The sequence below is a fragment of the Amblyomma mixtum genome, chromosome 6 (genome assembly GCF_055824585.1).
Source record: "Amblyomma mixtum isolate Tamu chromosome 6, ASM5582458v1, whole genome shotgun sequence".
NCBI lineage: Eukaryota > Metazoa > Arthropoda > Arachnida > Ixodida > Ixodidae > Amblyomma > Amblyomma mixtum.
This window is the reverse complement of record NC_143017.1, coordinates 137,899,643-138,043,821: the sequence shown is the minus strand read 5'-3', so window position 1 is coordinate 138,043,821 and position 144,179 is coordinate 137,899,643. Positions and strand designations below refer to the sequence as shown.

The 144,179-nt window shown below is 46.7% G+C and overlaps 5 protein-coding genes across 13 annotated transcripts; 3 read left to right on the top strand and 2 right to left on the bottom strand.

Moving 5' to 3' along the window:
• Window positions 1-34,976: 34,976 nt before the first annotated feature.
• On the bottom strand, window positions 34,977-37,187 carry LOC149340549 (uncharacterized). Its single transcript, XM_089551148.1, has one exon. The coding sequence runs from the start codon at window positions 37,185-37,187 to the stop codon at window positions 34,977-34,979; it is 2,211 nt and encodes a 736-aa protein (XP_089407274.1).
• Window positions 37,188-52,494: 15,307 nt separating this feature from the next.
• On the bottom strand, window positions 52,495-108,089 carry row (zinc finger domain-containing protein relative of woc). Of its 9 annotated transcripts, none has more exons than XM_089549348.1 (20): window positions 107,984-108,089; window positions 105,620-106,019; window positions 101,646-101,849; window positions 99,750-99,953; window positions 97,490-97,564; window positions 93,742-93,838; window positions 93,562-93,659; window positions 93,028-93,175; window positions 92,743-92,911; window positions 77,010-77,325; window positions 75,780-76,125; window positions 74,584-74,784; window positions 69,722-69,864; window positions 67,731-67,901; window positions 64,069-64,245; window positions 62,626-62,857; window positions 58,692-58,914; window positions 56,874-57,058; window positions 54,705-54,959; window positions 52,495-53,045 (listed from the first exon to the last, which is right to left on the bottom strand). In XM_089549348.1, exons 2-20 carry the CDS (start codon window positions 105,962-105,964, stop codon window positions 52,576-52,578), a joined length of 4,059 nt encoding a protein of 1,352 aa, XP_089405474.1. In that variant the 5' UTR covers window positions 105,965-106,019; window positions 107,984-108,089; the 3' UTR covers window positions 52,495-52,575. The 9 variants fall into 9 exon arrangements, with proteins under 9 accessions (XP_089405474.1, XP_089405473.1, XP_089405480.1 ...); XM_089549347.1 differs by lacking the exon at window positions 107,984-108,089 and adding an exon at window positions 107,340-107,474; XM_089549354.1 differs by lacking the exon at window positions 107,984-108,089 and adding an exon at window positions 107,340-107,474 and having other exon boundaries at window positions 74,599-74,784.
• Window positions 108,090-124,067: 15,978 nt separating this feature from the next.
• Window positions 124,068-126,628, top strand: LOC149340547 (uncharacterized). The gene is made up of 2 exons (XM_089551292.1): window positions 124,068-124,260; window positions 126,441-126,628. Exons 1-2 carry the CDS (start codon window positions 124,068-124,070, stop codon window positions 126,626-126,628), a joined length of 381 nt encoding a protein of 126 aa, XP_089407418.1.
• A 2,695-nt stretch (window positions 126,629-129,323) lies between these two features.
• Window positions 129,324-130,794, top strand: LOC149340546 (uncharacterized). The gene is made up of 2 exons (XM_089551147.1): window positions 129,324-129,522; window positions 130,583-130,794. The coding sequence occupies exons 1-2, from the start codon at window positions 129,324-129,326 to the stop codon at window positions 130,792-130,794; spliced, it is 411 nt and encodes a 136-aa protein (XP_089407273.1).
• Window positions 130,795-134,342: 3,548 nt separating this feature from the next.
• Window positions 134,343-137,474, top strand: LOC149340545 (uncharacterized). Its single transcript, XM_089551290.1, has 2 exons — window positions 134,343-134,538; window positions 137,287-137,474. The coding sequence occupies exons 1-2, from the start codon at window positions 134,343-134,345 to the stop codon at window positions 137,472-137,474; spliced, it is 384 nt and encodes a 127-aa protein (XP_089407416.1).
• The last annotated feature ends 6,705 nt before the right edge of the window (window positions 137,475-144,179 follow it).

The following is a 144,179-nucleotide window of genomic DNA, read 5'->3' as shown; positions in this document are numbered from 1 at the left end:
AAAATGCAGCGAAAAGTTCAAATTGAACGGAAGTTGAAAACAAGCATACCGTGGGCGCAGTGGCCGTCCTTTCACCACGACAAGGAGGCGATGTGGTCCTTCCGCTCCCGTCGGCGCTCCTGGACTGCTCGGCGGCGTTTCTACCCCCGAGGAGCGGACTGAAGGCCGATTCCCCACTGGCGAGTCCCAAACGTCGCGCGACCGATCTCCGAAGCTGGGAGCGCGGTGAGGGAGCGTAGCAAATTGAAAGCGGTCAACGGACGGGCCTCTTTCTGTAGGCCTTCCTGCCACTGCGGGGTGAAGGTCACTCTGGCTGCTCTGGCTCGAAGCGGTCCACGCGCCACCGAAAAAGGTGCTTCGCAAAAAAAACAAAAACAAAAACGACAACAACATAAGAGACACGTATCCCCTTACTTCCGTACTGCTAGGGGTAGCATTGGAAACCGGAAAAAAAAAATACAAGCAGAAAAAAAATACTTCGCGTACAGCCTCCTCTGTGTTCGTATCGACACGTGCAGGACGAATAGAACAGTATCCACATGGGCTGATTACCTATGTGCAATTAAATCAGACATTGAAAAGCGTAAATTCTGCCACGTTTGTAAAAACGGCGAATTACAGAAAATATATGCAGGAACTGATAACTATTTCAACAAATAAAAGTTTTCACCACCATAAAATTTACGCCGCTTCTTGGTACTGTGTACTTGTATAAACTTAGGCTTAATTTAAAAATTTTCAACAAGGTACGCAAAGCGGAGGCTTTGAGCTTCCAAGGAGGCCAAAATGCACCTTCCCTACGAAGGATGCGCAGAACGACGGGAGCGCACTGAGATTTTAGCTGCGCGCTTTACTTGAAAGAAGTGTGAATTGGCCAAAAATTCCATTCCCATCGAGCAGCTTTAAACTGCGCCAGAAACGCCACAGTTCAAAAATAATATTTAAATGTGATTTAGTCCACCGAAGTTACCCGAGTTTGACGTAAGCCGAGGAAACTGCATTTTAACGCGCATACTCATATGAAAATAAAGTTGTTGAACCAGAGAAAACGACTGCATTTCAGCTCTGCTGTATGAATAGTCAAGTTATTTGTACTGATTTAAACGACACGAACGATGTCTGATACGAGAACTGACTCAGACCAGCACACAGACGGTGGGAACGTCGTTCTCTCTTTGAAGTAGATCACACTATCTCGTAACGGTTCGCGGGCGCACTGAAATTGGCAATTAAGAAGTGTAATGATCTTTTAATGCTGCTATTGGAGACAACCATTTTTCTGCTCTTATTCCAAGTAATACTCGGGAACTATGTAGGAGAAGCATAAATATGTAGAATATGTAGACTATGTAGATATATGTAGATTAGACGCCTCCAGCGTGAGAACCTTCTACATATGTGTAATGACAATTTGCGCACAAATAACCTAACGAATTGAAGCACTCGTAGACTGCCATGAAAACGCGTCCTGTATAGTTACTGAGCACATGCCACGCCGTCGCTAGCGCTGCTGCGGAAATATTTTGTACGTCGAAATGAAGCATAAGTATATTTCTCGTTTCAGTAAGTGTCACAACTATCGCCCGTCAACCGGCTGCCTGGTGCAAGCCATTGAGGCACAGGGGCCGCGTTACGCTCCCCTGTGGCCTAAAAGCGAGCGTTGTACAACATTTATTTGTTGAGGTCGGTCAGTCCGTGCGTGGTGCACGTGTGTCGGTGCGTCGGTCCTCCAAAGGAACTCAAGGGGTTGATGGGTTAAAACAAATATTTACTCGCATGCAGGGAAACACAAAAACAGGTAAAAACGAACAGAGGAGTAGCCGAAAAACTATACAAAACACGAAACGCGACAGTAGGAGACAGACAATACAAAAAAAAACACACACACACGAATCCAACTACAGAGAACAAGAAGGCGTACAGTGCATGAAAGGAAGTAATATACAAAAAAGTTAGAGCTAGAAAAAGAAGAAAGTCCGACGGACAATTCACATACGGGGGCCGCGGCGATGACTCTGGTTCGGGTGGTTGTGGATGCGACGATGGCTCGACGGCGGCGGGCCTTGCGAGATGGAACGCGTGCCTCGGCGCGGTAAATCGGCCCTCCACGCCCGCAGACACACCACCCAACCTCTTCAGCTGCCTATTTCCTCCCGACTGTCCCAACCGCCCCCTGCAACCTGGACGGGCTGGCAAATAGCATACTTCTTCCCTTTCCCTCATCATCGGGGCGCTTTTGCAACACCCTCTAGAGAAAACTGCTTTTGTCAACGCGGTGACGACGGGGCGGAGGGGACGCATTAACCCGCGAAGTTCCCTCGGAGCGCCGCGCGGGAGAGCAGGAGGGAACGCAAAAGGTTAATGTCTTCCGTGACAGGCGTCGCCGAGTTGGCTATGCCTGCACTCTCCACTTTTAAAAAAAACAGCACACCCGTACCACCGCTCTAGAACTTTCCACTCCTCCTGGAATTCCAGTGTCGGCTTCGTCAACACCCTCCTTCGTTCGCCGATGGCCGAGCCCCGAGAGAATTCCTGACGAGACACGTTCCACTGGTCTGTGACAGTAAGCATTGAGAATGACTTTTTCGATCACTTACTGGACGTTTCCAGAGTGGACAATTTCCCTGGACGAACAGTGCTTCTTGGAGAAGTCGGCGTATGCGACCGGCGAATGTAAACTGCAGAGCTGCTCAGCTCATCAGCGTTGTTATATGCCAGGACTCCCACTGATGTCCTCTTTTTTATCCCGATTAGCTACCAGGAGAGAAATGAGGGCGGCTGACAGATGGGTATCCCAATGCATAAGCATGCCCCGATTTCCGTTCCTGATTCATGTATCCTCTCGTGTTAAACGCTATCACTGTTCGCTGAATTCAAAGCGGGCTGATTCCACTCCAAATGACCCAGACTTTACGCTCGAATATCTCAGACTTCTTTTTTAAAAAAATCATAGCCTATCGTGTCATTGTGATAAACGCTCTCCTAGATTGATTTTGGCGAAAATGATTTTTTAGCGTCGTGCCGTTATCTTAAAGTTCCCATGAAAAAAAACATGTAGAAAATCAAATGTTTGACGTATCGGCATTAAGATTTTTCAGACAACTAGAAAAGATTGCGCCTCAAAAAAAAAAAACAATTTCCTACGAATTTTGTTTATTTCTATATATGTAGAAAATGATCTTGAAATTTTTGAGAAATATTTGTTCATGCAGTAGTAACTATATTGTAGCGGGCTGACGACAACGACGAAGAGATTCACTGAGCGACGAGTCGACGCGACGGACGAAGACGACAGAAATCTCTCTCTCGGTCTGCTATTTATTTTCCTCTATTGTTCAGAAGGTGCAGGAACTGATAAATATACTGCCGACCGCAACGGACGCAAATTGTGGCATAATTAAAATTCTAAAATTCTTCTCAGTGGTTTATGCATAAGTCAGGGAAATATTTTTGCTGGCTGCGGCATCAGCTATCGTATTTCTGAAGCTCCTGAGCTGCGACTAGCGGAAATCAGACAGGGAAAGAACAAAGCTGGAAAGAAAGGGAAAGCAAGAAAGGACGGGGGTAGGGGGATAAGAAATCGGTACAATAGGGCCGATAGACAGCTCGGAGCACGCCATACCCGATGCATGAAACATCCCGGCCAATTGGTGTGTGTCGTACACAAAAGACAGAGCCAGCGCACCTGCAGACTCAAAACTTAACGTAAACAAAATGGCACAAACATGGAATTCGCGCGCGCGCTGCAACCAACAGCATCCAACCAACTTTGATAGACCCAGGAAATTTATTCGGAAGCAAAACATAAGAAACAAAATGCAACGAGGGGAGAGAGAGAAAGAGAGAGAGAGGCGATGGAGAGCGCACGGCAGCGGCGGCGGCCCCGGCACGCTAGCTATGCGCCTATACCTAGCTATGCACTGCTCCTCGCGCATGCGCAGTATGGCGTTGCCTCAGCTAAGCGAAATGGCTCGGCGACTCGCGTAGTGTTGCTTTCGCAACAAAAGTCCCCGGATGTTTACCCTTGTGGTAAGGGCATTTCAACAAAAGCCGGCGAGCGCGGTCGGCTACAAGTGATTCTTTACCGTCCTGAGACTTTACCGTCCAGAAGCGACTCCGACTATGAGGGCTGGGGTTCATTACGTGCGCTGACATTGCACAGCCCATGGACGTTTTATTATTTCGACTTCATCGAAATACGGGCGCCAAGGACTGGATCGAACCATCACCTCGGGATCAGCAGCTGAACACCAAAACCAACGCGACGGGTTTTCCTCGCTTCTGTGCGTCACAGTCTTTACAGAAAATGCAGAAAACTTGACGCTGCGATGAAGCGAGTTGAAGCTCGATCCCGACAGTGAATGGTTTTTGGCGGGAGGCAGCAGGAAATGCGAGGCAAGAAGGGAATATCTTGCGCAATGCATAGATGCCGAACCGGGACCAGAGATCCGAGCTCACACTTTCTCGTTCGGCTCCATGCCTTCCGTGTCCAAGGAAGACCCTCATATGATCAAAAAAGGAACCTCCACCAAAGGCAACCATTTCTGTCGTAAGCATATGGAGGAGTCCCAGGGTCACGCTGCACACTGGCTGCGCTACCGGAAGCGAATGTGGCGTATACAACCTTAATTTCGACTAAGCTGCATTCTCCGCCCCCTTACAGCAGTACCTGGTGTCGATACAGCCTTACGGGGTATACCGCTTTCATATGCAGCCATGTCAGTTTCCTCGTTTCAATAAGTCTCCGTCCTGCTTATCGAAAGCGCAGAAAACTGGGCTTCCGACAGTGCAGCGTTTGTGGCGGGAGGCAGATGGTGCACGAGGGAAGCCCTGCACGATTCGTAACTGCCATATCGGGCCAGAAGACATTCCGGGTTGAATACATGCATTGCCGTTGGATCATGTTTGAGGATGCGGAAGTTGGCACATCTGCAAAGAAAACAAAAAGGTGACAATCGACACGCAAGCATATCGCAGTTGCGCAGATTCACCGTGGCAGCAAATTGAGCGCGACTGATGCCTCGAACCGCGGAGCTGAAAATAGTATATTGAAAGCGAACTACGTACACCTTGGCTGCAGAGAAGCGACCGGCGGCGGAGAGCAGACGGACGCACATCCTCACCTCACGCAGATACAGACGAGAATGCTTCTCTAATGCGTATCAGCAGTATAAAATTTCCTTGGATGCGTATGCAGAGGACATTGCCGCGCCGCTGCTTCCATGGGCAGACGGGCGTCGTGGCGTTTCTTGCGTCCAGAATTTTTGTTTTGTTTTGTTTTCGTTATCCGCCTCTCGCCGGGCTAGATGATATGGTATCAAGATCTTGCTTTAGACGCACGATTTTCGCCATCCACGCGTGTGCCAGAGCTTGGGCGAAGTTTTTCGTTCCTCTTATCTCCTGCACTTCTAAGAAGTGGACTTAAAGCTTGGAGATCATTTTCCCGTCCCTTCGGGTTATTTCAAACACCTGATGTGTTCTAACTTCCGCAGAGTGAACAAAATCGCTGCAAAAGAAATCGCTGCAAAAGAATTTCTAAAAACCTTGTTCATTATAGACACCTGTGCGAAGCTCCCTTACGACGTGAAAGGGCCACGTACAAGAAAATTTTAAAAATTTCTCCTCATGAGAACTGCCAGCATACGGCATAAAATCGTTGTGCCTCATTTTCAAATTTTTCCTCCGTGAGAAGCGTCGCATTTCCGTGTCATTTTCCAGCGTGTTAATATGTGTCGCTGCTCGAAAGCCGTTTAAGATGCTACCGGGTGCGCGACACCAATAAAAAAATGCGACCGAGAAAAGTGCCCTCAGCTTATTGTGCCCAAGCGATGTTTTTTTTCGTCAGTTTCATTGCGCCAACTCTCATAGCGATGAACTGAAGTGCATAAATTTCAATGGCTCACCTCTGTAATGAAAGGGTATTTCATGCTTGTTGACACTAGTGTCTCGTGGAATATAGAAATGGGCGCGAAAGTGGGCATCAAATGTGAAAAACTCCCGCCTGTTGCCGCGGAGGTGCAAACGATCTCCTCGTGTTTGTCATTCACGAAATTATGACTATAAATGTCAGCGACATCCTTAATGTCGGCTATTAACGAGCCCCGAACCTTTCCCTTGCTCATCACGAAAAATGCCTTGTTTGTAATCACCATTTTGCTAAGCGCGCGAAAGAAGCGCAGAAATTAAACGAGCAATATAAAATTTTGGCTTTCCCCGTTTCGCTCTACTGTAATTCTCTCGTTCGATTTTCCTCCACCCATGCACTCTAAACACAAACAGGCCTATATGGGAGTAGAAAGGGAAAGGAAGTAAGTTGTACCCTAGCGGACTCTCTTTTATGAAAGGGAGTGCTACAGAGGAGTGCTTCTTTTTTACTCCATTCCGTTTAGAGTGTACCATCGGCGGCAGGCACCGTCTCCCGTGGCAACTCTGCCTCCACAAGAGGCGCACAAGATGTTGGCTGATGCGAGAAACGAAAGCCAGGCTAGGGTGAGCCAGGCACAGGTGCCACGCAAGCAAACAAAAAAAAAAGAAACGCGGTAAAATAAAGTGGCATGAACAGAAAAGAAAATGAGATGACAGTTTTAGTTTTAAAAATTCAAAATCAGCTTAAACTACGCGAAAAACCAAATAACGAAAGAGGGCGGGAGAAGCAAGGCAGGTATAGGGTGCCTTGATGTCCGCGCACCTGGCCATTGAAGCACCCTAGGCAGGGTGGAAAGAAAGAAAGAGGGGGGAGAGAGGAAAAAGATAGGCAGTGAGGCATTGGGCTACACGGAAAAACAGTCATCACGCACTCCAACCTGGGTATGTGGGCCATCCAAGATATGGCCATAGACTCGTGAAAGAAGAAGAAGAAGAAGAAGTTATTCACATCACATTACATGATGCAGGAAGCCTGCAGAAAAAGCTGCCAGAAGCCAGCTTGACAGGGCCGCAGGCCCCCTTTCATTGGCAGTTGGCGGAATGTCGTAAAAAAAAGTTTATACACAGCATATTTTATCACAACATGTAAAGAAAAAAAAGTGAAAAAAAAAACAACATATTACAAGAAAAACGCTAAAACATATATACTGTTACCACATTGTCACGATATGGTGGGCGGCTAGATGTTTGATTGGCGCCGAAATTATAATTAATCGGGCCAACCTGCCCACCACTGCACTCTCCGTAAATTCGGAGGGGGAGGAGCGACAAACCTCTCCACCCCGCGTGCGGAAGATGAGGTTAGACTGCTGACCGGCGATAGGGGCCACGCCTGATTAGCCGTTGACCGGAGGCATGAGGCGTATAGGCAAGTTTCTTTAGCAACCCTTTTACTTGGGTAAGAACAAGAACAAACGGTTACAAAACAAACCAAGCAATATTGCGAAAATACACAGGCGCGACGCGAATAAACACAGGATCAGAACACAAGCAACTATTGACAATAAGAAGGAAAACAACAGGGCGAGAACTATACAACAAAGTTACACGATTAAAGCAATGTACAAATAATAGGACGAGAACAGCGACAGAACAAAGAAAAGAGTGGAGCGAGTGGTGAGAAACGGTGGCTTAGCTGCGTAGTGGCAGGGTCCGGTCGCAGGGAGCGTCGGGCTGCGGAAGCGCGCGGTGCTGATGGGGGGGGGGGGGGGGTGCGGATACGGGCGAACTTGGGCCCCGGACGCGTCTTCCACGCGTCTTTCGGGGCCGCCGTCGCCGCGCTCTACGCGTCAGACACCGCCTAGGCTCGCTTGCCGAGCACTTCCCTGGCTGACCCCACACACGTCGGCACGCACCGAAATCTCTAAACCAACTAACTCGGTCGTGATTTTCCCGCCACCGTGTTCACGTGACAAACCACAAAAAAAAAAAACAAATAAAAGCAAACGAATCCTCTCGGCCCCGTGCACCAACGATTTACAGATGTTGAGAAGGGGGGAGAAGAAACATGAAGAAACTGAAGGGGATGCGAAGGAAAGGTATGGTCCTAACGAGGAGCGATGTTAACTTCCCAAGGTTGGGACGGGTGCTAGGGCATTCACCGGCCGCTTCCCGTCCCCCCCTCGTGAAAGCACTCGCTTCCCGGCGATAATCCTGAGGAGGGGGGCGGCGTAGTCTTGACCCCCCCAGCGTCGCGAGGGGTCAACGCCCACGCGGGGAGAGGCAAAGTCATCGCCGCTGCGTCGCGACATGCCCGCATACTACCGGCGCCGTGGCCAGCCGTGGCCACTTTGGTCGGAGAAGAAAGAAGAAAAATAAAGCATGCGCGCACTTTGTGACACACATTTAAGTGTAACACGTACTCACATTTTTAATACATTCATGGGGAAATATTATAGACACAAAATCTCGTTTTACTTCGTTTTGAAAAGATCGCGCAGTGCTTTGAAAGTTATATTGTCGAGTTGGATATTTTTAGCTTGCAAACTGTTTAGTAATCGGGGTAACATGTTTTGCAGCATTTGTAGACCGCATGTAGTTCTACTTGTGTTAACCTTCCATGGTTCAAAATGACGCGTCTGGTATGAATCTACATTATTTTCTAGCTGAGCTATGTTCTGAATAGTACAATTTTTACATTTAGTTTCTTGTTTGAACAACTTGCAAAGCCGGTAGTCATAGGATTTTGTTACTGGAATTACATTGTATTTTTTAAATAATTCATGTGTGTGGTAGTGCATTGGTAAGTTTTCGACAGCTCTTAAAAACTTTTTTTGGAGAATGAGCACTCTGTCTATATTAGATTTAGTAGTCGATGCCCATACCAAGTGACAATAATTAAGTCTAGGGGAGAAAAGACCATTATAAATCAGCATCAGAATGTGGCGAGGGAATGCATGGCGATTTCGCGAAACAATGCCTACTATTTGTGATAGTTTTTTTGTAATATAATCTATGTGGGCATCCCATGACATTGTGTTTTGAAAAATGACACCCAGAGTTTTAAAACTAGACACAATCTCTACAGGAGTTGACCGTACTGTAATTGTGTTTTGTGTGTCTATGTTTTTGTTCCTAGTATGATACAAAACTGCTTTAGTTTTATCAGCATTAATCTTCAAGCTATTTTTTTGGGTCCATTCATCAAGCTTAGCAAGCGCTACATTTGCTGCAGCTATTAGGTGATCACTTGATTCTCCTGTGAAAAACACGCTTGTATCATCCGCATAATTCACAAAAGTAGCGGATGGAGCGATACCGTAAACATCGTTAACGTACAAATTGAACAAAAAGGGGCCCAGGATGCTGCCTTGCGGCACACCCTGGGAAACATGAAGTGCATCTGATAAAGAATCACCAATGGCTACAATTTGGGTACGATGTTTAAGGTAGGATTCCATAAGAACACCGGCCTTTCCGCGAATGCCATAATGTTCTAACTTCCTAATAAGTATTGCGTGGCTGATAGTGTTGAATGCTTTCGAGAAGTGAACGTAAAGGCCCAAAACTAGCTTACCTTTCTCCAAACCACTTAAAATGTGTTCTTTCTGCAGAAGATCGAGATATGGAAAAAAATATATACATGCCATCCGGATGAGCGACAGTCGGGCATTGTGCTACTCTTCGTTGAAACTATTTATTTAATAAGGGCGTGTGCTCGTGAATTACTGAGAAGGCGCTGCAAATTGTTCGTGCCATAATACGTGGACAGCATGCAAGGGATTTTACAAGCAGTGTGTGACGTTATAGCTCAGTTAACAAGATAATGAGATATAGAATCAGAACCACGTCCACAAGGACATTTATAGTTAGGTCGGAGCCCAAAACGATGAAAATCAAAAGGGAAACGACCATGGCTTGTTATAAACTAAGCATGGGTTTTGGGGAAGGGAAGAAGATAAAATGTGGGTGACACCAGAAACATGGCGGTAAAATTCCCTGCGAGAGGTAAGTCATTGTGCAAACCATAAAACCATTACCTATGGACCATGCTGTGGACAGAAGCTACAAAGGCGGCGTGGACACAACGGCGGGGAAATCTGAGAGCAAGGTGACAGTCCGAGGTGTGCAGCCGAGGCCGTTGCGATCTTCGCAAGTTCATCACCAACAGCACCCCGGTGACCCGGGATATGAAGCCGAATCGTACAGAGTTCTGCAGTCTCCAGTTAAAGATGCTTGATTTTAGCAGTGCTCAGGCAAGATATCTGAGGACAGGATGCGGCGTAGTACCAGTAATATACGGGGATGTTCATGTTGGCGCAATTTAGCCGGTGCACTCCATCACGCGGCGTGCTAAAACCGAGAAGGGTGTTTTAAAGGAATATATATATATAAAATGGACCGATCCTCCCGTCTTCCGTTATCCTTTTGGAAAATGTTAGTAACTCATTAGGATGTGCAGGATTAGATCAGAAGGAATTTCATCGCAGTGCCTGGATTTCAACCCTTTAGCAAATTAATTAAGTGGCGCAGGCGTTATGCGTCACTTTTTATTTCTACATGAACACTGGGAAACAAGTAAAGCACAGCGCAGACTGCGGTTTTATTGACGGACAACACGTCTCACACCAGTTATGCAAAAGCAGTTATTTGGTCATATCTATAAATGCAGAGCTACAAGAGAAATGTGCCAAAAGTAGCAAGAAAGAAAAGAAAAATTTATTCAGTTTATTACAGAGCGACAAATCACAATTACACTACGATCAACAAAGCGCAAGCAAGAACATGACTTTTTCGTAAGGCGTCGCTGTACATTTATATAGATAAGCACATCAGTTGTCACACAAAGTTCTGAATTAACTTGATCCCACCGGCGGCATGTGGTTGTTTTTTCTTCTGCTTTTCTAATCAATTACTTTAAGCGATAATATATTCAGTAATATTCTAAATTGATCAACACCACAAAATAAATAAATAAAAAAATAAATAAAAATTCCCTGTGCCCCTTGGTTTCTGTGGCTGTTGGCTTCTGTCATATTTATAACGAGCCCCTCATTCCCCTTCCCTTGTTTGCTTAATTGCTTAGCGAGGGCCTCGGTTCTGGCAGCCTTGACGCCATAGGAAGCATAAGAGGGTTCTCACGCAGCTTCCACCCTCTCCGTTCGATGACGTTCTACGTCACACATGCGGTAAATCAGGACGTTCTACGTCCGCCGCTTATGAACGTGGGTGGCGCTGATGAACACTCTCAAGGTTAGGTAACGTGTAAACATAAATACCCCCGAAAGTAGAAGATTTGACAGCCGTCGCCGTAGCTCAGAGGTAGAGCACCGGACGCGTAATTCGGAGGTCGTGGGTTCGGATCCCACCGGCGGCATGTGGTTGTTTTTTCTTCTGCTTTTCTAATCAAATACTTTAAGCGATAATATATTCAGTAATATTCTAAATTGATCAACACCACAAAATAAATAAATAAAAAAAAATAAAAATCCCCTGTGCCCCTTGGTTTCTGTGGCTGTTGGCTTCTGTCATACTAATGACTAGTGCAGTGTAAAACTGGCCTAATTCCTAGCACGTACTTTCGGTGCCTACAACGTCCCTTACTCGCAAATACCGCCGCAAGATCCGCCAGCAGTCGTAGGGTATTGTATCCAGGCAAGGACGGCCATCAGCGCTTTCCTGGCAAACAACCCTCTCCCTCACGACACCGGTGACGCTCATGAAAAAGTCCAAGTCATCCAGGTCGGCGAGCCTGCTATTGATCGCCTCCTTAGCTTCTTTTTCGTTCACTGAAGCCACTTCCTGGACCTTGCTGACGAGCATGTGGTCCGACCTGAGCAGCTCGAGAGCCTCTGCTCCTCTTTTTTCCACCGAGCGGCCGGTAACGCACTGCGCGGCGTGGACCAGGAGAGTGCAGTTGCGCGCTACTACTTCCTGGATCAAGTCCCAGTCTTCGGCTGAGGCTCTCAGCCGATAAGCCTTCACCGAAAGGATGGTGCAATTGCCCTCAATGTGCTTGGCAAGTGCCGAAAAGAACGCTGGCGAGGGATGGATGCTGGTCAAGTGGTAGGTGAGCGCCCTAATTCTCTTGCTTGAGCAGACGATGTCCGCGAGGATCCGGGCGGTGGGCCTACTCTTGCACCAGCGCTCCACATCGAGCGTCGTGATGCTGGTGTTGTTCGAGAGTGCCTCGAGCAAGACTAGTGCCTCGTTGCGGAGCGCCGGGAAGTTCAGCGTAACATCGCTCAGCAGCTGAGTCTCCCGCAGGTAATGAGCGAGTAAGTGGGCTGACTCGGCGTCAATGGCACCTTCAGCGTCCACCGACAGGGATGTCAAAGAGTTGAACGTCGGCAGCTGCGCTAAACATCTATGAATTTCACCAGTGCGTGCTATCTCGTCAACCATCACGCGAATGTCTCCAATACGCAACCCCTTCGAGGCACTCTCCAGGCTCATCTCGTCCATATGAAGAGTGTCGATCTTCACCCGGCTGCCGGTGTCGGTCTCGCAGATAAGGCGGAACAGCTCGCGCAAGCAAGAGTTGCTGGGCTTCTGGATGTTCACCTCTGCCACAAAACCGCTCGCCGCCATCGCCTCGAAGAACGCCCTCCGGTCCTCCTTGGGAAATGCAGTCACAGCCATCGAAAGCTTCCGCAGTGATGACGCCTCGCGCAGCATGTGCACAAAGGGCTGGATGCGCCAGTGAACGCCCTTGTACGAGTCGTCTCCCGTGCTCGGCACACTCGTCAGGTACGTGAAGAAGTGCAAGCACGAGTGAAGTGTCAGCCGCTGCACTGTCCTGCTGCGGGAAAGAGACATTGCCAATGCCCAGGCCTCACTAGTGGTGATGCGAAAATGGGACAGTTCTAAGCTGATCAGCGCCGTCAAGCCTTCCGTTGCTGCTGCAATCGCAGCCACACCCAAGGTGTGCTTCCTTCGTGATCCGACCAGGCGCAGCGACTGGAGTGAGATGTTCTCTTCGAGTGCCTGCGAGAACAGGTTGCTTTCGTTCGCTTTCAGGCACCTCAGGTCAATGCTGAGCTCGGTGATGGTTGCATTCGTTGCAAGCGCTTGCGCGATGTCCGACATGCCCGGTGACTTGCCGACAAATCTTTCAACCTCAAGCCGACCCAACTTGGTGTTTCTCGCTACAACATTGCGGAGAAGGGCCATGTTACCGGAATCGTCCTCTACGTGCAGTGTGTGACAGACGAACTCTTCGAGGTGGTGCAGGTTGCACATCGCAGCCAGCAGCCGCTCCTGCTCGTTGGAGTTTGGATGTTCTACGCACAACTTGAGGCTCTTCAGGCGACGGGACTCGCGCAGGCCGTCGCAGAGAAGGTCAAAGTATGCTGGACGCTGGAACACGCCCCATTCGTCCACTCGAAGGGCGGTCACGCAGGAGTGTGAGATGAGTAGCCAGTGCAAAAGAAGGATAGAGCGCTGGAGGCGGCATGCGCTGTCCCGCATGTCACCGGGCACGGGACAGCAGAGGACCTCCAGCTCGCCAGGGGCGTCCCGTTCCCTCAGCTGAATGTTGATCGCGGCCAGGACACGGTTCCATTGTTTGAGCTGGCGAGGCAGCTCACAGGCGTGGCGGCTGCCTCGAGCGCATGGCGCGCCGATGTCGGCTCCGCTGCTCCGCAGTATCATCTTGGTCTCTTGAAGCCGGGCGTATGCTTCGTTCGCCGAGCTGAACAGCACCGGGCCACGGAGCTTCGGGCACAGCTGGTTCACGAATTTCGCGTGCATCCAGAGACCCAAGTCCTTCGGAGCCATAGCCTGCAGCAAGGAAACGTTTGTGTTGGCATGAAACTTCCTGAAACGCAATTCTTCGCCTTATTTTCCTTTTTACTGCAGTAGCATTAAAGCACCACAGGGCCGAAATGCGTCGTCGGTCATAAAATTCGCCAATTGGCTGGAGGGAAGTGATGTCCCAGACCGGAAAAAATTCACATTGGGTACAGTGAGATGACGTCACTAGACCCTAGTATCCCCATTTGCCTTACAGGTAAGGACGTCGTCAGACCAGAAGTGACGTGACTTCCGGTAATGACATTAGGAGCTTCTAATACTATCGCTTTGCCAACAGATAATGGACTTAGGTGTCCCGGTAATCTTTAATGGGACAGATTATACTTCACGTCATGCGGTTTCGCGTACTGCGTTAGTCACAAAAGTCGGTGAATGGTCGAGAGAGCGGTGACATCACAAGGTTACGCGACCAACTGCGCGAACATTCAAGAATAAAAAAAGTGGCAGTGCTAAATCGGGAAAGGGCGAAACAAGCAGGTTGGAACATGTCCTCCGCGGCCCTCGCGTCAGTGTGCAGCTACTCTTCGTTGAGTTCAGGCGTGCTTCGAACAGCTCCAGTGGGTACGGATCAACAACCTACTGTAAGTTGCTCTACAGCCGAGGGAAGTGCTGACTCTCTCCCGAGTACCTCTACAGCAGAGGTTCGAACATTGTCGCATTCTACTCATAAGATGACGTAATTAAGCGATCCACTAATTTTTTGTGACCTACGGTAATTAACCGAAAGAATTATAGATTAGTGGTTTGTGAGGAAAGAAAATGGCGCCATAATTGTCTCGCTGCTCGGTGGACAGCTCAACCGCGTCATTAGGGAAGCGAGGGATATGGGAGTGCAAGAAGAACGAAAAAAAGAGGTGCCGTAGTGGAGGGCTCCGGGATAATTCTGACCACTGACATCGCACAGCACACGGGCGCCTTTTGCGTTTCGCCTTCATCAAAACGCGGCCGCCGTGGTCGGGTTCTAACCGCTACACAGCAGATTTTGCCGGTTAATGGCGAATATACGCAGGAACATATAAAATTTTCCTTTCTTACGCCGCTTCTTCTGCTGTGTACTTGTAAGGTTAGGCGTAATTTAAAAATTTGTAACGAAGTACGCAAAGCGGTGGCACTGCGCTTTCAAGAAGGCAAAAATGCGCCTTCAGTATACAGAGGACACGGATAACGACAGCTGCGGACTGAATTTGTGGCTACGCGCTTACCTAGAAGAAGTATGCCCCAAAATAATCTTGAAATGTCCTTTAGTTAACACAAAGCTAAACCTGTTTCACATGGAAGCGAAAATGCTAGCGAATCCTGCCTCCGCGGCGAAAAAACCTGTTTATGAGCGGCGAGGTTTCAACAAGTTGGAAATTTTCGTTTCGAAGCGCCGCTCAGTTGCTTGCATGTGAACGAGCCTTTACACATTACACTTAACAGGAGGAAACTGCTTTTTAACGCTTATTTGGTAATGAGAAAATAAAGTTGCTGAGCCTGAGAAAAAGACGTCGTTTCTGCTCTGCAGTATGAATACCGTCGCTATTTATACTCATTTAAACGACAGGAAGGATGTCTGATACGAGGAGGTCTGACTCAGAGCAGTACTCAGGCGGAAGCAACCTTATTCACTTTTTTTAAGCAGATCTCACTATGCCGTCCCAGTTTGCAGTTGTCTCGAAATGGGCAATAACGAAGTGTAATAAGTTTTTAATGCAATTGTGATTGGTGACAACCGCTTTTCTGCTCTTTTCCCGAGCTCCGTAATCGGGAACTAAGGCGTAATGGTAATTTGCTTGTATACGAGGAGGATAAATATCCAGACACAAACTGAACACCTTCAGCGTGAAGACCTTTAACGTATGTGTAATGACAACTTGCGCACAAATAACGTAACGAAATGAAGCACTCCTAGGTGCTCCCGTAGTTGCTGAGTATATGCCACGCCTTTCCTTGCTCCGCTGTGGCAATAGATACGTCCAGCCTTTGTCAAAAATATACAGCCCAATGGATTTACTCATGAGTCCTTAGTACGTATTTAATGGCCGCATTTTATCTTCTCCCCTTTTTATTAGTTTTATTTTACCCTTTCCGCACCGTTCTCCTTCCACCTTTATCTCTCTAATTCCCTTCCCCACGCATAGCAGCATGCCAGCGATTTTCAAACGCCTTCTAAATTCTCTGTTTTTTCATAAAAGGGTTTCTCTCTCTCACTATCTCTTGCTGCGTGGTTCGTTTCGCATGCTCAGAGATAATATCTAGTAAAGGGGAGGACATTTCGGTTTAAGCCGAAAAAAAAAACGATAAAAGTACGCGGAATTTACTTTTTGAAATTCGGTTTGAACCGAGAACGGTCAGTTTTTTTGGCATACAAGGCTTAGCTAGCTGGCTGCTGAGTGCGAGTTACACTCAGTAAAAATTGACTAAGTACGGAAGCCAGGGCCGAGATGAGACCGTGGCATTGTTCGGGTTAGCCGCGCAGTTGTGCAATTTGAGGCATTTTCCCGCTTGTTTACACACCTCTGCAGACCTGGAAGCGCCACCACTCGCCGTCTAAGTACTTCAATGCATATTGTAACCGCGCGAACGACAATGGACGAAGAAACAGACTCCTTCTTTGCTTGTCGTTCCCGCGGTTACAATGTGCGTTAAAGTACGAACCACCCACTAGCCCGCCTTTCCCTGTTATATTTGCTATCTGAGCACTGTTCGTTCACTATATCATCACCCGCTTAGAGCAGTTAGTCGGCTAAGTAGGTTTAGTAACTGCATGTAGGACAATGACACGAAACCGTACGTGGTCGACGTCATGAAAACTATCCTCTTCGGGCTACCGCGACGATTGAGCCGAAGCTCCATCTCTGCCATCAACACGCAGACCAAGTGCTGCCCCGCCCTCTCGCTCAACCCAGCGCGACAACCCAAAGAAAACTTGCCAACCTAGTTCTCAGAAATAAATTTCCACTTGCGTTCTTGCCTGCTGGCCATCTCGTTAAACTGCGTTACCTTATTAATGAAAACAATTACAGCTGCCGTGGTGGATCGGTGGTTATGCATGGCACTCGGCTGCTGACCCGAACGACGCGGGTTCGGTCCCGGCCGCGCCAGTTGCACTTCGATGGAGGCCAAATGCTAGAGGCCCGTGCACTGTGCGATGTCAGTCCACGTTAAAGAACCACAGGTGGTCGAAATTATCCAGAGCCCTCCACTACGGCGTCTTTCATAGGCTCAGTAACTTTGATACGTTAAAAACCATAAAATCACAAAAACAAATCAATTCTTCCGACAACCACACCTCAGAGTGCAAAATAGTTTATTTGCTGTTTGGTTTACGGGGTTTAACGTCTCAAAGCAACTCAGGATATGAGGAACACTGTAATGAAGGGCTCCGGAAATTTCGATCACCTGTGGTTCTTTAACGTGCACTGACATCGCACAGTACACGGGCCTCTAGAATTTCGCCTCCTTTGAAATTCGTCCGCCGCGGCCGGGATCGAACCCGCGTATTTCGGGTCAGCAGCCGAGCGCCATTACCACTGAGAAACCGCGGCGGCATAAAATTAGTGGTAAAATATCTTAATTTCTGGCAAACTAAATGAAGAGGCTCAAAAGTGCTGAGGTAGACCCTATGTGACTTTTGACCACCTAGAGTTGCCACATTAAACCTCCGAAAAAAGGAGTAATTAATTTGTCAAAAAAAAAAAAAACATTCGCCGAGAAAAACCGAAACTTCTATTCTGAAATAAACCCCGAAAAAAGCCCGCCTAATTTTTGAAAAATAAAAACCGTCTCTCATAGCCTCAGTCGCTTTGGGACGTTAAACCCCACAAAACCTAAAAACCGAAAAGACCAACCCCTGTAAATATGCCCTCCCAAAGGCGAAAGGGGCTCGAGTCCTCAACCCTCCCAATAAGCTTGCGACTGCCCAATGTGTTGAGAGCCCCGCTACACGACTAGGAAGCAAATCCTCTTTCGCGCCATATTTATGACAAGGCTGTACGCTGAAATGCAGTCTATGTATTTCGCGTTTGAAAGTTTTTAGGAAGGTTGTTCGTTGACTTACCGTCTCTGGTGTCTACGATTCCCCTGGACGAACGGTGCCTCTTGAAGTAGTCGATGGTTGAGACCGGTGGATGCAGACTGCAGCGCTGCACAGCTCGTCGTCGTTAGACGCCAGGACTTCCACCGATGTCCCCTTTTATATCCTGCTCAGACCCGAGGAGGGAAATGAGGACGGCTGCTAGACGGGTACCCCGATGCGTAAGCGTGCCCCCAATTTCCGTTGGTGATTAACGTATTTCTCAGGTCAAACGTTATCACTGGGCGCTGAATTCAAAGCGGGCTGATTCTAAATGACCCAGCGTTTGCGCGCTCAAACATCTCAGAATCCTTTTTTAAAAATTCCTAGCTTATCGTGTCGTTATGATAAGCGCTTTCCTAGTTTGATTGTAGTGAAAAAGGGGGTAGTGTGCAGGATAATAGCGTCCCTTCCTCCGGTTATTGTCCTTCTCCTGTGCATGGCCCCCCACTATTCCTCTAAGCCCTAAGCGATAGCGCCACCCTGTTTGAAAAGTCCCTACTGAGGCGCGACTCACTCACGCCCGCAATAGACAAGATAAAAGTGCACGGGGATAGAATGGCTGCAGGTGGCACAGGGCAGGGGTAAAGGGAGATACGGCAGATACCTTTGTCCTGCAGTGACGCACTTAGGCTGGTGGTGATGGTGATAAGCAAAGGCACGTGCATTCTGCAGTAGTCTCTTCCAGCAGTTGTGCTGCTCAAGGAGATAGCGCCAGTATAGACCAAACCGCAAGTAGAGATCCGCCGCGATAGCTCAGTGGTTACGGTGTTTGGGTTCTGAGCCCGAGGGTACGGAAAAAAATTCTGGCCTCGGCGGTCGCCTCTGAAAGTAGGCGAAACGCAAAAGATGCCCGTGTCTTGTGCGACAAAATGACCGAGAAAAAAACTGGGGACGTTTAAGCTTCTCCTTCTGTGGCGGAGCTTCCGTGGGGGTGTCTAGTGAACCCGCCACGTTGCTGCCCTGCTTCAGCATCCAGCGGGCTGCCAGGCTCGCATCCTGCGTTCCTGGCAGAAACATCGGACGTCGCGGTGCCTGCCGCCCGAAGTCCTGTCCATGCGCACGTGCACGCACGGGACCCCCCATGCGCCGCCGGGATCGCTGGCAACCAGCCTACCCCGCCGAACTGCCCTGCAGCAGTTGCCTGCGGTCCACTGAAGCTGCTGGTCGGAGTCCAGCCTGCTTAATTGCCTCCAGCAAGCCCCGACACGCCAGTACCACCGTGCCGCGGCTCATCCTCGTCTTGCTGGAGCTGATGTTGTTGCTGTCGTGGACCTGCTGCCTGCTGATCGAAGAGAACCAGTGGCCCTCCACGTGGCCAGTGTTACGACAGCGCAACGACGACGGCGAACACGAACTCCCCTCCACGTCACCTATCCCCTTCCCTTAGACACCATGAGGTCTCCCACGATTTTTGGTAACATAACAGGCGTCCAACATCCCCTCCCCAAAATATCTCAAACGTAACATCATCATACCCGGCGCTGCACAGTACGTCTTTTATGTTCAGTGGTGGCCAGTTTTAGCGATGACCGAAGCGGCGCCGTGGTTGCCTAAAGGCGGGGCAGGGAAAGCGCCAAGCTTTTTGTCTCGCGGGCTTCCCTCAAATGACGCGTTCTTTTAGAGGCCTGTGTGCTGTCAACAGAAATCTACGCAGCAATAGGTGGCAGGAATTGTTTAATGCAGGTGAAGTGTCGGGCGCTGCAGTAGTGATTAGAAAATAATACTAATGATCCATCGCCAGCAGCAACAGAGAGCGGACCGGCGCGGACCCTAAATATAAGTGGACTTACTCGGACGATGCTGAGTAAATTGGCAGCGCGTACAACTAAGGTGGCAGATGCCATTCCACATATGAACTAGCCTTGTGTCGTACACACGCGGTAACAGCGCGCGGCTCTGCAGATTATAGACTGCGGACAGTATACACCCCGGGCCGCCACACAATAGCGTTATGTGCCCCGTCGATGCTCATGGCGTGTTAGTGTGTTGTGAGGTCGACGTCTCGATGTGTGGGAAATGCCGTATTGGAGGGCTCCGGATTAAAATATACTTTTTTTTTTAGATATCTGTATGGTAAATACGCAATACACGGTAATTACGACCCTACAGCAGAAGCGGCTATTCAAGCGCGACAACGGTATACGAACGGCAGTGCGTTACCTAAATGGTCGCACAAGCCGTACGCCTGTGCTAAAAATCCCTAACTTAAACATAAAGTGGATCACTAACGCGTACCGACATTGCGAAATGCCACCGACATCGCGAAATGCGGTTTCGTATTTCGTCCAAATCGAAACGCGGCAAGATTCGACCTGCGACCTTGGGGGTGAGCAGTCTATGGGGCCAAAGCCACTGAAACACCGCGGAAAGGGGAAGGAAAAAAAAGTAACAGAAAGGTGTGAGCAGCAGACAGGGCGGAAGCAAGTACAATATAGGAAGTCATGAAAAAAAGAAACTCGAGGCACACTCCCTCCGCCGTTTCTTTCGAAGGAAGCCTTTAGTTTAAGTTTTCACTTCATATTTCACGTGGCTATTCACTCTCGACACAAAACTAGGCATGATGAGAACAACACTCTTTTGGGCTGCTTGCTGAACGCCGCGATTGGTAAATTGGGAAATTGGTTTTTGAGGAAAGGAAGTGGCGCAGTATCTGTCTCGCATATCTCGGCGGACACCTAAAGTGCGCCGTAAGAGAAGGGAGGAAGGTAGGAGTGAAAGAAGAAAGAGAGGAAGAGGTGCCGTAGTGGAGTTCTCCGGAATAATTTCGACCACCTGGGGATCTTTAACTGACATCGCACAGCACACGGGCGCCTCTTGCGTTTCGCCTCCATCCAAACGCGGCCGTCGCGGTCGGGTTCAAACCCGGGTACTCCGGCTCGGTTGTGTTTGAATGTAAGGGCCAGATTGTCTTATTGGGAGTAGCCTTCCAAGGACAGGGAGATAGCCCGGGGAGAGAGTGCGCGGGCGGCCTGATCGGCCTGATCGTTTCCTTGGAGTCCCTGGTGACCTGGGGCCCAAATCAGGTTACGTTGAGTTGGATCTTCGCATCGGCAGCTATATTCTAGTATGCGCCAGGCAAGCGGGGCCCAGCCCAACTCATAGTAACGACAGCGCCGTTTTTTTTTTATTTCTTGCCTGCTATGCGGGCCTATGTCTGCAAAAATATTTGCGTGAAGAATTGGTGACAACACAAACTTCTCTGCATGATGGTGGGCTGAGCCAGAGGAGTAGTTCTCGGTTTAGGTTGCAACAACATGGTGCACTCCATTTAAAAAGTGCTATAATATTGTGGGCTGCGGAAAGGCATCTGTGAGGTTATAATGTAAGCTTGCAGCTCTGTTCTTTATTGTTAAGCAGCTTAATTCATTTTGTGCCAGGATGTGACTCGCCGAGCACTGACAATGCTTTTGACACCAGAAAAAGAGGTGCTTTGGCATCCAGAAAGTGTGTGAGCAGGAGGAGTCGCTGGGTTTGACAGTTCATGGGTTAAGACAAAACCCTCTGCACACACTGCGTCAAGCAGAATGATGACAATTACAGTGTGTAACAAAGGTATATGATTCAGGTTGTGCTTGACTTATCTACTCAAATTCAAGAAGTCTTAACACTCTTTGCACTCTGCACAATTATGCGACAACGGGCTGTATTCATTTTCACTCTGTCCACTGTGTCATGAGCGAGTTTCCATATGTTATTGAGGTGTGAGTGCATTGAAAAAGTTTTGCCCCCAGAAATACTGTCCATAATTTGAATCCATAATAATGGGGTCTGTATTAACGAGGCATGACCGTATAAATGAAATTATGGTTATTTTTAGTCCTGATGAGGACACAAATTATTGAGCTGTGTTATTTGCCTAGACGACTTATGAAGTAAATTTATCATTGCAAATTATGAAAGCTGATTAAAATAATTTTGTATGGCACAGCAGTTTGGTGGTTGAAGAATAACAATTGGCTTTACCTGACACCACTTTGAAACAGCGGATAGGAAAACAAGGCCTGTGGAGCTTGTAAAACTACAAGGAACAAAGACGACAGGAAAGAACAACACCACCACCGCACCCAGTAGCCATTCTTGTTCTGTCATTCTCGTCCTTTATTACAGTATCAACATGCCGTCTTTCCAGCAGTTCACCCAACAGCACACTCAAGCCCTGTGAAATGCAACAGCAGGACGGGACACAGTGTGTACATATATCTTGTGCGTGCCATGAAGATAGCCTCCTGTCTCATCATAGCTTGGCCCGTGTATGCGTCTTGCCAGTCATCACCCAGCACCTGTGGCCCTGTTTGTGTCGTTGGCATGTGCACCCAATTGTAAAACATTTTATACTCTCGTGGTGCTATAATGTTTTGTAAAATTAAGTTGTTTCATCCAAATTTGCAAGGCTTTAGAAAGAATTCCTGCGATAGCCAACTTGCTCTCATTCTCCCTCAACAGCAACATCCCCCTCAACGCTTTTTTGGTGGGCTTTGAAAGAGCGTGTGATAAAATCCCTTATTTATATAAGGCGTATTTTCTCATGCTATAACTTGGATCCAATTGCTCTAAACTGGATCCAAGCTTTAACAGCCAGCCGTCGACAGAATTCCCATACTAATTCTTACGCGTCCTGCTTTTTTCCTGCAATCTCGGGCGTCCCCAAAGCATTGCCCTTGGGCCCGAGGTTTTATTAAATACATTATGACCTTACATTCAGTGTTTCCTATCACGCCTTCATTGACGACTATGGAGTCTGCCCTCTGCAATGAATAACAGTATTTCAACTCTCGGAACAATATTTCGGATGCTCTCAACTAGCCTGTTTGCTAATGTTATTAAGAATGCACTAATGATAATTAAGAATGCACTAACATATAAAGTTTACGCGATCCTCTCAAGAGTTTGTGCGTAGATCTGCCATTATGCTCCCTCAAGCATCCAAATTATGAGGGAAAGCTGCAACTCTTGCATGCAGGAGGCGGACTTGGTGCAGTTGTTAGAGCGAGTGCAGGCTCCATCCGCTCGATTCTGGCTGCCGAACTTAGTCAGATTACTGTTGAATGACACACCGTGCTAGTAATGCATCGGCTGCTGCACCGAGACCTATCTCGATGATTTGCTAACAAAATACTCGCCATGTGGTGGTGATATCTGTTGTAAACGCCACAAATCCCAAATATCATTTTAGACAAAATTGCGTGTTATTGATAAGAAATCATCGTTTTCAGTGAACATGTTCATTCGGACAAAATAAAATGCCGTAAAGCGCGAGAACAGTAGATGTACGACTGTACTGTCAGCAACAGTCTAAGTAGGATACAATTTTTAAAAAAAAAAAGCAGTTAACACTTGGCAACGGTGCGTGGCGTCCTGTATTAGTCCGTTGCCCAAACACAACAGTAAACGGAATCAGTTTTTTTACGTACGACTCTGTTAATTAAACAAGCCAGGTATCAAAATTCTTTTATAATTTTATAATTATAATTTTTATAATATTGCCACGTATCATTGTAATATTTGTTCGTTCACGCTCAAGGCTGCAGGAAAGGGCTGTTATCATTTTTGTTCGTGACGCGAGAAGCGACAAGTCTAATCTCGATTGATCGCAGCCATGAAAGGCTGCATCTAGGTTTTTCCAGATTACTGTAGATGATCTGGTCCTGCTGTCTGGAAGTTTCCTTGCCGGCTTTAAATTGAGCGATGCCGCGAGCAGCGGGCATTCGTAGTTCGACGACCGACTAGCACGTTTGTTGCTTACGCCGCCGCCGAGTGATTCAGTTATTTTGCGGGCGCAAGTCAGCCCAAATAAAGAGCTTCGTTGCCAAGACTGGCTGGTGTCTTCCTGACCACTGGACTGCCGTCACTACAACGTGACATCTGGTGGAGGTGCTGGGTAGCCTTCCAGGTACCGGACAACCCTGCAAGTCGTGACGCCTGCCCTTTGAGTTATTCGCCGGAATACCTGACTCCAGTCTACCACGCAACCTCTGGAGCCTCCAGCCATGACTTACGCCGCTTCAGTGCGCCGTCCTGTACCTCGACGACGGGACCCAAGCCCCTATCGCCCTTAGCCAGCTGCGCTGGAGCGCCGCCCTCTCGCCCCAACTCGCCCGTCCTACGAGCGTCGTATACGGCCGAGGAAATGCGTCGAGTGGATGCTTCCACTGCGGAGAAGCCGGTCACATTCTCCGGTACTGCCCATAAAGGAGAATGGGCATCCGAGGGTTCCCTTACGACGCCCCACGACGCCGACCCGGCCAGCGACCAGCCGAAATCGATGATTTTTTCGTCGGGAAGGATACCCATCGCCGAGCCGCCTATCGCGTTCTCCGTCGCCATCGTCACTGTGCTAAGTATCTCCTAGCCGAGGCTACGCAGTGCGTGGACGCTCCCCCAGCTCCCGAAGGTTAAACTGAATAAAGCAGCCTCTGGAGGTGAGGTTGCTTCTGAGCGCAAGAACTAAGATCCTCCATCGACGAAAACAGAAGACCATGCCCTACGACGGTGAAGAACCCTACGACAACGACGAGCCCTACGACAACGACGACCCCTACGACGACGACGACCCCTACGACGACGACGACCCCTACGACGACGACGACCCCTACGACGACGACGACCCCTACGACGACGACGACGACTACTACGACGACAGAAACTACGACAAAAACTACGACAACACCGACGACAACACCGACGACAACACGGCCAGACTTGAAGCTTTTACCGCTGCCCTTACACCTTATTAGGAACGCTAAAGGACTCTAAGTTCTCGAATCATTCTCCGTGTTTAATTTCATTTTAAAGCATCGAGACGATGCTTCTTTGGAAGGGGGGTAATGCCACGTATCATTGTAATATTTGTTCGTTCACGCTCAAGGCTGCAGGAAAGGGCTGTTATCATTTTTGTTCGTGACGCGAGAAGCGACAAGTCTAATCTCGATTGATCGCAGCCATGAAAGGCTGCATCTAGGTTTTTCCAGATTACTGTAGATGATCTGGTCCTGCTGTCTGGAAGTTTCCTTGCCGGCTTTAAATTGAGCGATGCCGCGAGCAGCGGGCATTCGTAGTTCGACGACCGACTAGCACGTTTGTTGCTTACGCCGCCGCCGAGTGATTCAGTTATTTTGCGGGCGCAAGTCAGCCCAAATAAAGAGCTTCGTTGCCAAGACTGGCTGGTGTCTTCCTGACCACTGGACTGCCGTCACTACAACGTGACAATATATAATTTTTTATGTAATTTATAAATATATTTTTTTATAATTTTAAAATTTTTTCCTTGCGATTAACTTCTTGATTAAGTAAAGAGAAAAGCTTTAACAACGGACTACTTTTTGATCGTGGAGGAATTTTGTACCGGGTCTCGACAGGGGGTCTCAACAAAGATGCGATATGCTAAAGGACGCCGCGCCACAAATATCGTCTACCAAAAATTTCTTTGATGCCTTTTTGTGGAGGCTGAGTTATCTGTTGCCATATTTTGAATTTCCGCGTCTTCGCGCCTTTCCCTCTCCTCTCTCCACTCTTTGCACGCTGAAATGTCGGTCCGCCGGCTCCACGCACTCGGCTCCTCCGCTACCTACGCCTACCGCCGACACGCGTGGGAATTCCCCAGGGGGCGGAGCCAACGCCTCCTAAACTGGTTTGGCGTCGACGGCGCTGGTGCAGCGGACCAATGATGGCATTCCGCTGCTGACGTAAAGAGCGCTACATGACGCAATGTGCGCGAGGATTCGGGCGAAAGCTCGCCGCCGCTGGTCGCCGCGAGGTCTTGTACGCTTGAAGACTGAGCTCCATGTACGCGAAAAAGTAAGCGACGCGACGAGGCGGCGCGGCGACGACGGCTGGCTGTCGCTCCTTCGCCCACCGGCCAAGCTCCATGCATAGCGACAACGCGAACGCGAAACGGAGACGGCGATCAGTGTTGCTGGCATAATACAGCGCAAAGCTGTTTGCGTTTATAACAAGAGTCACATTATTTGCAAGGATTACAATTTTGGGCAGAAAAATGTCAACTAAAACGTGTTTACAGCTTTGTCATTGTATGTCATTGCATGTCATTTTATGTTATTGTCACGGGCGCCGCCATGTTGCCTGAACGTGGGGCGCACACCTGTTTGAACCTCGCGCGCTCTCTGACCTCAAACGACGCATACTCGCTAAGCCTAGCAGCACAGTAAACACAAGCAATCTGAAAATCTGGGGTGTTTTATCGCTAAAATTTTGTGGTTGACGCAAGTTCAGAGAAAGCGAAAGCTTCGTGAGCATTTAGTTTGCCCTGAACGTGGGGCACAGCGTAGCGACAACGACGAATCGGTGGTGAAGCAAGATTCCCGGCCAGAGCCAGCGCCATCTTTGCCAGAGCCGGCAAGAGGCTCGGTAGTGACGTACGCTGCCAGGTTAGCTGCTATTGGCTAATCGCGTTGGCAACTTCCGGGCGACGAGCGAAATTTTCTGTGAGTGCAGATCCGAGCGACAGGACAAGCGACACGGGTATTTCGCTTCGCGTTGTCGCTATGCATGGAGCTTGGCCGGTGGGCGAAGGAGCGACAGCCAGCCGTCGTCGCCGCGCCGCCTCGTCGCGTCGCTTACTTTTTCGCGTACATGGAGCTCAGTCTTGAACGCGCTTGAACGCTCGGTGGCCTGAACTTTACATACGTAATGCAAGCATTTTATAGCCAACCTCCAACACACTTTTCAGGGTTTAAGCTGGCTTCTCCGCAATGCATGGATCTTCTTAAGCCATGTGATCGCATTTAGCCAATAAAAGCGCGAGCGGCAGAGGGAAAACAAACACGCAACTCTAGGTACTTATACAGTAACTCTAGCGCATTCAATTGCGTGTAGGCCTGACGAGTTGCTGCCGTAAGCACACAAATTATGACGGAAAGTCCCAACTCTGGCATGCACAGGCGGACTTGGTGCAGTGGTTTGACCGAGTGCAGGCTCAATCCGCTGATGTCTGGCTTCCGGACTTGTTTTATTTTAGACCAATTACTGTTGTATTTAATGTCAGAGCTTGCTAGTGATGCGTCGGCTGCACCAAGGCCTACCTCAATAAGTTTCGAACAAAATACTAGACATATGGATTGGTGGCGTTATCTGTTGCAAACGCCACAAATCACAAACGTTTTCTTTTAAACAGTTATAGTCTGATACAACTTAAAAGGGCTCTGAAAGGGGCTCCCAATAATATTGCAGTATGCCTACGATGTTAAAGGTCGCCGCTTCACAAATACCCTCCGGCAAGGATTTTTTTTAATGCATTTTGTGAAAGCTGAATTATCTGTAGTTAAAATTTGAATTTCCGAATTTTCGCACTTTTCTTCTCTCGTCGCATTTGCACACTGAAATGTCGCTGCTCCTCCGCCGACCGACCGACCCCACTACAGTGGTTAGACGCTTGAAGCACTTCAGGCGCACTGTCAGCCGTATTCTCATCCATAGCGAAACTGCATGCGAGAGTGGCGTTATAGTGGCGTTAAAGTCGTCGTCTCCTCAAGCGAACGCCGAGTCACGTGAGTAATCACATGACCACATCTGGCGAAGCAGAGGTCGGCACACCGCGGTCGGAGCAGCGGTGAGCCACGTGACCTGTTATCACAGCCATACCCCGAGGGTCGAAGAAAAAATATTCATAGCAGAGAAAGCTGGGAAGCCCTGCTGCGGAGCGAAGATCCCGCTCGGCAGAGGCTGCGAAGAGAAAAAATCTCTTTGTTAGCCTTTAGTCGCGGAGGCTCCGGCCCTGTCCTCCAGACCAGCGTGCCGGGGGCGGGGAGTAGTAAGCTGTCATTATCATCATCCGGCGCCTTTCTTGCTGAAGGTCAAACTGCAACACCCGATGACCTTGACGAAGCATGGTGTAGTGAAGCTCTCGTTTAAAAAAATAAAAATAGACAGTCGGTCCCCCCCCCCCGCGATCGCATCACGTGATAGCGTGCAGTATTATCATTGCTGTCCGCGCGCAAGCGCGGATTATCGCGGCAAACCGACTGTAGACCAAACTACTTGCTGTAGACGCCTTCGGATTGCGCACTAAAACATAAGCACCAAAACATTAGGGACTGACTCGAAGAGAATCGGTGGAGGGAATGGTTTCATGAGCACTTCGATGACTTGGCTTGCGAAGATCGGTCGCGTGACGTCACGATCTCTCCTGAGGTTTTTCTTCCATGATGATAACCGCCATTATCACGTGACTTAGCAGAAGCAGACGAGGGGCTGGGTGGCGGTGCATACGGTGCCAATGGAGTTTTCGTAACCAATTTGGGATCCGGGTAGTTTGAAAATGGGAGTTATAAGGATAATCCTCCATTGCGCTCCACATATTTCAGTGATGGGCGGAAACTCGCGCATATTTTTCGTCACTACACTGTTAGCAAAAAAACACCCAAAAGGGAGTAAATGGCTTGTCCTCTAACGCACACCCAAAAGGAGGTTTTTTTTACTCCATATGTATGGTGTTTTTTATTTACTCCTTTATATAAGGGAGTTATTTTGGAGTTAAAAGGGAGTAAATTTTTTACTACCCACAGAGATGGAGCCCAAAAATGGCGTCATGTTTATTTATTTTTATTTAGGCTCATTCTTACAGCAGTGACAGCGGCGGAAACGGGTAGTAGCTCTGCGGGCCGCCGGCAACCCAACTTGGGAAACTGCGCTGCCCTAATGTGACCCCGCGTCACGTATTTTTTCCGCCGTCTGCTAGCTCAGCGGCGGCGTACGCGGCAGGAGTCGTCTGCTTGTCGTCTCCTTTTGCAGTACGAGCTCGCTTGGTTGGCCATGTTCGTAGATAAATGGATGTAACATTATAATCAGTAGTTCAAAACTGAAAAGGAGTCGGTGGTATTTTTAATGGTCATGCACCACGCTATATTTGGCTCAAAACCAGAGCAGAAAAGATGAAAATACACTTGATGGCAGTTTGGAATGACTGTGTTTGCTTTCATATTCACTTCATTAAGGCTTGGATTTCCAATATGACTGAGGAAAAATGTAGCCTCATGAGCTCAATCAAGAGCTCAGCGTTGACACCATGTTCTACCACAGTGACATGTCCATGCAACACATTGCGAGAACCACACTGTAAAAAGCCTTTGAGAATTAGGCCTAAGCGGGGGCTGTAACGGGGTGGCGACACAAACAAAGGAAAGTCAGGTATCGTTAGAGCACTGGAGGCTTCACAGGAGCAATTCAATTATGGAACGTACTGTAGAGGAAAACGGCGACAAGCCGATATCTTGTACCGCGGCAGGCGCCCGTGAAGGAGCAGAAGTGAACGGAGATCCAGCGACGATGGTAACCAAGTGGTCTTCACTCACCGCCATTATCAGACGACTGACCAGAAGCAGACGAGACGCTAGGTGGCGGGGCGGATTGCACAAAATGGTGTTTTTTACTCCATTTTGGCACTGGTGGAGTATCTGGCACAATTAACTCCCTTTCTAGACTGGGGTAAATGCTGATAAATCCTCATTTTTACTCCCTTCTTCCCTCATGGGAGTAAAATGGAGGACAGTCCACCTTTTTACTCCCCACTCATGGAGTAAATGTTTTCACAAATGGAGTAAAAAGGGTGGCCGCCACCATTTTTACTCCCTTTTGGGTATATTTTCGTTTACAGTGTACGACATTTTCCTTCCACTTTTACTTTGGGACCTCCTGCAGCATTATATTTATATGTATTTGTCACAAAATTCGGCGCATTTTTGAAGCAAACAAAGAAAAACACCGCCGCGCGCACGGCGACTCGCTGGCGCGAGCCGAACGGGGGAGAAGGAATAGCCTCGCTGGGCGCGTGTGCTCTCTCTCCCCTCCACCACCGCTCACCGACATGGCGTGCGCGGAGGGCATGAGTCATCCACGCAGATTTCTCTGGAACATCCGAGTCGCTTCTACCGCTGACGGGGGGAAAGGGCGTAGCCTTGCGTGCACTAAGACACGTCCCCCTCCTCTGCACTCGGACGTCGGCGACGGCGCCTCGCCAGAACACGCTCGAAACTTCGAGATGCGACCCCCGTACTCTGACCAATGGGGATGCGCGGCCGGCGAGAGAAAGGAAGGGAAACTACACGAGAGATGCTGCGTGTATGTGCGCGCCTACTTTGGCGCGTAGAACAAACATACGTGAGAGCGAGCCTATAAAAGAAGGACGTTGACCGCTGTCAAGTAGTCCGGACCGCCGTTTAAGTTTCTTCGAAGCGCGCCCGTTCGACTCCCGGGAAAACACCACTCGGCCAGCATCGGACCAACGAGGCAACGTTCGCCAGTCTGCGGGACGGCATCGTCGTGGAACTCTGATCGTCGGTCTGCCGCAGTGCCCGGTGAACAAATTGTGTTTTGTTTGTTTACCTCTCTCTCTTGTGTTAGTGCAATTGAGGTGCAATATTGCCTCTGTATACTGTATTCTCTCTCGAGTTTAAATTTGCACGAGTTGCATCGTTTTGTTAATCACTTTGTATGTGTCTGTTCTAGTGATTGTGAAATCCTCTGTATCGTCTCATCGCTGTATAAACCTTGTTTTGTTTTGTAAACCTTTGGCTCCGACCCATTCTCTGGCTTGCGACCAGCGAAAGCTGGGCACCGAACGCCCAAAAACCTCTTGTCACTTGGTAGCTGGTTTCCGCTGAGTTTGCCACGCTGAGTCGAGGGCATCTCCTTTAAGTCCGAGACCGCTACCCCCACGCGCTCTAAGGGTGTCTGGGAGCTTCACGCTAAGATGTGCGCGAAGTGTGGGTGACAGTATTTCAACTGAAGTAAACAATAAACAGCTTCTGACTGATTCTCAATTTTTACTCCACACTAATGGAGTAAATGATTCATCGCACGGGGTTTAAAGGGCGACGTCAGCCATTTAAGCTCTAAGCTCCCGGGGACGTCTATACCTTCTCCGTCTCAGAAGACACGGAGTACGACGGTGAACATCGTGTCGCTGCAATGTGACCAGAGGATCGGCCGATTGACGTGCCGTCAGCTGCGGGCCACCGACACAGACGTCCGCCGAGCATCGGCGTCGGCATGGTAAAGCGAAATACAACGCAGAGACCGCGTTGGCACACGCGGTATGCTGGCTGAGATCGGCCGAAGCGAGCCGCTCGGTCTCTCAGGACTCGGTGTCGTCCCTCGCTCGCTTGGCTTTTCTCAGCATATCGCAGTGCCGACCAAGTTTGCCGGCACGTGATTTCGAAAGGCGCTGCTATGCACAAGATGTGTACGAGAGAAGACAACGCAACAATACTTGCGTCACAGCTTTTGGGGCCCATGTGACCAGGGTTCCCTTGTAATTGACGTCGTAGCACATCCCGGCGTTCAGAAACCGAAACCGAAATCGCTCAATATAAATAATGCAATAATAAATTATTTATGGCCCATATATGAACTGCGCAGCGTGTACCACGCGTCCAGGGGCGATTCGAAACTTTTGAAACAAAGAATATGCCAACCAAAAATTTGATGTCTCCACCCCTTTAAGTGAAGGACCGATGTACTGCAACACCACCAGAAGCACTGGTGGCAGAAATTGCGAACGTTTGCAGTGAGATAACCGCTTGTACAGCAAACCTGCTGAAAAGGTGCGGGCGCTGCATTGTTGCAAAGAGCGACTTGTTCGAGGACATTTTTTTTTTTTTTTGGGGGGGGGGGGGGGGAATGGCTGCGAAAGAATTTCTAAAAACCTTGTTTATTATAGACACCTGTGCGAAGCTCCCTTACGACGTGAAAGGCCATGTACAAGAAAATTAAAAAAATGTCTCCTCATGAGAACTGCCAGCATACGACATAACATCGTTGTGCCTCATTTTCAAATTATTCTTCTGTGAGAAGCGTCGCATTTCCGTGTCATTTTCTAGCGTGTTATTATGCGTCGATGCTCGAAAGCCGTTTCAGTTGCTGCTGGGTGCGCGACCTTAATAAAAAAATGCGACCGAGAAAAGTGCCCTCTGCTTATTGTGCCCAAACGATGTTTTTTTTTTCGTCAGTTTCATTGCGCCAACTCCCATAGCGATGAACTGAAGTGCATAAATTTCAATGGCTCACCTCTGTAATGAAACGGTATTTCATGCTTGTTGACACTAGTGTATCGTGGAATATAGAAATGGGCGAGAAAGCAGGCAACAAATGTGCAAATCTCCGACCATGTTGCCGCGGAGGTGCAAACGATCTCCTCGTGTTTGTCATTCATGAAATTATGACTATAATTGTCAGCGACATCTTTAATGTCGGCCATTGACGAGCCCCGAACCTTTCCCTTGCTTACCACGAAAAATGCCTTTGTGGAGCCTTACAAGTGAAGGTCTCCCGAGGTTCCTTTTTTGTTATTATCATTTGCTAGGCGTGCGAAAGAAGCGCAAAAGTCAAACGCGCAATGTTTTTGGCTTTCCCCGTTTCGCTCTATTGGAATTCTCTCGTCCGATTTTCTTCGACTCATGCACTCTAAACACTATATGGGAGTAATAATGGAGTAAGCTGTATTAAGGATAGTTGCCGGGCCAGTTGGTACATGTTGGTACACCGTAAAACAGCGCGCTTACACGGGACGAAGAAAGAAGACACGCACACACACAGCGCTGAACTTACAACTGCATGGTTTATTGCATTGCTCGCAATAAATACCGGAAAGGAAAACAAAAGCAACCAAAGGAAGGCGAGGAGATATCCTCCTGTCGCATCATGTCGTCAAAGGTTATTCAAGATATTTAATCTCTTTTCTTGTCAGTGCCATCGATGGAGTGCTAACGCACGACGCGCCTTTCCCGTCTATGATGAATGCTTCATATAGTTCACGTTTGTGCTGATGATTGTACCGCCTCAGAATCTGGCTTCGTCCAAGGTTAGGTGTGCAATGACAGGCAGATACGTGTTTTGCCAGCGTGCTGCCGTATCCCGTGCGGATGTTAATGGCGTGCTCTCGTAGACGGTCGTTTATGCAGCGTCCACTTTGGCCCACATAAGATGCGCCGCATGACAGCGGTATCTCGTAAATTATCTCCGTGTCACAGGTGGTGAACATTTTTTCATGTTTCTTACTGCACCGCGCTGGTTTTGGGGCATCTTCATTCACCATTCTGCAAAGCATATTGAGCTTTCTGGGTGCGGTTAGGACCAAGTTCACTCCAGCACGCCCTACTATCTTCTTCAACGAGTGGCTGATCCCGTGCAGATATGGCATAACAGCCATCTTCTCTTTTTCTTTGCGTGGCCTCATCGGGAGGCTAGATAGGCGGAGATCCTTCAGGAGCTTGAAGCCGATCCCTGAAATGAGGGCATCCGGGAAACCCGCTTCGCGTAGACGTTTCAGCTGAGATTCCATGCTAGTTTGCTGTCGGTGATGGCACGATCTTCCTCCAGATCGCTCACTTCAACAAAAGGAAGGGCACTATATAGAGGACTCCCTTGCTCCGTTTTGACTCCTTTGGGTTTAGAGAGTGACACCGGCGGCAGGCCGGTGTCACACTTTAAGCACTCTAACAACAAAAGAGGGCGGGAGAAGCACGGCAGGGAGGAAAGAAAGAACGAGGGGAGAGAGAGGAAAGAGATAGGCAGTGAGGCACTGGGCTACACGGAAAAAAACGCGTTACGCCCTCCCACCAAGCAAGGGTTGTGGGCCCTCCAGAATATGGCCATAGCCTCGCAGAGTTGTTAAAGCACAAGATCGGGATAGAGAAAAAAATATATACATGCGTTACATGATGAAAAACTGTAGCCCTCGAGACGAGGACACAACGAAGATAAGCGTGTAAGCATTAGAAGCATTAGAAGATAAGTTTGTATGCATCCCATCTGTATATTTATCAAAGAAGGAGATGATTCTTCTTGATGGCTTGTACAAAATGTGAAAAGTGACTTGCGGTCTGATAGGCTCGTGGGGAGATATTTTGATGCTTGCGCAGTATTTAAAAACTGTTTGTGCATTGAATAAAGATTCAGTTGAAACTTAGCGCATGAGTTGTCGTCTTCGTTGTACCCTCGTCTCGAGAGCTACAGTTTTTCATCTTGAGCAACCAACTCGCCCAAACATCCACCCTGATAAATTACAGTCGGGAATTGTGCTACTCTTCGTTGAAACTATTTATTTAATAAGGGCGTGTGCTCGTGAATTACTGAGAAGGCGCTGCAAATTGTTCGTGCCATATACGTGGACAGCATGCAAGGGATTTTACAAGCAATGTGTGACGTTACAGCTCAGTTAACAAGATAATGAGATATGGAATCAGAACCACGTCCACAAGGACATTTATTGTTAGGCCAGAGCAAAAAACGATGAAAATGAAAAGGGAAACGACCGCGGCCTGTTATGAACTGAACCATGGGTCCTGGCGAAGGGAAGAAGATAGAATGCGAGTGATGTGAGAGACCCAGCGGTAAAGATCAATGCTACGGAATGTCACTGCGCAAACCATCGCCTATGGACAGAAGCTGGAAAGGCGGTCAGGGCACAATGGCGGGAAAACTGAGTAACGTGAAAGTCCGAGATGTGCAGCTGAGGGCGTTGCAGTCTCCACAAGTTCATTACCAACAACACTCCGGTGACGCGGGATGTGAAGCCGAATTATATAGAGTTCTGCGGTTTCTAGTTAAAGATGTTTGATTTTAGAAGTGATCGGCCGGGCAAGATATCTGAACGATATAATGCGGCCTAGTACCAGTAATATATGGGGATGTTCATGTTGGCGCTATTTAGCCGGTGCACTCCATCGCCCGGCGTGCTAAATAGCGAGATGGGTGTTTTAAAGGCCTATATATAAAAAAATGGACCGATCCTCCCGTCTTCCGTTATCCTTTTGGAAAATGTTAGTAACTCATTAGGATGTGCAGGATTAGATCAGAAGGAATTTCGTCGCAGTGACTGGATTTCAACCCTTTACCAAATTAATTAAGTGGCGCAGGCGTTATGCGTCACTTTTTATTTTTACCCGAAAACTGGGAAACAGGTAAAGCACAGCGCAGAATGCGGTTTTATTGACGGACAACACGTCTCACACCAGTTATGCAAAAGTAGTTATTTGATCATATCTATAAATGCAGAGCTACAAGAGAAATGTGCCAAAAGTAGCAAGCAAGAAAAGAAAAATTTATTCAGTTCATTACAAAGCGACAAATCAAAAATACACAATCAGCAAAAGGGAAACAAGAACATGTTCTTCGTAAGGAGTTGCTGTACATTTATATACATAAGCATATTAGCTGTCTCACAAATTTCTTAATTAACTTGAAAAACTATACTAATGACTAGTGTAGTGCAAAATTGACCTAATTCCTAGCACGTACTTCCGGTGCCTACCACGTCCCTTACTCGCAAATACCGCCGCAAGATCCGCCAGCAGTCGTAGGGTATTGTATCCAGGCAAGGACGGCCATCAGCGCTTTCCTGGCAAACAACCCTCTCCCTCACCACACCGGTGACGCTCATGAAAAAGTCCAAGTCGTCCAGGTCAGCGAGCCTGCTGTTGACCGCCTCCTTAGCTTCTTTTTCGTTCACTGAAGCCGCTTCCTGGACCTTTCTGACGAGCATGTGGTCCGACCTGAGCAGCTCGAGAGCCTCTGCTCCTCTTTTTTCCACCGCGCGGCCGGTAACGCACTGCGCGGCGTGGACCAGGAGAGTGCAGTTGCGCGCTACTACTTGCTGGATCAAGTTCCAGTCATCGGCTGAGGCTCTCAGCCGATAAGCCTTCACCGAAAGGATGGTGCAATTGCCCTCAATGTGCTTGGCAAGCGCCGAAAAGAACGCTGGCGAGGGATGGATGCTGGTAAAGTGGTAGGTGAGCGCCCTAATTCTCTTGCTTGAGCAGACGATGTCCGCGAGGATCCGGGCGGTGGGCCTACTCTCGCACCAGCGCTCCACATCGAGCGTCGTGATGCTGGTGTTGTTCGAGAGTGCCTCGAGCAAGACTAGTGCCTCGTTGCGGAGCGCCGGGAAGTTCAGCGTAACATCGCTCAGCAGCTGAGTCTCCCGCAGGTAATGAGCGAGTAAGTCGGCTGACTCGGCGTCAATGGCACCTTCTGCGTCCACCGACAGGGATGTCAAAGAGTTGAACGTAGGCAGCTGCGCTAAACATCTATGAATTTCACCAGTGCGTCCTATCTCGTCAACAACCACGCGAATGTCTCCAATACGCAGCCCCTTCGAGGCACTCTCCAGGCTCATCTCGTCCATATGAAGAGTGTCGATCTTCACCCGGCTGCCGGTGTCGGTCTCGCAGATAAGGCGAAACAGCTCGCGCAAGAAACAGTTGCAGGCCTTCTGGATGTTCACCTCTGCAACAAAACCGCTCGCCGCCAGCGCCTCGAAGAACGCCCTCCGATCCTCCTTGGGAAATGCAGTCACAGACATCGTAAGCTTCCGCAGTGATGACGCCTCGCGCAGCATGTGCACAAAGGGCTGGATGCGCCAGTGAACGCCCTTGTAAGAGTTGTCTCCCGTGCTCGGCACACTCGTCAGGTACGTAAAGAAGTGCAAGCACGAATGAAGTGTCAGCCGCTGCACTGTCCTGCTGCGGGAAAGAGACATTGCCAATGCCCAGGCCTCACTAGTGGTGATGCGAAAATGGGATAATTCTAAGCTGACCAGCGCCCTCAAGCCTTTCGTTGCCGCTGCAATCGCAGCCACACCCAAGGTGTGCTTCCGGCGTGATCCGACCAGGTGCAGCGACTGGAGTGAGATGTTTTCTTGGAGTGCCTGCGAGAACAGGCTGCTTTCGTGCGCTTTCAGGCATTTCAGGTCAATGCTGAGCTCGGTGATGGTTGCATTCGTTGCAAGTGCTTGCACGATGCCCCACATGCCCGGTGACTTGCCGACAAATCTCTTTACCGCAAGCCGACCCAACTTGGTGTTTCTCGCTACAACATTGCGGAGAAGGGCCATGCTATGGGAATCGTCGTCTACGTGCAGGGTGTGACAGACGAACTCTTCGAGGTGGTGCAGGTTGCACATCGCCGCCAGCAGCTGCTCGTGCTCCCTGGAATTTGGATATTCTAGGCACAACTTGAAACTCTTCAGGCGACGGGACTCGCGCAGGCCATCGCAGAAAAGGTCAATGTACGCTGGACGCTGCAACACGCTCCATTCGTCCACTCGAAGGGCGGTCACGCAGGAGTGTGAGATGAGTAGCCAGTGCAAGAGAAGGATGGAGCGCTGGAGGCGGCATGCGCGGTCCCGCATGTCACCAGGCACGGGACAACAGAGGACCTCCAGCTCGCCAGGGGCGTCCCGTTCCCTCAGCTGAATGCTGATCGCGGCCAGGACGCGGTTCCATTGTTTGAGCTGGCGAGGCAGCTCACAGGCGTGACGGCTGCCTCGAGCGCATGGCGCGCCAATGTCGGCTCCGCTGCTCCGCAGTATCATCTTGGTCTCTTGCAGCCGGGCGTATGCTTCGTTCGCCGAGCTGAACAGCACCGGGCCACGGAGCTTCGGGCACAGCTGGTTCACGAATTTCGCGTGCATCCACAGACCCAAGTCCTTTGGAGCCATAGCCTGCAGCAAGGAAACATGTTTGTGTTGGCATGGAACTTCCTGAAACGCAATTCTTCACCTTATTTTCCTTTTTATTGCAGTAGCATTAAAGCAACAGAGGGCCGAAATGCGTCGTCGGTCATAAAATTCGCCAATTGGCTGGAGGGAAGTGATGTCCCAGACCGGCGCATTCACATTGGGTACAGTGAGATGACGTCACTAGACCCTAGTATTCCCATTTGCCTTACAGGTAGGGACGTCGTCAGACCAGAAGTGACGTGACTTCCGGTAACGGCATTAGCAGCTTATAATACTATCGCTTTGCCAACAGATAATGAAATTAGGTGTCCCGGTAATCTTTAATGGGACAGATTATACTTCACATCATGCGGTTTAGCGTCCTACGTTAGTCACAAAAGTCGCTGCATGGTCGAGAGAGCGGTGACGTCACAAGGTTACATGAACATTTGCGCGAACATTCAAAAATAAAAAAAAGTGCTAGTGTTCAATCTTGAAAAGGTGAAACAAGCAGGTTGGATTATGTTCTCTGCAGCCCCCGCGTCAGTGTGCAGCTATTCTTCGTTGAGTTTAGACGTGCTTCAAACTGTTCCAGTGGGCACGGATCAACAACCTACTGTAAGCTGCTCTAGAGACGAGGGGGAGCCCAGACTCGCTCCCAAGTACCTCTACAGCAATGTTTCTAGCAATGTCGCATTCTACTAATAAGATGACGTAATGAAGCGATTCAATAATTTTTGTGATCTCATTAACCGAAAGAATAACAGAAAAATGGCGCCATAATTGTCTCGCTGCTCGGTGGACAGCTCAACCGCGTCATTAGGGAAGCGAGGGATATGGGAGTGCAATAAGAACGAAAAAAAAAAAGAGGTGCCGTAGTGGAGGGCTCCGGGATAATTCTGACCACTGACCACGGTGTATGACATCGCACCGCACACGGGCGTCTTTTGCGTTTCGCCTGCACCGAAACGCGGCCGGCGTGGTCGGGTTCTAACCACTACACTGCAGATTTTGCCGGTTAATGGCGAATATATGCAGGAACATATAAAATTTTCCTTTCTTACGCCGCTTCTTCTGCTGTGTACTTGTAAGGTTAGGCGTCATTTCAAAATCTGTAACGAAGTACGCTAAGCGGGGGCACTGAGCTTTCAAGGAGGCAAAAATGCGCCTGTTTATTCTGTTTCGTCGCTAATTAATGTGTTGTGTATTTTATATTACGTTGCTTATTGAAATTTATTTTCATGGGAGGTCCCGCCCGCGGTCTTGTACCATGGGACCTCTCGCTGTATAGAATTGTAAATTTTATTGTATTACTCAATAAACTTTCAACTTCAACTTCAACTTCATTACGGAAGACACGCATAACGACAGCTGCGGACTGAATTTGTGGCTACGCGCTTACCTAGAAGAAGTATGGCCAAAAATAATCTTGAAATGTGCTTAACATGGAAGCGAAAATGCTAGCGAATCCTGCCACCGCGGTGAGAAAACTTGTTTTGAGTCGTCGCTGCGATGAGAGGCGAGGTTTCAACCAGATGGAGATATTCGCTGCGACGCGCCATCGCTCAGTCGCTTGCATGTGAACGAGCCTTTACACGTTACACTTAACAGGAGGAAACTGCTTTTTAACGCTTATGCTGGTTATGAGAAAATAAAGTTTCTGAGCCAGAGAAAAAGGCTGCGTTTCAGGTCTGCAGTATGAAAACCGTCGATATTTATACTCATTTAAACTTCAGGAAGGATGTGTAATACGAAGAGGTCTCACTCAGGAGCGGCACATAGGCGGGTGAATCTCGTTCAATTTTTGAAGCAGATCGCACTATTCCGTGACAGTTTCCAGTTGTCTCGAAATCGGCAATAACGAAGAGTAGTAAGTTTTTTAATGCAGTTGTGATTGGTGACAACCGCTTTTCTGCTCTTTTCCCGAACTCCGTAATCGGGAACTACGGCGTAATCGTAATTTGCTCGTATACGGGAAGGATAAATATCAAGACACAAACTGAACACCTTAAGCGGGAAGACCTTCAACATATGTGTAATAACAACTTATGCACAAATAACGTAACGAAGTGAAGCACTGCTGCTCTCGTAGTGTCTGAGTATATGCCACGCTTTTCCTTGCACCGCTGCGGCAATAGACACGTTCAGCCGTTGTCAGAAATATGCAGATCCGTAGATTTACTCATGAGTCCTCCTCTGTGGTTCGTTTCGCATGCTCAGAGATGATATATACAATAAAGGTTGGACTTTTCGGTTTAAATAAAAAAAATCGATAGAAGTAAGCCGAATTTAGTTTTCGAAATTCGGTTTTAACCGAAAAAAGTGAGTATTCTTGGCGTGCAAGGCATAGCTAGCTGGCTCCTCAGTGCGAGTTACACTCAGTAAAAATTGATGAACTAAGTAGGGAAGCCAGGGCCGAGATGAGACCGTGGCATTGTTCGGGTTAGCCGCGCAGTTGTGCAATTTGAGGCATTTTCCCGCTTGCTTACACAGTTGCTTAAGTACTTCTTGCTTAAGTACTTCAATGCATATTGTAACCGCGCGAACGACAAGTGACGAAGAAACAGACTCCTCCTTTGCTTGTCGTTCCCGCGGTTACAATATGCGTTAACCCACTAGCCCGCCTTTCCCTGTTATATTTGTAATCTGAGCACTGTTCGTTCACTATATCATCACCCGCTTAGAGCAGTTGGTCGGCTAAGTAGGTTTAGTAACTGCATGTAGGACAATGACACGAAACCGTACGTGGTCGACGTCATGAAAACTATCCTGTTCGGGCTACCGCGACGATTGAGCCGAAACTCCATCTCTGCCATCAATACGCCGACCAAGTGATGCCCCGCCCTCTCGCTCAACACAGAGCGACAACCCAAAGAAAACTTGCCAACCTAGTTTTTTGAAGTAAACTTCGACTTCGGCCAGCAGGCGTTCTTGCCTGTTGGCCGTCTCATTAAACTGCGTTACTTTATTAATGAAAGCAATTACAACCTCCCCGGTGGTTATGCATGGCACTCGGCTGCTGACCCGAACGACGCGGGTTCGGTCCCGGCCGCGCCAGTTGCACTTCGATGGAGGCCAAATGCTAGAGGCCCATGTACTGTGCGATGTCAGTGGATGTTAAAGAACACCAGGTGGTAGAAGTTACCTGGAGCCGTCCACTACGGCGTCTTTCATAGACTCAGTAGTTTAGTGCGTTAAAAACCATAAAACCACGAAAAGAAAGCAGTTCCTTGTGCAACTACACCTCCAAGTGCAAAATAGTTTATTTACGGTTTGGTTTATGTGGTTTAACGTCTCAAAGCAAATATCAAGCTATGAGGGACATCGTAGGGAAGGGCTCCGGAAACTTCGACCACCTGGGGTTCTTCAACGTGCACTGACATCGCACAGTACACGGGCCTCAAGCATTTCGGCTCCATCGAAATTCGACCGCCGCTTCCGGGATCGAAACCGCGTCTTTCGGACCAGCAGCCGAGCGCCATAAGCACTGAGCCACCGCGGCGGCACAAAATTAGTGGTAAAATATGTTAATTACTGGCAAACGAACTGTTGACGCCGAAAAGTGCCGGCATAGACTCCAAGTGACTTTTGACCAACGAGAATTGCCGCATTAAATCACCGAAAAAATCAGTAATTAAGTTGTCCAAAAAAATATTCGTCGAAATGAAACGGAACTTGCATTCTGAAACAAACACCGAAAAAAGCCCCCCAAATTTTCGAAAAATAAAAACCGAAAAGGCCAACCCAAAGGTGAAAGGGACTCGCGTCCTCAACCCTCCCAATAAGCTTGCGACTGCCCAATGTGTTGAGGGCCCCGCTACACGACTAGGAAGCAAATCCTCTTTCACGCTATATTTATGACAAAGGCTGTACGCTGAAATGTAGTGTATGTATTTCGCCTTTGAAAGTTTTTACGAAGGTTGTTCGATGACTTACCGTCTCTGGTGTCTACGATTCCCCTGAACGAACGGTGCCTCTTGAAGGAGTCGGTGGTTGAGACCGGTGGATGCAGACTGCAGCGCTGCACAGCTCGTCGTCGTTAGACGCCAGGACTTCCACCGATGTCCCCTTTTATATCCTGGTCAGACCCGAGGAGGGAAATGAGGACGGCTGCTAGACGGGTACCCCGATGCGTAAGCGTGCCCCCAATTTCCGTTGGTGATTAACGTATTTCTCAGGTCAAACGTTATCACTGAGCGCTGAATTCAAAGCGGGCTGATTCTAAATGACCCAGCTTTTGCGCGCTCAAACATCTCAGAATCCTTTTTTAAAAATTCCTAGCTTATCGTGTCGTTATGATAAGCGCTGTCCTAGTTTGATTGTAGTGAAAAAGGGGGTAGTGCGCAGGTTAATAGCGTCCCTCCCTCCAGTTATTGTCCTTCTCCTGTGCATGGCCCCCCGCTACTCCTCTAAGCCCTAAGCGATAGCGCCACCCTGTTTGAAAAGTCCCCACTGAGGCGCGACTCACTCACGCCCGCAATAGACAAGATAAAAGTGCACGGGGATAGAATGGCTGCAGCTGGCACAGGGCAGGGGTAAATGGAGATGCGGCAGATACCTTTGTCCTGCAGTGACGCACTTAGGCTGGTGCTGATGGTGATAAGCAAAGGCACGTGCATTCTGCAGTAGTCTCTTCCAGCAGTTGTGCTGCTGAAGGAGATAGCGCCAGTATACACCAAACCGCAAGTAGAGACCCGCCGCGATAGCTCAGTGGTTACGGTGTTTGGGTTCTGAGCCCGAGGGTACGAAAAAAAATTCTGGCCTCGGCGGTCGCCTCTGAAAGTAGGCGAAACGCAAAAGATGCCCGTGTCTTGTGCGATGAAATGACCGAGAAAAAAATTGGGGACGTTTAAGCTCCTCCTTCCGCGGCGGAGCTTCCGTGGGGGTCTCTAGTGAACCCGCCACGTTGCTGCCAGGCTCGCATCCTGCGTTCCTGACAACTTCGTGACGCCTGCCGCCCGAAGTCCTTGCCGCGCACGTGTGGCAACCAGACTGCCCCGCCGCGCTGGTGCCCTGCAGCAGTTGCCTGCGGTCCCCAGTAGATGCTGTAGCAACGGAGTGATCCGTTCGGCGTTTTAATCACTCGCCACCACACACATTCTTTTTCTACAACACAACAACCACCATTTCTTACATGGATGAGAAAAGGCGGCACACTACATCACCGACCACGGCAAGTCCACCACACAACACACACTCCTCACACACAACTGACTGCTCGCCTCACAACCCGATCTCCCGTCCCCACCGCGACCGTCCCGACCCCTTTCCGAGAAAGGGCATATAATCCCTCCGAGGTCGTCTTGCGGGGAGGTTCGGCGGGTTCGGCGCCCACTGGTCTCAAGGTAAGGGGGTAATGCCCTGTGCGGCTACCACAGTCCGTTCTAACAGATGCCGCGCGACTCCCTCGATGCGGCGGCTATCTGCAGACAGCCATCGCTGCCCTCAGTCCTCGCTATGCTTCTGGATAGCCTTGCGGCTGGTCGGAGCACTGCCTGCTTCCCTCCAGAAAGCCCCCGACGCGCCGATCCCACCGTACCGCGGCTCATCCCTCTCTTGCTGAAGCTGATGTTGCTGCTGTCGTGGACCTGCTGCCTGCTGATCGTGGAGAACCAGCTGCCCTCCACGTGCCGCCCAGTGTTACGACAGCGCAGCGAAGACGGCGACCACGAAATCCCCATCCACGTCCCCTTGCCCCTTCCCATGTACACCATGAGGTCTCCCACGATTTTGGGTAACATAACAGGCGTCCAACCTCCCCTCCCCAAAATATCTCAAACGTAACATCATCATACCCGGCGCTGCACAGTACGTCTTTTATGTTCAGTGGTGGCCAGTTTTAGCGATGACCGAAGCGGCGCCGTGGTTGCCTAAAGGCGGGGCAGGGAAAGCGCCAAGCTTTTTGTCTCGCGGACTTCCCTCAAATGACGCGGTCGTTTACAGGCGTGTGTGCTGTACAGAAATCTACGCAAGTAGGTGGCAGGAATTGTTTAATGCAGGTGAAGTGTCGGTGCAGCATCAGGCGCTGCAGTAGTGAATAGAAAATAACACTATATGTTCCATCGCCAGCAGCAATAGGAGAGCGCACCGGCGGGCCGTCGATAAAAGTACACTTACTCGGCCGTTGCCGAGTAAATTGGCAGCGCGTACAACTGCCAAGGTGGCAGATGCCATTCCACATATATGAACTGGCCTTGTGTCGTACACACGCGGTAACAGCGCGGCTCTGCAGATTTATAGACTACCCCATGCTGCCACGAAATAATAGCGTTATGTGCCCCGTCGAAGCGCATGGAGTGTTAGTGGGTTGTGAGGTCATTGTCCCGAGGCTCTAGGTAGAGTGTGGGCAACGCTGTATATTGGAGGGCTCCGGATTAACAGATATTTTTTTTTATATATCTGTACGGTAAATACGCAATATACGGTAACTACGACCGTATGGCAGAAGCGGCTATGCTAGCGCGACAATGGTTTACGAACGGCAGAGCGTTACCGAAATGGTTGCACAAGCGCCTATGCTAAAAATCCCAAAATTCAACTGAAAGGGTCACTAACGCCCACAGACATAGCGAAATGCAGCTCCGTATTTCTTCCAAATCGAAACGCGGCAAGATTCGACCTGCGACCTTGGGGGTGAGCAGTCTAGGGCCAAAGCCACTCAAATACCGCGGAAAGGGAAATGAAAAAGTAACAGAAAAGTGCGAGCAGCACACAGGGCGGAAGCAAGTACAATATGAAGACATAAAAGAAACTCGGGGCACATTCCCTCCGCCGTTTCTTTCGAAGGAAGCCTTTAGTTTCAGTTTTCATTTCATATTTCACGTGGCTATTCATTCTCGACACAAAACTAGGCATGGCGAGAACAACACTCTTTTGGGCTGTTTGCTGAACGCCGCGAACCCGAGCTGCTTTCAGGGCAGCAGGGACCCGATCAATTACGAGGAGTCGCTCAGAGAGGATGCTGTTCACTGGCGCGTTCTAGAGTTAGAATAATTAATGGAGAACACAGACTAATCACCACGGCGTCGATTATGACAAGAATGACACAAAAAACCAAGGAGGCTGCGATATCACTGGCCATCGCGCTCACTAAAGCAGACTACATAGTCAGCGATTGTAAACAGGCAATCCGCGGATACACCGCAGGGGTGATATCAACACCCGCGGCAAGAATCCTGGATCAAATTCCCACAGCAAGCAAAGTCACGATAATTTGAACACCTGCGCAGTCACGCCGGCTTAGCCGGGATTGAGGCGGTCAACACGCTAGCCCGAGAAATTACACGCCGGGTGGCCACCAATGGAAGACACAACACAGGAAACACTGGTTAATTACAGCGAAATAACACGACATTACAGACTAGGCAGGAAGGTACCCCCCCCCCCCCCCCCCCCCTTTGATCCAGAACTAAAGAACGGAGAAGAAACAACGTGGAGAAGGCTCCAAGCAAACACATATCCAAACCCGGTTCTGGTCGACCACATATGGCCAAAAGTAACTAAGATCGGACAGATGCAAACAATGTGAAGATAGAGGCTGAGAAGGAATGTGAGAAGGGTCCAGGAAGAATAGCGGAGATAAAAACCAAAAATGTACGGGAGACCCTTCTGCAAAGCACAGAAAAGAACCAACTCAAAGCGGTCCGACTGGCTGATGATCCCGCCAGGAGTCAAGCGCTTCCGGCCTGCACCTAAGCTGAGACCGCCCGAACCTTGCGGCCCTGTCCCGGGGCCCAGGGTTTAAGCGCGGTCTATTCTGTTGGATTGGATCGGATAGTAAAACATTTATTGCGTCGAGAAGCAGACACGTACTAGCCCATGGCAGGCGGCGACCTCATTGGTCCGCTCGATTGCCCGTACTTGGATCTTGGGTTACGAGCTGACCAGCACGGCCTCCCACCGCTCGGGAGAAGGGAGCTGTATCAACTCCGCCGGAGGCGGGTCATTTGCGCATTGTCACAGAATGTGGTCGTATGTGGCCCTTTCACCACATTTATTGTAGTTTGGGTCGTACTGGCCAGGGTCCATGGGGGCAAGCACTGCCGGATTCAGAATGGAGCATTTGCAGTCGGCGCCAGGTAACTACCTGCGCTTTTGTTAACATATGCGCGCCTCTCCAGCCTAAAGTGATGGGTGATGTCATGAAATGAGATTAACCCGTCCCACGTGAAATTCGGGTCGGAGGGCGCGCCCACTGTCCGGTCGACGAAACCTCGAGCTTGCGCGTGAGCCGCCTCGTTCCCCGGATTAGACGAGTGGGCCGGGACCCAGATCAATTCAACTTCTCTAATCGGAAGGGGGGTGTTTTGAAGGATGAGGAGTGAGGTAGATGTGATACGGCCCCTCGCGAAATTGCGAATGGCTGTTTTGGAGTCGCTGAATATGGAGCTGCTTCCTCCACCGTCTCGGAGGAGGTGGTTTCTATCGACGCGGCCGCCAACGGGGCGCCGTTCCCGTTCACCGCGACCAGCGCGAACGCTTTTCTCGGGGCTTGTCGGTATTCCGCTGCGTCCACGTACGCCACGTTGTCGTGTCGGCCGTATTTAGTGTGTAGTGCGCGAGCACTCTCTGTGCGTCGGCCTTCATGGTGCGTGGGGTGCATGTTCTTGGGTAGGGGTTTAATCAAAAGAGCTTTCCTGATGTGCGTGGGTAACTGCGTTCTCACGTCCCTCTCTGGGAGCTGTTTGCACATCTTTAGTCTGTATAGTATACGATGGCCCTTCCCGCGCTCGTACGAGTGAGTCGTCCTAGCTGTGAAATGAAGTGCGCCTCGCACAGCTCCGAGAGAGTGTTGTGAACCCCAAGGGACAGCAACCTTTCCGTGGACGTACTGTGCGGGAGCCCAAGGGTCGCCTTGTAGGCCTGCCGGATTGTATAGCTTCGACCTTGTTGCTTTCCGCGAGCTGCAGTTTGCAGGTAAGGGAGGGAGTAGACGATCCTGCACAGCACGAAAGCCTGCACAAGTCGGCATAGATCTTTTCTCTTTCATGCCTCTTTTGCTGGAGATCCGTCTGATTAGCCGCACAGTGTGATTGACCGTGGCCGTGAGTCTGTTGATTGTTTCGGTGTTTTTGCGATTGTTCTGTATGTACATGCCCAGTATGCGTATGGTTTGGACCTCCTTGACCGGAAGTCCTTGCGCATATACATTCAGAGGGGTCGGGGGGGTCAGGTGTGCTTTTCTACCGCGTGGCTTGGTCCTAAGAACCAGCAGTTCCGATTTCGAGTGCGAACATTCAAGGCCTGCTCCCGACGCGTAAGTTTCAATTACGTCAACTGCCTGCTGCAGGGTATCCTCTATTTGGCCGTCATTCCCAGTGCTTACCCACTGTTGCATTGAATGATACAGCTTGCTATCATAGAGTTAATATACTGACTCGGCATGTAATGCATCGTCTGCACCAAGGCCTATCTCAATGATTTATGAACAAAATACTCAGCACGTGGTGAATTGGTGGCGCCATCTGTTTTAAACGCCACAAATCACAAACGCTTTGTTTTTAATAATCGGCGAACATTTTTGATAAAATTACGTGTTACTGATAAAAAAACATCGTTTTCAGTGAACATCTCCATTCGGACAAAATAAAATGTCGTAAAGCACGAGAACAATAGGTGTATGAATGTACTGTCAAGTGCTGAAGTACAGTGAATTAGAAGCTAAACGATGCAAAGAAGTTGGCTTATCCGCAATGCATGGATCTTTCTAAGCCATGTGATCGTGTTTAGCCAATAGAGGCGCGAGCGGCAGAGGCAAAACAAACACACAGCTTTAGGTACTTGTACAGTAACTCTAGCGCGTTCAGTTGTGTTGTTGCGTGTAGGCCTGACGAGTTGCCGCAGTAAGCAAACAAATTATATGGATTAGTGGTGCCATCTGTTGTAAACCCCATAAACCACACACGTTTCTTTTTAACAGTTATAGTCTGATACAACTTAAAACGGCTCTGAAAGGCGCTCTCAGTGAAGTTTCGGTATGCCTACAGTGTTAAAGGACGCCGCTTCCCAAATATCCTCCAGCAAGAATTTTTTTCATTACGTTTTGTGGAAGATAAATTATCTGTAGTAGTTAAAATTTGACTTTCCGAATTTTCGTACGTTTCTCTCTCGTCACTTTAGCACTCTGAAATGTCGGCGCTCTTCCACTGACCGACCGACCCCACTACAGTGTTGTACAAGGTTTAAAGGGACACTGAGGAGAAATTGAAGTTGGCTTGTATCGACAGAATACCAGCTCCTGATTACAAAAACGCCACTCATACTGACAACAAAGCTCTTGTAACGTAGAAAAGAGCAAGAACCAAAATACAGGTATCGCCGCCACAGGCCAAACTCGCAAGTACAAGCGTGATGAGATCATAGGCCAAAACAGTGTTGCTAGAACGAATGGTTCTAGCAACACCAGGAACCGAGAAACCATGCATCACTGAGGCGCAGCCAATGCATGCGCAAATCTCCTTGACGTCGCCAGATGGCGCCACGCGCCCGGCTGCAACGCGCGCTCCTGAAGCATCGGGACAAATCAGCGCCTGTTTTCCGGCGGTAGGCGGGCTCCCGGTATTCCGCTAGCGGTAACAAGGTACACGGTATGCTAAAGGTGTCTATTTGCGAGAACTTCGTTGACGACTTCGAGAACGAGATCCATCGTAACGCTGACAAAACGCCAGTGCAAACGTAATCGAAGCGACTGTAGCAACGGCCGCAATAGCCGATAGATGCCTTCAACGTGCGGCCGGCGGTAGCTTTCTTTTCGGCTGCTGCTAGGCCGCACTGCTGGCCGCCAGAAATCACGGAGTCTGCATCACGTCATGTCACGTCATGTTTCACGTCACTTAGTCCTCTGTCGTCATAGCCGAATCCCAAGTTTGAATCAGAGCGGCGGGAAAAACTTTTTCAACTTCGAATCCAAATTTCTTAGAAATAAATGCATCTTTTGCTGCCGGCCAAGTGGCAACAAAGCCATGACATGCCGAACTATCGGATTTCACTATAAAAAAAATATTAATAGCGCTCTCCTCAGTGTCCCTTTAACACTGTAGACCCTACACACTTGGCCCCTCCGCCGGCTGCCGACGCACGCGGGAGCTTCCCGTAGGGGGCGGAGCTTCCGGCCGCGGCCATGGAACGAAAGCTCCATTTCACTTGGCTACGCTTGGTTAGACGCTTGAAGCATTTCAGGTACACTGTCAGCTGGGCTCTCATCCATGGCGAAACTGCATGCCATGCGAGAGTGGCGTTAAAGTCATCGCCTCCTTAAGCGAACACCGAGTCACGTGAATAATCACATGACCACATCTGGCGAAGCAGAGGTCGGCACACCGCGGTCGGAGCAGCGGCGAGTCACGTGGTCCGACATCACAGCCACACCTCCGGCGTTTTTCCAAGCTAACACCCGATGACCTTGGCAAAACATGGTGTAGTGGAGCTCTCGTTCCAAAAAGTAAAAATTAGACAGTCAGTCAAGCAGATGGCCAAGCGGATGGCATCATTTGTCGTAGCTCGTCTCGATGCATGAACGCCTTGTATGCAAAAGTTAATTGAGGCACCCTAATTTGTTGGACGAGGCAGTGCAAGCGCTTGTGTTTTCTTCAATGCGTATTGCTCAACATTTTGTCGTTACATGTACACATGGTCTGAGAACACAGGATCTCATGCAGAGTCTCGAGCTTGTGAGTGCATGCATGCACTCACAAAATACGATAGAGCTGGTTCCAAAATACCACAGAGATTTTTGTCGCCCAGTTGCTACGAGATTTTTCTGTAATATTGCGCATCTGCCTGTTGTTGCGACAGAACTGGCTGTCGTTACGACAGGAGACTGCTCAATGCTACAGAAAATCCTGTTGTTACTACAAGAATTTCTGCTGTCAGGTCCCAAAATAGTACAAGAAAATCTGTTGTGTTTTTCGCCGCTCTAAAAATCCAAACACCTGCGGACACAGGCTCCAACGCGATATGTTTATGCCATTGACGCATTGCAGACTTGCAGAAGGCAAGGCGACAGGAGTACGAGCACATAGTGATGCATCAAGCTGAGAAGACCGACAGTTATGCACGAAGCCATCTTGATGCCTCACACCGACTACTTCATTCATTCCCAAAAGATTTCTTTACTGACAGTGGAGAAACATTCTCATTGCTTTAAAGTCTGAACACCAAGCTGGAAATGCCAGTCGAGCTGGTCCCACAATAAAATTTTGCTTAGAAAAGTAAAAGTGTGCGTGCATACTTGCCACTTACACGCATATGCAAGCACTTCGCCTGTCCACATTTTTGTGTCCGCATCAATTTCAAAAGAGAAATTATTTTTTGCATTCTTTTTAAAACTTCCGAGCCTATATAATTACCTATTCATTGCAAGCCACTAACAGAAGCAATTGAAAACAAAGCATAACCACTAGCTTACAAATACATTTTCAGCCGCACATGCCGAACACCCTCTAGAGAATTTGAAACCCTCGCCACCCTCCTCCCCTAGCGAAAGTGTGGGTACACCGTCGTTAGATGGATCCACCCCGGCTGTGATCAGTCCCCTCGGTCAAAGATAAGCCAAAGCAGATGTGCGAAGCTCTTCAGACCTAAGTTTTCTCCCGACAATGAGATACACCACCGGCTTTTTTTTTTCTAAATTTGTGCCAGCACTATCACATTGCTGAACTTTGCTAAGCTCCTGCTGCGCAAATTGCCCGCACAGCAGAAAATGCTCTTGCAGAAAGGAGCACCGCAAAGTATTTTGAGACCCTTCAACAGCCTTAGGAAGTCAAAGCTGCTCAGTGCACGACTCACAGAACCGCGGGCAGCCAGATAACAGCTCCAGAATGAAGGCCATGACAATAGCCAGAAAGAGGTTTGAAACATGCCTGGCGAAGCCAACACACCATGTGATCCCAACTCCTCCTACAGAGCACTTGTGTGCAATGTGTCCACTAGTAGACTGCTTCGCTGGTATGCACAGCAATACCTCGCTGATTCGGATCTCATGGGGTATAAAAAACATCCAAATTATCCGAATGTCAAATTAACCCCCCCCACCCCCTTTTTTCTGGATCCTTCTTTCTGGATGCCTTTTTCTGGATCCTTTGAGGTAAAGAATGGAACAAAAATAAAGTGCATGCAATTTTTTTTAACTGCACTACAATTTGAGTGCAAGGTTGGTGGGACTGGCAACAACTTCAAGAATGCCTTTTCACAATAACCAAATGCATAAGTGCTTCACATGCAAGCCTTTTCCGGCGATCACCGGCTAACTCCCTCGAAGCATAGAGTCCGGGAAGCGTTGTCCACTTTTGCAGCAGCTTCTCGAACTTCTGCTCTGCGCTGCTCAATCTTGTTGTCCCTCAGACGATGCGCAATGCTTATGCAGATATATTCAATCGAAACAATTTCAGTAGGCTAGCTTGGCGACTCCATAAGGTCTACCGTCCTCTTCTTCCTCCAATTTTTCACAAGCGTGAAAAGTGCTTTGGGTCATAATTTTTCTTAAACACATATCCTAATACCAGATTTTTGCATGGCTTGGAAGCATTACTTTTTCGAAAATGCCCTGATCAACCTCCTCGCTAAACTCAATCAAGGAGACAAACTTCACGAGTGAGAGAATCAGTCCCATACCATTATCCTCCCGGTTCTGTGGTTAACGTGGGAAGTTGATAACAAAGTCCATACAAGTTGTGTTTGGGGTTACGTATACAATCAATCCCATCATTCCCGCACAACAAGTACTTAGATTTGTCTAATGAAATCACTCTTTTCCATAGTATATGACCTATCCACACCAGATGGTCCTAGGCTACATCATCCTGGAAACCCAATTCTATTCACATATGTGGAGGGTTTGAGCTTGGCTCCAGTCGTTTAGAACAGCATATCGCAAACGACTTCTCTTACTGTAGAGCTTGATAACAAAGCCAAATCTTTGGAAACGTCGATAACCGTGAGTATAAAGTTTTTCAGGTTCGCGCGAAAAATGTCTTTCTTAACAACTTGGCTGGTCATTATGGCATGTCTCCTGCGAATATCGAAAAGCCAAACCTCCTCTGAACCTTTATCTTTTCAAACCGTCTGAAGGCATGGACTGCGCTACTCTGAAATCCAGTGAAAGCTGATGGTGTTCCTTCCTATAGTTGCAACTATGGATAATTGCCCTTTGAGCAGCCTTGATGATGTTATGTAAACCTCAACCTCCCGCCACTGCTTATAAAAATGTGCAGTAATACATGTAACCGCAGAATATGTCATCTGAGGATGAAAGCACGTTAATAGCCCCGCCGCGGTGGCTCAGTGGTTACGGCGCTCGGCTGCTGACCTGAAAGACGCGGGTTCGATCCCGGCTGCGGGGGCTGAATTTCGATGAAGGCGGAACTCTAGAGGCCCGTGTACTGTGCGATGTGAGTGCATATTAAAGAACCCCAGGTGGTCGAAATTTCCGGAGCCCTTCACTATGGCGTCCCTCATAGCCTGAGTCGCTTTGGGACATTAAACCCCGATGAACCAATAAACCATAAAAGCACGTTAATAATAATTTAGAACTTACAGAAAATGAAAGCAGCAGGAAGCGCCCATGAAAGGAGAAAAATGAAAAACGAACTGAAGGCAAACAATTACGCCCCCAACAAACCCTGACGAAAGAGAGGGGCATTACTGCATCATACACAAGTAGAACTGGAAGGACGCAGTAGCATGATGGGTAAATTTCCATATATGAAGAAGCTCATTGTCTGTTTTACATTCATAGATCCCCTACCGGCACAGTGATGCAGTGGTTAAGCGACGCGCCACTGCCCTACCATGACTGGTGTTCCCAGCAGTGGGCCTTGTGCGACGCAGGTCGCTCTTCCCGAGCGACCAATCATTTATTTGACTGCCACCTGTCACAGTGAGCAGTTTGCTCACTATCTGGTGGGCAGGTTGTGATGACGCCGCAACGTCACGTGACCTAGGTGACCCACCTGCCTCCTAGGTTCCTCTCTGGTCCCCCCTGCCAGAGTGACGTTCGTGGTTTTTTGCTCACTACGCCGACGCAGATACTGGATTTTCTGCCTAACAGGGCCTTTACCACTATCGCGTTAATATATTTGGAAAATGCAAATATGTATTTTATATTCGTGATATTTTGATTTTATGCAAAAAAAAAATTGAAAATAACATATCTTATTGTTCACTATTGTGTGTATAAATAGCAAATCAACTAGCTTTTCAAAAATGCCGCCCAGCAAGAACCGCAAGCTGCACTATTATACCTCAAAGACCGAGTTCAACAGGAGAGCGGCTTCAGCTCAAGCACACAAAAAAATGCAGAACATACCAATTTTCAACAAAATAAAATATAGGAGGCAGATTTAATTTTATCTCTTTGCGAGTAAAAAAAAAAAAAGAAACAACAACGCACTCAACTGTCTAGCACAATACAAGGACCCAGCACAGGCCACACACTGTCCTCTGAGCCGTTGCTGCTCGTGGGCTTTGTTTCAGTCCCGCACTCTTCGTTGACAGTGTTCGTGAGACACTCCTCCTCGTTCACAGGAAGCTTGCTGTCGTCTCCTTCGCCGGCGAGCTCAACCTGAGCCTCCAAACTGGGCGCCTCCTCGAGGCAGTGGCGGGCTGGGCGTCTGTGCCTGCTGTTCTGTGGTTCCAAAACTGGTGGCTCAGAGTCCGACCCTTCGTCCAGGATCATGCCCATGGCTGCCCACCGTCGCTTGGCACTTTTGGGACCCACAAAACACCGCTCTGGACTCACTGATGCTGGTGGTGCCTGTCCAGAGCTCTCGTCGGCTTCGGCGTCGTTGAATGAAGAATGCAATGGCTTGCGCATCAACCCCAGAAGGTTCAGAATGTTCGGGCCCTGGCTTTCTTCATCAGCTAGTGCAAAAAGTAAAACAAAAATATTGCATGCTGAGAAAGGGCTGCTGCTGCAAGGTTTTTCAGCAAGAATGAGAAAAAAAATGCAAAAGGGAAAACCTAAAAAATGCACAAAATGGTGTAGGCAAGGCTAGAAGGAACATCACTATACGCCCACAAAACAATCACGCTGCTGTACAAACAGCTTGCCGGCTATCCCTTGACACACCAGCTGCTAAGTGGCACAAGACCCGTGATGTTGCAACTAATGCCATGTTATGCTCTCTGCCCTAATTCCAAATTTAGCACACCTGATGGCTAAATGACAAAAAATTAACCCACACAAAAATATAGGAAGTGCAAGAAGTAAATCTATTACTTTATTAAATTCCTACTACGTTAGGCAGTGAAAAACACATCTCATCATTGTTAAATGCCTGCTGTCATTCTCCAGAATTCACAGAAAAAAAATGCCCTAAGGCAGCCAGTTCGCAAGCTAAGTTCATCTTAGAGAATAGAGCATAAAAACAGATAACGAAACAAAGGCAAAACAGAGATGAAAAACGAACAAAACAATAGTCTGTTTTCAGTCTGTTTCGTAGTTTGTATTCTTGAGCTATTCAACAATGCAAAAGTTAAGGAGGTCAAGTTACAACTGGAGCTCTCCCTCTAAACCTACTTGACATATCACCTTTCCTGGTCATCAAAGCTTAACTCCTCAGAACAAGCAGCCAGAGATTTTCACCAAAGACGTGATGCAGAGATCATTAGTAAAAGGTGCTTTCCACAGGTGCTTTCCTCGTCGCATTGCTAAATCGAGGCATGTCAAAAACGAAGCCATGCGGGCACACACAGTGCACAACTGCAAAGCACCAAAACACACAGAAACTTAGCTGGCTGCCTGTTAGCATAAGCTTTCTTTGACTTCCAACATTCAGGTCGTCTTTTTTCAGTCTTCCTCAATGCAATAAAAGTGCACTAGTAGCTTTAAACCAAGAACTTCAATATCTAAATGTGTAACCTTTATGCACATTTATCAGCCTCAGAGATCTGTGGTTTGATTTCAGTTATTTTGTCATGGCGTCTGTACTTTTGAGATTGGCCTGTGGCGGCGATACCAATATTTTAGTTCTTTGTTCTTTTCTACCTCACAAGGCCTTTGCTTTCACTAAGAGTGGTCTTTCTGTGGTGAGGAGCTGGTATACTATTGAAGCAAACCAACTTCAATTTCTCCTCAATGTGCCTTTAATAGGGAAATAAGTGAAAAATTAGCCTTTCTGTTCAGACTGGTTGTTCCCAATCTCTGAGAGGGGCCCATACACTTGTCCCTGTCCAGTTTTCCTGGCTCTCTCTTTTCATTCATTGTGACTTCTGTTATGATACTGCTGGCTTCGCTGAGTGGGAAAATAACAGAGCACGGTATTGTGAGTCAAGTACTTTCACACGATGACAAGCAACCAAGTGAGAATTGTGGCTATTGCATGCTGTCGCTTTGATGTACACAAACCATGCGTCTTGCACAATGCCCATGCCAGTCCTCTACCTTCCAGCATGCCATTTAAGCAGAAAGCAGGGGCAGCCCCAGAAATTGCAGCAGAAGTAAGTAATGTTCAAGGGCCACTCTCAAACGCGGTGCACAAACGAGAAGGAATTCACCACGGAAGTCTCAGAAGAACAAACCTGCATCATTGGCAGATGAGGTAGATGCGTCGATAGGAAGAGAGTGTGCAGTTGCTGGCAGCTCATTGGAGACGCTTGAAGAGAACACCTCTGAGAATGGTTCATTCAGATTGGTGTCTTCATCGTCCAGGTTGATCAGAGGCGGAAAGTAGTTGGCCGCATTGCCTGTCAGGCACTTCAACCGCATTGTCCGTGTCGTCGGACCACAAGCAGTCACGGAGGCAGTGGGCTCGTCACAAGCGATAAGATGAGAAACTGTGACAAAAAAAAAAAAGGAAGGCGGAGGATAGGAGTGAGAAGCATTGTGCTGCTGTTCACTGCACACATGAACTATAGTGCTTTTGATCCTTGGATCAAGGTTACTCCAAAGTGTAGTCTCGCAATAATATACAGGTAAAGCACAAATAATGAGAATCCTCTCACAGTACAACAATGTACAGTTCCTGTCCAAATCGAAGCCATGTGCGCCAGTTATGCCAATGATTCAGTGAGAGCTGAAAGCAGCCAGTGACTTCAAAACTCCTTTGCACTCTTCAGTCGAAGCTGCTAACCCTGATGTCCTCAGGTCACCATTCTCTCAGGGCTTTCTTCAATTGTGGATAGGGTTTGAACACCTTAAAGGGAATCTAAAGGGGGATATGGTAGAACAATGCTTTAGCAAAAACACAGCTGGTGGTGAGCTACTCCGTCTGCTCCCCGTTCCCCCTCTCCTTACTCCCCTTTCTTTCTCCATGTTGATGAGAGCGAGACGAGTGCCCTCTAATCACCAACCATGAAATAAAATCAGGCCCACCCCACTCCTCCCGTTTTCTGCCATAAGCCCGAGTCTTTTTACATATATGCGCATCATCTCAGTGAGAAGTGAGGTTGTCAGGTGTGAAGCGCATGAAGGGCTTCACAGCCGACAGGTGTGCCAACGCCACTGACCCTTCCAGCCGTTTTACCAAACTTTGGGCATCTGAAACCTGATAAATGTGGCGCACTGCCTTTGAGCATGCGCAGCGCGTCGCATTCAGCACTTATTTTGGGCGAGATAGTGAGTGAGAGCCGCGGGCTGGCCTGGCAAGATGCCAAGGCTATGCACACGCTCGCGCCAGCCTCGCCCATACTACCCCAGATGGTGCGGCCGCCGGCGCACTAGCCACTATGATCGCCGTCGTATTTGTGTCTGCCTATGCGCTCTGTATCGTGATCGGAAGTGTGGTTTGGTTTGGTTTATGGGGTTTAACGTCCCAAAGCGACTAAGGCTATGAGAGACGCCGTAGTGAAGGGCTCCGGAAATTTCGACCACCTGGGGTTCTTTAACGTGCACTGACATCGCACAGTACACGGGCCTCTAGAATTTCTCCTCCAAAGAAATTCTAGCCGCCGCGGGTGATCGGAAGTGTGAAAATGGCCTATTGTTGAGCAAACTTTACCAAAACCAGCCTCGTCTGTTGGCTGACTAACAACTAAGGTTGATCTAATTCGATTAGCAGTTACCCTAATAAGGACCTTGTAAATAGCGGACAGTAAGCTGATCCGTCAGCCCATTGCCCCTTAGGTGGTGCAGGCCGGGGCAATATTGTTTTATTTCTTTTTACCTGTCCACACTACTTCATGTATTATTTGCAAGTCCTTGACATCCCCCTTCTTTTGGATTAAAATGATATTGGCATTTTTCCAAGATTCCAGTACTCTCGAGGTCCTGAGGCACTGAGTATGCAGGGTGGAAAGTTTTTTCTAGCACAATGTCCCCAACTCCCTTCAACAAGCCTGCAGTTAGCTCATACTCACCAGCTGCTTTCCTCCAGTGCATCGCCTGTGAAGAGGAAATCAAGGAATTCCTCCGAGATTTGCTCAGAGATGCAGCCCCTTTTTTGCATAGAAAATATGCTGGTAGCATTCCCGAGGAGTAATTCTGCATAGCTGCTTGTCCCACTGACATTTCCCTTTAGTGTCTCGCTATACTTCAAACACAAGGTGCAATGTGCCTGTGGCTTCCCAGCCAAGATTAGAACAAAATTTCACACCAATCTGCAGTTTAAAATTCTCCTCACAGCACACATTTCAAAGACAGGCAATGGAAGTTTCTGTACCTACTGAAAGTGAAGCAACATTTGCCTTAGCTGAAGTCTTGAAAACATTATGGACAAAGAATAAGCAGAGTAGAAAAAAGTTTCCGCTTACTGAGATTATTGCCATCGTGCGACTGGAAGCCACATGGACAAGTGCCTGGCCTCCTTAGAGTTGGCGGAGCGAGGCGAAAGAGTGGTGCCCGGTTCTTCACTGCGGAGTGCCTACAGATCATGTGGTCGGCGAAGGCCTTGGTGCAGTTGGTTGTGTACCTGCACTCTCCACAGCTCACGGAACGACTGCATAAGAGAAGGAAGAAAATGGACAAGTGGTTGACAAGATGTTTGGCTAAAGGCTTAGAAATACAGCTAAAGCATGCACCACTCAAAATTTTGTTTAGAGCAGGATATTATTTTAATGCAATCGTTAATACACAATGCACCTATAGGTTCTGTGGGCCTGGTAGATGTAAGCCAAACTGCACAGCAGCTGTGTGTCCTATGAATCAAATGTTTCCAAGTGCCATACTAAGATTTTCTGAGTGTAAAATTCTGCGACGAATTCATTTAGAAGATTTGAGAAAGGGACATAATGACAATACAGTAGAATCTCAATGACACGATCCTGATTGATACGACTTTTGGGATGATACGAATTCGAAATACGCCCTGGAGAGAGTGCACTGTGAATGGACAGAAAATCGGATGTTATGAAATACTTCCCGCCCAACTGCGGATGATACAAACGCACAGGCCGTGATCACACTCTTGAGCACCAAGTACTTACTGTTCATATATTACCAACGACAGGATCACCAGTCCTGCAGTACGCGCCGCACGGCCAGGACAGTCAAGAGCGATTTGAAGGTTAACAGGTTGCTGAAACAGACTGGCAAATTTTTCCTGGCTTGGTGGTCGTTTAGTCCGCAACAGATATGACTGTGCAGAATAGAGGAATCCTTCGGCTAACTACGCTCGTGTATTCGCAGCACCCTTCTTGTGAAAGTAAACTGTGTTGGAACCATTTAATCTTAGTAGGCTACGCCTGAAGTGATCTGTTTTAAATCGTGTTAGACTGTTCATTGCCGACGCTGCGACCAGTTTTGCATATGAATTTAACGCAACAGCGTAAGGGCCCTGTGTCGCAGAAAAGCCGGTGTTGGCATAACGTAAAAATCCGGAATGGTCGAAAAGGTGGCCGCTACAAGAGGCTCCCATAGATGGCGCCAGCTACACCAGTGGTGCATTGGATCTTCAGCGATCGGAGACGTGCCTAGCGCACAGGCTGTCGGCTGCCGTCTTCCTCCTCACCCTCATATAAGCACAAGGCAGATGATGACTCACGTTACAAGTGTCACCTCTTAAGCTGCTATGAAGCAGACCCATTGTTGCATTCCTAGTAATCGTACCTAAATAGCCTACACAGCACACTTTCTTTTTCTTTGTTCTAAGCCAGTTTTTCTCTGGACAGATAATGCACACGAAATATTTTCACCTCCAGCATAGAAGTAACAGTAAAATTCATTCTTGTGAGCAAACTGACTCTTCCCTTTCATACTGGAGCTACATAATGGGGCACAGCCTCTACAACCCTTCTACCAGGTTGTACTCTCAACAGCTGTGTTGTGCATGGCTTGCAGTTGTCAGCAGGAATGCAACACCTATTCACAGCATTACCTGAACAGCCACTTGCAAGCACCCTTTATTTCTGCCAGCTCATCAGCATTACTGGCAGAAAACCAAGATGCACTATCGATGCCAAAACTTTAGCGCACATAGAATCCAAGAAAAAAAATCAGGATTCCCATGTAGCCCGGGCAGACAGCTAGGACTTGAGCGGATTATGCATGATACACATGAGTACAGACAGCCTTTTAACTTAAGAGGCCACATGCCAGTAGCAAAGAAAGGGATAGCAAAGTGTGCCACACACTTGAAGTGGTCCTCGTCAATGGGCTTGCGGCACTCGAGACAGCCGCAGTGCAAGGCCTGCAGTTCCAAGTGGACAGCGGGCACTGAGAAGCGTGGCCGGCAAGAGGAGCTGTTCAGGTGGTTGGCTGCAGGGGCAGCATTGTTCATTGTGGCTTTGCGTGGCTTCATGTGCGGTTCAGGTACAAGGATTGGACTAGCGTCTGTAGTCTTGATTGCTTCCACCCCTGCAATGAAAAATTAATCACAAATTACTGCATTTGCGCAAATATAATACGGCCGTGAATATAACGTGACGAGGGAGCTTAGGCTTTTAAATATTATATGGAAAAGATAAAAAAGTAGAACCCATCTCTAGCAGAGCCTCTCAGACCAGCAAAAATCTTTACTATATACCGTATAAACGCATGTAAGGGCCGCACTTTTTTTTCCACATTCGGGGGCCAATTTTCGGGGTGCAGCCCATACACGCGATGTACGAAAAAAAAATTTTTTTTTAAGCAAAAACACACCAATCAGGGAATGAGCGGCATTTATTCTACGTTCAGTCGTCACTCACGGAGTATTTCGACTCTGAGCTGGTGCTGTGCTCTGGTGCACACTCATCCCAAAGAAGCCACGCAGCATGTCCGCTGTCAACGCGTAGCCGTTGTTACGCATTTCCATCACATAGCAGAGCAGCTCTTCTTACAGTTCAGGAAACTCGCACGGCTCGCCTCGGAAAGCGCGCTTTTTGCAGCTTGTTTTTCTCAATGCACCCTTTTGATTGCACGATCATCGGAAGCACTTCTCGGCCACCTCGAATTCCATGTCCGCCGCACGCTTGCCGCATTCGAGAGCTAACTCCCAGCCGTGTAACTGATAAGGTGCATGCCCATCGTGCTAAAAGTGCATTACCCGGCGGCAGCACGTGAAAGCCACAACTATGGTGAACGTGCTGACACGCCATAAAAGCCTGGAGCTGGCAATACTGATGCCGATGTAGATAACGCATGGAGGAAGGAAAGAAAGATGCCGATGTAGATAATGCATGGAGGAAGGAAAGATAACGGGAAGTCGCGGGGGAGAAAAAATTGCCGATGATGATGGCTGCGGCCTCGGGCGCCATCCATGGACGGTTTTTGGATGCTCTTGTGCGCGTGCTTGGCCTCCGCGATCGAGCGCACCGTTGTCCACAGCCGGAGCCGATCGCGGAGGCCACGGCGCGTGCATTTAGAAGGCTATTCCCGCCTGGGTCATGGAAAGTTCGGGTGCGGCCCTTACACGGATTTATTTTTTTTTTAAAGATTTCCTTCAAGAAAACAGGGTGCGGCCCATACACGGGTGCAGCCCTTACACGCGTTTATACGGTATATCAGTGTCTTCAGTGAATCAGTTGATGGTGAAGGCATCGCTCTGAGCATAGATACTGCCCGGTAATTTGGCTCCTTAGTAAACATACGCGGCACACGGCCTAGAAAGGGAGCAGAGAAAGGAGAAGAAACGGACACAACACAGCGCTGTGTTCTGTCATGCGAAACGAACTTGCCCAACAGTTCATGCCTTCAAGCCACTGCCCTGTGATGGCAGGCACTGCCACCGGTGGGGCTTGAGAGACCCGGGTTGCTCTTACGGAGCTACCTCTCGCAACCACTGATGAATTGAACTGCCACCTGCCACAGTCGTCAGTTTGATCACCGTCCTGTGGGCAGGTTGTGATAACGCCACAAGGTCACGTGACCTAGGTGCCAGGCTTCAGGCAAACACACAAAAGCTAAATTTGAGGAATGGCCACTAAGTGTCAGAGCATTTAAAAATGCAAAGAAACGGCCTCTATAGTCAGCTCTTCAAAAACATATACGTGGCCAGAGAGAACAACGAAACTGTGATGTTGTCATCTCAGGATTAAAAAATTCACAACCCGAAAAAAAAAAACAAAAAACCTTCAACTAATTTTGTGTTTACAAAGTGCTGCACAGTGGCTGGAAGATCAAACTTAACTGCTGCCCTGCCATGAAATGAGTAATCCTTGTAATGTGGACCACTCTTTCAAGTCACCTTATGACATGCTGCGCATATGAGACATGCTTTCCTTGCTGAAAATCGTATGTTGCCTGATCATCCTCCTGGCTGTTTGTCTCTACGATTAGCTTTCACAAAAACAAAAAACAAGCACATTGTTTCATAGTGAATATGCACAAATGATTACGTAAATTAACATGATTAACATAATTACAGTGATAAAAACACAAGTTACCAGACATATAATGCAAATTTTGTGGTAACAAACTTAGTGTTTTTACAGACCTACAAAGGTTTACATTTATACACTTAGTGCAGGAATGGGTGGCAGGACAGCCTTTGTAGTATATATGGCGACAAAAATCAGGGCAATAAAGAAAAAACTGCGTGCAAAACAACATGGAAAAAAAAAAAATGAATATAGGTTTCTGTAGAAAAAGCAAAACCAAGAATCTCAAAGAGAAAGGTAAAGGAAGAAAATTGCCAGCCTATCCTGACACTTCCAAGGTCAAACGAATCATTCCTTCCCTACGTGAACCCTCCAAGGCTTGCTGGAACAAGCCATATATAGCTAGTGCCACTGTTGAGGCACCCTAGATGTTCATTATGAATTAGTAATTCGCAATTACCTTTGCATTCATTGCCACTGTGCAAACGATGCATCTGCATGGCACGTTCAGCTGTGCTTTACATGTTCACTCCTCTGTTGCTGCCACTTGGCTGCAAGCTCTGTTTCTCAACGCAAGTGCATGGAAATAAAATCTCCTTCAGTCCATACACGTGCTTTCGAATTAAAAGAAATGTGCTCTAGTGCACTGAATTCCTTCACGTTACCTGTTTTATGCCACTCAAAAAACTTATTCGGCAAACCACCTTCACCAGAATGGTAGCACAGTCTACGCCGATGCACATTTCATGTTGTCCCACTTGCTTCAAGTGCCAGCAAGCAGAGAATGGTGCACCTACGCATCATAGTATTTTTGTGCGCTGAATGCTACCCAACAATCAAACAGAACATCCATCGTGCTTTTCTCTTTTGCTAATTTGCCTCCATTATGTTTTGCATATTTTTACAAGTGTGTGTTTTGAGCCTTTTTCATCAATCAGTAAACAGCCTCACAATACTTTTTGAAACAATTTTCAATTCTAGTGAGGGTTTTTATGCGTAGATAAGATTGAGGTACAGATCCATACCACATTTGAGATCTTTTTATGAAGTCATTGGTAAAAATGTGCACTCCTTCTTTTATACACAACAAAGGGTCGAAATGGTGTGAAAGGGATGTCATTATATTTCTGGAGTCGGTGTGAATGAAATTTTACCATTTGTAAGTATGTGAGAAATGCACGCAGCTTGTGCCTTATTAAAGGTTAACTGGCAGTTGAGCGGTTCTCACAGCTCTCCAACTTTTTCCTTGTAGATAGGGTTTCTATACCAGTTCTCTACCTAGAAATGAATGAGTGAGTGAATGCATGAATGAATGAATGAATGAATGAATGAATGAATGAACCTTTTAAAAAACAAGGGTGCGTCGGCACTAGGCGGGCAAGGGAGCCTGAAATACTGCAGACTGAAGCTTTTACGTATTCTTTCAGATCCAGTAAGATTTTCATTTCGCTGCCCTTGGCTTTCTTTATATTCTGTTCATTATGTTAGGTTTCAGTTGGACGCCTGCCCTGGGGTTGCATCGAGGATGACTAACAGAAAGCAACTTGCACTTCCAAATTACCTTTCAGTGAGGATGACACCAAACTCTCAAGCCATCTGGCCGGGATCAACTGCCCAGCGCGTTTATCAAAAGTGTGTTGCAGGCAGCCCAGTGGCTTTGCATTACCACTACCGAAGAGATGACACGCCCTTATGTGGCTAGCCTGCTCTTCAACAAGCCATGGGTGTGTCGGCCAGTCCTTGCAAGAGTGCCAGGGAGCGCGCTCACCTGGTTCGTTGATCATGGAGACATGCTCTCTCTCACGGTGGGCCTTCATGTCCAGAGGGCTGAGAAAGACGAGGCAGCAGGTGGGGCAGCGGCGTGCAGACGTCCGAGAGAGGTGCTTGAACAGATGGCTATAGTAGTTCTGCATGGCTATGCTGGCACAGTTGTTCAAGGACTTCACTATATACACACGAAGGCAAAAGCGGCACAGCAGAGCATTGGTTCCTAGGTGATCCTGCAAGAGATCCACAGAGTTGCAACCAAGGTGACACCGGGCTTTTTCAAAAACTACTAAAATAAAAAGGCAACTCATTCCTGATGTACAGGGGGTGCACGAATTATGAGACAATTTTCTGAACATGTCCTAAAAAACGCTACAAAGGTTATATGCGCAATATATACTGCAGTTTGCCTCCTATACGTAGACTCCCTCATCTTGCACGCCTTGCTGGCCAAAAAAAAAGAAAAGAAAATCGAGTCCAAATGTAAGACGCATACCACCTCCCAACCCGTCCAATGTTACGTAGTTCCCCGCGGGATGACACGACAGTGCGTGCCTAGCTCAAAGCAATAAACACACAATGATACAATCATGAAGCCAACAGTAAGAAGCAAAGGAGATAACGGGCGATAAAACGGCGCCCTTGCGTGCTGAACAGCGGCAAACCGAACAGCAAATGGTTTGGCAGTTTTAAATTCGAGCGCGCGTGCAGCTGTTCGTCTGGGTAAGCGACCACCAGTGCGAGCGAGCCGGGTAAACGGCGCACAATTCGTGCCCTTGCAGCTCGCACCTTTTGCTACCGCACATGGCGACATGGCCCCACTGATCTTCCCAAGCCAGCCTTGTGCGCACCTACATACATGCTGGTGGTCTGGTGCAGCAGAGAGCACAAAATATGCGAGTAAATCCCCCCCCCCCCCCTTTCATCCAGAAATCAAGGTAAAGAGTTTGGGGTGTGCGAACTATGCGAGTAAATAAGGTATCTGAATTTCCGAATTAACGGTGGGCAAAACAAGGTTTTACTATACGATGTGACAAACAGCTTCACATCAACCCAGCAACACTGACTTACAATGCATCATTCTGGAGTGTTTACAAATGGGCAGCTAACAAGAAGCAGCAGCAGAAAAATCCATGAGAACACAGGATATCAATCATGCAAGGTGTGCCAAGCAACAGCAGAATGACAACTTGAAGAGCATCCAGTAAATGCATTGTAATGGGTACGCATCTCACATAAAAAGATTGAGAGTGTGAGAGAGAGGATAGACAGTGAGACTGACAGCAATGGCAGCATGCAAAGATATGCTGGTTGCAATAACTCCTGCATAACAGGCTTTGCCCTAGTAGACCAGAGGATATCACCTCTGCCAACATGAATGAGAATGCTCTTTCACTTCGAAGTGAATTAGCACACAACATGAGTGCTGTAATGGCATACTAACCTGATGAAAATGGCTGATGACATCACTGTGAAACGATGAGCGAAAGCCACACAGCTGACATGAGTAGGGCATTTCTGATGGGCTGTGATAGAGCTTCATGTGGTCAATGAGACTAGACACCAAGTCAAATTCTTGACTACAAATTCGGCACACTATGCCATCTGGTTTTAAATGAGCCTGAAAGGTACAGCAGGAAAAGACAGCACAGTTATTTCACTGGCATCGCAGCGAACTTACACCCAAAACAAAAATCTCTCACAAAGTTATGTCCATGAAGGCAATAATGTAATTACTCACATAATGGATACATGAACATGCTCACATAATGAACATGGCCTCTACCTTGGCTGTCAGAAAATATTTTCTCTCGCATAATAAAAGCAACCCTTTCCCTTGATGCACAGTCTGCTGATGATGATGATGAATGCTAGCGGGGACATTTTTTTTTAACGCTGAAACAAATAATACCATCAAATGGCATCTGCAAATGTCGCGAATATTTACCTGACTCTAACGCGCACCTTTTTTCCAGAAAAATAATCTAAAAATGACAAGCGCATTAGAATTGAGTACGAAAACGAAACTACGCTGGCAACACCCTATTGTCACGGGAATCACCAAAGTGATGGCTTAGAATATTTGCAGAGCTCTTTGATATTACCAGTTGCAAAACTTGTATCGGGAAAAAAACATCGGTCCAAATTGCAAAAATTTATGTATTTATGTGTTGCCAGGATGCCCGTTGTCAATAATGCAAACTGTGCCTGAGCTACAAACTTCATGACTGTTGATAAATGCACAGCCTCCTGGCAATGAAATTACAGAAACAGATGCATTAACAAAAATTAATAGATATAACAGTGGCTGCTGATCCGGATCGTGAGAGGGTAATAACTAGAACAATAAGAATGGGGTGGAGCGCATATGGCAGGTTCTCTCGGGTCATGAATGGCAGTTTGCCAGTATCCCTCAAGAGAAAAGTATACAACAGCTGCGAAGGCAAGATAACCGCTGGTCCTTAAGGGTAATGGAGTGGACTCCAAGAGAGGGCAAGCGTAGCAGGGGATGGCAGAAAGTTAGGTGGGCGGATGAGATTAAGAAGTTTGCGAGGATATGGTGGCCACAGCTGGCAAAGGACAGGGTTAAATGGAGAGACATGGGAGAGGTCTTTGCCCTGCAGTAGGCGTAGTCAGGCTTGTGATGATGATGACGACAATCTGAGCGAGAAATTAAGAGGTAGAAGCAAAGAAAAAAACCCTCTTTTTCAGAAGATAATGGTGATATGTGCCAAAAGCTTTTATTGGCCGCTTGCAGATGGCGCCACCATCCGTAAGCTACCTGGCACATGGCCCTTCGGACTAGCCACTTTTTGAAGCGGTGTTTCCCAACTGGTATGACCCATAAGCTCAGATTTTTTTTTTGCTCGTCAATATCATGGCCGATATCGCCATACCACACACATTCCGATGGGGCTCGCGAACATCCGAAGCACTCCATCAGCAAGGCTCTAACCTGGACATGAGCCAATGTGGAGGCATCGGTTGCGAAGAGGTGTCTAGTTCACTGTGCCACTGGGTTGAAAAAAAAAGGTATCTTGTGGGGAAGGCAAGTGGCAATCGAGCTGCCTCACATGCATTTGGTGTTGCTGAAACTAGTGTATGAGATTGGTGGAAGTGAACAGAAAGGATTTTTGCAAGCAAGTCAACTTCGAAGAGTTTCAGTGCGCCGAAGAACCGGTTTCCAGAAACACCAAGCAACAGGATGAAGTGTGCCTCACTGCACGACTTTGCGGAATGAATGAAGGATGTGTGGTGCATAACCCCATCTGCCATGGTCAACAAGGCCTTCAAGAAGAGAGGCATTTCAAATGCGATGGACTACACCAAGGGCGAAATGCTTTGGGCCATTGAAAGCGACAATGAGCGATGACAATTTTGCCGACCAGATGGGAAAAGACGAGTAAGGTGGCGGTGCCATTTACTTCACTGTGACATTAGACCAGTTGCAATAAAGGTTGGCTGTTCCAAGTGAGAAAATTCGTTTCTTTTTTGAAGCATGAAAGTATGATGCGCATTACAATTGAAGGCATTGCACTTTTTTTTTTAACTGCGAAAAACAAGTGCACGTTACTGTAAAGGGTGCGTCAGAATCAAGTAATACACCACCAGCCTGATTTCTGTCGTGTTTCTACACTTCTGAACCTGCCTGCCTGATTTAGGCACATGCCTCTTTTCAAAAATGTGCAAGCTCTTAACAGTACACGGATTATGCTTACTTCAAACCTGGTGGTCCGAAGCAGCATTACGAGACAATGCAATAAAATGGCTCTAAGGTGCTTCACATTACAATAAAAGTGATGATCAAAGAACAACACACAGTGTGAGTATGGAATGTTGTAGCATTTAAGATTTAAGCGTCCAAAACAAGCAGCAAGTTCTGAGATCTTCACATGACTGCTTATAAAAACTTGAGCAGGAAAGAACACACAATAACAAGCATTTTTCAGCACTGTAGAACAAAATCGAAAGAAAGCTGTCATCATTCATTTAAAGCAGGGACGATAAACCCAACATTTAATACTGTCGGGTTTATTCCCTTCAACATCTCCATGTGTTTTTGCAGAGTTATGATATGAATCAGTTTAGGTGGCACAAAGGTGGGTTTAGCTCATGAGAGACATGAAAAAAACTGCAATACAGCTGACCCTGGATATATTGAATTAATTCTTATATCAAACACTGAAAACATACTCTTGAAAATCCCGTGCAAAAGTATAGCACTACTGTTTGTGTTTATGAACTCCTTCCCCTTTAGCAGCAGAACATTGGATTTACTGAACGGCTCACCGTGCCCCTGCAAATAGCACTTCTCCTAATGGCACTTCTGCGATCACACCATGCACTAGGCTTGATCGACAGCGCACCCTTGGGACATCCGCTGGCAGCGCTAGCCACATGAAGAACGTAACAAACAGCGTAACGAACAGAACACTGGGTTTGGTTGCAAACAGCCTTTGGTGCAGCGTACTTATTTTCAGAACCCTGCTGTAGTGTGGGAAACCCAGCATTCTGTGCAGTTGTCATGCTGTGAACCTAACCTAGCTGGCCAAAGGCTCGCGGCGGCTCTTGAGCGGCATGCTACGATCGCTAAGTTGCTAAAGGCGCTATGGAAATCAACTGCAACTTAATTTTTGTTATGCGAAATTCTTTTGTTTATGTACACCAGTAACATGGTCAGATCTGCTAGATAGGCAGCGGCTGGTTCCGAACCACCAGCCACTGGCTTCCCTACAATGCTTAAGACAGCCTGCCTCAAGAGCCGGAATGACAATAAACAATGTACCAGTGGTTACATTGCAATATTTTTCATTCCTCACTTGACCTAAAGCCACCTTTGGCATCTCAGCCATCATTCAGTTGTTGAAACAGGAACCAAAACAACATGAGAGAAAGAATTCAATTATCAACTATTTAGCGGTCGTAGGCAAATACCATGTCGCGATCCATGTATACTGATGTCTTAGGCATCGTTACTGAGCGGAAAACATGCAGCTAAAGTTAGGTGTCCACAGTCCTTTAAGTAAAGATTAACATGATGAGTTCGAGCTACAGCATACTAGCAAAAGCATAGGTGACAATAGAGCAACAGACTCAACCACTCACCGCTTCTGTATGGCACTGCATGCTATAAGGAGTTTCGAATTCTTTGAAGCAGTATTTACAAATGGTGAGATCAGTGAGATCAGGGTTCCTCTGGCGGCTCCCTTCAATGTGGCTGGTGATGTGCTTTACAGTCCTAATGTTATTGGTGATTGCTTTCTTGCAGACAGGACACTGCCAAGAGGTGACACATGACACAGGCATGAGGCATGATACACAAGGGCGCAGAACGAGAAAAAAGCAAAGCACTGCAAGCAAAGGACAAGGAACAGGAAGCACTGCACTACAACATTTTTGCAACAGTTCACATCAAACATGACAATGAAGAATGCCTAAGCACAGTGCACAGAACCTGACTTAGATCTCATCCAAAGAAGCCATCATGCAGTGAATCATTGCACTGCAACCCTCTTCGATGACCGCACTTTTTTTTACCACCCTTCTTCAATATTCATTACCCTATTCCCTCTCCTATACGGAGTAGCATATCAGCGAATATTCACGCCAGCTAAAATCTCAGTTTTTCATTAAAGAGCTCTCTCTCTCTCTCCTAAGTACAGAGCGCCCCGCCGCAGTGGCTCAGTGGTTACGGTGCTCGGCTGCTGCCCCAAAAGAAGCGGGTTCGATCTCGGCCACGGCGGCCGAAATTCGATGAAGGCGACATTCTAGAGGCCCGTGTACTGTGCGATGCCAGTGCATGTTAAAGAACCCCAGGTGGTCGAAATATCCGGAGCCCTTCACTACGGCGTCCCTCATAGCCTGAGTCACTTTAGGGCGTTAAACCCTAATAAACCAAACCAAACCTAAGCACAGAGCGGACACAGACAGCTTTAGAGTGTTCAAAGATCCAGAGTTTGTTGCATTCATTTATAACATCCTGTTTTGTTCAACCTAACAGTGACGCAAGAAAAAATCAGCAAGCAAAGTTAACTAATACTTGCTGCAAAGTGACGCTAACGCTTGAAGGACATTAACAAACATACTCGTAGTATAACACAGTGTGAATGCTTCATCAATGCAAACCACTTGAAATTATTGATGACAATTAACACAGGCCCAGCTACTTAACTGGCCTCGCTACTTCCCATGATGCATTTAGTCTTTTTTAACCTGGCGTAAAAAACGTGCACCTGACCTTCAGAGCCCGTGTCCAGTATGCTCGCTCTATCTTGCCGTGATTGGCCGATGCTGTCGACTATCATCTTGCAAAGCGAATGAAGCTAAACACCGGGCGATGTGAACATGGCTGACCATGTGCTTTTATTGATGAATGGATGGGCATACGGGCTGGCGGGCATATATGAAATTTCAATCCTTGCAAAAGATCTGTTGAAACAATTTGTCCCCGCATAATGAACCCTCCCCCTCAGTTCATGGCAACCTTTCTAGAAAAAAAAAAGAGAAAGGGTTAATTACGCGAGTAAATATGGTAATTTCAACCAACAGGAGTTCTTTAATTAGCATGCATATGAGCATCTTTGCATTTTGCCTCCATCGAAATGTGGCTGCTACAGCCGGGACTCTTTGAAGCAGCCAAGCGTGGCAAGGGTAGCATTCACAAACTTTCCTTTTCCCATCACTATTGCGCTATATTCATGACAATGCACTGCAACTTCTCAGAAGAAAAGAAAAAAAGATAGTAGACAGAGGTTTTAACAGGATGGCAATGAACTTCCAATGTTGAATGTATGGGCACAAATATACCATAATTTCTTGCATATCACAAACAACAATCATAAAAAAAATTCTGACAGTGATGTCACTTTAAATTCCAACAAGACTGTACACTTGAATTCGTACTACATAAGCTTTTATCTCATGCATGCATGGAGGTCGGCCTAGCCAGTTCACCCCGGAGCTTGCTTTACACGCAGAGCGCTCTTAATAGGTCAGTATAACCCTGTATTACATCTTTTTCTGCCTTTACAACAAGGCCACTTGGCTTGCAATAATAATGAAGCTACAAACACTGGAAAGATTCACTGAATACCAACCTTAAAGCTATAGTCTCCTTTTGTTGCTACAAGATGGCTCTCATCAGGGCATGGCTTCTTTCTGGCATAATAATACTCATCCAGGATGACACAGTTCTGGGCACTTGTCTTCTCACCTTTGTCACTAGGCTCTTCCACAGCTTCTGCACAACACAGATCACAAACATGTTAGTGCACTAAGCAGTCAGTTTGAGCATCCATCAGCTGAACAAGTTTTCAATTGTATATGACCATCGGTTCATGTACGTTCGTTTGTATGTACCAGTGATAACTGATAAGCTTAGTAGCAGAAAACGCAGAAAACTCAATTTCATGACAAACACGAGCATTTGATTTTCTGTGCTTTGTCTGCACTCAACCAACACCTAACCAAGGAGCCATGTCCAGACTTACTACCATTTTAGTCCTAACAACCACAGTGTTGACTGTGCTACAAAGCACGGCATCCGATGGCACACAACAAATGCATGTACCGACTCTGGAAGCTACTGTTGCCTACCCCTCCAACAGCCATTTTTGTTCCCCAAATGTGAAAGCACCTTCCTGCTTGAACTGAGCACGGAGAAAGTGTCACAAGCATCCAAGTGCCTAGCATTATGTCAAACCATCAAACCTGCTCTTCAGCAGTCTGGTAACTTGAGTACATTTTTGCAACATTACACTTATATCAGAGAATGAGAAGAACCAAAATGGAGATCTGCACAAGAAAGTCCTTGGATTCCTTCTGCTGCGACACTTGCTATGCTCAGAAATGTCAGCAATGTTTCAAGTCAGGTGCCCAGACTAAGCAGCATTGCCCTGGTAGATGTGGCACTGTGGCGCTTCTGTTGCACTGCTTTGGTAGCTGCAGTACTCCCAGAGTGCTCTAAAAAAAAAAGGGTCTCTGGCCCCAGCTACAATGATCAAATCAAGAATCAAGAAATCAAGAGGAAGAAATGGGCTTGGGCAGGGTATGTAATGCGAAGGCAAGATAACCGCTCTGGTCCTTAAGGGTAACGGAGTGGATTCCAAGAGGAGGCAAGCGTAGCAGGGGGCGGCAGAAAGTTAGGTGGGTGGATGAGATTAAGAAGTTTGCGGAGATACCATGGCCACAGCTGGCAAAGGACGGGCTTAATTGGAGCGACATGGGAGAGGCCTCTGCCCTTCAGTGGGCATAGTCAAGCTGATGATTTCGATGACAATGATTCAGTCTTGTAATAACATCTGGTATTTCGCTACTCGGTGGGACCCATTTCTGTTCGTGTCAATAGACCTAATCGCTGAGCTGCTGTAGTGATTGGTAACTTAAAAAATAAAGTTTACAATGGTGAGCCAGCTTTCCTGATTTACAGACTAGTCAGTGCGTATTGAAGAAGTCTGGAAGTAGCTGTGCCTGGCGTCCACCCATTACAACCCTTTTCTCACCTCTGGATAGAACTTGTGCAAGCATGTTTTGATCCTAAGAGGCTTTTCAGAGACTGTGTGCTGAGACACTCAGTCAGCTGCACGAGTGATGGCAGCATACCACTGCACATCACAGCAAGAATTTTCTTTGGAAAAGAACATTTTTGGACGAAGAAAGTGATAACTACAGAGAAAAAAATTATTGGCTGGCTTGAATAATAAAAGAACACAGCAGTTCCTCTGCATTCCTTCAGTGCGGACTCTTGTTTAGGACGATATACTGTACTTACGTGAATGTAACACAAGTTTGCCGAAAATAGAAGTGAAATGTACACTCTAGCATTACAACTGAATATTATCCAAATGCACAGGCAGACTATATAAAGGTTAAATGTCAACTTCAGTGAACAAAAAAAAAAAGTTGGTATGTCTTATAGACAGTTGAATGGAAGCTCCAAGCAGCAAATATTCAACTAAGGCGACCGGCACAGCGCATCATGTATCATAGCAGTAGCGATGCAGTGATAAACTAGTCACCGGAGTCAGCACCCTTGCACACTGAGCGTGAATTCTAAGCTTTGTACCGCAGAATGCACACGACAAAGAACAAGAGATGTCATTTCATTCTATTAAATTTTGACAGACACCATGAATGTCCGCAGTGCCACAGATGCTACAAGTTAACGGCAGTAATCCTCTTCAAGTGCATAGAAAGCATGGTGTTGCTGCTGCAAGTGAAACAGTGCTCTTGCTACCTTCCTTGGTATCGGTAGCTGATACATTTTTCGGCAACATTGAACTCCCATGCTGCTGAACAAATTTTAGAGCAAAAAGCTCTACTGCTCCCATACTGAGCCTGAAGGTCAACTGGCTCTTAGATTCGACCTCTAACGGGAGGCATGCTGCATGTAGCTATAACGTCATGCCATGTGACTCGCCAACACCACAGCTGCGCGCTTGGCAGTCACGTATGCTGCTGCGCTGGCTGCTGCTCGGCCGCTCCTCCTCGCCAGTTGTGGCGTGTGATGTGCCACATGATTCGATCTTGCGCTTGGCAATCCCGTCCGCTGCCGCGCTGACTGCCACTCTGGACGCTAGCTCTAGCACTTGTCGGACAGGATGCATCACGTGATTTGCTCTCGCTAATATAACTGCAGTGCTTGCTGACCGAGCCACAGCCACTTTTTTTGTTGGCTTCACGGACAACATGATGGTTTAAACATAGTGAGAAGGATCACCGAAGTAAGGGAGGCACAATTTCCTGTGCTGCTGAGTGCCTGAAAGAAGTTTCATATTTACAACTACGCCACTAAAGCGCATGGTCGATGCCACAACTGCACACTGGGATTCCATGATTGCTGGGGATTTTGTGATTATTTTTGTAAGATCATTAATTAGATGCCCCTTAATTCAGAAAACAAGACAATTCGAACTGTTGGTTCAGTCCCTGTCAACGTCCATGTAAAGTTATGGCGCTGGACGCTCGATAATTCGGACACCGCGGGCCTCGCACCAGCTAATTCGAACGGGCTCCCGAAGGAAGGCTGTGTCTAGATATGACCAGCGTGGCAAGAGAGATCTTTAACGTACACTTGCGGACCTATTTTTCCGACTCAGTGGGACCTGGCAAATCATCCGAATAATCGAACAGTCCGAAAAATCCATGAGCTTCAAAAAAAAAAAAATCTTCCTGCGAAAACCACCTCGCATCACGATAGTCACTTTATGTCACGATACCAGACAATGCGGCGCGGAACGAATTCACATGTGGCGTAAAAACAACCTGTTTCCCTGGACAATGACGCTCATGAAGACTGAGATAGGTAATCCACAGGAAGATGCTAGCGCCTCCAAATGCACCCCCCCCCCCCCCCCCCCCCCATCCCTCCCACTACTACCCCTCATTTCCCTGCATCGCGGGTTGCGGCGCCATACAAGCCGTGGCGGACGTTTCAGCTGCCATGCTTTCAATGCGATAACACGTGATTTGTACACGTGATTTGTACACTATCTCGATGTCAACTACGAGTGTGCCATTATCTCAAGTGGCAGCCATAAGGTACAGCTAAGCGTATCCAAGCCAGCCCATCTGATTTACTCCATTTAAATCCAAGATGACGCCATTCACAACAGCGGGGAACCAGTTGGTTGTGACAGCGATGCCCGCTTGCGTCTATATCAAGCTGTAAAAACGAATTTTCGGTTGGAAAACGATGTCCACAATATTGCTGGCATTTATTTTAGCCCAAAAAATCGAACCTCAGGACTCCACAGAGTCCGATATCGGTCGTGAAAATGTACACATGCCTACAAGGTGCGTGACAATTCCCCAGCGAGGTCAGAAATATTGTGCAAGTCCGAATCCGAATTATTGGAGTCTGAAAAATCAGTTGGCTACTGTAGCCCTACTAAAAACCTAAGCTTGTGCAGTTTCTCACGCACCTCCAAAGTGCGCGCAATGGCAGACGTGATGACGAATGGACAGCCTCGTTTCAGAGAACAGTCAGATCGTGTACTTTTGGTTTCGCTTTTCTGAGCTCCCCGCCAGCCTGCTGCGACAGCATCACAACCAGCCAGTATCAACCAGCCAACATAACCCAGCTGAGCACTGTTTCGAGCGCCGACTGGTGAGTCGCTGGTGTTTTCTTTACCTTTTTTTTTCTCGCAGCTCCGGCACCATTTCCTTTGCTTGTGTTCGTGCAGTTCCGTTCTAACAGAGCTCAGAAACTAGGTGCTCTTCACGTGCTATTCACTGTGCAGTGAAGCCTCCTCACACGCAACAGTATCACTTATGATGGATGTCACACGGTAGCGGTGGAGCTCCACCACGTTGCATTGCAAAGGATGCCGGAGACCCTCATGATTTTACAGTAGTTCTGCTCTGATGCTCTAGACAATATGCATGCAATAAAGCGTTGTTGGAAACATGAAAAACAGTCACTGCCATGCTTAATCAGTCAAACTTTGCCCAGTCTGTCAGGAAAATAAATTTGCCGCAATGCAAGCAGTGACAGTTTTTTCAGAAACATTTGAAAATTAAACCTTCTGGATAATTCGAAACCCTTTTCACAGCCCCTTGCAGTTAAAATGAACGAACTTTTACCCCAGAATCTCTTGCGTGGCTCTCCTGAAAAAGAAGAGACCTGATTTCTTTAAGAAGACAAGGCACAGGAAAGCCCATTTTTGATGTCCTTCCCTTAAATATAATGCGACCTTGTTCCTTGCATTATATTTGTGTACTTTTTTCTTATCTTGCTCCATGCCTGCAAAAGCAGCCCTCACATTGCAATTGTGGTTGTGCAACATTCAGGTAAATACGGTACTGCTCATCTGTGCTGCGTTAAATGGAGTCCTCCTGTTGAACTACAGTTTAAACTCAGCCCACAATACAGTAAAATGTGCAGACCTTAATAATGCTCAGAAATGTATGGTCTCTGCCCTTGGAAAAGCAAAAACAAGCAATAGTATGTATGACTCACTGTCACTTGGTTTACCTCCAGTTCTGGCCTGATCATTTCCCTCCTCTGAGTCTGTGCTGTCGCTGGTACTGCTGTCATTGTCACTGCCACCACCCTTTTCATCGTCAGAGCTGCTGTCACACTGAATGATTTCAGGCACTGCTTTCGGTACCTTTACGCCTGGGCCTTGCGGACCATGCCCAAGCATGTCTTCAAAGGACACTGAAAAAAAAGAAAAGAAAAGAAAGATGGAACGAAAGAGAAGGCGGTAACAGAAATTATGGTAGCCGAGGTGAAGAAAATCAATCATCGAAAGGTCTTTATTAGCTGCGGACATATATATTTCCACATGAAAGGTCCATCTTTACCACGCAATTACCAGAAAGCAAGAAAGCTCAAGCAATTTTAACCTAAACGCTGATCTGACAGAGAACAGGAGGTGCTCTCACCTTTGATCTTGCACAGCAGAGAGGCGCGTATTAAAACTCCTACACCAATAAGCCAAAATCCATTTTAAAATCCTACCAGGCAGCCACAGTTCATACTGCATTACTCTCTTTTAGGGTCATGCATTAACGCCTGCGTTTGCAATCTTATTATCTTTCTTGCCTTGGGGAACCTGAACGACTTTCACAATGTGCAGAGCAACCCCCACACCTTGGCTTCTGTCCCTTCTTGGCTAACATGAACGCAAAAAGGAGCACACAGATGCACATGGCCCCCAAAAACAAATCGACAAATTCAATAATAATAGCTGGTTTTTGGTTTTATGGGGTTTAACATCCCAAAGTGACTCAGACTATGAGGGACGCCGTAGTGGAGGGCTACGGATAACTTCGATCACCTGGCGTTCTCTAACGTGCACTGACACTGTACAGCATATGGGCCTCTAGCATGTCACCTCCATTGAAATGCAACTGCTGCAGCTTAGATCGAAACTGTGTCTTCCGGGTTAGCAGCCAAGCACCATAACCACTAAGCCACCGCGGCAGGGATAATAATGACTGTCTGTACAGATAAACAGTCTGGTATGAGCAATTACAATTTGGCTTATTGCAAAATAAAATGGGTAAGTCAAAGGTGGCGGTTGAGGGAGGAATGATATAGGTGCTCAGGGAACCCGATAAGCGCCAAGAGCTCCATGGAACCCGATTTGAGAAACACTGTTTTGAAGACATGCCAATGCTAAAGAAAACAAGCGAAAACTTTGAACAAACCTTTCCATCCACTGTGGTCAAGAATGTCAGCCAGGATGCGCCAGAACGCCTCACGTGCATGGTTGGCAAAGCGCTCCCGCCACTGCAACTCATCCAAGAAGCCCTGCACGGTTTCCAGCTTTAGCTGGTTCACCATGAAGTGGCCGAAAACATCTGTGAGTCGCCGCAGTAGGTACGAGTGGACGAGGTCGGGGCCCGGACGCACCCCGATGCGGACGGGGAAGCCTTGCTCATTTAAGCGGCTGAACTTTGCATCTTCCGTGACCACCACGGTGCCAGGACGTAGCCACAGCTCCAGGCTTTTGAGGAACACAGGTGAGTTCCAGCCCAGGGACACCGACACTGCCTGTGAAGGAGCACAAACCACCCCAACGTCAACGCTGCAAATAACAAGTCCGATGTCCAGACAGTGGTGAACTGGGCCAATCAGTACATGGCTCAAAACGAAGTGGCAAAGGCACAGCAAAGGGAAAGAAAGAACTAAAGATACGCACATGCAGGGAGTTACATACAGCAAACTCCCTTTCAGACGAATTCTTGGATAAGAAGATGTGAGAACATTTTGTCGGTTTCCCACAGGACTCAGTGCAAAAAACTATTATTAGTGCAAATATAAAAAAATATATTAGCGCAAAAAAAAATGGGCTTGTATTAGGTAATTCACGGAATTTTTTTTTACGGAATTGTTTGCAGTCATTATTTCAGCCGATCAATGCACACATGAATGGTTTTTAATTAGTTTTGTGACGTCACTGCTGTCTTAAAGCTAAGCACTGCTCCTGACCACACAAATGAATTTGGTTTGGTTTTATAACAGCTCCACTTGGCATTGAAAAAAGAAAGCGATCAAGTGTTCAAAGGAGAAAGAATACTATGGTCGCAATGGGAGCTATGATCTCTACATTTTGCTGCTACTATAATGCAGTTACTGCAGTCCAACGTAAAACATGCGACCTTGATATTGGCACTAGAATGCCTTAGCTATTGGTTCAACAAAGAAAATGTTAACATGCAAAAGGTCTTTCCATTTCGCATGGCCTTCCAAGCAGGAGCCAATGACAGCGGATGTAACGGATAACGTGCTGACCTGGTCAACAATAGTTCCTTCCCTGAAAAATGATGCCATGCATGACCAAAAAGCTCGGTTTGATATTTAGATTACTTCTGTTTCATCAACTGCACAGTCCTTTGGGTAGCAGAGAGTGACACGTTGTGCACAGCTCAACACACCTTGAGTCTTGTCTCGAGTGACGAGCGGTCGAGTGCGCCCAGAACGAGGTACCGGCCCAACTGGGCAGTTGCCACTTCGACGTGGATGCCAGGTCCCCCAAGTTTGGCACGGCGCGTGGCTACGGCACGGGCACACACTTCCTGCAGGCCGCGCCACACATTGCGCACCATAAAGCTGTCCGAACTAGACTCTGACAGCACAGTGTTCAGTTCAGACTGGCGTGCCCAGTGGTACACAAGGCAAATGAGTTTCCAGAGGGGTAGCCCAAAGCGCGCAAAGAAGCTTGGCTGCAGCAGCAGGCTCTTGCGTTGACAGCTGCAAATATGGGGACCAGCAAGCAGATAGCAGCATTATGAAACAAAGCTTTCGGCGAGGGCTACTTCAATAATCGCTTTCAGCTCTGTGTGCCTAAGCATCAGTTATGGGAACTTCCATTGTGTTCAAACCAGCTACTGTGAGCATGCCTGGACACTTGTGACTTTAACAAAGAAACCAACTTAAACACATATGTACAACTGGCTATACTAAAATTTCTGCAAGAAGAACTTGCATTTGAAGATTTATTCTACCTTGTCTCAAAGGCTGTTTCCAAGCGCCTAGCAACAACAGAAAAAGGTAAAGATGTACAAGCCATGTAAAATAACAAGCAGGAAAACAGCCCCACTGTAGCATAACAAGACAAAACAAGTGCTTGGCATTGCTTTCTACCTGTGCAAGCCTACATCAATCATGCAGGCTTACTACTCAAAGGCCAGAGGTGTCTGCTATTACGTGATTTGGCCACATATTTGAAGACAAAGGGGGCATAAGGACAGGATAAGCATAAAGCAAGTTTCACCTGTGCCCTTTGACATTGCAAGTGCAATGCTTTGCAGATCAGAAAACACACTAATTACCTCAGCATTAAAGGAGCAGGTATCTCCAAGCTTTAACATCCCCCACCCCCAATAACGGTGCACAGTGCCTTTCGAATGATGTTACTGACGATGATAAGACCATGTGTGCTTTTTAAATAATTTATTACAGCACTACCTTTTGCCAATAGTTTTGGTTTTGATTTCTGCTGCTTGTGGCAACAGAAGAGGGCAATTCTGAGAACTGCGGGACCGTTACGAGTCGTGCGCTTACAATTAGCGACAGAGCAGCAAATGTGTCACTCTTTGGAGAGCACACGTGGCTTGTGGCAGTTTTTTGTACCCTTTCCTAATGTCAGCCTGCCGAAACCAAAACTCTTGATGAAAAGCGATGCTGCAATAGAGCAAACAAGGGACTTGTCTTCCCAGTTCTGTTGCCCTCAAGGCCTTGCACACCATTATCAAAAAAAGTACTATGCGACCATCCAACATGCTGTGGACTTCAGCTTTCGCTGTACGCCACGACTGGTGTTGGGGTAGAGGAACTTGTTTTTCAGAGGAATTCATGCTAGGTTATACCATCAATGCACTATTCGTGCTTTGTGATTTGTGAAGTCTGTAATAAAACCACCCAGCAGAATGATCCAACCCGGACTGCAAGTGAACCTTGGTCAAGTTGCCAGGATTTCCCCGAGTGTGCGTGCGTGTGACAGCATGCCTGAGAGCTGATGTGTGATCAACTCACAAGCCACTGCACTATGGGGTGTTATAGAGAGTGCCATGTTGGCGCTAAGCCAGGAGATTCCATCTGTGCTTATGACACAGTACAACACACAGCAGCACAGTAAAGGTGCTATACACCCTTGCAGATCCCCAATGTCACAAAACTGTCTATGTGATTGATTAAACCATTCTTGCACACACATGAAAGAGTGAAAGCTGCCCACATTATACAGTTTGTACTGTAAAACCTAACTTTACAAATTGGAGCCCCAAAAGTTTTAGTTTCTTATGGTATGTATTACTGCAGAGAACAACAAAATGATTGGCAACAAATACTGCATCACCTAGTAGTGAAAAAGACTGCACATCTAGCTAACAAAAAGTGCTTCTTTACATAAAAACAGCACTTCCGATGCTTGCATGATAAGGGCAGCAAGCCAGCCACACTACTGCTGCTAATGATGTTGTGGATATAGAGATGTACAATAATGAAATTAATGTCTGTCAAATGAATTGATTAAACGGCGAGGAAAAACTAGGTGTAGTTACTCGTGGCAACATCACACCAAGGCAAGGTGAAGAAAAATTTATCTGCCTGATCAATACGAAGCCACATACCCAAAGCCGCACTACTGAATATGCCAAGGCCACCGGAGTGAGAATTGCCTGAAGCAACCAGGCAACTTGGTCAACAGATAAAGTGTCCTTTGACTACAAGTCACGAAGCCTAGCATATATAGATAAGACATGTATTGTCCAAGCTACTACCGTGCTTCCACAACCATTTCAGAGCGCTTCACCGTCTATAAGTAGCACAACTTTTTCTGAAGACAGTCATGATCAAGACAGTCATGACAGTCATGATTGACTCTGCCTTTTGCTACGATTGTATTTTTTAATTTTTTTGACTGCTTTTGCTTCTCTTGTTTGACTCTGCCTTTGCTACGATTGTTTGACTCTGCTTTTGCTACGAGATGGCCTGCTCAAAGTTCTGTTATCAAAATCTTTTAGTTTTTTCTGCAGAGGTTAAGGGTTTTTTCTTTTTTCTTTTATCCTGATGTTGCTGTTTCTTTTCCACGTGTTGGGTTCTGAGCGATAATGCGATTAGTGTCATGCCTGAGCTGTATAAATATGCCTCCTTTCCATGCAATAAAACAGTTGGTAGTGTGCGCATGTGGTGTCCCCTCTCTTGTTGTGTTCTTCTTGTTGCGCCGCCGTTCATTTCATTTCACCATTCTTCCACAGTCATGATCCGCAGCATAATGTTCAAAAGAACAACACCCGTTGCATACAGCACCCTAACTTATCCTGCCTTGCTTGGATGCTTTTGCGAGGTGATGCAAGAATCCTAGGTCACTTCAATGGGGTGGTACTTGCAAAGGAATATAGCAGTACACACTGCCTGCTCACATACATGATGCTTTATTAACTAATGTTTTTTTGAAGATCAAGTTGCTCTGAATATTTCCACTCCACTAATCTTTCATAAGACAATACAAAATCTACAGATTTCTAAGCCACAAATTGCTTGGTAACCACTGTTGAGACTGTGTAACAACATTGAAAATTTGATGAATTTAGCCAAATGTGGTCATACTTTGCAGAGATGGACCTTGCCTCAAATAAGTGAAGCCAAAATCTGACTCCACCAACAGTGTGGACATGGATGCTTCATAATGGTTCGACGTATTGTAATCTCGTGGAGCAAACTGTGCAAGCAAAGTCGCAGTGGCACAGTGCAGTGGCGTCCTCATGATAATGGCTAAGCCTCGTGCTGTTAACAGCGCCACTTGAATAGCACTGGTGCTCACCGCAAATTGCACTGTTATATTAAATAAGCAATGAAAAAACATATTTAACACAGCCTTCTTTACTGCAGTACTACTTCTCTTTTCAATGTGCAACAGCGACTAAATCAATATCCAACAATGCGTTCACCAACCTGCAAGAAACCGCACCTGCACCTACAGCCACTTGGCATACTGAGCAAGTGCAAAAGAAGCACGCGATACTTACTGGGCTTTCATTCAGAACTTCGTTGGTTTTGATCACTCCATTCCAAAGCTTTATATGCGTTTTGACTTTATGCAAAACATGCAGCTGGCATCAGACTTGTGTGCACAGCACTAAAGTGGTGTACCACTCTGCAAGCAAGGAGGCACCTAGTAGCATATGCCAAGTTCTAGATGCAATGCTTGCACAGAAGTAGAGCCAGATATATTTAGAAGCCAGGTGGGCACAAGCAGGTGCCCTGAAAACCATCAGTTGTCCAATTTGGCTTTTCGAAGCCTGATGTGCACTGCTTCAGCACTACACAAGTGTGACACCAACTGCACTGCCCCTGTCATAAGTATGCAGGGCCACAGCACGGGACCGTAGTTGTCGCTAAGTGATGCAGTGGGGCCTCCTGAGTCACCTGCATGGTGGCTCAGTGGTTAGGCGCTCGGCTGCTGAGCCTGAGGACGCGGGTTGAATGTGGGCCGCAGAGGCTGCATTTCGATGCAGGCGAAACAAAAAAGTTGCGTGTGCTCTGCAATTTCACCGCACGTTAAAGATCCACCAGTGGCCAAAATTATTACAGAGCCCTTCACCACAGTGCCTCTTTCGCCTTTCACTCCCTTCCCTCATGGCATGGTTGAGGTGTCCACGCAGAAGCAATATAGTAACTGGAGTTTCCCTTTCCTTAAAACCATTTTTGATTTTTCCTTCAGCATACCAGGCAATCTTGAGGCTCTACACAGAAGAAAAGAGAGGCATCCCTTGGAGTGAATGGTCGCCCCAAAGCTTTAACCCTTTCAGGCGCCATTTTTTGTTTTGACTGAAATCTATTTTTTCACCTATGTAGTATATTCAGGCCTCATGAAAGGGAATTTGTTAGTTTTCGAGCGTGAAAGACCAGCAGGTCAGTTCTTACGACGATGTGGAGAATTCCATACAAAGTGTCAGATTTGTTAGAAATAGTACCATTGAAATGTTCTCGTGTGTCAGGTAAAACTCTATAAAGATCGTGGAATCATTTTGTGTTTCGAAGATGCACATCACACTCGAAATTGAGCAAAAATCCTCGATGTTTTCACTCGCGGCAAAATCTGTCTGCACAAAAACGGAGGACAAAGTGCTACCTAATTCACTGTTACGTGAAATATTACTAACTGCATTCGCTGTATAGTACCAAAAAACAACTTATTTGCAACAAGAAGGGTGCTCAATTTGACTGAAATAATGAAATCACTGTTAAGTGCTCCATTTTCTCAGAAAAAGCTGCAAGTTTGCCGCTTATGCAATTCTGTACAAAGCGCCTGAAAGGGTTAAGAGCACCAGCAAAGCTTTACCATATGGCTTGGTAGTAGGTCGCCAGGCATGCTATGACCCTCCGTACTTCTGACGAAGACTACACAAAGCAGCGGCCTCCAACCATTTCCTTCAAAATCCAAGGACATCAGCTTCAGAATGCTCACAAAGCTCCCCTTGACTGCTCCGATTTGAGCAGGAAACCACCTTCAACTGCTTACTAGGAGTTTCATAATTTCTCACGGCCCATATCAGCCTTTTAGCGCACACACACGAAGTTGACGACCTTGTCCTTTGACAAGACTGACAACCACAAACAGCCACTTGTTCCCAATATGCAAATGACAATGCTGTTTCTCTTTTCTTGAAAAGAGCCCAAATGTGAACACAGAGAAATATAGGATATCCGCACGCACTGAGGATTATAATCCAAAGAACACATCTTGAGAAGATGGCTGTAATGTCACGACTATAAGCTGTGCAAATGGTGCTCAATGCTGATGATAAGGACAGCATTCAATTGCATATCAAGACCAATCAGCTGCTAGTGGCCAGTGAAAATAAAGTTCCTTTGTGCTTACGTAACCAGCACTACGAACTTATGCTTGGTACCTAGGTATCGGACGCAATGAACACAAAACGCAGTGCCAGTGAAAAAAATGACAGAGTTTTATTCCGCCACTGAATGTAGTGGAGATGAATAGTTTTACAGTATGTGCCTTACCAAATAGCCAAAGCAAAACGAACAAGCCAGAAGCAGCATTGATTCTCTTTTGAATTACTAATGTCGAATAAGTCACCTGAGCAGAAGCTTACAGTCGTGAAATTTCAGTTCACATCTGTACAAACAGTAGCAAAGTACAATGAACAAACACGACTCATGAAGCATTGCAAGCTACAGTGCTTTTTCGGAGCAACTTGCCACTTCTTGCTAGTCTTGAGAAAGAACAAGCAGGCACAGCGCACGGCTTAAGCTATTAACTGAGATCTCATGCACAATCACCCTCATTGTTTTTCCAATTCCACATTATACTAACACCACTTGTATACTTGCAAACAGTAAATCTTCAGTGCATACAAAGCAGCTGAAAGCACACAAGATAATTTAAATGAGCAAATCAATCACAAATATATAGGTTGCATTCCCGGTTCACATCAAAAATGCAGTTTCACCAAGACCATCTCTTTTCATCACAAAGCCATGCACACAATTTCTACACATCGCCGAAAAGATATCATTCACATCTTCCGGGCCTTTCATAATGCGAGAGCAGGCTGGTCATGACACTGTCACGAGATGTAATGCATATTACATTCCCTTCAGGTGCTCATTATTATCCAATGAATGAAAAATGCTCAAGGTTATGGAATTCTCTAAGGAGCATGCCACAAGTGAACAAAAAAAATTCTTATCCTCCCACAAGTTCATGAGATTTTTGCCAATGCCTCATGGGCCCACATCCTGCCACAAAACAATGTTTCAGGGTGTTAATTATACTTTACTGAAATTATTCCTGATAAAATAAGTCATTCTGTACACAAATGAGCCTATTTCAAGCATTTTTAAGCACTAAAGCGCACAAAACAAACAAAAAATGTGTGCTTACCGGTGCCATAACATAGCTAATGCAAAATGCATAGGCATCATCTTAAAAACAATTTTTTTTGTTCAACTCGCATGCCTGGCTTTAAACGATTAAACAAAAGATCTTGCACATTTCAGCACTTTCTTTTTTATAGTGTCCTCATTTTTGGGCACAGCACCTTGCATACAATGATCAGACAGTGCTCATATCGAATGCAGGCGTGTACACACAGCACCTGAAGGGGGTACAAACAGTGCACTCACACATACATAGGAAAGTGAAGGCCTGAGAGAATATTCACATTGTAAACAATCAACAAAAAGCATATGTACATAAAATTAATATCAGTTCCACATAGCTGATTTCATTGCCATTAACTGCCTAATGAGTTATGCCATCTGCAAAGTGCCATGTGCACAAATCTACTGACATCAGCCGCGAGCAACCTAGCAAGTTGGCCAAAACTAATCTTCCAATGAGCTGTGTACTCTCATTCAAATTTCTCACTAAAAGAAGCGTGCTACTCTGTTACAAAACAACCTATTTTCAAACAGAGAATGATTTGTTCATTTCCAGTCAAACGACTTTCATTGTGACTGCGCCGGGTTAACCAGTACTCCTGACTGACACATTTGGCTTGCATGCTACTTTTCCAACTTGTCAACCAAAAACAGCAGCATTTTCTGAAAGATAATTCTGATGTTATATATGAACAATACTGACCACATTTTATGCCTATGAGCACTGTTTATAATTAGGTGAATATTTTCTAGTGGTTTTCAGGTATTATGATCTCAGTGACACAGAATGGCATTATGCAAGACTGGCTCCAAGTGGCATGGGTATAACACACTGGTTCTCTATGACGGCATGATCATAGCGCACTATACAAGTGCTGATGGCAACACAGCCTTCACGACGCTTGCAGCTCTAAGAATATAAACCTCACAAACAACTAAGCAGCGCATATATGCTACAAAGAAAAAAAATAATTGCCAGTAGAATAAGACATCACTGCACTCACTAAATTCCAGAGAAGTATGTATAAACACAAAGAGGTACAGTACGAGCTTCCAGGAACCAGCTCAATGTTCCGCTCTAGAGAAATCTGCCTGCTCATAACTGACATACACAGAGCTATATAAATGAGGGAACCATGCATAAAACATGCGCTGCATGAACACATCTTTTCGAAAAGCTCCATGTAATATGTTGTTCAATGGGACATACTCATTAGGTGTGTGCAAAATAAATGAAGCACCTACCTGCACTTAAGTGAAAAAGCCTCGTATTAAATACTACTTCAATTCGATCTAAAGCACACCATGAGACCAATTAAAGTAAAATGACTCAAACAATGAATGTTCATCACTGTGAACTGCATCAGTGCTTTGCAAATGCAATGCAGGGCCATCTTTATGACAACTACTTTTAAATTGTATACCTCTGTCCATGTGTCTATGCACACAATTCCGTTCTCAACAGTACAGTGCTCCAGCTTCTGGCTTCTCATGCCTGCTAGTCTGAAATTTTTAAGTGGCCATTTCGGCTTAAAAGCACCTGAAGGGAGACCAAGGGAGACAGTAAACAATAGGAGGGCTTTTAATTCCTGGTATAAAAAAAAAAATATCTTGAGCAAGGGGATTCGAACTCCTGTCTTACGCATTCTAAAGCGCAGCGCTTATCAACTGCAACACAGAATTTTTTTTTCTTTATTCCTTATTTAGACAAGAGGGCAGCATACACAAGGACACTGATAACTACTCAGGTTTCAGCTTACATGCCCACATTAATCTTTCGCGCTGCAAAAGAACTGATGAGAATGAGCACTCTTAATTGTATGCTTTTATCAGTCTAAATAAAATTTATCTTATCTACTACTAGGTGGCACTGATTAACCCACAGAGCTTCTAAATATTACCTAGAGAGAAAGCAGGCAGTGTTGCAATTTATCCAACATGGCGAGGTGCAGGAATGCCAGTAAGACGAAGTTTCGTACTTGACTTGGCTATTGTTGGGCACGAAATATGGATTTAGCCACAACTCTTCTTGCGCAGTACCTCGAAGAAATGCTGTGAAAGTTTCCATACCAGCCAAGCACTTAAATTTAGTTGAAAAACGCAGTATTAAAATAAATTCATCTGCGCACAGAGGAGAACACCGCAGTGCAGCTGCCGATACAGAGGAAGAATCCACATTTTCGACCGAACACCAGCCAAGCCAAATACGAAACCTCGCCTTCCTGGAATACCCGTGGTGGATGAGGCGCTCTTTAAAAAGCTCGCATGGACGGTGGTGGAGAGCTTTCCCTACAGGCAATACTGAGAATTGGATTGGAAAACGTTTATTGTCAGCACCGAGCCGAGCCATAGTGGGCATTATACTAGGTGGCTTCGAGCCCATGGCTCTTGGCGACCTCGTGAGCCCACTCAGTGGCCCGGACTTGCGTCAACGGGTCTGAGCTGGCCAGTATAGCCTCCCACCGCTCTAGAGAAGGGACTGGTAGTAGGTCCGCCGGTGGCGGCGCCTTTTTGCAGCTCCATAAAATGTGGTCATATCCGGCTATCTCGCCGCATTAATTGTTTGCAAGTAGCGTTGTATTGTGTTGGATACATGTGTGCTAGTCTCGACGGGCTAAAGAAGGCTCGCGTCTGGAGCCGACGCCACGTTACCTCCTGGCTTTTGTCAAGCTTTTTGTCTGGTGGCGGATAGATCCTCCTTTCCAGTTTAAACTGATTGGTGTATTCGTGAAATGATATGAATGCATCTCTCGTGAAATTTGGGGCCTCAACCCGGCTCACTGCTCGGCTGACATAACCTCGAGCTATACTGTGAGCCAACTCGTTTCCCCTGTTCCCCGAGTGTGCCGGCACCCATATTAGTTCCACCTCTCTTTGGTCCCAGTCTTTATGCCTTAATATTCGTTCTGCCTCCTGGGAGATCATACCCTGCGCAAAATTGTTGATAGCCACCTTGGAGTCGCTAATTATGGTGACTGCTTTGGTGCTGGCCATTGCCATGGCGATAGCCGCCTCCCCCGCTGTCCCTGAGTTTTTTGTTTTGACCGAACCGGCCGTTAATGTTTCACCCGAGTCGTTCACAGCCACGACCACAAAGGAGTCGCCTCCTTCGTATTCCGTCGCGTCTACATAGGTTGTGTGTTCCGAGCCTTCGAGCTTGGCTTCAAGGGCCTTTGCTCTGGCTCTCCTCCTGCCTTCGTGAAAAGCAGGGTGCATGTTTTTTGGAAGTGGTTTAATAGTGAGTGATTTTATAACTTTGGTCAGTAATTTTGCCTGCGCATTTCTTTCCGGAATTCTATCATGTAATCCTAGGTTGCTCAGGATCTTTCTCCCCGGGGGTGAGGTTGCAAGCCTCCTTAATTGCGCAAATATATGTGCCTCGCATAGTTCCGTGGTGGTGTTGTAGATCCCCAGTTTAAGAAGTCTTTCCGTAGGAGTGCAGTGGGGCAGCCCCAATGCTGCTTTATATGCCTGCCTTATGATCCCATCTATTTTGTTCTGTTCCGCCAGCCCTAGCTTGAGGTAGGGAACGGCGTAAACTATTCTGCTTATCACAAAAGCCTGAACCATTCGGCAGAGATCTTTCTCTTTGACTCCCCGTCTTTTGTTAGCTATTCGCCTTATGAGCCTGGTTGTCATGTTAATTGTAGACTTAAGCCTGTTTATTGTCTCTGTGTTCTTTCTATTGTCCTGTATTATAAGTCCTAGGACCCTGATTTTGTCAACTCTGGCTACCGGAGTCTCATTTACCAGTACGTGAATGTCTCCTGCGTTGGTATCGCGTTTGCTAGCCCCCCGGATCACCAGAAGTTCGGATTTGCTTGGCGAGCATTTTAGTCCTGCCCATTCCGCGTAATCCTGGACAATATCGATCGCGTGTTGGAGATTTTGTTCTATTTCCCCATCGTTTCCTGTATGCGTCCATATTGTTATGTCATCCGCATATAGCGTATGGTTTATACCCTCGACAGTCTTCAATAGCGGCGGGAGGTTCTTCAACGCCAGGTTGAATAAGAAAGGAGAGAGCACTGAGCCCTGCGGAGTTCCCTTGTCGCCCAGCTTAATAGTTTCTGACTGGATGTCTCCTAGATTTATTTCTGCGGTTCTGCCGGTTAGAAAGTCCCTTACGTAATCGTAGGTCCGCTTTAACCAGATGGCTTAACCAGAAGCTATAGGGTGCCTTGATGGAGTGTTTCGTTGGTAGTGTGGTGAAATCCTCGCCATTTTTGAGCACGGGGGGAATCACTCAGCCACATCAAAATAATCTTGAGGGAAATGAGCGTTTTCATGTCTTCGACATATAAGAGCATCCATAACTGCTTCCAGACATCAAAGTCTTATTTTGAGATTAAATTTTAGAAGCTACCTCTCTGTTGCAGGGGTGAGCACAATTTTTGTGATCCAAGATGGCGCCTCCCGATTGAACAACAGCTGTCACCACCCTCCCAAAGAAACACTGTATCGAGGCACCCTAGGAAGCTCCAGGACTATACTGGTGAGAGAACGGAATCGTGCATGCTTAGGCATGAATCAGACACGAGCCATTCCTTTTCTTCCAATTACTTTAAATGGCTTAAAAAAAAGAAACACTTGCAGGTTACGTAAATTTCTGTTGCTTAAGATTCACTGTCAATGCACACCATATGAAAAAAGTCAAATCTACCTCTAGCTGTCCCATTTTAACACAATCGAATGCTCACTTTAATGACGACACTGAGGGCCCAAAAGACTGAAAACTGATTCCATCTCATATGAATTAAGCACCGACATACCTTAGGGAGAAAGCACACACAAAGCTTTTGGTGATAATATGTGTAAAAACTAGGGGTGTGCGAATATTCGAAATTTTCGAATATAATTCGAATATTACATTTTTAGTATTCGTATTCGATTCGAAATCCAAGTATTCGTGTTGTCTCGAATATTCGACTTGACGCGAATATTCGTATCTAGCCGAATATACATTGTGAGCACCGGCGTTCATTTCGGTCCGCAAGCCCTATCGACAGAGACATAACAACAAGGCGGCGCCCAGAGCAATGCGCGAAAATTCTTCCTTCCTCCAAGGGCCATGCCGTAGCTGACTGCGCTGGTGAGCTCCTTTGTGGGTAAAACTGCGAAGCTGGTATAGTCAGAGCTGTGCACGAAGTACCTCGCAATACGTGCCAGTTCAGTGCCAAGTGAGAGGGCATTTTCTGTGGCTGGAGAAGTCGTTTCAGCTAGAAGGGAAGAACTTCTGCCTGACCATGTGGAACAGCGGGTTTTCCTTCACGACAACCTTTTATGTTCATCCCAGCAACACGCGTTTGTGCTGATGGCAAGCTAGCCTTAATCAATGCTGTGTACCAGCCATCTTCTCTGATATTTCCACTCTTCTAAGAATAATGTTCGAGTCTGATATTTTTTGTGCAGCCACACACACCTTTTGTGTTCATTTTATCATCGATAGCTTAACTGTGATGTTCTTGGGTGCTCAAATAATGTTTTGTAGTGGTTAAATGCGTCTGTCCTTGATTATTCAATATTTGATTCGATATTCGGAACCAAGTATTCGTATTCGATTCGTATTCGAAAAATTTGATATTCGCACACCCCTAGTAAAAACCGATGCTATCGAAAATAAAACAAACACCCGCCAAACCTCACACAGAATGCACACACAGAGCTCATGCTGACAACGTGTGAAAACTAATTCCCCCTCAAATGAAGCAAGCACCTGCAAATCTCAGACAGAAAGCACACGCAGCACACACAGAGCCATGCTAAGAAAATAGGGGGCTAGCCAGGCACGAAGAAATAATTAACAGCATCCCACTGAAACAGAAAGAAGGCAAGAAAAGGGTACAGCAAATATGCATGTTCTTGGAACCTTCAAGGCTGGCAAGGTAAGGGCAATCACCACAAGTTTAGCTCGTGCAAGGTGCAAGCTGAATGAGGGAGAGGAAAAGGAAAAAGCAAAGCTGCAAGGAGAACGGCCACATGATTTACTGAAACCATTCCTCCAAGCATACGACACACAGTACTGCAGTGTCATGAGACCACTGGAACAGAAATGTGTTTCACCAAGTGCCACTTGTCCACTATAACAGTATTAAACTATCCCACCTTTAAAATTATTCTCCAAGTGCGTACGCTTTTGCATTCATGATAGTAAATTCCTGGCAGTTTTTTTTTTGTGACACAAAAAAAAAAGGAAGTTGCATGTGCCACGGTACAGATAGCCAACATCAATTCAAGAGGAAAAAAAGGGGGGGGGGGGGGGGGGGGGTGCGAATCTGCAGAAAAAAAAAAAGGCCTCTATCACACAACTTCTAACACTCCAAGGAACATCCCAACCATAAAAATGTCACTGCCATGCTACCCGGAATCATAGACTGATAACAGCAAACTCCAGATGCCTTATAGCAACTTCTCCTTTCCAAAGACAGAAGTGACGTAAGAGGGAAGCTTGGCAAGTCACCAAATAAAGTAATTACACTAATGCCACTTTCATGCCAGTAATGCCAGTAATGACACTTTACCAAAAAGACAACATACATACAGGTGTGTGTAAAATGCAGGTGCCTCGTTCCCAGAGTCGTTTGGAAAGACCTGTCACCAGACGGTACAGCTGCCTATTTCAACACACTCAGGGCACAGGCAGAGTTGGCTGTGAAAGTTGAGACGAACATATGACCTATACAATTATTTTTCTGGTGCTTAGGCAAGAAGCCTTGAATCAAGATGTGTATTGTTTGATCAGAAAAACGTTCAAATTTCACCACCCTGTTCTAGGATGCAAAAAAAAAAAAATTGAGTTAATTCACTCCTCCTGTGCCATGTCAACTTGTCTAGCCAACAGTCCACGTGTGGCATCCAAGAAAAACCTTGCTGCTTTCAAAACGTTAGCATAAAACTTTAACCACTTTTACTTCAAAAAAGAACAAAACATAAGCTTTAAAAATTGTGAATCAACAAAGAAAGGCCAAGCAAGTAGAATGGAATTAAAAACTGACACTTTATGTGCCAGATGTCAACAGTTAGAGGATAGTGCAATTAGCTTTTGTGACTGGTTGCCAAGTACTACCAACCAATGTGGGTAGCCTTTACACGCAACCTATAATCAATACATATACATTCCTTCAAAACACAGCTTACATAACCCAACAAGAATTGCAGGCACCCTCTTTCAGCTGTTTTTTTGTTTACATACAAAGGTACGTTCTTCAATGCAGGCTAACTAAAAAGGAAAATTTAGCATCTGTACATATAGTATGAACATGAGAGATGCAATGCGTGTTAACCCAAAGTAAACAAAATTATAGAATGACCTAATGCTCCACAGCTTCACACCGTCACAGATGCGCAAATACTCTTGGCCGTCAAGCAGGGAACCGGATACTAGCTGTCAGAACCGCTGGGCATACTGAATATATTTTCAACGTCTTGGCAGACGTAATTAATTATGTACAGTAGATTAATTCACTCACAAACATCACAAGCCGTCAAAGAACATCTCAAAATCCATGAAGATGGACACATGAGTGTTCACCAGGAAATGCAGGCTCCCCACAACTTGTACAACAGTGAATACGTGGTGACAGTGGCCATGAACACGTTCTTTACATGTTATAAAATGTCCAAACCAGTTTACGAGCCTCTTTAGACGATGTGAGCAATCTCGATCAATGAAAGCACTTCTACTGAGATGATATGAACGAGATGAACGCTGCAACTTACATTTTCATACGCAAAACTTTATTTCCAATTTACTGTTCACTTCTAGGATGCTCAAAACAGACCCCACTCTTTTCACACTAGTTTGTCTCATTCGTCTTCGTTCATTTCGTTTTCCTGCGCTGTTTTCACTATGAATCAATACCAACTCGCCCGACACCTAGGAAACGGCACATGCCTCTATCTTCAAGAGTGACATCATCATGAATCGCCAACAATCATCATTGCGGAGCATTTGAATGAGCTTCATAAAATATTGTGGCCCCCATTTACGCCTTATATGGGAGTCTTGACACAGCTACATACAGCTTATGCTTCCCCCTCAAAATTCACAGCAGTACAACTTGGTTAGGCCGCATGAAAACTAAATTTAAAAAAGAACTCTGACAGAGGCAAATAAGACATGAACATGGGGCACTAACCCAGTATGCAAGCCCAGGCCAGTACATTTTTAGGCATGCCTATAGTACCATGTTGCAAAGACGCAGAGGTATTTAGCAATACAAAAGGCCATGTGAGACACACACACACACACACACTCAATACATAAAGTTATTTCCTTGCAGCACTGTAAGTATAAAGAAACTATCAAAAACCTTAAAACTGTACAGTTTATTACAAGTGTGTGAGATGACGCCATGCTTCTATGAAGTCCCATGTGTTTAGGGGTGAATCCACTTCACTTCTTGGTCCATGGATCACACCAGGAACCCACCGACAGACTAGAGCAGTCAGTTATTCACCCCGTGAGCTGATCACGATGGCTAGAGCAGATGGCAGGACAAGGCTAAATCCACTGATAACTAAAAATGGAGTGGAGTCGAGCGCCTCAGCAGCCCCGCTACAACCAAAGGAAAATTGTGGCTTCCCTTTATAGACACATGAAAAATAGTCACCTTCGTGCACCACTTCAGAAAGAAATAACGAGGCTCACAATGTTCCAACTCAATATGGCCAGGCACCCAAGAGCTGTCTAGAGGAGACTTCAGAGTGTGAACAAAGCAATGTTCCACTAGGAGAAACAATGCAAGAAACACAGTGACCATTGTCACAGCGGCAAAAGCAAAAAAGGGGCACCGGTGTTACGGCAACATGCCTAGCTGCTCGTCTTGGGTATGCTTTGGGATCCCTAGCATTATGAACAGAGACCAATGGACAGTAGCAGCGGCGGGCGGCAAGCAGTTGGTGCCCTCCTTCTTTCCAGCCTCTTCCAACAACAGCCAGAAAGGCTTCAATGATTCTTGTGAGGCACCGAGCAGGTGCAGCAAAAGTGTTTAACGCATTCTGTGAGTGTACCATGCTACACTCAATGCTTGGCTCTTCAGGAGTGCAAGCACAGCTAGGAGTGTGTACGACTAACACCTCGACAGCGTGTTGCAAAAGAGTTAACTCCGCTTCAGACACATATGCTTCCAACTTTAACTTGTATCTGGCACAACGCATAATTTTGCCTTCGCCCCAAGTGACAAGTGAAACAAGGAGACTAAACTGCCACACAACTTGAGGAAGGCACAGAGCAGGAACCCTGGGGTGCAAACCCACCTGGCCTGGCGACAGCGCAAGCTGTACCCGTTGATCGCGCTGGAATCAGGCTGGAGCAGGGCTCTGCCACTGCGACAGAACTTGCACGGCATGTCAGTCTGGAGCACCCCGCGCTGTGCCAGCCAGGGCACAGGGTTCTGCCCGTCCATTAACCTGCGGTACTGGGCGTCTACACAAAGCAGAGGTACACATTATTGGACCCATCCGGGCCTGCCTGTGGCGGCACCACCACGCTGCTGCCGCCACCATCGCCTGCGGAAGGCAGGGCAGCGAGGCTAGTCGTACCCAACTGCTGAGTCTCCTCCTGGAGCACCTTGGAGGGCAGCACCTTGCTGGGCATCACCTTCACCATGAGCAGCGAGCTGGCCGTCACCGCTGTGCTGCCACCCGTGATGAGGGGCACCTGGCGTGCCGCCGGACTTCCAGTGGCCGGCTGCCAAGGAAATAGCAAAGCAGTGCCAAAATTCGAAGGTTGCAGCAGCTAACAAGGTGCGGTAAGACTATGCAAAAGCAACAAAAAGTATGGGACACGATAGGCAGAGCACTGGCCATCAAAGCAGACTATTTATGCAAACGAGATCAAGGAGGACAACACCTTTGGAGTAATGCTTTTCAGGTACACAGTGCTGTTTTAGGATAAAGAAGTCTTTCCGTTCCCTGTGCTACATGCTCATCACAAAGAGGTCAGAGTACACTATTTGCTTCAAAAGGAGAAGGAGAGCACACTTTACACAGTGTGTTTACATCCCAAATTCACGCAATGATGCCAACACGCCCCTGGCATCATTTTACGAGTGAACTGTACAAAAAAGGACGCACCGGTTTGGTTGGGCGTGGCTGGCCAAGTTGGAACGACGTTGTGGTAATCATTGGAGAGGAACCAGGTGCTGCTGCCACCGTACTAGGAATGCCCTTTACTACAAGACAGAAAGTTGTTCTTTAGTATGAGGCAAGCACTGAGGCAAGAACTGTTTTAGTGAAGCACTTGCACCTACGCACCTGCAGCTGCATTAATGACAACTGGCGCGTTTCCCGGTGACAGCAGCATTCCAGTGCGTGGATCGTACACCAGGTTTAGCAACGCCGGCCCAGATGCCTGCAGCAGAGAAGGCAGCGACAAATGCCATGATGCATAAACGGACGCACAACACCATTTGCTGTAAATGGCTAAAAAGGCGATATGTTTCGCTTTTGCTTTTCCTAAATAATACTACAGAGAACAACTTGAAGAGATCAAGCGCACCTTTTCCTGAAGCTCTGTAATCCTTCCAGAAATTTATTTATTTATTCATACACACTGTCAATCCCATATGAGATTATAACAGGAAGGGCATAAGTTGAACAGTCTTAATAAATAAGCACAATAAGGCAAGCTAGCATAATACAAAGATAAACATACAGCGTTGTGAGAGTAAGATGCTTAACACAGAACTCAAGAATAGAAGTAAAAGGTTATAAACTTTCAAATACACAAAGCAACCATGGAAAGGAAGCACTGAACAGAGAATAGACACTGTAAGCCAAAGATCCAAAATTCTGAAAATAACAGGTAAAAATGGGAGGTAATGGAATGGAAGAACATATAATAATATGCACACAATGAGCATCCTCTGCGGCTGCCTGGAAGGCGGGTGCATATTCCAAAATACTTCAAGCATTTATTTCGTATGCAACCGGTTTTCGACGAGGGCTGCAAAGGTATTTAATGATGAGCATCATTTTAATATTAAATTACTTTAATAGGCAAGTCTAAAAATAATTGTTAGGGAATATTAATGAGGAATGAATTATTATGGTAAGTACCGTATTTTCCGGTGTATAGGACGCGGGTTTTTTTCAAAAATCTTGCTGATGCGTTCTATACAAGGGTGCGCCTTATGTGCGAATTTTCCGTTTTTTTTTTTTTTTTTTGCGAGTTCAGAAATTACTTAGGCTCATGTTCAAGCTTTTTTCACCGAAAAAATATTACTACCAATAACGCGGTTGTAACATGGTTAATACTTCAATACGGGGACCGCCGTGCGCAACTTTTTTAGGTGAACTTTATCATGAAACGGCGGGGTTGACCACTTCCGGGATCTTAAACACGCGGCAGTTTCGGAGAGCCCAAGCAAAGGTAATGTGAAATGCCAAAAGATGGCAACAGTCGCGCTTCTCGCCATTGTCAAGACAAGCCAAGAGAAGTCGATGTTTTTTTTAAGTCACCCTTTGCAAGTACGTAGTGCAAAGAGAATGCTTCAGCCGCATTGCCTTTTCAATAGCGCATCCGAAGATGAAGACTTTGAAGGTTTTATGTAAAAATAAATTGTTGTGGACATAAAGAGAGTTCTTTCACTTTTTTTTCTTTTGTGCTAAAATGTGGGCGGGTATGACGCGAGTGTTGCCTTTTTCGATCACTTAGCGTTGCTTAAGAACTTCTCCCACGTACGGTGCATTTTGCGATGGTCGCATAAGCATGCTTAATTAAGCCTCACTAGCCTAACTGGGTAAATTGGGGTGCGTCTTATATACCAATTTTTTCAATGACAGCCTGCATATATGGCGGGTGCGTCTTATACAAGGGTGCGTCTTGTACACCGGAAAATACGGTACTCGAGGCAACAGATGTAAGCACCAATTAAGTAGGCGGAATAATGATAATTTTTTTTTTCTGCCCAAATTGTCTGCTTGCAACTCCATTAAAGAAATGACAAACAAGTGCAAAAGTTTTGAAACCTAAATGCACTATAAAACATGTTCAAGAGTTACTGCAGTAGAAGTAGAAGAGAACTTGACTTTCCGGTAACATGCAAGAAAGTAGCAGTGAACTGAATAATTTACGGCCATGCACTTCACTTGATGCATGCATTTACTCAACAGTAGACAGGTCTGCTGTGGCCTTAATACAGCGGAAAAATTGTTATGCCGTACAGCATTTAAGCCTTGAACCAGACTTACAGCAGCTGGCTGCCAAGGGAATAACACAGCAGTGCCAAAATTCAAACACTGCAGTAGCTAACAAGGTGTGGCAAGACCGCACAAAAGCAATAAAAAGTATGGGACACAACAGGCATAGCACAGGCTACCAAAGGAGGCAATTTATTTTCTTTTAAAGTTGGAGTGTGTGCAACCATAACACCTCTAAAAATGATGCACTTGGAGCAATAAAAATCTAAAAGCTAACTGTAAAAAATGCGCAAGGCGCCAGTGGAGAGAGGCTTCCCTGAAACTCTAAACATAGAGACGAAAACAAACGAACTGCAGTTAAACCCAGTAAATTTGGTAAAATCCACATTTTACTCAGTTACCGTCACGAATAAAGTGCAAGACTAGCAGCACAGCTGACAGTTCTAATGAAGGCCCTGACTCCTTCAGTCCTTTTACCTGGCTTCAGGAATCGATAAACGCGACTGCCAGTGTGCCGGGAGATGTTGAACTGATTAACAGTTCAAAGTGAAGAAAGCTGCTCAGATTTCTTTTTATAGTTGCCTGACAGTGCTCAGTGGCATACATATAAAGGAGGCCAAAAGTCACCGAAACCAAGCAAACACAGGGAAATTAATTTTTTTTTTAAATTTGGGGTGCTTATCAATGGACAATCAACAAGTACAATCTTGTTACAATGAATATTCGGACACAGTGCACTAATCTGCCATGACTGATTGATCTTTCTATTTTTGCCAGTGACTGAACTTTGGTTACTGCGGATTCAGTTACAGCGTGCATTCGGATAGAACGGACTAAATTAGGTGACCAATAAGCTAGTTTGAGCTTCATTACAGCGAACTTTTCGGCAGCAAATGCCAAACTTCAAGAACACTTCAGTGCATCCCCACATGTCAACAGCCGCAGCTATGTAGGCGGTGGCTGTTTTGTTATTAGTGCAGGTTTCCACACATGAATGATCTCCAAACAGAAGTCAACCACTGTCCAACTTGCAGACCTTGCTCAAGGAAAAAAAAAAGTCACTATGCTCGTGTCTGCTTATGTTAAGTGTTAGCAAGCTAGAGCTGCACGGGGTGAAGAAGCTCCCCTCCTCATCCTGCAGCCCTAGCTTTCAGAAAAAAGATATGTTATACGTCTGCAGCATGCTCCTTGGTATGTAGTAGCTCTTTGTGAACTCATGCCGCTCGCCTTTCGTTCATCGATTTCATGCGCAGTCACCATCTTTTCTCCGAGCAATTTACTTTCTGCAAGGCATTGCCATAACGGCACATGAATGGGTTAGGACGCACAAAGCAACGCTAACGTGAGAAAAAATGTAATCACAAGGACAACTGTTAGGTGCCAACGGAGATTACACTGCAATGATTCTACACCTGAAGGATGACTGACTAGAAAGTAGAAGAAAAAACTACATGTCACCAGTGGGATCCAAACCCACAACCTCCGTATGTTGTGTACTGCGCTCTACTAAATGAGCTATGACGGTGGCTGTCCAACCTTCTACTTTTAAGTGTATTCTTCTTGTGTGTAACCTAACCTTTAGTGTTCACCAGCATCAGCCTCGACTATAGCGGAGTGCACAGAGCACCCTGTGCCTGTTAACTGTGCTTATTTCCCAATTTAAGCCACTTTTTCCGTCACCCCAACAGACTTCGATGAATTCCTTCAGTCTAGAGAAAGCAGTCACACTTTTTGCAGCAATTTACAACTGACTGAGGAAAAAAAAAAAGGGGGGAGGGGGGGCATTGTAGCCAGCAACACAAGAGGGTTCATAATAAACAACATGCAATTATTCCTTGTAAGGCTATGGCAAGTAACCTACCTTCACAGGGGCTGTTGCACTGCTGGTGTTGTACGAATCCTTTGGGCAGCAGTAAATGAGCTTCGCACCTTTTGCCTAGCAGAGAGAATATGAAATAGTGATAAGTTTTCCGAATCACAACTGCTGTTTTTCACCGTGAAAAAAAAAAAAAAAAATGCTCTTTCTCTACTGTTGATTCCTAGCTGTACCATTATATAGCAAAATTCCACTTTATTTCTGCGAATCATACTTCCAGGGCAGCGGTAGGAATATTCAAATTTCGACCTAGGATACAGCAAAAATACTTGAATAATATAACTATTTTTTTTTTTATAGTAATCGGATTTGTAAACAATGCTTTGCAAGCATGGCTGCCAAGATTCGTTGACAGTCATGTTTCATAAGGGGCCCACGTTTGACACAGCATGTCAATCAATCTGCACAGTATCAGCCTGTTAATCTCGACATATGCAGCATACACTCCTCATTTTTTTTTTAAAGCAAGCACAAAAAGGGCAGCGGCAAGAAAATATATTAATCGCACCAAACATTTATCAAGCCGACGTAGATACATGACTCATGCGCAGAAGAATGCATGATGGTCAGCATTCAACTGTCAGTGTTTCATTTTCAGACAGCATTCAATTTTGTTGTCTTTGTTTTGAATATGTCCACCAACCATCACGAATGCTAGGGTGCCCAAATTCATGCTTGTAGAGTTTACAGCAAAATTGGCATCTGTCCTGTGTGCTAGTTTTCATGAAACTTCGAAGTCGCTTTGCAATGCCTGGATAGTCTGCACCAAACAAACCAAACACAACCAGGTGCAAGTTTCATCCCTTCTTGTCCACTTTACACAGACAATCACAGAAAATGCTTTTGTGCTGGCCCATTTCTAACAAATCAACTCCATCCTACCATAAGGTTACTTATGCAAGCTCTTCCCAAGACCAAAATCCTTGTGAGGGCAGAAAACAAACATAAGGCAGTGCTGTTTATAGTAGACCCTCAGCAGCCACAACTATTTTTCTTATTTATGACACATGTTTAAAGGAGTAGACGCACCAAAATTTTTGCAGCGTATTTTTGCTTTCAAGTCACTAATGAAAGTTTGCCTAAGCTCAAGTACCTAACTTATGACTGAATTTATTCTTCCATGCAGTTTTGGTTTCAGTTTCAGCAGTCGAAAGACTGTTGCGAAGTCATAAGTGTGCACCAGATCACTTCAGCAGCAGATCACGTGAGGCGTACAGAAAAAATTCAACAGAGACACTCCAGACTGCTTACGCATGGGATCACAAAAGCATTGCTATCCCTGGGTGCATTGTTTATGCATAATGCAAGGACCAGCATGAGAAACCACAAAATCACAGCTCTAAGAAACGCTGCCTTTGCATATCCCTCCATTAACCCTTTGAAGGTTTTTGCCGTATATATACGGCGGCGGTTTTCTGTCCCGCAAGGTCTGTGCCGTACGGGTACGGTTTCGATCTTCCGTTTGAAATTTTGCGCCAAAAGAACAATGCGTGCTCACTGGGGGGTGCTGCCTCCTCTTAGGACTTACAAGAAGTGTTTGAATTTTGTGCTGCCTTCTTACGGAGATAAGCAGAACTTATGTCTAGCTTTAGCGCGGCGGCACAGACTGCGGCAACACCCCTTTTGTAGTTTTGGTTTCGCCGCATGATCGCAATGGAGTCGCGCGAAATTTGAGTTTTCTTTTCGTCAGCACTATCTTGCAGGGGCTGCCGAAGTTGATTTCTATCTTTATTGGCGCTGCTGTTAGCTTGCTTATCACCGTTGCTCGTGAGGTATTCTCGCCCTCTGTGGCAACGCGCCTACGCGGTTTCGATTCCGCCGCGGGATCGCAACGGAGTCGCGCGAAACGTGTTTTCTCTTTGTGGGCACTGTTTTGCAGAGGCGGCGAAAGTTGATTTCTATCTTTATTGGTGCTGCTCTTTGCTTGCTTATCACCGTTGCTATTCTATTCTATTGAACATTTTCCAGTTGTGAGTGATGCTGTCACCAAAGTACTGTTCCTAATTTTTTTTTTACCATTTATTCTCGATTATATACACTTTGTAGATTCAAGATCCGCAATAAAGTAATTTGACCACCTGGGAAAGTTTTCTTCAAAATAATTCGACCCTCAAAGGGTTAACATGACCTGCTTAGCTGTTCACTCACATGCTCGCCAACATTTTTTTGTTTTCCCCCATCTCATACGCTCATTCTCCCCAGCTTAAGGTCAGAGGATAGCACACATGTGGAAAGCCTGGCTCACCTTGACCTCGCTGATGCGGCGCACGCTGCGGTTGTAGGCATTCACAGCCCGCACGTGGGACTCGCGTTGCACGGGTGTGAGCGGTTCGTCGTTACACTCGAGCACCAGAGGCAACGTGGTGGACGAGCTGTTCTGCTCCAAAATATAACGCACCACCACCTTGGAGGGCTGCTTGGCAGGAGGAGGAGGGGCCACTTTAGGCATCTGCAGGCAACAAGAGCCAAACTCAAGATACATCACACTCGCTTGAATGCAACGCATTTCTTTTTTTAACCAGTGATAAGAACGAAAACTCACTGTTCGCAATATTATACAGTGGACTCTCGTCAATTCAGATTCACTTAATCCAAATGTTTGGTTTATTTGAACCGGCAACCTAGCCCCATCAACATCAAGTGAATGAAAAGGCTCCCCTTAGTCCAGTCGAACTTCCTGTTCCACAATAACAGCGGCCCTCGCATTATCATAGTAGCTGTGCAACATTCAGCTAAATACAATATCACTATATGCCAGTCGGCCCTCATAGCAACAACCGTTGCATAATCGACAAGCTTGGTAACCCGCACGCATGGTGACAGACAAAATGTCCAGGCAATAGCCTAGCAGTCAAAGAAACCTCGTAGAGCATCAGTGTTCACTGGAACAGAAGCCTACCAAAAGAAACATAAATAATAACATATAGGGCCAAGCCACAACAATGGCTGTCTCTGAAAGACTCCCAGCCAAACGTCCCACTTGACACCCTCCAAGCATGAGAATGAGAAACAACTAAGATTAAGCTACACTGACAAATACATGAATTATGAAACGAAATGCCCAAGACCTGCCACTACATAAGTTAAAAAATGCCGTTACATCAGAACGTCAAATCGTTCTAGGCTACATTAATAATTTGCCAAACACTGATTGTATGATACATTCAATGACCACCAGCAAGAGTGTGAACATATGAGTGGGCAGGGCATGGGGGCGCATGACATCAGCCCAGTGGCCGACAACTACGAGGTCAGCTTCTCCACAATGCAAAGGTGTTATGTGGCAAAGCACCCTAAGGCAATGATGGCGACAACAGAGATCCCGGCTACGATCGCCGCTGCCGTTGCCGGCTTGGTTATGCTGCAGTGCCTCTCGAAACAACGACAACACAAATGTCGATAGAAGCCTAGGATAAGACCTCTCCAGATCTTGTGGCAAAAACGTTAGCAGACTTTTATGGGAATCAGGTGTTCACAGATGCCTTCGCACTTCATTCTTGAGTAACATATTTCAAAACCACGGCGATTGTGGATCAAAATTTTTTCCGGATAATAAGCTTTTCCCTTGAATTTGCTTTACAAAACGCATCAATATGTTACACTTTATTCTAACAAAAGGAGCTATGATTTACCACTTTTGCTATCAAATGCATTATCATCAAGATCACAGCAAAAGGAACATTCCTGCACTTCTAACCTCACAATAACCTTTTTTTTTTTTTGAAGCAATTATTGAGATTGGGTTATGCTTTATGAGGGTTCAACGTCCCAAAGCGACTCAGGCTATGAGGGACGTTGTAGTGAAGGACTCCGGAAATTTCGACTACCTGGTGTTCTTTAACGCGCACTGACATTGCACAGTACACGGGCCTCTAGAATTTCACCTCCATCGAAATTCAGCCACCGCAGCCAGGACAGAACTTGCGTCTTTGGGTCAGCGGCCGAGTGCTATAACCACTGAGCCACCATGGTGGCTGAGCACTCGATAAGAGGTCACTTGACTACTTCTTGTAAGACAGCGTCAAATGGCTGTGAGTCGTGTAAGCACTGCGGCAGGGAATAGGCAGAGGCCAACCACCATGCAGAGCATGCTAAATGCACGAAATAAATGCCCCGCAGGCGCGATGAACACGCAGCTCACCAGGTTTGTGGGTGACACAGGCAGCTTGCCCAAGGACCCTCCCTCAGCACGCACTTCTGCATCTAGGTCAAAATCTTCATCAGAGTCTGTCCCATCACCAGCGGATGTCACAGCCAGGTTGTACTTGCGAACTGTGTCCGAGATCTTCAGCGCGGCCACACGGGCAGCTCGGCGGGAGGGCCGACTGCTGGACTGCAGGGGGTCCTAAATGGGTGACGTGCATAGGAGCTCAAATACCTGCTCCAACTATCATTTTTTTTTTAATGATGCCACTTTAGGACAGAACTTTAAATAAGGGATTACTCACTAGCATCTGCACAAACATGGCCATGTGGCTACAATGGAAGGCTATACAGCTCAGAAACTTAGTGGATTGATTCATCCTGCTTTGGGGTGAACTGGGAAGTTTCTGAGAATGTTGTACAGTCTTATTTGTAGCCATATGGCAGAACTTGGGTGGATACTAATGAGCAAATACTACCATACTTCAAATCTACACCATTACTACGATTCCACTGACCACACTGGACTAACAGCCACTAACAGCACTTTAACAGTTGATCACATATAAACATATACCTCCTGGCCTGGTGTTCGGATTATTCAGGCTGAAATTCTTGGGAAATGGGTCTCTGACCCCACCTTGAGCAAACGAAAACACCTTGTGCCATGGCCCTCTTTGGCCATAGATGTCCTTACACCATAAAATTCACTGTCATCACCACATATACCTCCTCCCCCCTATTTTGCCTTCTAGCTCTTTAAGTTTACAAGAAAAAACATTAACTAATACTGCTAGCAATCTGGAACTTTCAGGGAGACAATTACAAGCATGTTCAGGATGGGCCATATAGCTTAAACAAATACTAAAAATCAAAAGCAATCAACAGTTCCGTCACAGAATGCCACATAGGCTGCCAGAGATGGTACTTCAAATGTTGTTAGTGTCTCACAACAAAACCTCAACACTGAGACGAAAAGCATATAAAAAAAAGATGCCTAGCAGCTGCATGCAAGAAAAAAAAAGGAATAGTGCAATAGCACTGACTCAGTCTTAGTCTTTGTCGCTTTCAAGGAATAACCACTTTTGTTCACAACACAAAACATGACTGGATGGAAGCCACCCCATCAATGGTTGCTGTATCAATCAATTTGCCTGCGACTACTGCTCTCTACAGTAAAAAAAGTACACCCGTGACAAAAACTGCCCCCTGCAACCATCCCATTGATAGTCACAAATAGAAAAAAAGTGTTCTCTAGTAGGTTTGTGCATTCACAGGAAAAGGACAACAACTGTGCAGTACATGCAGTACAAGCAACTGAACTACCCATAAGTAAAAACCAAATGCACAATACACTAACAGCAGCCACAGTTTACATTTATGCTACCACTGTTACCTTTGGTAGGGGATGGCAAAAATAACGCTGAGGGTGTGTAACTAGTTTTGTACAGAATTTGTGACTGTGAAATTGAAGTATGCCAATGTTTTCAGAGGCTGTGGATGTTTTGTCTCCACTCCAGTGAACTCTGAAAGAACTAACGAGAACTCAACTCCAAGCCCTATTCAAAGCTCATAACTGCTAACACTTTATTCGGGGTACTTGATTCTGAGTACAACTCAATACAAAACTGCAGTGACAAATTTTTAACACATGCTTCAATTAACGTAAAACTAGTGAAACTGACCACACTAGCACAACTTTGGAGTGGCTAAAAGCTCTAAAATCTAGGATAAAAAAAATTTAAAGGCGAATGTTTTTTGCACTTTTCTTACAACAACAGAGGTGTTATAATCAGGGGTTGGACTTTTCGGTTTTTATTTTATGAAAATTGGCCGCTTTTTATTTCAGGATGCTACTTACGTTTTTTTCTGCATGGTCAAACATCACTTAAAGTTTCTCTGGCCATTTCTGTTATCCTGAACAATTTTTTTACAGTAATTAATGAGCAGATAGTAGTACCTGGAGCTGTGCTTGTAGAAAAAAATTCCTACACTCATCAAAAGATAACTCAAGTTAAATGAGATAGCCCGCAGACAAAAACGGAGGTGAAAATTTACATGTAAGAACTAGGTTGGGATGTTATCGTTGGGTTGTGACGCTGTGTTGAGCGCCCGAGTGCGAGGGCAGGGCATCACACGGTCTGCATATTGATGGCAGCGATGGAACTGTCGCTCAATTGTCACAGTTGCCACAATACTTTTTCATAAACCTATTAGCGATTACGTGTTATTGCCCCACACGCATTTGGATAGCCTAATTGGTCTGCTCTAAGCAGGTGATGATAGTGAAGAAACAATGCTTAGGTAGAAGACGGCGAGGAGATCATGCTTCCCAGTCTGCAGAAGCGTGCAAGCTAGTGGAGCGATAGCTCAATTGCATAACTGTGCTGCTTGTCCTACAGTACCATCGAGGCATCATGCCCCTGGCTTCCTTACTTAGTTAATTTTAAACTTTAAGTGAGTGTAACTTGCATTCAGCAGCTAGAGAGCTATGCCTTGCAAGCCAAACACTGACCTTTTTCGGTTAAAATAAAGAAGTCCAACCTCTAGCTATAATTCACTTTCACTCATGAACTGTCCAAAGAAACCTAAAACTGCACCTAAATTGAGTTTCAAATTTGTGTTATATGTCCACAAAACCTTTAGGGTCATCCTCCAGATGCACTTTTTGGCAATAATAAACAAGCTCCAAGATAGGTACTACAGCTAGAAAATCACACATTATGTTCAGAGAAGACAAGAGCACTGAAGAAAAGAGAGACATAATCGCTGCTCAGTTCATAATACCACCACATGCAACAATCTGAGGTGGTTGGGCGCTGACAGCACACTGCCTTTTCTTAAATCATCTGTGAAAAATTATGAAATCACTTGCCCTCTCCAACTACTACAAGAACAAAAAGAGCAACACAAGTAATGTTTCCCCACCATATCGATGGTTTCAAAAACATGGCTTCTTTCAAGTGGCACCCTAAAAATGTTTAACTCTGCTCAAATGTCCGAATGTGTCCATTAAGATTTATTACCACTCTCAGCCTTGAGGCTGCAAAAACAAATGTATCGGTGCTGAAACAGTGTGGTGTAAATGTTTTTTTTTTTTTAGCAGCCAAGAAAAAACAATGGTACGTACGCAAACAGAAATGTGCTTCTCACATGTGCCTCAAACAGCCCACAGACCGCTTTCTCAAGCAGCTGAGAAAAGGCAGTAAGCAACATTGCCCTACTAGGGTAAAAAATTTAAACTGTATGAAATGCTATGCTCATTAACACTGTGCCAACTCTGGGTTGAAATGAATCTAATTGCATGCATGTATTCTAGTTTCCTGTGGTAGTGTGAGACAAGCATGCAGTGTAGGAATGTTGCAGTGCCATTGGTGCAATATGTCTGCCTATGGTATGACTAAGGAAGATCATGAGACAAGAAAAAGTGCAGGTAATACTGAACTGCATATTTTTACTTATGCCTAGACTGGTTTCCGTCTGCTAGCTACTGATGCAAATTGTGAGTAGTGGCTAAGAGCACTGACAAACACAAGCCATCTGACATACAAATGCAATTCATGCACTGCACGAGCCCAAATAAGAGTGCTTAATCGAAAAAAAAAAAATGGTACGGTATGGTATCTGGGTTCTAACGCCACAAAAGCTGTGCATGCGCTGTGAGGAATGCTGTAGTGTAGGGCTCCAGACTGAAATAAAGCCACCTGGGATCCTTCAGCATGCATTTAGGTTGCACTGCGAATGGGCGTTTTTGAATTTTGCCCCTGGTGAAAAGCAGCGATCGATCAGAGCAAGGCCTAGATCTAGTGGCTGTGGGCTTAGCAGCTATCTGCCATAGCCACTGCACCAGGTAGGCAATGAATGATGCACCCCTCAGGGAACGAGGCAACCAAACAATCAATGCGCAGCATGACATATTCAAACTTCAGTGCTCCCAAGGAGAAGAGTATTAAGCTTGGTAAAGGAGCTCACCTCATCAACAATGACGTTGGAGGCCTCCAAGTGGTCCAGCTCCCTGCAGGCGCTTTTCTTTCTCTTCTTGGGTGGGCTTGTTTGAGCCGGTGCCGGGGCAGTCTTTGAAGTGAGGCGCATAGAAGGCACTGCATTTTTCCGCACCACTCCCTTCTCAACAAAGTCAAACGGTCGGAAGTGGCGAGAACAGACGTGCAACTCGTCATCGTCCCCAAAGTCGTCCTCCGCCAGGCCAGTAGCGGTGAACCACCTGGCACGCAGGTCGTCTTCCCCTTTCTTGGGGAATGGGTGGTACGAGCTGGCAGTGCTGCCATCACATCCAGGCACAGAACAGGACGGCATCATCAGGAGCACTCTGCAGTGGCGCTAAGCAGCTTCATGGCTCGGGGAAGCGCTACCTCTGGAAAGGTGAAACAACACACGAAAATTTCAGCAGACCACATAATTTCTCCACAAGCGTATAAGAGGCTGTATTGTGTTTTAGTTCCTTTCCCCTCTGCTGTAAAGTACAGAGGGGGCTATGTTAGGACATCTGAATAAAAAGGTGGAGGGTAATTTAATTGACAAATCGTACTGTTTCCTGCAGCCTATGCTTTAACACACAGGCTTCAGTGGGTGCCCACCTCACCAACACAGATGACTGAGGAGCATCCAAGCATTTACAAGTGCAGATGATAGCCTAATCAATGGGCCTTTATGGGAGCTCAGTTACGTGAAGTGCAGCAAAAAGATAGAGTGAATTTGGGACCACCCCTATGCAGTGCAGCACTGATAGCCTCCTGAATAAGACTTCTGCAGTTTACAAATAAATGGGTGTGCGTGAATAATTATTCCGCGAACGATTTCTGGCAAGGTGACACGACATGAATTTGCTCCGAGTCAAGAGACTGCAAAGCGTCTAGCAGGCTTTAGACGCATCAAGGGAGGTCAACAGTCTCATAAATCACCGTTATCGCCAAAAGCTGTGGCTGCATAACAGCTGACGAGCTACGCAAGGAGGGCGTACAAGGCAGGCACAGACTGCGCGTCAGAAACTGACATTCAGAATCCCGCTTGCAACTTCAACAAGTCGGTGCAGGAGAGGGCAGCAAACAAAAGAGACGCCGGCTCTTTAAAGCTGTCCAGCAGGCGTTATAACAAGCAGGGAGGCTTTCCCACCAGTACATAACACTCATCGCAACGGGAAAAAAAAAAAAAAAAAAAAAAAACAGCTGCCTTCACCCTATTAAGCACAGGCTTTCCTTTTCCTCTTTTTGTGCGCCACAAAATCAGATATAAAAAGTATTAGTCGCACGCAGGCGCTTAAGTGGGCGTTCTGAGAATTCACCACTAGCTGTAGTCTCTCAACAGCGCAAGTGAAACTGTCACTGCGCGTAGCGGCAGACTTCACAAAACAAAGCGCCCTCAGATATCCATACGTTCTGCACATGCAGCGTGCAATCACTTCCTACAGGGCAACACATGTTCCGAAGTGCTTCTGCCTGACGCCCCTCAGTCGTAAACACTCGGTGGAGTCGTTATATATGTCGGAAACCTAAATTAATATTTCGTTTGTTTTCTTGATTTCAATGGGCTACAATCAGTCACGAGGGTCGGTCACGGGGTGTTCAGTAGCTCAGGAGACCCATCGCAAAAGAAAATGGCGTCGCGAGCGCAATCTTCCTCCGCGAATATCAAAAAAGAAAGCGCAGTCTAAACAAGGGTCAGAGGAGCGTCATACCTCGCCAAATACCAAACCGCTACCTTGGACCAAGAGAAGCAGGTTAAGGAAAATAATACCAGCCAAAGAACAACCCAAATACTAGTGACGACGCGACCAGCCACGGATGGCACGGAGAGCGTCCATTCCTGACCACACAGTTGCCAACCGGGGCACTTGCAGGTTGCCATAGTACCCCCAGAGCGTTCACCCACCTTTCTTTCGCATTGTATTAGTCTTAAATCTCCAAATAAAGCATAAACCATCTTTTTATAGTTTTCTCCGTCAGAATATTTAAATCCATGCTTTTTGGCAGCCAGTTGTCTAATGCTTTTAGTACGTTTCCTTTTTGTTATCACGCTTCTCTTCTTTTCCCTTCTTCCGTGTGAATGCGAAACAAAGGAACACGTTTTCTTCATATACTTCTCGCAGTCCCCTGTTACGCAACAAAGCCTTTGCCAGGTTTGCCTCCCTTTTTTTTCCATTCTTCCGTGAGAATGCGAAACAAAGGCACATGTTTTCTTCACATGCTTCTCACAGTCCCCTGTTACGCAGCGAAGCCTTTGCCATGTTTGCATTACCATTGCAGACGATTGAAGAGCGAACACGGTTCAGGACGGTGAACAGGAAAAATCATAATGCATGTGATCAAAACGTATAATTACCGTTTTTCCATCACAGAGCAACTTTTCGTCCTGTTAATCATATCCGGTGTCTTCTGAGTTCTTCCAGGAGAGGCCTTCGCTATTTGAGCTACACGCGAAAACAGTGTGCCGGAAGTCATGCGCTTTCGCAAGGACTACTGGGAGTCTTTGGCCGACGGCGCAGCCAATGGTAATGCTGGGCGCAGCGACGCCGTCTGCTACACTGCTGCGTATGCGCAAGCGCGCCGAGAAGGCGGCCAAGTAAGGGGATACACAGACGAAAAATTATGGACACACAGAACATGGATACGCAGACGAACAATTATGGGAGTGCATGACTTGCCGCAGTACGTGGCATGCCCTCCTGGTGGAACTGACATCACGTGTCCGGTTCGCGGACAGTATGCAACAGTTGGTTGAAGAAGAGGTAAGCGCAGCAAAATTGAAAATTTGTTGAGGAAAACAAACTCAGTTTAACATTTATTCGATGGACATCTAAATCGCGCCGTGAGAAAGCGCCGTGGGGAGAGAGAGAAAGCCACAGCATGGGGGAGAGGAAAAACAAAGCTCTTCCGAACTGCGCGTAAATTTTTACGTTTTGGGGAAGGAAAGACGGAGGAGAGTAGCTTCCGGGCAGAGGAAGCGAGCACATGTAGTTTACAGGTTGACATCTGATCAGGGGGAGCTGCCTGTGAGAGAGGGTGAGGAGAATATGCGCGCTCTGAGCCAAGTGCGAGAGATATTATTTCCAGCCGTTCTGGCGCTCTAGCATGTTTCGGCCCTATCTCTCCCAGCGGTAAGATATTTGTTGGAGTCAGGTGGAACCGGCGCAAAATACTTCACACATTATAGTTTTTGTGCTTTTGTTACAAGTGCAGCTCATTTTGAAAACCCCTGTGAGATCGGGCCCCAGTTTATTATTTTCTTTTTTTTTTTTTTCAACGAGAGTGGGGATGTGGGATAAGAAGGACGGAGCAAAGGGAGTGCCATTTGTGCAGGGTTTGCCAAGTAACGAGATACCAAAAAATATCGGATTGCTACAACAGACAAAATACTTCTGGCAACCGGCTAATGATGCCAGACTATTTTTTTTATAAACCGATTTACTGATTAGGATTCATCCGGCGGCCACTGGAGATGCATCTGGGTTTTAGTGAAGAATTTATCAAACTTCGGCAGGAACATTATCATAAACAAAAGCTATGTTGAAAATAAACGTTTCCCCTGCTTTTAACTAGCGATTATATGGCGCTTCTTGCGATGACCTTTGGTCATTCGAGCCAGCTTACTATTACGATGCCACAGATGCAGTGTTCCACAAGTACGCGAGACCCCGCAGGCGCTGTAGGCCGCGGCTGCTCTTGTGGCTGGTATCGAATGCGCTGCGCCACAGAGCGGCGCCACAGAGCGGCGCGGAAAGACAAGCAAGGCTGCAAGCATATCTAGCTTATCAATTGCTTTGTTCCATGGTGTTCGGCACGTTGAAATGTAAAATGTTTCTGCAGCAAAGTCCTTCGAGAGTAACTCTCCTCTTGACATCATAGAAAAAAAAAAAAGGAAAGTTCCAATATAGCTGCTTCTCCGACGTTATAGTCATACCTTTGCGAATTTAGTAGACTATCGGCGGTATTGCTCATTGGCACACGAGATGAGAAAAATTCTGTAAGTGAAACCAGCCATTATATGCGACAGGAGCATCAACGGGCACCAAAGCGACTTTCTTTCGGAAGTTGCGCTGCCGGTTGAGGAGCACCTGCGATAGGTGGCGCCAGTGACATTGGGGAAGAGAAACCTGTCGTGCACGGTTTCGAGGCGGTGCATCTGCGGAACTTTCGAGCCCACTGCGCCAGGTTTGAGCTGCATCCGAAAGATAGTTTAATTGCCACCACGCGGAGGTCGATCAGACGGAGCGACATATCGTACCCCTGATATCGAAACCGCGTTTGGCAGCAGTCGCACCGGATGTCTATTTTTAGTTGGGGATGGGAAGGCCGGTTTGGTGTTGAAACGCTGCAGTCAGAGTTTTGGTCTGATTGTCAGCACTTGGCAGCCGAAAGTGGAAAGGGTGGGGAGAGGAGGAGAGGCTGCTTCTCACTTGGAGTGCCTACGTGTGCTCGCGCCAAAATGCGTGCCTACGTGACGGCCTTCTGTTCCTGGTATGGGATGCCAGCAGCACGCAGCCCGAGCTGTTTCTATAGTTGGTCGAGAGTGGCTGAGAGGTAATGAACTTCTCGCAGAATTCCTTCTCAAAAGAAGTTCAAAAAAATCAGGTTTGATGGCGGTCCACACAATTATACTAACATGGTTTTTGATTTGTGGGGGATTTAACGCCCCAAAGTGACTCAGCCTATGAGGGAAGCCTTAGTGAAGAGCTCCGGAAATTTCGACCACCTGGGGTTCTTTAACGTGCACTGACATCGCACGGTACACGGGCCTCAAGAATTTCGCCACCATCGAAATTCGACCGCCGTGGCCGGGATCGAACCCGCGTCTTTCGGGTCAGCAAATAAAGGTACCGGAGGTATCAGAATTCCAGAGGTAAAAGAATAAAAAAATTCGGCAGCGACACTTAAGACTGCTTACGTGTGGGAATGAGAAAACATTACTGTCCCTCGGTGCATTGACACCCACCCACACACACCACCTACACACACACACGCGCGCATTACACCACCCGGAACGGTGTGAGACGAACGGCTGCATCACAACTTTGATACGAAAATTGGTTTTTGAGGAAAGCAAATGGAGCAGTAATACCCCTGCCACACGGCAAATTTAATGTCATTCCCATCGAATGACATTCGTTCAAAACGACATTAGTTTGCTGCCACACGATAAAATCTAATGTCATTCGATGAAAACGACACGGACAGACTTAATGCCATTAAGTGTTTACTGCCTTAAGTTTTAATGGCATTCATTCGGTGCCACACGCATAAATTTAATGGCATTAGCCTTACTGCCATTCGCGACCTACTGAGTTCGCCACAACTCATTCGCCCGTGCAACGTGTACTCTCGTTCCCATTGTACACGCAGAAAAGCATGCAGCTTTGTTAGTAACAACTTCCTAACCAGTAGGAAATGGTTAATTCTTAACTTTCAGTCAGATGAGGCATCTATACCGCATTTTCGATGCGAAGAGCGCCATTTTAAACAGCCTTATTGACAGGTACTCTCGAGTTATGTGCTGACATGCGAGTTTATGCCTACTTTTTCGACTTGTAAAGCAGGAACAGCCGTATTTTCTGGAAAATCGTTTTTACATTACATTTGAACAACATTCCCGATATACTGTGCTCATTAAGAATGTCTATATTCAGATGAAACTTTTAACTACATTGCAAGCGTTATCGCCATCGTCACTTCCGATAATGGCATTAAATGTGGACGTGTAGCACCAACTCCGGAAATAATGGCATTAACAAACTTAAGGCCTTAAGCATTTACTGCCATTTCTTGTGCGCGTGTGGCACGGGTATTCCCTGAACACATTCGCCTGCGACGTCCGAGCTAATGTGTTCCCTCGACACCAGAGACTTGGTGAGAATATACACCGAAAAACACGATTACAAAAACGTCACAAGCACTGTAATATTTCCGCGTCCCTACGATTGTGCTGTCGTTCATTTATGTATATAAAAATGCCAAATAGAATTGGAAAAAAATAAAACTCACTCTCGCTACCAGCCTTGCGTGGTTAACATTCACAACATGGCGACGCCCAGCTCGCCCGCTTCGGACCGAATACTGCGTCGCCGCTGCATTTTTCGACGCGATAGCTTGCTCTAAATGGTTGTATTCGCTTTTATTTTGTGCATTCTCATCCCTCCGCAACAATATAGGTTTGAAATATCAGTCGCTTTTGAGATAAATTTCAAAATTTCTTGATACTAGGCTTAACTATGTACGGCGTACACTGTCGTCATAGCAACGACCCCGAGCGAAGTATTTCTTCAACTTTGCACTAGAATCTACATTTTCATTTCATCCAATTGATTTACATTAAAAAAAAACAAAGCCTTCGAATGCATTCATTACTGCCGTTAATAAAAGAGAAAAACGTTTTTTCGGCACTCAGTTCAGGAGGTTTGACTTGCTATCGTCTAGATGGCGCCACAGTATGTTATGCTTCTCGCGCGCTACGCTAGTCACACCCAACCACCGTGCTCCCTACCAAAACTGTTGTGACGACGGGCGGCAGTGCGCGCAAGGTGCGCCCGTAGCATGCGCAAAGCTTTTGCGGACGCACAGCTAATACTGTCTAATTTCACCATAGAGAGCATTTCACAATATGACGTCCGCCCATAGAGTTTCTTACTATTACCTAGAGGGAAAGCTGGCAAGCCGTCTATGGGAGTTTGCATGGAGACCCCACGTCATAGAGTTTCTTACTATTACCTAGAGGGAAAGCTGGCAAGCCGTCTATGGGAGTTTGCATGGAGACCCCACGTGACCACCTCAGCCACCATGGGCGCTCAAAGCATCATGGGGCGGTGAGCTACTTGTTGCGGAACTGTAACTTTTGGCCAAAAAATAATAAAAAAAATAAAGCTGTTTGATAGCTACAAACGTCCTAACATTCAATATCTTGTCTAATGATTGCAACAAACGAGCAGAAAAGCATTTAAGTGCAAAGTTTGCCTAAAATAAGACATGACTAGCTTTCCTATTGGCCAAGTGATGAACACTAAAAAAACTAATATTTCGTAATTAACAGGCGCACTTTTAAAAGTAAATATGTTTTCAGAAAAAATGTTGTTGTTTAGATACTTTAAAAGCTTTTTAATGGCATTTCGGAAGAGTAAAACCTTTTATTGGCGTCGTGTGTCGTCGCGTCTTCACTACTATGGCTTTTGCACACTGCGTTCGCGCGAAAGTCGTCTGCGCACACACGAACTACGTTTTCGGAATGAAACGCCTTAGTACTGCCACTCTGTGTTCCCGAAAAACTACGACTGTGCCGCAACAAGTAGCTCACCGCCCCATGATGCTTTGAGCGTCCATGTTGGCTGAAGTGCAGCGCCGCCAGCTTTCCCTCTAGGTAGTAGTAAGAAACTCTGGGTGCGTTCCAATTCTCTAGACGTCCGACAAGACGTCTAGTGTGACGTCTAGGAAGCCGTCTACATGTCTAGATATTGGAACGTGTCTACTTCACGCGCCACCTTGCGGCATATAAACTGAACTAACATTTGGGAATAGTTGCACTCCTATGTTCTTAAAAATGCTTAATAAAACAAGTTAAAAACGCGCTGTTAGTAGTTTGCTAGTTCTTATTTTATTTTTTTTCTGCAATAATGGTGCGTTCATCGCTACCGCTTCAGCAGACGATCTCACCTGCATAGCAGACGATCTCACCCGCACGATTTCCTCTCGCTCGATTCACAAATATAATCGTAGGTCCACAAAGACGGCTTTATTTGCCACCAGTTCCTATAAAAATCAACTTAACGGAATGACTGACACTTGAAAGATGGTGCGTCTCCGGGCTCCAGCGCCCGCCAAGAGCACGGCTCACTCAGCTCTGACTGCACCAACTGCTCCGCCATCTTTAGACAGGAAGTTAGCCTGCATCATGGAGGAAGGAAAAAGAGAGGAGAGGCCATCACGTGACATTTTGTGAAGCCGGAAACCAGCTCGGCGCCATCTTGTCCGGGCTGACGTCATCGCATAAGTCCCGCCCTCGACTTCTGCGCGCGCGTTTCAAAGCCAACGAAGGAGCATGCTACCGCAGGGGCACAGATCCCCGCGCTGGTGGCGCTTGGTTGCTGACCGGCCGGTTTAGGGCACCCTATGCATGCCGGTGTTCGTCAGCGGAGAGGCTAATAAAGCGGAAATACCCGTGTGAGACAGGCGGCTACTTTCAGTTACTGCTTCGTACTGCGTCGTCTCCGCGCCGTATCAAACTGCTCGGCCCTGGTCACAATTAGTAGCAGCCGAGAAAAATACTTATCTCAGCTCTTGCAAGCGCGGGAAGTGACCTTCGCTTTCAATTACTGCGGTGGCCCATCTTACGGTGGTTATCTGCGATGGCCCCCCTTTGGCAACGTCCGTCCCTGGGACTCTGAAGTTGAAGGCTGCATTCGATGAAACTAGTATACTTGCTTGTTTAGCTCAGCGCTCGAAATTAGCCTTCACAGGGTGAGGTGAAGGACACGCGAGAAACGTGGGCCCCTCGTCGCGCGAAACCACACGACGGCCACCGATGCCCGGGAAGGGCATTCGTCCGGTATCGAAAATCTCCTCCCTGTTCCTCAACTCTTGTAAGCACGGGAAGTGACCGTCGCTTTCAATTACTGCGGTGGGCGAAGGACAACTAAGCACACGCGAGAAACGCGGGCCCCTAGCCCCGCGAATTCCACACGAGCAGTGGTGTAGCCAGAAATTTTTTCGAGGGGGGCACATGTTTTATTTATTTATTGGAAACGAAAATAATGGAAACGAAAATAAATGTGGAAACGAAATGTGGAAACGAAAATAAGAGTGCCCATTTATTCTTCACCGTCGCACGGCGTATGACACTCCTTTTAATTCTAGGCACAGTTCACCCCATTATTAACAGACCTTTTTACGTCAGTTTACTTTTTAATCCTTTACATTCTCCTCAAATGAAGGTATCGCGAAAATAAAAAGTGCTTTTTTTTTAAAGGACCTGCAGCCGAGCGCAGGTTTCCGTATCGGGTTGAAGTTTTGACAAATGTCATTTGTTTGCAGTTGATGACTTTGTTATAGAGCAGAAGCTTTTGTGTTGTTGTATATGATGTGAAGATATTGTAAATAGCCACGTTTTTTCGTGCGAGGTTTTTTTGTGAGAAAATAAATGTTTTTTACAAATGAAGTTCTCGGCATCCTGTGTGCATTCGTATCTTTATGTAGATATTGCAGTGAACAAAACTAACCCTTCGCCTTTATTAAAGAAAAAAAATCTCTAAGGTATTGTTTAAGCGCAGGGTCTCTATCTTTTCATTTTTACCGGCGGCGTATAACAGGGGCGTGCAAGCATGCAAAGCGAGCGCAGCGGCTTCCTTTAAAATATCGCCCTCCACCGATGTCATGGCCCCCGCTGCTCACATAAGCGCAATCGCTAAAATAGTTACACTAACACCAGTGACGATCACTAGAGCGTTGCAAGAGCACGCCTAATAGCAACGAGGTTTCACTGCCGATGGAAACGGGAGCGCGAATGGCACACGCACACTGCACGCACAGGACGCGAAACGTCCGCGCAATACGCTGACGACCTCTCTAGCGCACGGCGTATTGAATCACTGGTAAGCGAACAGCGCGAGTGCTCCTCAGTAAGCAGCGGCGGTCTCCCGACGGCTCCGAGCAGTGACGCAGTTGACGAAATGCCCGTGCGATCGTGGTCGAGCACGCTGAAATCAATGCACGCAACAACGAGAGTTTTGCAGCGAATTCCGCCTGAGATATGAGTGAACGGCGCCAACGTAAGCTTGTGAGCACGATAAAAAACAAACTCGAGCAGTTGAGAAAAGTACGCCGCACCGCAACTGCTACGCCGCGGTCGTCTGCTACCGCCCGGCTTGCAAGCAGCAACTACGACGCCGTTGCTAAGCTGCCCGGACTAGGTGGCCTCCCGATCGCGAAAAAAAACACGTGATTTCCTCCACATTTTTCTCCCATGGTGTTGTGTGGAAAGGGCCTCTCCTCTCTTTTTCCTTCCTCCATGGCCTGCATCGATGTGGACTTCGGCGAAGCAGTCTTCTTGGACGGCTTCGTGAAAATTGGAACGAGTCTCAAAATGGCCGCTGTCCGGCAAGACGTCTAAGTAGACGTCTACTTGGGAGTATTGGAACGCACCCTCTATGACGTCCGCCATTTGCCTCATGATTTGCCTGCCGCCGCTGGCTGAGGTTTGGCTTGGCTTGGACTTGTGGTGGATAGCAGTGATCAACACGTTATTGAAATCAACGTTTTTAGATCCCTCGCACAGCGCGCCTATCTAAATACGTTGATTAAAATTAGGATGAAGATTTTAGAATCGGTTTCCATTAGCAAAGCAATACTTTTTGCAACGTGTTGAAGCATACATCGAAATTTTTGTATGCTGTACTCTCTTTCCATCGCAATCGCCATCATATGCAAATGACATTAGTTTTTGCCGTGTAGCAGCGCGCAGAAAAAATGACATTAAGTCGAACAAATGTCATTCGATGAGAATGACATTAAATTTGCCGTGTGGCAGGGGTATAACTGTCTCACATCTCGGTGGACACCTCTAACGCGCTTAAGGGAAGAGGTAGAGAGTGTGTGAAGGCATACAACTGAAGGTGTATATGTCGTCGGTTCGAATCCCAGTCGCTAGCTAGCCTTGGCTAGCACATGTATGTTATATGCAACGAGAAATCGTATGACACCACCCGAAACGCTGCCCGACGAACGGTTGCGTCACAGTTTCGGTACGAATGCCGGGAAAACTACGAACGACATGAATACGATTGTCAGAAGTGGCGGTGATCGGCTTGCTATGTGCGCCACACGGCCGCTATAGATGACGTCATCATATTTTTCTTGTAATCGCTGCGATTTTCTGTACCATCTGCGAGTACACACACGAACACAGGCCGCCGGCTTTTCCCGTAATGCGACTAGTAGTGCCTTCGCATTAAAATACGCAATAAAACCTTAAGGAACACAACACCGCACAGGAAACATAATACAACGAGCGGTGTTCTGCGTTCCTCCATTGCGCGGCGTTGCGTTCCTCAATTCAAGTGGTTCTATTGTGTTCTAACGCACGTAACATATTTCGGGCGAAGTGCGGGCTAGCACCGCCGTGTTCAGCTTTTCAGGGAACCAGGGAAGAATATGGAGCGAAATTTCCTCTGATAAACTATACCTGACAACGCTATGTAATATTACAATTCAGCGCTTGCTACATGCTATCAGACCTCGATGAGAAAAAACAAAACAACAATTATCTCAAGGAACTCGTAGCTCTAAATTTCATCATAGTGTATGTAACATAAGTAGCCCAGGAACTCCCCTAATACTAATACTACTACTACCCCAGTACTATAGTGCACTGTTTTCTGAGCACATATTTCGTTTTCCATAAGCCAAACAGTTGCATGAGCACAAAATAGTCACACAGAATCCTGGTGTAAGGCGTAATCTCATTGCCCTTCTTAATTTTAAGTGTTCCCTGAAGAATGTACCAGAAGAACACTGCATCAGGACAAAACACACAGCAGTAATCAATAGTGTCTCGATGCTGACAAGGTGGCACTTCACTAACCACGGCACAAACGTCCCCGTCCCACGGAGCCACGTTTTGACGTATAAGGTCGATGTGTGGAGTCTGCTGTCAATTGAATTAATAAGCTGAACTCGCTTTAATACACTGATGTCCAGAAAGCCTAGGTAAGGCTGCCGGTAAATGGGCATAAGTATAGACTCAATAAAGAAAAAAAAATTGCCGTCTTTTTTCGGGAAAGGCCGCAAAGATTTTCTAAGGAAAAGTGAACAGTGAGGAAATGGAATGTATCAGAAACTTCTGTAAGAACAGCCCACGAACCTCCCTCGCGACTAATACCCTCTCGGTGCAAACACAAATGCAGATGAGCACTGAGTCGCCTGTTAAGCACAGCTACCAGGAAGGGGCAGTTTAGTGTTTTAAAGAACAACGGTGATAAAAGTTGGTGGACCTATTAAATAACTTCATAACACCAACGCCACAACCCTCAAGAGGGAGAAACAAATTAATGGTCTCGATGCATATTAAGACCGCCATTAAGAGGTCACAAAAGTTCTACGTAGCGCTTGTACAGAAGGCAAAACGCTTGTCTAGAACACGTTCTGAAACAAGTCATATCTTAACTACTACTTGTGGCTACGGGGGGGTACTCTCGCATTCTGCCACCCTTTTGAACGGGGGCACTGCTTGGAGCGGGGTGGGGATGTGGGGATGGGGGGCGGGGGGGGGGGGGGGATTCGCAGGCAGCGCGCGCGCAGTGGTCGTCACTTGGACAGGGCTCCTCTGGCGTGTGGTGCAGCTCGCACCGGGAGGGCTCCTGGGCTCGTGGGCCGTGATGCTTGAGTTGCATTGGGCAGCTACCAGGGCCTGGATCTCTGCAGGGAGGGGAGGCCTGGGCAGGAAGGAAAGGCTTCCGAAGGAAGTGGGGCCGGATGGGCTGGGAGGGCAGAATTGGTCGGCCATCAGTTCTGCCAGGGTGTCGGTGCTGATAGCCCTGGAGATTGCGATGGCCAGGATGGGGTACCTGGGGATACGCGGGCTCACCAGGGACCGCAGCAGGCGCCAGGCTTTGCCCGAGTGGCTGGACCTTTGGATCTCCGAGCATACCCCTGTCCAGCTCTCCCGGCGGCGGCGTCTGGCATGCCTCCGGCAGGCAGCGTCGATGCGGCGGTCATAGCATTTCATCGACATTTTTTGCCTCTCTGGTCGTAGCGGCTTCCAGAGCTGCGGAACACACAGTTCGGCGCTTCTAGACAAGTGTTTTGCCCTCTGTATCATATTTCTCACACAATGCACGACTTGCAATACGCAGATAAGCTTCGAAAGCAAAAAAAAAATGTTAGAAATTTTCGCCCGCGCAAGCATAAACAGCTCCCGACCTATCCAATACTGCGTTCGTCGCTTTACAGGCAGGATTTGCGGATTCCAGAGGACCCGCTATTTTGAACCCGATGTAAGGGAACCCTGAGGTAATGCAAGGTTTTCGAATCTCATTTTATGCCACCAAAACAAGGTTTCTTAGCCCAGTGACCTGGCCAGAACCCCTTTGATTTATCAAAGTTAAAAGCAGCGACTGAATTCACTCTCGCAGAATTGCACAGTTAAATGCAAAGCCCAATCATTGTATCTGAACAGAAGAAAGCAATGTCATCTGCACTGAAGAAAATCTCGTGTTTACATTTAGCTATAGACAGGACACACGAATAGCTGGGTTTCTTTTATGATACTTAGACGTAAGGGCGGAATATAGAGCAGATTACAAAGGCGATGGAGGAGAATACTGACGAGCAGATGATCTATTGGTTTACAATAAGCCTTGCTACAGATTCTTTGTACATTATCCTATGCCTCTATGCAATACATTCCCAATATGTGTTATAACTGACAGCCGTTGTTGCGCCCTCATCGCGCTAAGCATTGGATATCATCATCATCATCATCCAACCGTTCCTTCTGAGCCGTCAGTGTTGCGAAGGCCGCTGGAGAGAAAAAAAAATGATTTTGAGGTAAGGGAATGCGCAGTGACTGTACTAACCTTCAGTGCCGACTTCAACCAAGCTAAGAGAAGGGATAACGAAGGAGCGAAAGAAGGAAAAAAAAAGAAAAAAAAGCCTTAGTGGAGGGATCGGGTTAATTTGTACCATCGGGGGCTGTTTAACGTGCAATGACATCACACAGTCCACGGGCATCTTCTGCATTTCTCTTCCGTTGACACGTGGCCCCCGCTGCAGGGGTTCGGTATCCCGTCTTCCTAACCTTCCTAAGCTTCCTAACCCTGAGCTACCTGTTGGATTGGATTGGAAAACGTTTATTGTCAGCACTGAGCCCTAGTGGGCATTACACTAGGTGGCTTCGAGCCCATGGCTCTTGGCGACCTTGTGAGCCCACTCAGTGTCCCGGACTTGCGTCAACGGGTCTGAGCTGGCCAGTATAGCCTCCCACCGCTCTAGAGAAGGGACTGGTAGTAGGTCCGCCGGTGGCGGCTACCTGTAAATGTGGTGGTGATGAAAAGTTTTTATTGTTAGGAAAGTTGACTGTGGGACCGGTCCTCGTGGGCGGTGTCCTCAGTCCTGGACTCCGACAGTTTCTGCTATCACGCGGGCTTGCGTCCGTCAAGTCCAACATGGCCAAGTATGCCGTTCTCACCGCTCTTCCCGCCTGCTCTTCTCTGTTGCGGGGATACAAGTGTTAGGTATTGGCGTCCGGCATATGAAATCTCGGGGAGAGGAGGCTAAGCGGAGAGAGGAAAAGGGTGAGAGGAAGAGGGAAGAAAAAGGCAGGTGGAGGGCAGGGGAAGTGGAGAGAGTGAGAGAAAGCAAGGCGGTGGGTGGCGAGTGAGAAACTGCGGTCTTCAAGCAGACTTGAAGGGTAGGCAGTGTGACAAGGGGATACGTCGTGGCGCACTGTGATTGCTGGATTATATCGGGTGAGTGCAGAGGGGGTGCGGCGTGCCACACAGCCATTAGTGAACTGCATCCCGATACCTGTCACCGTCAGGGGTGAGCACTAATGCTAACGCATACACCGCCGCATGAACCGCGTTGATCGTCTGTGACTTCTTCCTTTCTAGCGTGCCGGCCGGATAGCGGCGGACAGCAGACCCCTGTACTGAGGATTACGACCAAGATATAGAAGACGACGACACGCCAAGGGGATCCCCCTTTGTACTCTCAATAAAGTTTCTTCTGACACTGCCACCGTTCCCTACCCTAGTAATTCCCGAGTTTTTTTTTTACTTTGTCAGCTCTCACTCTACTTTGCATCATCATCGAGTGGATACGCGTGCGGTGTGTTGGATTTCCGTCCCTCTTAGAAAGCGTTAAAGGACGAGCTTGGTGTCATCCCCCCCCCCCCCTGTTTAAAAAGGGATGCTCATATACCATTCATCCACTCAAACCAGCAGATAAGGTGGGGGGGGGGGGGGGGGGGTGCGGGTTGACTTCAAAATATTCTCGCTCTTTGTTGCCTTTGTGAGGTTGTTGTGAAAACGTTTGAGGGGCAGGAGGAACCGTGGAAGAGCCCTGGCTCATCGATTATTTGGCAGGAAAGATAAAATACTTACCTGATCAGAATTAATTGAAAGGAACTAATTAACTGACACAGGAGGCAGACTACGGTTACCTTACCTTAGTTTTAATTTTTATTTCATGACACGGCTGCATTCGTGCTTGAGCCAATGAAACAGAGTCTACATGTAGTTCATGATTGGGTATGGAACACAGAAAAAATGCACAGTATGTGCGGAAAACAGAATTTGATACCAATAAATAAACATAGCGCTAATATGGGAGACCGTAGTGCAGGCTACGTCGACAGTGCGAGCATGTCACGATTAATGTAAACACTGCAACAAAAGCTAGATCGTTGCATGGAAGTGACTGTAAGCAGTGACTGTGCAGAATTTGCCTAACGCAAGCTAATTACGCACCTAATCCAAATAAACTGCAGCTGACTGGCCAAATAGTTTAATAAAAACGGCTAAATCTGTTTGCATCTAGAAAGAAATAAGCAAGTTCGTTCCATTTACAACCTCTTTTTCTGAGCTAGGCAAGCCACTTGCAACAAACAACAACAGCAAAAAAGGAAAAGGCAATCACTGCTCATCTGTTTCAGTGATAAACAAGCGTCGCGTCGTCAGAACGTTCTTGAGCAGATCCGACCACGATCTCGATCTGCGAACGCTTCGTCGGTGCGCTATCACTGACCTTCGCTCGCAGACCGCCTCGCCTTCGATGAGACCGGTGGAGGTAGCCTTGCCGGCCAAGGAACTGCAGGATGCCTCGACTCTCGTGCGGCCGCTACGTGTAGAGCGTTCCTCTGCAGGTTGAATGGACACGTAATGCATACGCCTCTTGCTGTTTGGAACAGCACAGGAAACCAAAATCGTTTAATAAGTTTTGCTGCTCGATTCTGCCTGCGGCAGGGATCGCCACAAAGGTGGCTAGGCGAATTCATGTCAGTATAGCCACCGACAGCGTTAGCTACTACGTTAACGTTGTAGTGATGTTGACAATGTGATATACGGGGAGCAACATTTGGCAGTGTGGAGCTATCGTGCGGCGGCCACCACAAAGCGGGTTGCTGCCACTAGTTGAGCCACAATCAGCAATGCCGCTGCAACGTAGGCAAATAATATCCCAGAAATATTACTTTGAACTTGTCATAAACGTCTCGTCTTCATGATATGGGAAAGTACTAGACAATCACCGGCCATGCCTTCCGTATTTACTACGCGTTTGTAGTAATAAGTTCTAAATGAAGATTTGTGTTCCGGAAGATGCAGGCCAGCTACACGGAATTTTTGGTTCAGGGATCAATGGGAATGATTAGTGGTTGCGCAAGTCGATTTACGTGGACATCACTTTAGAGCCAACATGGAGGCGTCTGTTATTTTTTAGCATACCACTCTTTCTGTTTATCTCCTTTGGTTACGACTAATATTTCTTTTTTTTTTTTTCAGTTTAATATGTAACCAGGGGGCCGCCAGACGGAACTATACATTTTCCCCTTTCATGCATACACCTTCACGATACTGAGTATTGTAGAGCAGTGTGATCCCTCGAAGCCACTTAATAGAAGCGTTATCGGTCTGATTTCCATCGCCTTCTTGTCAGTACAGTACTAAACCTAGTGCGTGCGTGCGTGTGTGTGTGCGTGCGTGGTGTATTAGACACCAGGCAGGCAACAGATTGTATTCTGCTATCATTCATTTCTATTTCCGACCCTTCTTTTTTTTTTTTTCTGCCGTTCCGCGGACTAGCAAGCCACAATAATTACTCATCCGGCTCACCTGGCCACGTTTCCGCAGGTAAGTTTTTTTCTTTTTTCCTGCTGCATCTAATATCCATATATAACAAGGCAATGTTTACAACGCTTTTACGTCTACTGATGACAAGATCCGCACGACACAGCTAACTTTCTGATTCTTGGTGAGCGCTTTTGTAACTACTCCGTAGGTGAGCACACCAGGACTGATTTTCAATGCAAAGGTCCTTCCACATTGGAACATTAACGGACAACGGCTCTGTCCTTTCCCCCTTTACATCCCCCCCCCCGTTGATAACTTTGGTCAAATGAGTAATGTCAATGAGTTCGGTCAATGAGCAATTACTCCTCATTACTCCTCCCTTATTAGATTGATAACTTTGCGCAGACGAAGGGTTTGGAAGAGCCACGCTGCTGACGTCTCCGCTCCCTCGCCGAGTTTATGCTCTGCTGGTAAGGGTTCAGGGCAAAGTGGAGAGGGCACCACGCACTTGCTGTGCCTCCGTTGGCGTGGAAGAACGGCACTGGCGACCGTTACGTCACAGGGATGTAGGAGAGGAGGGTGACCACCCAGGCCTAAAAAAAAAAAAACAGGGCCGCGGTGGAGCTAAGTAGAGACCGCGGTGGGCGTCTCGCACATTCCAGGTGCGTACGGCGGTGTGTTTTCTAAGGACAGCAGCGCCTGAAACGTAAGTCGGCATCTATGCAGGTCCTCATAGCTCAACTAAGCAACCTGCGACTTCTATCGTTAGACCGTAAAAGAGACCTTAAAAAGAGAAAAGAAAGAAAAAAACTGGGAGTCGACTTGTTGTACTTTTTTTTTTTTGCAAAAGCGGAAATATATTTTTCTTTGCGTGAAGCCCCAATGCCAAATGTTAGTTGATGCATTCTTTTTTCGATTATGCTCGACTGCCCCACCTGGAGAGGGGAACTTGGCGGTTACGTTACTTTCTACTCACTAGGAGAATGCATTCGTAGTAAAACAGTAACGTAATGCTTCCGAAGAAATAGTCGGGAAATATGCTTGTGTACACGTTCAGCGACTGTGGCAATAAGATACACGCGCTATGAAATGCACCTTCCAGATCGAAGAACTTCACAGAACAACTGACGGCAAATGATGCTCCAATTTAAGCACATTTTCTTCCGTAATCGACCGTGGGTATCAATTTTGGAAAGCGAAAAATAAATTTCCGTAAAGTACCAGGCTTATGAGTTAAGCTCACTAGCCCGAATTTCAGGGCCCAACCAAAGTGGCATTCCGCTTCGTAGTATCAGACTTTTTGTTCTCCAGTAAACGCCTTTGATCACTCAATTCTATCACTCAACACATTCTGCCGCTGTTTACTGGTGTTAAAGCTTGTGTCAAAAGCTTCGAAGACGCAAGGTGAGATCTATAGTGTGAGCGGAATGAAGATAGTGTGCGGCAACGCTTAACGTATTGCTGATATCTGTGAAGGTTGATGCTGTACGTGAGTTTTAGTGTTCCTATTGAGAAGGGAAGAACACACGGCTTCAGAATACGCATTCAAGTCTGATTACGCGTAATCAGGCTGATTACGAGGCAGAGGTTAGTAGTTTGAAGTTAAGGGAAGGGGGGCTGTGTCCTTCGCAGCGTGGAAGCATGGTTCACCCGCTGAACCCGACTGCCCTGTTCGTGCTGCTGCTGCTTGCGTGTGCGGCCATGAAGGCGGCACCGCCTCCTAAGGGTGGCTCGTCCAAGTCCTCGGGCAGTTCCTCGTCGTCCTCCAAGCCTGCCGCCGCCTCACCGACGTTTGATTCTTCCGGCGGTTTCCTCGACGCCGTCAAGGCGACCAGTAAGTGAAATAAATTTTATCGCGCCCATCTGACTCGCTGCACCAGATTCGAGTTTTGTACAAAAAAAAAAAAGAAAAGCAGCTCGCAAGGCTATCAGAACAGCGAGAAATTTCGAATGACGACGATAACATTGATTTTACCGGGTCATCATCATCATCATCATCATCGTCAGCCAGACTACGCCCACTGTATTACAAAGGCAACTCTCATTGACTGCCACTTACCCCTGTCCCGAACCTGCTGCGGCCGCCCTATCAGCGCAGTTAAAGTGTGTCTTTCGTTCATCCTCGTTTTCTCACGCTGTTTCTGCAAGCCTACCGCCTTCAGTTTACTAATCCCGTTTCCTAATCTCATCTACCTATCTGCACTGCCCGCTGCTCTGCGTTTTCTTCTCTTGGGTCACCTTTTAGTACCCTAACGGATTACCCTTCACTTACTCCCCACGATAAATTCACTGCCTCACGTGACGTCTATCCCTTCTACTTCAGTTCGCTAGCATATCATTTACGCGAGTTAGTTCCAGAACCCAGGATGTTCTCTTTCTGGCTCCTAAACCTACCCCCTCATTTTTCTTTTCACGGCTTGCTTCGCGGTCTTCAATATGCAATAGCGAACCTTTTCGTTCGCCGTCAAGTTCCTGGCCAATAGATGATAATGAAAAGAGAGAACTATTATATATATTTTTTTCTCATAAGTTGGGCGGGCGGACGAAATTAAGAAGTTTGCGGGGATGCGTTGGCCGCAACTGGCCATGGACATTGTTAATGGGAGAAACATGGGAGAGGCCTTTGCCCTGCAGTGGGTGTAGTCAAGCTGATGATGATGATGATGAAGTAACGACAGGTGATAAGGAGCTACTTTGGCGCAAGACTCGAGGTGAGGCAGTCAATCCACTACTTGGCGAATCGTTTGCAGTTGCTAGCTAACTGCGATAGTTTATGGTAGTTTCTTATTTGCGGTTGGTGCGCCGTGCGAGCGCGGGTATGCGCGCAAGCAGGGACTCCGAAACTTTCAGAGCCGTGGCGGGGGGGGGGGGGGGGGGCAGTAGTTCGTGTTTGCTTTGTTATTTATTTCTTTATTCCAGGTTTTGTTTAGAATGAAATCTTTTACTTCTTGTTTATATTTTTTCTTATTGTGCAGTCTTCGAAAATACATTTGCTAATGCTTATTAAACTTTAAATAAAATGGGCAACTTTATAAAGATGTACAAATGAGGAGTGATCGGCTGCGTTGAAAAAGTTTGTGCATATAGGCTGTCAAAGCCCTGCTAAATATGCTTATGAATAGGGGTAATGCAATAAACGACTTCAATTGTGACAGGATTGGTTTAAGTGTTACTAAAACGAAATGCTTTACGACTGCCTACGAAACCAACTCAGTCCCACTATGCTTTAGATTAATGGTGTTCTAGAATTGAAGCGCTTTTCAGAAATTGATTCCAGGATTGATTTCAGGGAACGTATCTCAAAGAGATCACTGAGAAGATTCCTTCTGGAGACTGAAATAATAAATATTTAACTTTATATGTTCCCCTTATGTTGCTTTGTTAGAATACAATTATTTAACTTAACTTTCTGTTGAGCGTGTGCTATATGTATTAGATGTATTTTACATGCCTGTTAGTGTTTGTGCAATTTTTCGTTTCTGTTAGATTTCAACTGTTGCTGTCTGTACAGGAAGTATTGTATATGTTTGTTAGTTTTGTGTGAAATCGCATACTGTCTGCCGTTACTGCTCTATAGGGCAGAAGCCCTTGTGAGGCTAGCTCCTGTTTCATTGCGCATTTGTTACCAGTATAACAAAACCAATGAATAAACTTCAAACTTCAAAACAATTTGATCTAAGTTCGAGTAATTAAAGGCCGGGGGGGGGGGGGGGGCAGCTTCCCCTCCCTCACCCTCCGGCCTTTGATTACTCGCACTCAGATCAGATTGTTTTGATCAGCTCCTGTTTCGGGGTTCTTGCGCGCAGGCATTAAGCATCAGCAGTAGAATTACATCATACACTTCCACATGAATGCAGTCCGCTGTGTGCTCAGCGCCCTGTTATTCCACGCTTAGGAAAAGCCTGATCTCGGGCACTGATTGGCTTTAGATTGAAGTCATATAACAGCTATCTTCTTCGCGGGGCCTCCACAGCAATGATCTCGAACGCCGCTCTCTCTCTCTCTACTTCGCAGGCATCCAGGTGCAGAACGCTACGGACAAGTTTCCCGTGAACTACAACATGGCCGCTATGCGGTTCCAGAATTGGGCCCAAGAGAACAAGGCCAGCATCTCTAAGACAGCCACTGACGTCTTAAACTTCGCTCGCACCATTTTCCAGCCACTCGAGATCGAGCTGAGGAAGAAGCCCTCCAGAAACTGACTTCATTTAACTCGCACCCAATGTATCCGCACACTTCGCTCCATATGCCCGAGCGCTAAACTTCGAGATGGGGGAACGAACATCCAGGAAACAACACTGATACAGATACGGCTCACCTAATTTCCAATAGCTCGTCGCAAAATAGCCAGCAAGTGCGCTACCAACAGTCGCTATCCCTGGGATGGTTCCTTTGAGAGGGAACTGTAGGCCATCTGGTACAACTGCTTCTAGGATGATGTAAAATGTCCGCGAACAGCTGATGAGACTTGTTTCGATTTGTATGAGGTCATACAGACGAGTGATGTACCTACGTGATTTGTGCTCGAGTATCTAGTTTTAATGAGAAATGAAGGCTGTTCACGAAAGGAACACAGGTCAAAGCTAAGTGATGCTGCAGGGAAAGGCCAGCGTGGTTCAACGACGCGACATCGCTGATTTGTCAGGCAAAAGTTAACTTCCGGCGTCTTAAAAGTTATCACTTGTATACTGTGAAAGTGCAGGTTACACACAACGACGTCCATACGTGACGGCATATTCATACACAAGACGTCATGATTTAGGGAGCACAGAGCAGTGTCTCCTACTTTCACCAGTTTAAAACATCGACATGTTGCTTCTCTTTGCATCTGTGTTGTTAAAGGTGCTGGTCTTTGCAATTTGTACGTTCCTCAATAAAATATACCCGGAGTCGAGTGGGTCTCCTTGCAGTCATTCTACGCGATCGTTTCAAGTTTGACATCAAGTAAATACCGATGAGCACGAGGACACTGGACTGGGTTGTTTTCGATTTTCGAATGAAATCATTCTACTTTCATTAAGTGTAGAGCCAATCGCACTAAAAGTTGTTCACGGAATTAACTCGTCGAGGTCGAGTGCTGCGGTTTTACTGCGGTCACTATGGTTTCAAAGTGCTGTCGAGTGCTAACCCCAGCCAAGAAGAGCTGTATGTTTCACCATGCCACTGCTGCCGTCGGCTATATCATGGTGTCGTATCTTTACACGTTGTATTATAGCATCACAGTCTCCTATTTTCGACCCATGTTTTTTTCTGTCGTTCCCACTTTCCACACCTCAGAGGAAGGAAACACTCTAGAAGCATACTCATCCGGCCTACCTGTTCACATTTCCGCAGGTAAAAGTTTATTTTTTTTTCCCTTTTTCTACTACACCTAAAAAGCCACAAAGTACAAGGCTGTGCTTACAGCCCTTTCCCGTTTAGTGATGACAAGATCGGTAGGACACTGTTAACCTTCTTAATCGCCGTAACGTGGCCTTTGCAACCACTCCGTTAAGTGCGCGCAACAGGCCTGATTTGCAATGCAAACCTCCTTACACACAGAAGCATAAATGTACAAAGACTTTGCCCTTTCCCCCGTTACTTCACACCTCCCGCTCATAACATTGGGCAGACGAAAGGTTTGGAATAGCCACGCTGCAGACGTCTCCACTCTCCGGCCTAGTTACGCTCTCGGTAAAAACGCGAAGGCTGATTCAATGGTTCAGGGCAAACTGGAGAGATACTTTGCATGGAGAGGGCACTACGCTCTTGTTGTGCCTCCGTTAGCGTCGAAGAACGGCACTGCCGATCGTTTCGTCACAGGGACGCAGGAGAGGAGGGTTACCACACAAAACTCCGGCGTCGTGGAACGGCGCCGATGTGCAAGCTAAGCGAAGACTGCGGCCGGCGTTTCGCGCATTCCGGGAGGCGTGTTTTCTAAGAACAGCTACGTCTTAAACGTAAGTTGGCATGTACACAGGTCCTAATTGTTTAACCAAGCAACCTGAGACTTGCATCGTTAAACAGTTGAGTCAATCCTTTTCGTGTTAGACATTAATAAAAGAGAAAAGGGTGAATACGTTTTTTATGCTGCAGAAGATATTATTTGTGCGGAGCACCCATGTGAAATTTTAGTTGACGCATTCATTCTTCGACTGCTCTCGATGTCCCTACCTGGAGGGGAGAACTTGGCACCATTATGTTACTTTCGACTCACTAGGAGAACGCATCGTTGGAAAATGTGCTCAATGGTACCGTTATCTCAGATGAGGAAAGATACTCGTGCGAAGGTGCAACGACCGTGCCAACAAGATATACGCGCTACGAAATGCGCGCCAGATCACTGAAGGCAGATCATGCTTTAGTTTAAACACATTTTCTTTGGAAACAGACCGTAGATATCAGATTATACAGCGAAGGCTAAATTTCCGTAAAATTCCAGCCAACTGAGTGGAGCTTCCGTGCGAGAATGTCAAGTCCCATACACTCTGCGATCCTCTTTTATTCATTGTAGATTTATTCTTAGATAGAATGGCGCCAATCACTCAAGTTCTAAAACTCTGTACTTCCCTCCGCCGTCTTCGAAAGGCAAAACTTGTGTCGAAAACTTCGAAAACGCAAAATGAGATGAAGTGTCGGTGGAACGAGAGTGGTGTGCAGCCGCGCGCGTTACGTATTGTATATATCTGTGAAGTCATGGACTGAACGCGATTTTTAGTGTTTCCTGTTGATAACGGAAGAGCCCATGGATTCGTAATGCACATTCCAGTCTGATTATGTGTAATCTCGTCCATGCGCGTCATTACGAAGGAGGGGTTAGTAGAGAGAGAGAGAAAGGAATTTTAATGAGGGAAAGGTGGAGAGGTTAGTAGTTTGAAGTTAAAGGATTGGTGGCCGCGTTCTTCGCAGCGTGGAAGCATGGTTGACCCGCTGAACTCGACTGCCCTGTTCCTGCTGCTGCTGCTTGCATGTGCGGCCATGAGGGCAGCACCACCGCCAGCCAAAGGCGGCGCATCGAAGACCGCGAGCAGCTCCTCTTCATCGACCTCTAAGCCTACCGCCGCCTCGCCTCCGCAGATGCCTTCCAGCGGTTTATTCGACGCCATCAAGACGACCAGTAAGTGAAAGAAATTTCATTGCAACCATCCGGCTCGCTGCACAAGACTCAATAACAAGAATAGAACTCGAAAAGCCATTTGTACCGCGTGAAATCGTGAATGATGAGGATAATGTTGTTTGTAATGGATCATGGTCGTCGTCAGCCTGACTTCGCCCACTGTATTAAAATGGCAACTCTCACTGACCTCCACTTATTCCTTTCCCGAACATGCTGCGTCCACCATATCGGCGTAATTAAGATGTGCCTTTCGTTCATTCTAGTTTTTTCGCACCGCTTCTGCGAGCCTACCACCTCCAATTTACTAATCTCGTTTCCTAATCTCATCTCCCGATCTGCACTACCTGTATGGCGCCCCGCACCTACTACACTTTCTTCTCTCGGGTTTCCCTTTAGTACCCTAACGGATCATCCGTTATCTCTCTATGCATTACATGCTCTGTCCGCTCGTCCATACCCATTTCTTCTTGATTTCAGCTATAAGATATCGTTAACACCAGTTTGTTATTCGAACCCATGGCGTTCTCTTCCCGGCCCTATCATTTTCCTTCCCACTGCTCGCTTCGCCGTCCTCAGTGTAATATCGAGCCATTTCATTGGGCTCTGAGTTCGTGCGTCATACTGGCAAGATAGAACTAATATATAATATTTTTCTCATGCACTTTATGGTATCAGGTACAGTAAATAATGACATTTGTTAAAGATAAAGACCGACTCTGGCGCAAGATTCGAGGTGAGGCAGTTTATCGGTGGCTCAGCAAAACCTTTGCCGTTAGCTAACTGCGGTAGTTTATGCGTCTTCGTTATTCGGAGTTGTTTCGGGGTGCGAGTGCGGGTATGCGCTCAGACATCAAGCGTCATCAATACATCGAGCCTCAGCATCAAACACTCGCACATGAATGCAGCCCGGCGCCCGCTTAGCGCCTTGGTATTCTACGCTCAGCCAAAGCCTGATCTCGTGCACTGACTGGCTTAGATTGAACTCTTGTATCCGCTATCTCCTCCGCGCACTTCCAGAGGAATGATCTCGCGCGCCGCTTTCTCCCTCTCCACCTCGCAGGCCTTCAGTTGCAGCACACTTCGGACAAGTTTCCCGTGACCTACAACACGGGCGCCATGCGGTTCCAGGCTTGGGCCGAGGAGAACAAGGAGAGCGTCTCCAAGACGGCCGCAGAAGTCTTCAACTTGGCGCGCACCATCTTCAAACCCCTCGAGGCTGAGCTGAGGAAGCGGGCGGACAATGCCTCAGCCCCTGCAATGCGCAGCCAATGAATCCGCATTCTTCGATTCCATACGCCTCGCGGTGAAACTTCGAGACGAGGGAACGGACGTCCAGGAAGAAGCATTGAAAGATATGCGCATCGCCAAATATGAGTCAGCTCTTCGCTAAATATAGTCTGCAAGCGCACGAACACTCTGGAGACCATCGGGTAGCGCTGTTTCTAGCGGGGGGAAGGGGAGGGGGGGGGGGGGGACGCGAGCTGCTTCGATTTATATGAGGTCACAGAGATGAGTCATGTGCGCGATTTGTGCTATTGTGTGTCGTTTAATGAGAAACGAAGGCTGTTCACAAAAGCAAGACAGATCAGAGCTAAACGATGTTGCAGTGAATGGCCGGCGTGGCTCAATAGAGTTACGCCGATTATTTGTCTGGCAAAATTTAAGGTTCGGCCTCTTGCAAGTTATCTCCTCCATAGCATGAAAATGCAAGTTACGCGGAACGGCGTCCATAATTTTGAATATAACAATATAGAAACAGTTTATTTTGTGAAGAACCAACGTCTGGCAGGGTATATGTGAGGGCATGTTCGTTCACAGCGCGTCGTGATCTTTTCACCCAGTTCAAAAAGGAAAAAAAGAAACATCGACGTGTTGCTTTTCATTGCACTTGTGTGGTTAAACGTGCCGGTCTCTGCAATTAGCGCGTTACTCAATAAAAGAAATGTACGGAATCCAGCGGGTCTCTTTGTAGTCATTCTACGCGATCGTTTCAAGTTTGACCTCGAACAAATATCGATGACGAGGACACTGCACAGCGTTGTTTCCGATTCGCGAATGAGATTATTGAAGCTTCAAAGAAAGCAGAGCCAACTTCAATGACAGTAGTCGACGGCATTAACTCGTCGAACTAGAGCGCTGCAGTTTTACTCCCGTCACTCTATACTTGAAAGTACTAACCCCCGCGAAGGAGAGCCGTGAGTTCAACCTTGCCACCGCTGACGTCGGCAAATATCGTATCATGCTGGGATAAGTCACCCAGGACATGAACTGCAAAGCATGATCAATGAATTAGACAGGCAGAGCCGAACGGTGGGGCTAAAAATTAGCATGCAGAAAACCAAAGTAATATTCAACAGTGTAGCAAGAGAACAGCAGTTCGCAATTGATACCGCAATGCTGGAAGTAGTAAGATAATATGTCTATTTAGGGCAGGTAGTGACCGCTGATCCGGATAATGAGAGGGAAATAACTAGAAGAATAAGAATGCGGTGGAGCGCATATGGCAGGTTCTCTCAGATCATGAATGGTAGCTTACCAATATCCCTGAAGAGAAAAGTATACAACAGCTGTATCTTACCGGTACTCACCTATGGGGCAGAAACGTGGAGGCGAACAAAGAGGGTTCAGCTTAAGTTAAGGACAATGCAGCGTGCTATGGAAAGAAAAATGATAGGAACGTTAAGACATCGGAAGTGGGAGGAGTGGGTGAGAGAACAAACGTGGGTTAACGACATCCTAGTTGAAATGAAGAGGAAGAAGTGGGCTTGGGCAGGGCATATAATGCGAAGGCAAGATAATCGCTGGTCCTTAAGGGTAACGGAGTGGATTCCAAGAGAAGGCAAGCGTAGCAGGGGGCGGCAGAAAGTTAGGTGGGCGGATGAGATTAAGAAATTTGCGGGGATACGGTGGCCACAACTGGCGAAGGACAGGGTTAATTGGAGAGACATGGGAGAGGCCTTTGCCTTGCAGTGGGCGTAGTCAGGCTGATGATGATGATGATGATGAGCGTGGTGTCATGACCTTCTATTCTTAAGTTCGGCTGTTCTCACTTCCCTCACCTTAGATGAAGGTAGCACCTCAGAAGCATGCTCATCCGGCACATGCGTGCACACTTCCGCAGATAAAAGCTTCTTTCTCAATATCAGCTACACCTAAAAACAACGAATAACAAGGCAATGTTTACAACGCTTTACCGGCTAGTGATGACAAGATCGGTAGGACACTGCTAACCTTCTTAACCACTATAATGTGCGTTTTTGCAACCACTCCGTTAAGTGCGCACAACAGGTCTGACTTTCAATGCAAACGTCCTTGCACAAAGCAGCATAAATGGATACATCCTGCCTGTTCCACCGTTATATCACGCCTCCAATTAATAACTTCGCGCGGGCGAAAGGCTTGGAAAAAGCCATGCTGCTGGCGCTTCCGCTCTCCGGCTGAGTTGTGACCTCCTGATTCAGTAGTGCGAAGGCTAATTCAAGCGTTCAGGGCAAACTGGAGAGATATCGCATATGGAGAGGGCACCGCGCCCTTACTGTGGTATGGCTACATTGTCGTCGAAGAACGGCACAGGCAACCATTACGTCACGGGGACGTAGGAGAGGAGGGTGACCACTCAAAATCCAGTCCTCGAGAAAAGAGGCCGAGGAGGCCAAGGTGGATGCTATGCAAAGACTGCGGTAGGCGTCTCACGCATTCCGGGTGCGTACAGCGACGCGTGTTCTAAGGGCAGCTGCACCTGAAACGTAAGTCGCCGTGTTTACAGGTCTTAATTGTTTAACCAAGCAACCTGAAACTTCTGTCGTTAGACCGCCCAGTTAAGTTTTCTCGAGTTGGAACTTTAGGGGTAGCTACCTTTTGCGTCTTTTTCGTAGAATCGAAACTTTTGTGTGTTTGCATGGAGCACCGCTCTGAAATTTTAATCGGTTCCTTCTTGAATCGCGCTCGAAAACCTCAATATCCGGAGGGGGGGGGGGGGGGGGGGGGGGGAGCTTGTCGGTTACTCTAATTTCGACTCATTATTTGAGAATGGTTGGTTGGTTATTGGGGTTTAACGTCCCAAAGCAACTCAGGCTGTGAGGGACGCCGTAGTGAAGGGCTCCAGAAATTTCGACCACCTGGGGTTGAAATTTCGGAGCCCTTCACTACGGCGTCCTTCTTAGAATTTAAAACATACTCATTCTTAAGTAATCTCTGAAGAAAAAACGAGGAATGATGCTTGTGTACAAGTTCAACGACCATATCCATATCGTTGAAGCGAAATCCGTGCCAGATTGCAGTTACAAAGCGCTTCAACGAAACGCTGATGGCAAATCATGTTCCAGTTTGAATACATTTCCTTCCGAAGTAGACCCTGAATATAAGTTTAGACAGCGGCGAATAAATTTCCGTAAAATGCCAGCCATCTCAGTGGAGCTACCATGCCAGGACATGAGGTCCCAAACCCACTGAGATTCTCCTTCAGTTATTGTCGATTTATTCTTCGATAATAAGGCCGCTGTTCACACAGATTTTCAAACGCAGCACTTCGCTCCGCTGTTCTCGAAGACGAAACTTGAGTCAAAAACTTTAAGAATGTAAAATGAGATTTAATGTGAGTGAAACGAGAGCGTGGTGAGGCTACGCACGTTGCGTATTGCAGATATCTGTGAAGTTTTGAACCGAACGAGATTTTTTAGCGTTCGTGTTGATAAAGAAAGTGCCCACTGCTTCGGAATACACATTCGAGTCTGATCATGCGTAATGAGCCTTATTACGGTGAAGGACTTTGTAGTTTGAAGTTAAGGGGCCGGGGGCCGCGTCTTTCGCAGTGCGTAAGCATGGTCCACCCGCTGAGTCCGACTGCCCTGTTCGTGCTGCTGCTGCTTGCGTGTGCGGCCGTGAGGGCAGCACCTCCACCCAGGGGCGGCTCATCCAGGTCCTCGGGCAGCTCCTCGTCGTCAGCCTCCAAGCCTGCCGCCGCCGCGCCTCCGCAGGAATCTTCCGGGGGTTTCTTCGACGCCCTCAAGACGGCCAGTAAGTCAAACAAATTTCATCGCGCTCGTCGGGCTCGCTGCACCCGACTCGAGTTCAGAAAACAACTTGGAAAGCCAATTGTACCTACTGCGCAAATTTGTGAATGGTGATGAGATAAGTTTTTTAACACGCGAGCCAAATCCAGGGAACGAAACTAAGTCAAATTGAGCTGTAATGGTAAGCAGGTCCATGCATCTTTCTTTTCAAAAACTATGAACACCTAATTAGGCCCGGAACAACTAGACAACCGTTTCTATTCTTTATTTGTGCTGTCGATTAGGGGAAAATGAGTAGTTTCATAATTTTGTGGCTATAATATAATTGATTAGAAAGTAGGACAAAAAACAACCATATGACGCGAGTGGGATCCGAACCCACGACGATGATGATAAAATGATAAACGAGTCCATCGTTTCCCTACCCTTGTTTTCTGGATATATTGGGGGGGGGGGGGGGGGGTTAAACCACGAGAATCTCGGGAAAAAAAAATTTAGAAAACGTAAGATTTGCGATCTGTGAAGTCTTTATCCCGGAAAATACTATCCTAAAACATTCCAGTAGCGGGTTTAAAAATGTATGCTCGGACCGTAGGTAGCAAAAAACTCAAAAGCGTTTTTTGGCTTGTCGGTTTTGCTTGCTGAAAAGGGAAGGGAAAAAAGAGACGCTCGTTATGACATGCATGACGAAAACCTACAGTCACCGAAACTAAGGAGCATAGCGGATGTTTTTTTTTTAAATTTTGTGGCGTTTATCAATTGGAAATTTATAGGGCAATTATTTTAAAGATAACTGATTAGAGGGTTCTCGCACATACCGTATGCTCCTTAGTTTCGATAACTTATGGCTTCCGTTCTGCTTGCAGAGAGCATAGCATGACAATGGGTTCAAGGATTTTCTTGCGGTTTGTTGCATTATGTTACTTGATGAATTCTTTATGCAGTGATTTTCCTATGCTCCTGAATTACATTTTTACATGTTCACTCTGTCACTAATATGACATGATAATGATGAGTGCAATATGCAGGTGTCAATATAACATTCTGCGGAGAAAGAAATCAGGCTGCTAAAAATATTTGAAGAATGTCACTGCACCAACCATTCCATTGAGAGAACTTAAAAATGACTGCTGTCTCTTACCATGCCTTATTGTTAAGCTAGCCTTTCTAAATGTTTGGTATATTAATGAGCATATAAACATTTAAAGCATCATAACTACTGAAAATATTCCACTGAAATTTTGCATTAAAGCATTCAGTGGACTTCCAGATAAGCTTGGCATATTTCATTGCTCTACATGAAAAAAAATTAAAAATCAAAATTCGCTTGGAAGGACTCGGTTCTGGCAAGGCTTGATGCCACAGGCATCATAAGAAGGTTCTCTCACAGGCCTCACCGCTGCCGCCCTCTCCGTTTGATCACGTGACATGTGACCCCTGCGGTAATACAGGACGTACTACGTCCTCCGCTATGGACGAGGGTGGCGCTGGTGAACACTCTCAAGGTTAGGTTACACGCAACATAAATATCCCCGAAAGTTACAACCACCGCCGACCTTACGCGACATACGGAGATCGTGGGTTCGGATTCCACTGGAGACATGTGGTCGTTTTTTTTCTTCCTTCTAATCAATTATATTTCATTTCATGAAATGATTATGCCACTAATTTTTCATTGATCAAGACCACAAATAAAAAATAGAAATATTCCCTTATGCTTTCCAAGGTTCGGGTATCTGTTGGCTTCCTTAATATGTATGTCATAATGAGTCCCTCATTTTCTTACCCATGTCTTCTGGGCATGTAAAACATATTAGACAAAAGCTTGGATAGCGCAACGGTTTGTGCGGACGAGGAACTTCTCGTTTTTCTCAGGTCCCGCTTAGGATGATTTCGCTTATTTCGCAATAATACAACTGCATAGCTTCTAACGAATCATCATCATCATCATCATCATCATCAACATCATCATCGTCAACGTCTCCAATACCCCGGTGCCACACGTACTGCCGAAACTAAACTTTGCCCATCATTCGCCCTCGTTTTTTTTGCACTGTTTCTGCACGGATCTCACCTTCACTTTCTTAACCTCGTTTCCTAATCTCATCTCCCTACTAACACTAACTGCCCTTCCATACATACTCCGTTTTATTATCTTGGATCTCGCTTCAGTACCGTAACGGAACAACCCTTATCTACTCTCCGCATTGCAAACCTTGACAACTTTCATCCCCGCTTCTTGATTTCAGCTGGGATGTCCTTAATTACAGTTAGTTCTAGAATTTTATCGTTAGTCTCCATGTTCCTGTCCCACGGGTGGTACTGGCAAGATACAAGTATTATATTCTTTCCAATACATTTTATTGTATTGGCTACTTTAAATAATGACAGCTGATAAATGTAAATAGCTACCGTAGCGCAAGACCGAGGTGTGCAAGTCTATCAACGGCTTGGTGAAACATTTGGCGTTGCTATCTAATTGCGATAGTTTATGGTTGTTCGTTATTCGTGGTTGGTGCGCGGTGCGGGTGCGGGCATGAACGTAAGCATCAAGCATTCGCAGTAGCGTGGTATCAGACAATCGCCCATACATGCAGCCCAGTGTCCGCTCAGCGCCCTGATATTCTACGCTCGGGCAAAGCCTGATCTCACGCATTGATTGGCTTAGATTTAAATCTTGCATCCGCTATCTCTTCTGCGGGCCTCCGCCACAATGATCTCGAGCGCCGCTTTCTCTCTTCCCAACTCGCAGACGAGCAGGTGCAGCACTCTTCGGACAAGTTTCCAGTGAGCTACAACTCGGGTGCCCTGCGGTTCCAGGCTTGGGCCGATGACCAGAAGGGCAACGTCGCCAATACAGCCACCAACGTGTTCAACTTCGCGCGCACCATCTTGAACCCCTTCGAGACCGAGCTGAGGAAGCAGGCGGACACTGCCTGAGTCCCTGTAACTCGCCACCAATGCATCAGCATCCTTCGCTCTATATTCCCCACCGCTAAACTTCGAGACGAGTGAACGAACATCCAGTAAGCAGCATTGAAACAGACGCGCATCGCCAAATATGAGGCAGCTCTTAGCCAAATATAGCCTGCAAGTACTCGAACACTCTAACGCGCTGCTTACAGTCTCTATCCCTGAAATGCTTCGTTTTAGTGGCAACTGGAGACCATCTGGTACAACTGCTCCTAGGATGGCGTAAAATGTTCGCGAACAGCTGACATGAACTTGCTTCGATTTGTATGAAATCACATAGACGAGTATAATGTGTGTGAGTTTTCCTAGAGTATCTAGTTTTAATGAGAAATGAAGGTTGTTCACGAAAGTAAGTCAGGTCAAAGATAAGTGATGCTGCAGTGAAAGGCTGGCTAGGCTCAACAGCCCGACCCCAGATTTGTCTGGCAAAATATTTGGTTTCGCCTGGATATAAAAGTTCTCTAGACTACCGTGAAACTGTATCTACACAAAGGACAGCCATAATTTTGAATTTTACAAAAGAAAAGCCGCTTATAGGAGGTATTCACGTGACGTCAAGGCGTCATTTTTCTGTCCAGCGTGTAGCTTCAGCAGCGCAGGCGGGAGCAGGGAGCGATAATCATTTTAAACATGACGGCGGCCTTTCGCAGTGCTCCATAGACAACAAAAATGGCGGCTGTGACTCCAGTGAACACTCTCTTAAGGCCTGATTGGGACTATGTGAGGTCATATTGATGTACAGAATGTCACAATCAGGGCACACAAAGTAGTGTCTCCTGCTTTAAATAGTTCAAAACATCGACGTGTTATCTCTCTTTGCACTTGTGTTTAATGTTAAAGAAGCCGTTCTCTGAAATTTGTACTTTCCCCAATAAAAAAAATATGCTCGGATTCTAGCCGGTCTCTTTGCAGTCATTCAACGCGATCGTTTCAGGTGTGACGTCAAATACAAGGTAGTGAGCAAGAGGACACAGCACTGGGTTGTTTTCGCTTTGCGATTGAGATTATTCTAGTTTATTTGAGTTCAGAGCCAACGCGAGAGTAGGCCACGAGCTTAACTCTTCGGAATTGGGTCGCTATGGTTTGGAGACATGGTCCGATACTATATCCAGAGCGGAATAGCCGCGAGTTTCACCCTACCACCGCTGCTGTAGGTACGTCCGTAGGCGATATCGTTAAATCGCAGTTGCCAGAGGGCGATTGAATGACAGCTGAACGGTAAGAAACAAGGGCACAGATGACGGAGGTATGGCCAGTATAATGTCAGAACTAGTTTTGTTTGTAATTATGCATCAAATTACGATGGAATCGAAAACTTCAGTCAAAATAACTCTGTGGAGGAGCTTTCCTCTATCATTTCTTTGGTTGCGCAAATCTGGCCTTTGGCATAATTTATTTTAAAGAGAAAGGCACACTCTCGTTTAGACAAAGAAAAAAAGGTCCGGTGTTGAGGCCCATGTGTAGAGGTGCTTGTGTCTTGTGGGCGGCTAGGGTGGGAGTCCTGGCTAGTTAAATGTCGTTCGCCGACTGCCCGAAGTCCGGGTGAAGTTCTCGAAAAGTGGTCGACCGTTGCCCACGTAGCAGAAACGGGGCAGAACGCACAGTAAGACACTGTGCTTTTGTTATTATGTAGCAGTGAAGAAGAAAATATCAAACCTACTGGGTTCATTTCCTTGGAGAGCTATCTTTCGTTATGCGCTGCTGGAAGCTCGTGGCAGTCCTGGTCCCTTAACACATAAAGGATGAAGATGGTGATTTTCATGGCGCAAGGGCATCTGTGGCCAAAGAGAGCCATGGCACACGGTTTCTTCTACTCAAGGTGGAGTCCAAGGCTCATTTCCCAAGCACTTCATCCTAAAGAAGCCGAACACCAGGCAGGGGAAAGCTTGTACGTATTGTATCACCGGTGAGTACCCGGCGGCACTGGGGATCGAACCCCGTACACCACGCATTCAAGGCGGATGCTCAAACCATTAGGCCACCGCCGCCGTAAAACACATAAATGAACAGGAATACGCCATTCTCGTGGCACTGGCTAAAAAGACGAAAAGCACGTCGGCACATGATTCCTTGAAACAGAGAAGGGCTTCAGTGCCCTCGCCCTGTCCCGCTGTGATGAGGTGGAAAAGCAAGTTGTACAGTGTTCCGGCGCAACCCGCTTCACTGTGTCCTCAGAAAGCTATTGTTCAAGCATTTAGCTATAGAAGAGCGTGTCTTTTGAATGCACAGGCCGTATGCTCACCTTAGTTCACATGCACCGGCGTCTGTCTGAACGAAGCCTGTAAAACGGAGAAAAGATAATAAAACTGTAAAATGGGACTGGAATCGAACTCTTGATGCAGGCTGAACGTAATGTCACGTCGCCTCACCTCATGGCGCAGGCGACGATAGTTCCAAGCGCTAGTCCAAACCACGTGCCCTACTCCAGCCGGGTGATTAGAGCATGCGAACTCCCTTCTAGGAAAGTTTATTGCTCGAAACCACAGCGAAAATGCAGCTGAATACAACTATGGTGAATCTTACATCACAAGTAATAAAATTGCCGTTGAAAAAGAAGGGATATTTTAGTGTTTTTTTTTTTTAAATGCTACAATAGCCGACAGTTTAGCTGTACTTTCGTTTACTGTCACAAACAGCGGGATTCTTGTAGTGACAGCATTTGGCAGCGATACAAGTACAGCTCTCGAATTTTTTTTTTTAATATTAGTCGGTCGATGCTGAAATTCGGTTCCGCGATCAAGAGCGTACACAGTGGACGCCACAACCTCTGAAAAATGCTTGTAATATAGCGTCGTAAGCCTAACACAACTCACTCTATAGTTCATCCGACCTTTGAATGACAGCTGAGAGGCTGAGGTGTTGCAGAGGTGCAAAGTTTCTCGACCTCAAGTTCTCAAGGTATGAGCATGGTGAGACGGTGGGAGCCCGCAACAAAAAAGAATCAGCACAACAAGGTCCTCCTCCCCCCTCCCAAGCCACGTTCGTAGAGATGTCCTTGACTGCTCATGGATGGGTAATGAAGTGGCCCCCAAAAGAAATAACATTGCAGTAGGCAGAGATAGAGATAAACAGCCTTCAACTCTGATAACTCTTCCCATGACGACGACCGTTGACACATCAGCATCTAACCAACTGTCTCGGAGATTTCTGAAGATAGCGAACATTAACTTTGGGTGCAAGTGAGTTCGATGAAACAAATATGCTAAAGCAAAGAAAACAAATGTGTAAGCTCTTCAAAGCACTCAAAAGCTCACAGCGTCTTTCTTTCTGCGGCCTTCGCAGAGCTGCAATAGCAAGAGATCGCCACGTGACAAAGGGCCGTAATAAGACTACATATACGCAAAGCCGAAGGCGCGCGCTGTTTTCTGCTTTTCTGGCCAGCGGCCGTCTTCGGGGTTGAAGGCACATCTGATCGTCGATCTCAATCTACAATCGCCCTCGAGGTAGCTTTCCTGAGAGGAAGGTCGCCTCTGAGCGCGCAGTTCCTCTATATGGCAACGCGAGTGATTTTATCTGCCCCGTCCAAGAAGGCGTTGCGCTATAGAGCGCAATATCAAGCACCGTGTTCCAACGTGGTGATCTCACCTGTTATGTAAGGCTGATGCATATCGTGACCTTGCTTTCATAGGTTTATAATACCTCTGTTAAACGATGTTCGTAAATGACGTGTTGCCTATATGCCTGTACCTGGCAGGCTAGGCGCAACGCACTGTTCGTTGCGATAAACCATTACTGAATCGTCAGGAACTAATGATTACCGAACATTGGCTACATCGATTTCGTCTTGGGACGAGAATTTCCTATAGCTCTGTTTTGTTTGTGGCAACAAAGAGATAATTATATGTAGAGTTACTAAAATCCCGATAGCGGAGAGCTATTACTTTTATGCGGTGATCTGTTGAAATTATCTGCTCTAGAAAAGAAAAAAAAAAGCATTTCAGAAGTTTTCTTGACTGAGGTCAGGGAACTTAGCCAAACAGAATTCAGGACGTGATTTGGTAAATCATCTTCCCAAAATGTGTAGGCCATAACGAAGCGGCCGTAACAAGCTATGCCTGTAAAGGAGTGCTTAGAAAATTTTGGTTTTGAAAATCGGTTACGCAAGAGATTTTCACCGAAAGATTATCGTTTTGGCGCCTCAATGTGTCCTAACGAGGGGCAGCAGCCTCAAAATCTTGAGAGATAGGTCGTAGGTAAGCATCAGCTGAAAACTTTTTTGTCCTCTGTTTTGATTTAGGGTACTGTGTTTTATATGCGCTTGAAAAATGAATATGCGTATGCGGCTAACACGCAACTATTCGGGTTCAGTTAGCACCTGAAAAGAATCCGGCCCGAGACTCTCTTATTTCTTCGGAGGCGTTGGCAGTTTGATGCTTTCTCATCGCAAAAACATCAACAAATCAACTTTTGTTGATTTCCTTCGTCATCGCAAAACCAACTGCACCGCGAATTAGAATACAATATGGTGGTATCTTCGCTTGCCAAAGGAACGATCCACTAAGAGCGTTGCCAGATGCTGCGCTAAAGCTCAGAATAAGTTGATAGAAGGGCTGTACAGCTCTTTATTTATTCAAAATTGATAGCACCAGAAGCTAGTACCACAAAAACATAGGCACAAAAGACTGAAGGACTGCCCAAAATGGCTGAAACAAAACATGTCCTCCGAAAAAATAAAATAAGCTTTACTTAAACGTGACTCCCATCGAAATCCTCCGCTTGCTTTCATGTGGCCTAGACAAATCGAAGAAGGAAGATGTGATGAGGGGTCGCCTTTTGCTGTTTTCGCATCAACGCAGTTAAAGAACACAACTATTATTTCGTCTTTCTCTCCCCTGTACCTTGAGCTCACTTGGGACAGTCTTTCTTTCGAGCATTGTCTTTGCACTGCTTCACGGTCGTCGCCTCGATGACATTCTCTATCGAGACGCAGCGGCCGAGTAAAGGACAATAAGAAAAAAAAATGGGTTTCTCACGCGAGGCAGCCGTGAGATAGGGGGGACTTGAAGGCTATTGCGCACTCGGCCTTCGCAAAGAGTGCACGCGAAGGCGTTTTTAAGCAGGTATCTCTCGCTACACGGAAGCGAGCGAGCTTGCTCTCACGGCCGGCTGTGTGATGCATTCAAGATTAACCTTAACCTCAATCTGCGCTGCATTCAGCGAGCGGTTAAGATAGGTTGCAAAAAGTACATTCGTTAAATGATGAATGCCGAAAAGGAATGCGCGCGGCCTGAGCTCTAACTGCCCTGACAAAATGGCAAAATTTGCGGGAATAAAGAGAAATTTGGGGTATTTTTCTGTATTTATTTAGCCTAAAGGCCCACAACTAGGCATTAAATAAGAGGGGGGGGGGGGATGTTTAAAAGAAATTAGCAACCGGTAACAAACGATAGAAAAATGTACAGCAGGCGAAGTCAAGTTAACATTTCGGCTCAAGAAAAGATTCAAGAACTACGCAAATACCCTGGTACGCAAAACAAGCTCAGGAGCTCTTCACCATAGCACAATAAATAACAGAACATACAAAATTTATTTATTTATTGTTTATTTACTGAAAGTACCTACAGCGCTCATGAGGCATTATTGTAGGGGGGATATTACTACATACAATAGCAGATGCAAAGAAGATATTGGGAAACATATTAGCAAGGATAGCACAACATACTAAAAGAAGTCTAAATGAGTTCACAAGTAGTATGAGTGATAACACCTCGGCACAGCGCTGGTAAACGCACGAGAGCTGGAAGAAATACATCAGATTATCATTTCAACAGCATTTTCGAAATCAGGTGCACAAACCACATCATTCGGAAGCTTATTCCAGTCCAGGATTGCGTTCGGAAAAACGAATACTACGGCATTGAATTAATACGGCATTGATGACTCTTAATCTTTTTCGTGTTATCTAGTCTCTCCTAAATGTAATATGGCTGCTTTAGATAAGCGTTTAGGTAAGTGTTTAGATAAGAAAGCAAAAAAGTAGCGGCAAAATGTAACGGCATTCATAACACACACAGGAATCAAGCACTGTATGCCGCATTTTCTGCGTTCAAAAATGTTAGTAAAGGTGCTTGAAAACACGATAATTCGGTATAGTTGACGATTAATTTACTGCCAAACCAGCGGTGGTTTCTGATATTCTGTGTGCAAGCGATAATCAGGCGAACTTCATGCGCATGATCCAGTCGAGAACACCCCCCCCCCCCCTCTCCCCCTCGCCCCCGCCGCGCAATTGAGCTGAAGCTGTAAATTGAATATGACTGTCCTAAGCCCGAGTCGAACTGATGAAGATCAGCGATACTTTTGAGATGTTGAATTATCTCTGACGCAAAATATATTTCCCAAACCTTCGCATTTGAATAAAAATCAGAATATTGAGAAATCTGCAGCAGAAGGGTGTAATCAAACGTAAAATTTTCCTGATTCTCTTTCGAGTAAAACGAACTTCGTTAAACCGAATCATTAGCATGCAACAGTCATCAGCTACGCACTTTTAGGGGTGTGCGCATTTTGTGTCTTCTGAAGTGAAGGTTTTCTATTTTTTTTTACTTCGGTCAGTAATATTTACATACGAGCGTACTCCGTTGTACGTAGCTCACCTGCAAACACGGAAGGAAAAGTGAAATAAAGGCAAAGATGTTTCGGACTGATAAGCTTTGTGTCGTCCAAGCAACG

What these genes read in the sequence shown, in the direction of transcription:
- LOC149340549 (XM_089551148.1), bottom strand. Translation starts at nt 37,187, where the DNA reads ATGGCTCCAAAGGACTTGGGTCTGTGGATGCACGCGAAATTCGTGAAC.
- row (XM_089549348.1), bottom strand. Translation starts at nt 105,964, where the DNA reads ATGATGCCGTCCTGTTCTGTGCCTGGATGTGATGGCAGCACTGCCAGC. An exon ending in CACTCGAGACAAGACTCAAG is followed by an intron (nt 76,126 to 77,009) that starts GTGTGTTGAGCT and finishes GCTCCTTCACAG; the next exon opens with GCAGTGTCGGTGTCCCTGGG. An exon ending in GCACGATGGCAATAATCTCA is followed by an intron (nt 54,960 to 56,873) that starts GTAAGCGGAAAC and finishes TTTTTGTCACAG; the next exon opens with TTTCTCATCTTATCGCTTGT.
- LOC149340547 (XM_089551292.1), top strand. Translation starts at nt 124,068, where the DNA reads ATGGTTCACCCGCTGAACCCGACTGCCCTGTTCGTGCTGCTGCTGCTT. An exon ending in CGACGCCGTCAAGGCGACCA is followed by an intron (nt 124,261 to 126,440) that starts GTAAGTGAAATA and finishes TCTACTTCGCAG; the next exon opens with GCATCCAGGTGCAGAACGCT.
- LOC149340546 (XM_089551147.1), top strand. Translation starts at nt 129,324, where the DNA reads ATGGTTGACCCGCTGAACTCGACTGCCCTGTTCCTGCTGCTGCTGCTT. An exon ending in CGACGCCATCAAGACGACCA is followed by an intron (nt 129,523 to 130,582) that starts GTAAGTGAAAGA and finishes TCCACCTCGCAG; the next exon opens with GCCTTCAGTTGCAGCACACT.
- LOC149340545 (XM_089551290.1), top strand. Translation starts at nt 134,343, where the DNA reads ATGGTCCACCCGCTGAGTCCGACTGCCCTGTTCGTGCTGCTGCTGCTT. An exon ending in CGACGCCCTCAAGACGGCCA is followed by an intron (nt 134,539 to 137,286) that starts GTAAGTCAAACA and finishes CCCAACTCGCAG; the next exon opens with ACGAGCAGGTGCAGCACTCT.